Source organism: Benincasa hispida, chromosome 1 (assembly GCF_027475165.1).
Source record: "Benincasa hispida cultivar pf3 chromosome 1, pf3_genome.v1.1, whole genome shotgun sequence".
Taxonomy (NCBI): Eukaryota; Viridiplantae; Streptophyta; class Magnoliopsida; order Cucurbitales; family Cucurbitaceae; genus Benincasa; species Benincasa hispida.
This window is the reverse complement of record NC_143478.1, coordinates 64,057,045-64,201,223: the sequence shown is the minus strand read 5'-3', so window position 1 is coordinate 64,201,223 and position 144,179 is coordinate 64,057,045. Positions and strand designations below refer to the sequence as shown.

Genomic DNA, 144,179 nt, shown 5'->3' with positions numbered 1-144,179 from the left:
GTAAAACAAAGAATATCACTTAAGTAAAACATCTCCATTAAAACCAAAGATTTCATGTATAACCCTTTAATACTTTAACTATAGATTACTCAAACATAGTTTCCATTTTAACCAGGAAAATTCATATTAAAACACCTCAAGAAGATCAGAGATTTAGATCATAAATTTCCACTCAAACTAGGAAAATATACTTAGCCTTTCAGAAGACTGTCATTCATCAGTTTCATCTCCCTAACTGATGAAGACCATACTCATAAAAAATTCACATTAAAATATGACAATAACATAACATAATATCTCAAAAATCCAGAGACTAAACTCATTGAGTCTTATGAAATCAGGAAATATACTTTGATCTAGTAACAAATTGGCTATCATCAGCTTCCTTTGCTTGACTGTTGATAACTAACTTATGAAACTTTTCATCAAACTTGAAAACATACTTGACTTGTACCCTATCCTATCCCATCCCTATGTGTACATGTAGACAAGTCCCAGTTAAACATACTACAGTACGATGACATTTCCCATTAGCGTATACTAACAATTCCCATCAAATGCCTCTGTCATATGTCAACAATCCAGGGTACCTAGCTAGTGGTTGGAAACCCTTCTATTCCACAACCATAATCTATTCATAACCATCATACATCGCTTATTAAAATCCTTTTTTGAGATCATAGAGAAATCATACTTAAAGGTCATTAAACATGCTTGTCAATTCCAACATGCTTATTAAAATCCTTTTAGGAAAACTTAAAATCTCATAACATTCACTCATAAATCATAGCATAAACTCCTTTTGGAATAAACCTAACTTCATGATACTTGAAAACATTAGAACATCTAACTCAATTAGAACGTATCATGCTTAAACAATGTCTTAGAAAGATTAGATCATCTAGCTCATGTATGAGAAACTTAAAGCTTTGGCATAATTTAGAAACATTGTTTCATTTAAACCATATCATGCGTCCAACATAAACATGTTTTGAGTTCATAAATATATTTGCTACAAATCTCTTTGGAAATCATTGCATGGGCTTAAACTACTTTGGAAAACATAGTACTTCGTAAATCTTTTAAAAAGAATAACCTATCATAATTTTTTTTAAAACATGACATCAACATGTGGCCCTTTGTAAAACATAACTTGAGAACAACATAAACATCATAACATAGTCGTCTTTGGAAAAATCATAAATAAACAAGTTTATCAAAATCATCCTTCAACTCATTTGGAGGACCATACCTATATTAGGTATAACATATGAAAACTTTGCATAAACCATATCATAAGCATGATTTTTAAAATACTTTGAAAAAGTAAAAGCCACTCATTCTTATTTAGCTCCCTTTTAACCGTTTAAAGCCTCGACTACCCCTTCACTCAAACAACCTTCTTTAAGCCAAGGTTCACTCCTTCACTGTATTGCATGGTTAGCCGCCTGCCTTCCTTGGGCTCATGGGTGCTACACTTAGTTCATGACACAAGTTATGGGCACTAGATCTCACGCACGGACAACTAGGTGTGTGGCAATTCTCAAGTAAGCGTGTGTGCTAAGGCTGGGTGTCAAACGATGGTGTGTCGCAGCCATCCCTTTGTGAACACGGTGTGTTTGTGGGCGTGAGCACAGAAAGACATATAACCCTAAGCACCTATGCACTGAATTTAGCCCACCACCAACAGCCTCTCATAGCAAACCTTTTTCTTCCTTAGCCAACAACCCCTTTTCTGACTTTCTTCAATTTTCAACACTTATAGCATTAATTCCACCCCAAATTTAAAAAAAAATAAAAAAAAAAAAAATCCTCCATGAAACTTATTGAAAAATATCTTAGGAAGCTCGCCTTCAAATTTGAGCTTCTAATTCTTTCTAAAAATTTTAGAATGCATCAAAATCCTCATCCTACTTTGGGTGCTTCGAAACTTAGATCTTCCTTGAGTTTCCTTCACCCTTGGGATACCTTTTTACCAATTTCCTCCATGCAGCCCAATAGCAACTTCTACACTCAAAGAGCTTCAACTTGGTTAACAATATCCTTCTTTGCACGAGTCAATTGCTCAAACCACTTCCTTCTTTTAGTCATCAACCAACTGCTTGCTTGTTTAACTCTTAATTTCTAGATTCGACTTTCAGAACATATAACTTAAAATCCATTCATTAAAATCGAAAACTTCCTTCTATGAACTTCTTATAAAATCTTTTTTACTAGATTACCTTAATATTAGAGCTCTAAATCCCTCTTGAAATACTCATAATTTACTAAATGACACAGCTTCCTCAATGGAGTCTAGAATCTGCATTACCTTTGATTTTCTCAAGTTTTCAGCATTAATCGAATGAAGATTCTTCACAGTAGCCCTACAACATCCTCCTTACTCATTAAGCTTTCAAATGGTTGCATAATCTTTTCTTTTGGTCGAGTAGAATTTCCAAATCGACCTCATCTTTATAGCCTTTGCTTATAGTCTTTCTTGCATGCCTTCTTCGTTTAATAACTTGACACCTATGCATCCAACTAGCATTTTCTCCACATTTTTCTATGTTCCCTTCAGCCACTTCATCCTTCATGCAAGATATGAGTCCATAACCAACCAACCTTCCTTGTCCTTCAAATTCCCAATGCCTAGTAGTCTTAACCAATGCATGGTGGCACCATGCCTTCCCATCACATGTAAGCCTTATTCATGCCAAAATAACCTCCAAGGGTAGCCTTTTCAATGCTTACCCTTCTCATTTTTCAACCTATCATGCAAGTTCAACGCCTCAATTCGTTTGATTTCGATGCCTAGGCCACACATCTCGTTGTCCAAACTTTGCCTTCAACACCAAACTTCTCCCATTCCATCTCCAAGGTTGGCCAAGCCTTCCATGCTCTTCCTTTTGCTTATTTTCCACACATGGCCTACCAAGCATACCTCAGGGCATGGTTTCCTCTTCCACTTTTCTGCACATCCTCAACTCCTAGTTACCCCTTTTACAATCTTTAGCAATTCAACTTCATGCTAACTTCTTTTGTGTGAAATATCCTTCTAACACCAAGGTCTTCCTCTTAACATCATTCTTTCCATGCCCAAGCTTCCTTACCATCATGAGCCTTCCTTCTCCACCCCTTACTAAGGTCAACGCAAGCCCAAGCCTCGCCCTTCTAGGTTCCTCAAGAAACTCCACAACCATCCTTACTTAGAAGATCCTAGGGGAAAGTTTCAGGATTTACAACTAGCCAGATGGGTTCTATTGTCCAAGTAAAAAAGATTATGTTTGCAAATTGAAGAAGTCTTTGTATGGGCTAAAGTAGTCTCCAATGCGGTGGTATAAATTATTAGGACTTGGTTGTAACATGAGTCCATATGGTTGTTGTGTACATCACAACAAAACTTATGATGGTTCAATGGTTTATCTACTTTTATATGTAGATGATATTTCCTAGCCACAAAATCCAAGCCTAATATTCAAAAGTTGAAGAAACTTCTCAGTGTTGAGTTTGATATCAAGGATTTAGGTGTTGCTAAAAAAATTTTAGGTATGAAGATCTATAGGGACAGAGATAAAAATAAGCTCTTCCTTTCACAAAAAAGCTATATTCATAAAATATTTTCTGGGTTTGGTATGTTATCAACTAAGACTATAGATACTCCCAATGTTGCAAATGCTCGTTTGTCATCTGTGCTTTCACTACAATCTAAAGTTTAGAAGAAGTATATGTCTCGAGTTCCTTATGCTAATGTAGTAGGTGAAGGAACTCTCAATGAAGAGCATCCATGAGCGTGTTCGAATCTTTCCGATTTCATTGTGACTAAAATACAACACATACATTCTAATAGACAGTTATGCAAATTCACATTTATTAAAGGCATGCTTTGAACAATAAAAACACAAAGGAAAGAGTTCTCATACAAGTTGAAGACCCTCTTCCAAATTTGAACTCACACGCAGCGAAAGAACCTCAACTAGAACTCTATCGCCCATTAAATGAGTCGGCTACAATAGCACGATCATCTACACGAACGGCAGCAACACGTATAATCACGAATGAAGAACAGCAGCGGGGACGACACCACTAAATGGAGCCTTTGGTATTCTCGGAGTGAGAATCCAAAATGTGGTATTTGGTGAATTTGGTAGAGGTCGGAGAAAGAACAAACCGTGCAGACGATAAGCAAGTGGAAAGAACTATCGTATAGCTTTATACTTATCGTATAGAAAAAGCTACATGATCGTGTAGGTTTTACTAAGCGATCGTTTAATAAATGGTAGACGATCGTTTAGAAAATGCGGCACACTATGCGATCGGTTAGAAAAGAGTGTACGATCGTTTAGGTGCTGGTGTGCGATCGTTTAGGCGATGAGCAACTATCGTATAGGCTCTCGAGCTAGGCGATCGTTACGTTTTCACACCGATTATGAATTTTCGAACTTTTTCAAAATGAAACAAATTTTCATTTTATTCTTCAGTTACAATACAGAGGTGCCTTCTTCCATTTTGGAGTTGAATATATATTTAAGAGCCTCATGCATAAGCTGTTCAGACGGTTGTCCAAACATTCCCCACAGGGACTCCATGATCTCACGCGCTGAGACAATAGGCTCATGTTTCTTGGTCCAGATTTCAGAAAGACTTGACAAGATGTAGGCTCGGGCCTTCTCATTCTCCCGTGTTCATCGCTCGTATGCCTCCCGAACAATTCGAGCGGCATTTGGAGCTGGAATAGGACATACCTCTGTAAGAGCGAACATAAGATACTCGATGATAAGGATCATCGTGATCATGTGTTTCCATGTCGAGAAATTGTTGCTAATTAATTTTTCAGGGCTTAACAAAGCTAACGTGGTTGTTGCCATTTTGAAAAACTTGCTGCTGAAAATACGAACAAAACTTTATTAGATTTTACTAAACCACATTTAACCAATTAGTTTTGCAAAACAGTAAGTACCCTAAGTGATTGACTTCTATTTTGCAATGATGCCCCAGTGAGACATGGCAAACGCCACCGGCGGGATGATCAGATGCCTCTTCGCTGGGATGAGACATTCTCAACCATTAGGCAGAGCCAACTCTTGGAACTGAACCTAATAGCCACCATTTTTTGGTCCAGAACTGTTAACCTTTAACAATTCTGCGTAAGTGTGACCCCTCACTTTCGCTACAAGAGTTATGCCCTAATGAGCCCACCGTAGGGAAGAAGCAGACTAGGACAAAAGACTAAGTTACCTTATCCTTTTACAGGAGATCAAATAAGGAAACGCGCAATACCGCCATTCTTTAGGGGGACACTCCCAGTATGCCTCGAGGCGATGCGCAGTAATATTATTCAACCCAATGAGGGAGACCGAGGAATATGCTGTCGCACTTCCCGCTCCCACTTACTATGAACACTCTCTCCATACACCTTGATATTGACCTACCCAAACACCATCTGTTAGGGGGACACGCCAAAGGTGCCTCGAGGCCAAAGGTAGATCTCATGGTGTGGACTATTTAGGAGAAACGTGAAAGGTTTAAGTGAAGCATCTTATGACCTAAGTGCCTCCCACTGAATGTTCTACCTAGGGGTTCATTAACCTAGACAATTCAACTACTGATTTTAGTCTAAGTCGTCTTTTTAATTCCCGCTCATAAACAACGTTTGTCTATGAAATATGAACAAGTTTAAGTAGTCACATTTAGACACTTTAATGGATTGTCCTTAACTTGCATGCATGCATCAAATCTATCTAATTCACCTTTCCAGGTAAGTTCCTAGGTAGGAGTGTTACATTTCCGTCAACTTAAATAACCCAGCCTAGACAGAACTCACCTTAGACAAAAGGTCCCTTATAGATAGATTGCTACACTTTAACCTTTTATTAGTCAATTTAATCCTATAAAACTGATGAAAAATATTAAAGCCTTAGGGTTGCTAATCATATTAGAACCGTGATCTTAGGTCTATGTGATCCAAGTTTTAAACATTTTAAAATCATAAATTAAACTTAAGTGAACTTATTTCTTTTAGTTCTAATTTCTCTTTAACTTTTAAAAAGAAACAACTAAGAAACCATTGTGCACAACAAGGTGTTTATAACATTTATAAAGTAACCTATGTGTCATGCTTCATGCAATGTCCGGTCATTACTGTACATAACTTTTAATGACACGTAATAACCAAGCAAACATGCTATCATTCACCCTTATACTATAACAATTATAACATAAAGATGGTGCATATTAATGTTTTTTTATGCATGCATAAATATAACTCTTATATTATATGATGAATGAGCATGCTCTTACATAATTAAATCATGCTTCTCTAAATTATAACAATTACAATAAAGAGATGATGCATGACCAATGCATAACCTAAGGTGGGATTTACTATATGTGCATACAATATGACATATAAAAACCATACATCACATATAATAAATTAAGGATTAATGGACCGGAATGAGTTTTTACAAAAAAATGGAATGAAATAACTCTATCTATTACATTTTTCATTGAGTGAACCGGTTCACAGACGAATCAGGTCTTGAACCACCAAGAGGACTCCATCGTATAGTAAATGCCAAAGGTAGACGATTGCCGAGCGTGCACTAAACGATAGATGCAAAAACTAAACGATCTCTTAGACGATAACGAGGCTACGAAGCCTAATCGTCTAGGTGATCACTTAGCACGGCGACAGGTAAACGATTTACCTTGCATTACTAAACGATCGTTTAGTCAGTTACTAAGCGATGAAGCTTGCTAAGCTAAACGATCGTCTAGCACACATGTGCGTTAAACGATACGTGAGCATCCCATCATTTTCACGACCCGATACTTAGCGATCGCTTACCCCATCGTCTACACGATGCGATCAACCATTGATCGTCTCTTTCCTCAAAGAACTGCAACCTTTGCTTCGATCTTCTTCACGAACGACTCAAGACTCAAACAGACTTTGAATTACAGACTCGATGATGATTATTAATGCCCAAAAACGCAAGGGCCTTTACAAACAACCAAAAATGTAAAAGAATTAAATAAAATCGAGGCTAACATCCACGAAAACATCCATTAATCCGCACATCCACAACAATTTAACGATTAAACAGAGCAGACATGCACCCACCAAGAATGAATATGTAATTCATTGCAACGAAGAAATTGGATTAGTAAAACCTGGCTCTGAGACCAACTGAAGAAACTTTTATTGAAGAGCATCCATGAGCGTGTTTGGATCTTTTCAATTTCATTATGACTGAAATACAACACACACATTCTAACAGACAATTAAGAAAATTCACACTAATTAAAGGCATGCTTCGAACAATAAAAACACAAAGGAAGGAGTTCTCATACCAGTTGAAGACCCTCTTCCAACTTTGAACTCAGACGCAGCGGAAGAACCTCCACTCGTACTCTATCACCTAGCAAACTAGTTGACTGCAGTAGCATGATCGTCTACACGAACGGCAGTAACACGAACAGTCACGAACAAGTGAACAACAGCGGGGATGACACCACCAAATGGAGCCCTTGGTATTCTCGGAGTGAGAATCCAAAGTGTGGTCTTTGGTGAATTTTGTAGAGGTCGGAGAAAAAAAAAACCGTGTAGATGATAAGCAAGTAGGAGAGAAAGAGCTACCGTCTAGCTACGTGCTTATCATTTAGAAGAAGCTACACGATCGTGCTACACTATGTGATCGTTTAGCACATGGTGTTTGATCGTTTAGGCACTTGTGTGCGATCGTTTAGGCGATGAGCAACTACCGTATAGGTTTTCAAGGTAGGCGATCGTTTCGTTTTCACACTGATTGCGAATTTTCGAACTTTTGCAAAATGAAATAAATTTTCATTTTATTCCTCGATTACAATCTAACGCACGACCGAGAGAAGTTATAGGCCAATTATCATATAATTAACAAATTTAATAATTAATGAATATAATCATATTATATTCTTACCCTATAGTTTGATATCACATATCTACTATAGTAATTTCTCCTCCACATGATATAAATCATATTTCAGTCTAAATTCCTTCAAAATAATGTATCTCATACATTTAGTCAATTATATCATATATAATCAACCACTTCAATTATATCATATATAATCGAACTCCCTCTTGTCAATTTCAACATTTCAAATTGACCCAAACAATGATTCTCAACTTTATCCAAGTTACCTAGGCGACCTAATGGACCTGTGGCTTGAAGCTCCAATGGTACGTGAATAGCTTACTAAACTCTTTAGTCACGAGATTCACCATTCGTTAACGGCCAAGCATTCCACTAAAGACCAACAGCTGAACTCTTCTTACTACAAATATATTTCTATGTCCATCAGATATATCCAATCATGAATACGATGACACTTCACAGATGCTCGTAAGTACAACTAAGCCAATTTATCGTTTTTCCCCTATAGTTACATCTCACTCCTTAAGTACCACTGATTCCTCTAATGAACAATACAACATAGTCCAACTATGTGTGAACACCTCTCGGGCCAAGAGAAGGTGTGTTGCGCCACATCATTCAAGCCCTGGAATTAGCCCTTAAGGGAGCTATCTATCTACTTACCTCTGCTACGGGGAAGGAGTGAATTTCATCTTGTGTAGCTGAGTTCCCAGCTCCCAAATCAGATGAATCCCTAAAATGCTATGTTTGAAATTGCGACCTGGCCACTCGCACCCATACGAATCAAATGACCGCCCTCAATGGCAGAAGTTCCCAACTTACTCAGGATTGAGGTCATGTTACCTATGGTCATCTGAGTGAAGTGAAGTCTTTGTCATCAACGGTGTTAAATAACGAGACGTTAACACTTCGTGGTCAGGTCTTATGCAAACTCTTTGTATAAGACACCCCTACACGAATTATCAGGATCAGACCATCTGTGACAAGTCACAACATTTGTGACCATTCCACAAAGCGGTTCACATCTGTAGCGTTACCAGGATAAGCTTTCCCTTCTATATCCATATACTACAGACCATTTTGGTTATCACTCAAGACATGATCCACTTGTATGTCACCACATACATGCTTAAGTTACATACTGATAACCAAGGATTTTATGTTTATTGGTTTGTGGTAAAGCAAATAAAACATACAACTGAGTAAAAAATAGGATGTGAAGTAAATATCATATATTATACAACACAAGCATTCGTACAAACTGTTTACAAACTACTGGACACGAGACTTTAGGGCATCAACCCCAATAGTAGTAAGTTTGATGTATTTTACGGTCTGTACTAGGCTTGATCTTTCCCATGTTGTTAGTGTTTTCAGCAGGTTTATGGGTCAACTTGAGAATAAGCATTATCAAGTTGTTAAGAAGATTTTTCATTACCTTAGAGGTACATCTAATGTTGGTATCTTTTATGGTAAAGTGATTGGTGATCGTTTATTCTGATTCTTACTATGTTGGAGTTGTTGATAGTAGGGGTTCTATGATTGGCTATGTATTCACTCTAGGTGCTCCTATTGTTAGTCGGAAGGCAACGTTAAAGCCTACAGTTACTTTGTCTACTACTAAAGTAGTACATGGCCTTGATAGAAGCTGCTAAAGAGGGAATATGATTGAGATGGCTAGTTGGTGATCTTGGTTTGCATCATGACTAAGATATTGTATATTTTGATAGTTTGGTTACAATATGTCTAGCCAAGGATCAAGTTCATCATGAAAGAACTAAGCACATTGATGTAACATATCACTTCTTAAGAAGCGAACAGAGAGTTAAAGTGATGAAAATTGACACTAATGATAACTTTGTTGATATGTTCATCAAACCGGTTTCACAAAGCAAGTTCCAACATTGTTTGGGCTTGTCGAATGTTTTAAATTGTTACTGATCCCTTATAGGACAATTTGAGGCATGACGGAGAAGTCTGGGTACGTCTAGCAATGTTGCTTATGTTGCATCCAATACATTTTTTATCTAGGAGAGAATTCAAGTCAAGGTGGGGCTTTGTTGAAATACCTTGAATTTGTTAACTGACACTTCAAACAACCATGTACGAGGGTCTTGTTTATTTAATTATTTATGGTTATTTACAATTATGACCCTAGGATTTAAAGAAGTGAACTATGCAAACTCTCTAACCCTAGCGACGTTGTTTTGCATTCATAAAACATTCTCTATAACAATATTATTCTCTTTCTGTCCCATGGATGTTGCTAACACATCGTCAATGAACCCTGTAAGTTTGTGTGTTGATTCTCTATTATTTTATGTTCTTTTGTATTTTTTGATTGTCGATTTCGTAACAATAGCTTTATGATAGCTTAAGAAGCTCGATAAGATGAGATATTCAGTTGTTAAGAAATTACATAAATATTTGTTTGGGTTGATTAGCAATGGCTATCAAGAAATTGCTATCAAAACGATATGTCAAATTTTCAACATAATACCCTTTAATTGAGTTGTTTACTAGAAATTACTTCATTTTGTTTCAATATTAGGTGGAACCGCTTATTCAAGATGAAATCTTGATGGTCGCTTATGATTTTATGGAAAATTTCTATACATTCATCCTGGTGATGTTTTTCCATATCAGGAAACATAAGTTTGGCTAATTGTTATCTATCTTAGTTTGTGGTTCTCAAGGCCTGCCAGAATTGTTAGAAATTTGGAGTTGGCAATATTTTTTAAGGTTCGTTTGACAGTTGTCCTACAGAATGTTGTTCAACTTCTCCTTTGAATTGTCGTTTATAATGTCCCTCAAATTGCTGATTTTGTCATATATATATTTCTTACTTGGAAAATTATGTGTGTTTATTTGTGAAGGATTTTTTCCTTCACAATAAATAAATAAACATATATATATACTTCTTTTTTGCAGAATTTGGTCTGATTTTCCTTTTCTTTTGTGTATATTTTCGGAGGTTGTTATAATCTTTTTATGGTTGGCTGTGTTGAATAATTATTAAACTGTTGTCTTGTGTTGGTGTCGAAAATACAAGGTTGCCAATCCATGTTATTGTGAAGCTCTTTTTATTGTCGATCTTGAGTGATTCATTAGATCTTATTCATTCATTCTACTATATTTATTGATAAGAGATTCTCATACATAGGGGGAGGCTATGATTTTCCAAGTGAAGTGGTCTTCATTTGAAGGTGGAACAATAAATGTTATTGGTGAGAGAGAGTCTCACAATTAAGAAGAGCCTAAGGTTCATTAGAGGTAGTCTCACACAAAGGGGTGCATAAGTTTCATTTAGAGAGAGTCTCACACTTAGAAGGAGCCTAAGTGATCATTCATAAAGTTAAGTTATTTATGTGTCTCTATCATTGCCATTTATTTACAAATAAGTACAACGTTGTAATCTTTATACTTTATAGTAGTCAAATTATCTTTCATAGGCATACTACCTCCTAGATGTAGATGGTATTGCACCGAACTGATTTATCAAACTCTATTTTCTGTTTGTTCTTTATTTTTCCATGTTTATCTCTAATGTTGTTGGAATTGTTGTAACATCATGTGTAATAAATTTTACTGTGTTAGGTAACATTTATTCACGGAAGATACTATTGAAACAATTTCAAGTCTCATATTTTCCTATGCAAGATATGGGGATTTCCTTACCTTAAATTGGTTTGAAAGCTCTTAGAGGAGCGTTTCGGACAGAGCTTCACTGTAGCTATTGTTGAATTGTTTCCCAGAAATCTTGTGAACTAACAGGTCAATGGTTGTTGGATTAGTATTTCGAGGATTGTTGGGGTATAGATATTGAAACATTCACTATTTTTGTATCAATGAAATAGCAAGAGATTAATTTTGTCTAGCAATTTTGGCTCTTAAATATTGTCAAGATTTACATTAGAAAGAGGTTACTATTTTGTCGAAATTAAAACACTTTGCTTTTTCTTTTGCTTGAAACGATAATAAATTTTTTACAACTACGTGTGTTTTGCAACAACAATTTCTTGACATGGGGTAAGCTTCAACTATTACCCACACTTTCAGTACCTTCAAATTAGTGTATCATATAATTTAAGGTCTAGATCTACAAGTTCGGACGCTTTCAAACACAAATCAACATTATTTGGAGCCTTTTCAGTAAGATTGGGTAAGGATTGTTGCATTAATTCATATTTGAAATTAGATTTAAGTTTTAGAATGATATTTTAAACTCTTACAACTCATCTGTTGTTATGGTAGGGTAAATTTCTACATATTTCGTTAAGTTTTAGCCAGGTTATACACATTTTGGACTAGTTTGAACTCAATTAAAGTGTGTTAAAGCATTTTTTGACTTTTGAAAGGATGTTATTTGTAGTTTTGAACTAATTCAGTGTTATGAAGATTAATGGTAGATTTTGGATTAGAATATTCTTGTTGAAAATCTTTTGATGTTGATTTAGGTTTTCGAACCAAGTTCTAACACTTAAACGTTATGTTTCCGATCTATATGTGTGAAACTCGGATTTCAATTTTCCTACATAAGAAGGTAATTAAGAGAATTAACTAAGTGTAAGTTAAATCTTATGTTAAAGAGAAGGAAATTTTTAAGTGTTGAATAGATTTTCCTTGAGTAGCTTTGAGATAAGCCTTAACTAGTGAAAATTTGGCTAAGTGTGAAGTCAAAAGGAACCATGCGTTGGGTGTTAGGAAACATTAACACATGAGATGAGGCTGAGTTAGTAGAGGTTTAAAAGAGATTGAGCATTGAAGCCAAAGGCAACCATGCATTTGTGAGGTTGGACACATGTTGGTCGAAGCTTTGGCAAGAAGTGTTGCCAAGTGTTGCTCATGCACCAGGCTGTGTGAGCGAGAGCGGAGAGAGTGAGAGAAGCATGAGTGCAAGGCGTTGGGCTAGCAATCGTATAGCCATGGGTGGTGCTAAGCAATGCACTACACAATAAAGCTACACGATAAGAGACGGCACTACACGATCAATGTAAGTACTAGACGATAAGCGTAAAAGCTAAATGATAGGCCTGGATGATAGCATTGGACGATAGCACTAAACAATGCGCGGGCGCTAGACGATGCGCATGCTGGGCGATAGACTACATCACGGTGCTATACGATGAGTGTAAGCACTACACGATAGGCAGATGCTAGACGATGGGTGTTGCACGATAGATGCAGACGCTGGGCGATGGTGTTGCACGATTCGTTCGATGATGAGCATGAAGCATTAGACGATAGGGCATTAGCGCTACATGATGGAGCTAAACGATAGGTGTAGGAGCTATGCGATAGGCTATTCGCAAGATCGTTAAGAGCGACATCGTTGAAAGCAAGATATCACTAAATGATTGAGCTATACATTGGGACGCAGGCACTAAACGATTGGCAACAGCGAGAGGATTGAAAGTTAAGTGATAGCGAGAGATCTAGTAAATGATGGAGCTGTGTGATAAAGTTCAAGAGTTTCACGATGGACTAAACGATGGAGCGGTGCTAAGGCTTACGTTAAGCAAGGCTGATGAGCTCAGTCGGACATATGGCTATACCGAGAGAAGGTTCAAGCTTGAGTTAGTAGGAGCCGGACGAATTTAGTTTCTTGCAAAAGAAATCTTATGCATGAGGAAGACAACTCAAGTAGGTGATGAGTAGGTGAATGGCAAGGGAGTAGGTGGTGGAAAAGCTTGGTGCAAACACTCCAAAAGTTGCTAAAGTAGGAGGTGTCTTACAATAGAAGACTTAAGAAGTGAGAAGGATCAGTTCCTTTGGCCTATAAATACCACCACAAGGTGACTCATCAATTCATAAACCGAAATCCTCTTAAAAATATTAGGAAGAATATTTTAGGGCAGTTTTGGAAGAAGATCATGCATTTCCAAGAGGACAAGATGCTTTCAAATAGTGAAGTCTAGAAGTAGCATCAACTTGGGATGAGGAATTCTCCCACAATACTCGTGCATTTTAAGTGATTCTAAAGTCACCTGAAAGCTCTGATAGTCTCGCTTTCAAGGTAGGGCTTCCGGAGAACAAACACCAAGGAATCGGGTTGAAGGATGAAGAAAGGACAGAAGGGTCGAGCTGTCAGGTAAGTTTGGACCAGTCTTGATATTTTGATGATTTCAGCCAAATCACGAAGAGTTCTAAGCTAAGATTTTAAGGTAAGCTTCCTGCTACATTTTAGAACATGTTTGTAGAAGGAAGTATCTGGAAATAAGGCTTAGAACTATGCATAATCTGAGGTTTAATTTAAATCTGGATTCTAGGATTCAAATGGGAGCCCGGGAAGACTAAGGAATTTCTAGAAAGGAAGATTCCTACCTTGACCAAGGTGAGTGGTACTTTCCTTTAAGTCTTAAAGCATATATTTTAGAGTAAATTTTATATGCTTTTGTTATGAATGAGTAATTAGCATGAGAATGAGATTAGGAAATTCATGAGGTAAATAGACATAGTTCCTGAGCCTCGAGTGGAACCTCGCGCGATGGTTAGGGGACTGAGAGGTCTAGTTCCTGAACCTGTGGGAGGAACCTCGTATGGGATGGTCAGAGGGCCAGCAGGCCTAGCTTCTGAGCCCATAAGCGGAAAGCTATGTGCACATAGTAAACAAAGGGAACGCATGAGAGTAAGCATTTATGATTAGCATCAGTTAACTATCTACAGTGTGTATAGGTAGAAATCAGACTCATTCAAGGCTGAGATTTGAGTTTAACCACATAATGTTGATATGCTTGTTGTATTATGAGTTGAAATAAACTGCAGAAGTTTCTTACCACTCACTGAGCTTTGTGAAGTTCGTCCTTTTCTTTCATATTTTCTTCCCAAGTAGCAAAAGGTGAGGAGTTCCAGGGTGCTGCTAAGGTCAAGGTCTACCACAAGTCATAGTCACACTTTCGGGGTTTTAGAATTGTTGATGTACTCTGTAGTTAAGTCTTGGAGTTGTATAAACGTTACACTGTTGTAATAAAATGGGCCTAAATAATGAGTTGTTGTTTATCTCCTTGACTTAAAGTTTAGTGGGAGTAAAGAGGTTTAGATGGGCAGTAGGTATCACAAAAGGGTGGTATCTGCGGTCCCTTACGTCTCCCATCGGGCTCGGGGTAGGGTGTGACAGCTTGGTATCAGAGCATAAGTTTCTAGGAAAGTTGAAGAGTTAACCTAGTATCAGAGCAAAGGTTTACGTAAAGCCTGGGGAAAGGTTGAGTGTAAAGGTTAAGCGTGAAGTTTGAGTTGATACCAGTTTGGTATCGAAGCATAAATTTCTTTAAAACCGAAGGGTTGAGTTTAAACCTGAGGTTTAAATTCAGTAAAACCAGAGGGAAGTGTGATAGAGTGAAAGTTTTAGATTTTTACTTTTATAAATTTAATAACCTTACCCATAGTAATCTGGTGCAGGAAGATAAGTTTTAGCTTTGAGGACACTACAAAATCCACCAATCAAAGTTTGCTTACAATATACTTTAGTATTGTACAAAGAGGTCATCCCAAGTTCATCTAGATACCTATTACTCAATTCAAATTTAAATTCAATGGACGGGGAAAATACTACAAAAAAAAAAAGTAAACTAAAATATGTTTTTATCAAAAACTATTGATAAATGCATCAGAAATATGAGAACTGCCACCATGATAGGCTCCACTAGCTTCTCTAACCCAAGCAGAAGCCCAAGGTGCATGCTTTTGAATTATGTTCTCAAGTTGTTTAAATGTGTTTGATACTTGACTTAGATATGTTGGATTAACAAACCTATAAATTAACTTAGGGTCATCACTTATATATATATATAGAAACCAAAATTAAAAGTGTTAATTATTAGTTTATAATAATATTTACTTTCGAGTTTATATAAATGGTAGAAAAATATTAACTGATATATGTACATAATTACCTGCACCCATGTTGTATATACAATGAGTTAGAGCATTGACAACATTTGATCCAGTTTTTGTAACAAGTTCATTGTACCATTTGTCCTTAAAGAAAGCACCAGGTGCCACCATCAAAGGTTTTTGTAGGGAATTATTGTACAAACGAACTATAATTTCTCAAAGCTTCATTAGGTCTTTTGCATATTGTGAAGCACTAACACTTGCACCAATAGTGTTACGTCCACCCAATTCATTGTCTGTATATTCAAATAATCAACATTAAATATAGTTAATTGTAGAGACAATCCACTTATTTCGTCGGACCAAGGAATCATCGTTTACATAAAATATGAGAGAGAGAATGAGGAGAATTTTCTCTCCCCATTTTAGAAGGTAGATTTTGTAATAGAATATTCATGGTAATAATGAAATTTACAGTTTTAAAAATTATGGTTGAACAATTTAATTGTATTGTTTTGAATTAGGATAATCACGACATTTTTCCTTAACTTGAAAATTATATTAGAAATAGCTCATTTAAACATATACTTTATTATTTTATTTTAAATTTCTTTTTTCTATTTATTTGAAATTAATTTTTAAAAAAAAGTTAGTGGAGAATAATTCCAGCCAGAAATCTCTACCTTGATCCCTGTTCCCACGAAATTAAATAAAAAAATTTATGGGATAGAGATTTAAATGGAGGGTATGAACAAAGATGTGATTCTTCGATTTCACCCTTAAACATTCATAGTTACTTAACTCAACCAAAACTGTCACAATTGCACTTTTCGAAGCTTCACTTAGCGATTGTGCGGCACTTGTTCCCGCTCACGAACAAGTCATCCAATTCAAATACGAACAGCCAATGGCACATCGGGTGCCTCTCGCAACCTCCACCCCCGTTTTTGGAGAAAATGGTTTTATAAAAAAGGTTTGGAGAAAAGGTTTTCACAAACAGTTTGATTGTAAGAATAGAGAAGAGAAAGATTGTAGTAAGCAAGAAAGCAATAAGCAACACGTCCTGGACAAGCATGACTGTGACATTCTCCCCCACTCAATTGGTTGTCGTCCCCGTCAATCGACTCTGCTCCAACTCAGCATACTGTTGAGTAGCTGCTTTTGAGGCCATGCGCTCCCAATGAACTTCTCTGTCTTGGAGGCTTTTCCACTTCTCTAGGAACTCTTCCTAACTTGGTCCTGGTCCTCCCGCTCTTTCACTCCTTCTCGCAAGTCCCTCGTTGGCTTCTTCTCCTACCATTCCTTTTGTGTTGTACTTACCCAAGAGAGCATTTAAGCCAAAGGTTACATTGGCCCTTTTTTTTTAAAAAAAAAAAAAAAAAAAAAAAAAAAAAAAAAAAAAAAAAAAAAACCTAAGTATTGGAGAGAAATACAAAGAGCAAGAAAACATGTAGAAAATAAAGAAAAACATACCAGTGTTGTGGAAAAAAAGTTGTTCAAATCATCCCACCTTTCCATATACAAACATCCTTTTGAAAAGCCAAACAGTAAATCGTTGTCTACTTGAAATGGTTGACAATGGCCCTTGAAACCTTCTCCAATATTATATATCAACCTGTCTTATAAGGTACCTCCTATTCTAATTTTTAATGACTTGAAAGCTAATATTGCATACAAACCATGCATAAGATAAAGTTAGAATTTTAATGCATCAATTGAACCCAAATAAAGATTAATTGGCATAGTTATGTATTTCAAATAGCGAAATCTTGATTGGTTTTGTTAAGGATAGGAAGAGTCAAATCCTAATTAAAAGAAAAAGATTAATAAAATACTATATGAGTTATAATTGCTTTTTTTCTTCATAATTAATTCCTTTTAGTGTTCAAGATTATTATATAATCTCACCACAATGAGCATTGATGCATGACCATCTCATACACAATGGTTGGGTCGACTATACTCATCATGAGGCCAAATGTCCATAGTGAAGAAAATGAAATTTTCATCCGTTTTTACTATTTTCATGGTTCCATCAACCACAATTTTCCCTATTGTAACATTAAGATCCGAAAGGGTTGAGATGAAAGCAACTAGCAATATCAAAAGGAATATTTGGTATTCCATTATAAATTATGAAATTCTTGTCCAACAATTCTATTGGTTTACAGCATTGATACGATATTAAATTTACCATAATCCATTAGTTAACATAAAATGAAAAAGAAAATGATATATTATATAATATTACCTTAATATGGATATATAATATATGTAGCCAGGAGTTTCCTTGTACTTGTCAAAATAACAAAAGAAAAAAAAGATCTCCAAAGCCTCAAAATTATTAAGATTATACAAAGGGAAAGGAAATGATTGAATGCAACTCCCCTCATTAATAACTTTAAATTTTATTCTTAAAGAATAAAAAACTGTTAAATAAAACTTTAAACTGTACATTTATAAGTGTTAAGTGTGCATTAAATTAAAAACACGAGTCTTGAGTTTTTTTTTTCAGTCATGTTAGTTATTCGTGTGTTGATTTTCATTGTAAATAATTAATTAGGTAAGTTAAACGGCCAACAAATGACATTTTTGTAAATATAGTAAAAGTGTTATGAAATTGAGGAGCACGACGGGAACACGGATACAGAAAAAATATTAGTAATATATTTATATAATAATATTAAATATATAAAATTAATATAAAATATAATAACTAAAAACATAAAATAAGTAAAATATAGAATTGGATGATATGAAAATTAGTTGAATTTTAAAGTGGAATTATCATCAATGTATGTATGATTTTAAGATCTACTAAATGCATTATAGGCAAAGTGACAAGTAGGATGTGAACTTACATGGACACCAAGTATGACTAAGTACAAGGCACATGGACAATATGAAGGTTGACACATGGCTTTTCGGACACTAAGCAATGGGCATCTATTTATTATTATAATATTCATAATTCTCCCCCTTAAATGTCCATATATATATGAAATATGTCACTTTAAAATCTTATTTGGAAAAACCCTAGTGAACGAAAAAGATTACATATTTCATATAATATACACTCCTAAAAGAATACAATATATGTACTCCCCCTCATGAAAACATCACTTAAGATCTCTGAGTCATCGCATTCCAATGTTGTGCACCAATTTTTCAAAAGTTGCAGTTGGTAATGCCTTTGTAAATAAGTCCGCCAGGTTATCCTTCGAACAAATATGTTGTACAGTGATGTCGCCATTTTCTTTAAGATCATGAGTGTAAAAAAAGTTGTGGTAAAATATGTTTTGTTCTATCTCCTTCAATATATCTTCCTTTGATTTGGGCTATGCAAGTTGTATTATCTTCATATAATATTGTTGAAGGGTTTTTATTACAAGACAAGCCACATGTTCCACGAATGTGCTGAGTCATTGATCTTAGTCATACACATTCTCGACTAGCTTCATGAATTGCAAGAATTTCAACATGATTTGAGTAAGTAGTCGTTATGGTCTGTTTCACCGATCGCCATGATATAACAGTTCCTCCACATGTGAACAGGTAACCCACATTGATTGTTCCTCAAAGATAACAAAGTATATGCTTAATTCCGTTCCAATATCTTTTTGTTGGAAAAGAACTATATCTTGCTAATAAATTTACTCAAAATGCAATATATGGTCTTGTATTATTAGCAAGATACATGAGTGCACAAATTGTACTAAGATATAGTACTTAGGACCAAGAAGTTCTTCATTATCTTCTCGAGGTCTAAATATATCTTTCTTTATATCCAATGATTATACTTCAATTGGAATATTTAGTGGATGTGTTTTGTCCATATAAAATCTTTTCAAATTTTTTCCTGTATAAGTTGACTGATAAATAAATATTTCATCTGCTAAATGCTCAATTTGTAAATCAAGGCTAAATTTTATTTTTCCGAGATCTTTCATCTCAAATTCTTTCTTAAGATATTTGATTGCCTTTAAAAGCTCTTCCAAAGTTTCATTTATATTCAAGTCATCAATATATACAGTTATAATAGCAAATCCTGATTGTGATTTCTTTATAAAAACTCACAAATATATTGGATTATTTTGATATCCTTCTTTCGATAAATATTCACTCAGGCGATTGTACCACATTCGTCCTAATTGTTTCAACCCATATAGTGATCTCTGTAGCTTTATTGAATACCATTCCAGGGAATTTGATGTATATGTTTCAGGTACCTTAAAACCTTTTGGGATTCTCATATAATATCATTATCAAGAGATCCATATAAATATGATGTGACTACATCCATAAGATGCATATACAGACTTTTATGTACAGTCAAGTCAATTAAATATTTTAATGTAATTACATCCACCACTAGAGAATACGTCTCCCCAAAATCAATACCATGTCTTTGTGAAAAACCTTCTGCAACTAGTCTTGCTTGATATACTGTGACCTCATTATTTTCATTTCTTTTCCTCACAGATAACCATTTGTATCCCATAGGTTTAACACTTTCTGGTGTTCATACTATTGCTCTAGAAACCTAACATTTTGAAAGTGAGTTTAATTCTGCCTCGATTGCTTCTTTTCACTAAAGCCAATTTTTCTATGTCGACATTCTTCAATAGATTTTGGTTCAGGATCCTCATTTTCAGATAATATCAAGAGCAACATTATATGGAAAAATGTTGTCAATAATTATATTAGTTTGATTCTATCTTTTTCCTGTCATGACATAGTTTATCAAAATCTCATTATTATCTTTAGGTATTTCACCTTTCTCACTAGTCATGTCAAGGATTTCTTTATGGGTATTTACATTCTCAGTTAAGTCTTCTTGACTATCAATTTTTTTTTTCGATGATTTTTATCTTTGGAACCCACTGGTCTACCACGCCTCTGGCGTATTTCAGACTCATTAGTGATAATTAGTTGTATGGGGATATCGATTTTTATAGAATATTTGCAGCTGGTGTATATGACTTAGTTACTTTCTTTGCATCTATAAATGCATCTGGTAATTGATTTGCTATATTTTGCAAAGGAATTTTTCTGAACTTTGAGTTCACATTAATTTATACGAGGATCTAAATGAGACAATAACGATGCATTCCAAGTAATTTCTTTTCCAATTTCTTAATTCCTCCCCCTAATATTGGAAAATTTTTCTCATTAAAATGACAATCAGCAAATCGTGCAGTAAATACATCATCCGTTACCAGTTCAAGATATTTAATTATTGATGGAGAATCATATCCAACATATATTCCTAACCTCCTTTGAGGACCCATCTTAGTATGTTGTGGTGGAGTAATTGGAACATATACTCCATACCCAACAATTCTCAGATGGGAAATATTTAGTTCATGACCATAAGCTAATTGTAATGGCGAATACTTATGATAAGCTACTGGCCTAAGGTGTACAAGTGACACTGCATGTAAAATAACATATCCCCATACAAATGAAGGAAGCTTAGCTTTCATAAGTAATAATCCTGCAATTAATTGTAAATATTTTATAAATGATTCTGCTATACCATTTTGTGTATAAACATGAGCTAAAGAAGGTTCAACACTTATCCCAATTGACATACAATAATTATCAAAAGCTTTGGATGTAAAGTCACCAACATTATCAAGAACGAATGGTCTTAATTGTGTAATCAAGAAATTGTGCTCTTAACTTAATTATTTGAGTAAGAAATCTTGCAAATGCAGGATTTCGACTTGATAATAAACACACGTGTGACCATCTACTGGATGCATCTATTAATACCATAAAATATCTAAATGGTCCATTTGATGGGTTAACGGGTTCATATATATCACCATGAATTTGTTCTAAAAATACAGGTAATTCAGTCCTCACTTTAGCTAGTGATTGTCTAATTATCAATTTTCATTAAGAGCAAACATCACATGATAATTCATTAGATTGAAGAATCTTTTGGATCTTCAATGGGTGTCCGTTTAAATTCTCAATAAGTCTTCTCATCATTATAGACCCTAGATGACACAATCGGTCATGTCAAATTGTAAATATGTCTAGATTCATGAACTTCAGGTTCATTGTTGCATATGTTTCAATTACTCGTATATGAGTATAATACAATCTAGAAGATAAAGCAAACAATTTTTTCAATATACATTTTTCATTTGAGACTATGGATATGATATATAGATATCCCACATTATTTTTACTATTAGTCTCAATATGATATCCATTGCAACGTATATCTTTAAAACTTAAAAGATTTCTCTATGATTGACGAGAGAATAATGCATTGTCAATTGTAAATTTTTTTCTCTAGTCTTAATATTTGTTTTTCCAAAACCTTCGATCAAGTTTGTAGAACCTGATATTATATTTACTTTTGTTTTCAACACTGTCAATTTGGAAAAGTATTTTTTATTTGTAAGTATTGTGTGTAGTTGTACTGTCTGCCAGACATAAATTTTCTTTGCTCATTTTTTAAACACCAAACATATGAAAATGATCCATGTTTCTTCATTAAAAGAAAAAAAATTATAATAACAAAAACAACACTTAAAATATACAAAAGTTACTAAAAAAAACATGGTGATGGATAAAAGAAAACAATAACATTAAATCTAGATATTTTCAAAATCAAAAGAAACACTTGATGTTCCATCAACTGTGACAGACTTCTCTTCAACCTTCTCTTCAGGAGATTCAAAGAAGTCTGTCACATCCAAATTTGTCATATGGGATGGGTCAAATATATCATTATCCTAGTATTCAAAATTTACTTTTACGTTTTTCTAGTTTTCTTTTAGGAGGGCTTCATAGAGATCAATTAAGTGTTTTGACGTACGATAGGTACGTGACCAATGTCCAGTCATTCTGCATCGAAAGTATTTATTATCAACATTCTTTAAACTTTTATCTTGTGGAGCTTTTCCTTTGTGATCATCATTTTGTGTGGTTCTTTAAAAATTTAAATGATTAGAATGACCACCAGAAAAATAATTATTATTTCTTCCTCTTCCATAGTCACACCTCGACCTCGACCACGACCTCGATCATGATTATTATTAAAATTCACAGCATTCACATCAGGGAATGGTGTCGTTTCAATTGGTCGAAATTCATGATTTTTCATCAATAACTCGTTATTTTTTCAACCACGAGAATACATGAAATTAATTCAGAATACTATTTAAAATCTTTCCCTCGATATTGCTGCTGCAGGAGCATATTCGAGACATGAAATGTAGAAAATGTCTTCTCTAACATGTCAGCATTAGTAATTTTTTTCTATGCATAACAAAAAATTTGAATTGATTTTGAATAATGAGGAATGTAATCACTTATTGATTTAAAATCTTGTAGCCACAAATGCATCCACTTATAAAGAGTTTTAAGAAGAATAACTATCTTTTGATGATCATACATTTCTTTCAAATTTTTTCACAAGATACGGAGATTTTTTATTGTAAGATACTCCATTTTTAATCCCTCATGGATATGATGATGAAGGAAAATCATAGTTTTTACTTTATCCTGACTGGATGTCATATTTCCTTCTCTAATTCTTTCTCCCAAGTTCATAACATCCAAGAGAATTTTGGCATCGAGCATCCATGACAAATAATTATTATCATTAATATCAAGGGATTTAAATTCTAATTTTTTAAGATTTATCATCGCAAAACTATTACAAAATATTGATTTATATTATAAATTTAATAGATATTGAATATGCAAGATAACATTAAATTTATTAATTATAACGAAGAGGAAAAAACTAACATACCTTTAGGACCTTTCTTTCGTGGAGAAAATGACAGGAGTTCGTGCTGATAACGTGTTATGAAATTAAGGAGCATGATAGGAACACGAATATAGAGAAAATATAATAAAATAATAATAATAAAATATAATTTAAAATAAAAAAAACGAAAATCATGAAAATGGATAATATGAAAATTAGTGGAATTCTCACCAATGTATGTGTGATTTTAAGATCTACCAAATGTCACTATTTATAGGCAAAATGGCAAGTAGGATGTGGACTTACATGGACACCAAGTATTGAATAACTACAAGGCACATGGACAGTATGAAAGACGGCATATGGCTTTTGGGACACTAAGCAATGAGCATCTATTTATTATTATAATATTCATAGTAAAAAGGTTAATATTTAAATATTGGCTAAATGCATAGTTTATAAAAGAAAGGGTAAAATGCATAGTGGTAAGAGACATCTTAGCCCATTGTATTTGTATAAAAAAGTTCCCAAAGGTAAGTCCAGTAATCTTTTAAATGAATGTTTTATTTAGTATTATTATTATTTCATAATTCTGTTGGTTGTATTATGAATAATTCTGTTGGAGAGTAATTTTGAGATGTTTGAATATTTCTTTTTACTTTTCGAATACTTCCAAACATACATTTAATAAATCAAATCAATTTTGATGTTTAGTTTTATATTTTTAGAAATAGAATTTTATAGAATCAAAATTGATTTTAAATGATTAAAAATATATGTAATTGTGATTTTGAACATTAAAAAAAAATGATTTTAGCTTTTTCAAAATTACTATCAAAACATATTTTAAATGATTTGGAGAGTCGTCTTTTATAAACAGTAAATGAGAGTTTGGTGCGTTAAATTGAGTTCAATTGGTAATTATTATCTGAATAGTTAATTATCTGTGCAATTAAATTGTATGTGTTTGGAGAACGCAAAGTTGAATTGGGGTTATCTAGTGCAGTTTTTCTAAACGAAATTAATTTTGTCTTTTTTTTTTTTGTGCAATTTTTTAAAATGTCCAACTATACACATATTTTTCAAAACTTTTTAATATTAAAAAATGCTTACTTTTTTTTTCCACTCTTAAAATATAACAAATTCCTACAAAGTAAACATATACTAAATACAAATTTTCAATGAAATTTTTGAATACTCAATTACATAACATATTTTTTATCCATTGCTAAACATCAAACATATTCCAAACAACTATAAACTTTTTACAACTACTTAACCCTTTGTAGATCTCCAAATTTGTCCAATATTTTATTTCATCATACCAATTTTTGTGAATTTTTGCATTATTTGGAATTTATTAGCTTTTAAGATAAAATAAAAAAAAATAAATAAATAAACTTTTGAGTATTTAATATTGGAATAATTTTCTTTTTTTATTAATTAAAATAAAATAAAATAGTTATTTTGGAGGGAGGATAAGGTTTTGAATATTCAAATATTTTTTTCATGGAAAATTTATATCTAATCAAATTTGGAAAAAATTAATTATGACAAAACATTACTCCAATTTTATTATTTAGTTCCTTTTAGATCTAATTTCATTGATTTTTTTCCTAATTGAAAGGGCTTTTGGTTTTATAAGAATTGATTACCATGAGTGAACACACACAACATCACACCACTAAAAAAGAAAACCAAAAAGTTTTTCTCTCCAACATTTTTTTTTAGTTTTCTCTCCTTCCCTCTCTTGAATTTTTTTTTTTTTTTTTTTCATTTTTCTCTCTCTTACTTCAACAAATCTCTTTTTGTTTCGTTCTTTCAAAATTCATCCTGTTTTTTCTTCACGGTATTCAAGCTTTCAAGAGAATTTATTTGTTTTCAATTATGTTTTCCGTTTTTGTAAATAAATGGAAAAATAATAAGTTTAGATGTCCTTTAAATGGTAAGTCTCTTAAGTGGTAAGTCTCTCCTTTTGTTTCATTAAATATAAATTTAAATGTATATATGTTGATATATATCATTTACATTCACTTCTGATGTTATTAAAATGTTCGCTTTTATAAAGTACGTTTATTTTATGAAAAAATTAGATTTGTATTCATTTACATACATGTGAAATATCAGTTGTATGAAATTCATAAAATAATGTTCATGAAATGCCATTTTTTGTGAATTGTTTGTTCATGAATTATTTGTTCTTTTACTTCATTGATAAATTGTTCTTGCATTTTCTTTTAACTAAATAAACATCTTGTTCTTGCATTAAAATAGAAACAAAAATAATTTCTGATGATGGAACTCAAACTTTCGAAAGACCGATATTTGAGATTCTTGAGATATAAAGTCAAATTCATGGAGGTCAATAATTAGTTTTTAATTTAATTTCTTTTTTAAATAAAGTTTTGATCAAATTTCTTCTTTTCCACTTTCTTTTATTATATTATTATTGTTCTTTTTATAATAAAAATTTACTTGTGGAAAATATGCATTTAAAATAAATATTTTCATTAAAAAATCCATCAAAAAGTAAATTTTGAATTTTTCTAAAATCAATCCCTTGACATCTTTTTCATAATTGATTGAATAAAATATTTTTCCATAAAGAAAAAAAAGTAATTAAGATCATGTGAAATGTTTCTGTTCATACTTTTCTTTTAAAATAAATAAATTAAATAAAAATTATTTTCATAAATAATCTTTTCCTTGTAAACAAAAAAAAAGTTTCTTAAAAGATTTTTAAAAATATTTTTTTATTAAAACTTTCCTATGACATAAATTAACGTATTAAGAGTTTGATTATATAATATTCTTGAGGTGTTGAATTTATTTTCGAAGGCCAAATTAAATTCAAACAAAATTTTCTATGGTCTTTGAGAATTCATAATTATTGGTCATTATTTATTTTAATAATGATCAATAAAATATGAGACATCTAAAAATAAATATAAAAAAAAAAAAAAAAAATTTGTTACAAAGGTCATTTTCTTTAAACTGGCACAAGCAAAATAAACTTCATTTTTTAAACAAGTGTTGTGGGGTGCTAATATCTTCCATATTGATTTCTTACATGATTAAGATATTTAATGCCCTTAAATCATAAATGTTTATTGGTCTATAGCATGTTTTGAGACAAATAAACATTTAAATTGTATACGAAAGGAAATGTAAGGTGTTGATCAAAAACATGCTTTAAGAGTATATAAAAGATGTTGCAGAAATAAAACATTTAAAAGTGTTGCTACATCAATGCATAAATTCCTAAGCCAAACAACTTCCTTAGTAGCTTCACAACCACTACATACTCAGCCTCCATGGTGGAGTCAGCAATGCACCCTTGTTTGGTGCTTCTCCTGACTACTGTCCCTTCGTTAAGAGTGAATACTGATCCTGATATGGATTTCCTAGAATCCTTATCAGTTTGGAAATCAGAGTTTGTGTATCATGTAAGGATCAGATTCTTAGAACCATACACAAGCATGTAGTCCCTCGTTCTCCTTAGATACTTGAGGATATTCTTAACGGCGGTCCAGTGATTATATCTCAGACTAGACTGATATCTACTGACTATCCCCACTACATAGTAGATGTGAGGTTTAGTACATAACATTGCATACATCAGACTGCCAACAGCCGGTGGATAGAAGATTCTCTTATTTCTTCAACCTCTGGAGGTGTCTTAGGACATTGTTCCTTAGACAATATAACTTCATGTCTGAAAGGTAGTAAACCTCTCTCGAAGTTCTGCATCGATTACTTGACAAGAATTTTATCAATGTACGATGCTTGAGACAGAGCTAGCATTTTGTTCTTTCGATATCTAAGGATCTAAATTCCTAGAACAAACTGAGCCTCTCACAAATCTTTCATTTAGAATTGGGTCGCTAGCCAATTCTTAACTTCAGTCAGTTGATCTACATCATTCCCAATGAGTAGGATATCGTCTACAGACAACACTAGGAAAGCAACTAAACTATTGATGATTTTCTTGTATACACAGGCTCATCAACATTCTGATCAAAGCCATATGATTTGATAGAAGTGTTAAACCTTATCTTCCAAGATCGAGCAGTCTGCTTCAATCCATAAATGGACCAACTAAGCCTGCAAACTTTTTTGTTCTTGACCTTGGATTATGAATCCCTCGGGCTACTTCATATAAATGGTCTCATCAAGATTACCATTGAGAACGGCAGTTTTGATATCCATTTTCCAAATTTCATAGTCATAATATAAGGCAATGGATAAGAGGATCTGGATAGACTTTAGCATGGCAATAGATGAGAAAGTCTCCTCTTCGACTCCCTCAACTTGGGTATGACCTTTTGCCACTTGTCTAGCCTTGAAGGTTTGCACCTTCCCATTAGCACCCTGTTTTCTCTTGTAGACCCATTTGCAACCTATAGGTTTAATCTCATTAGGTTGATCTATAAGATCCAAAACTGAATTGAAGTACATCGACACCATTTCCAGATTCGTAGCTTTGATCCACTCATTTTTGTCAACATCCTTCATTGCCTTCTTGTAAAATAATGGATCCTCAACATCTCCATCAGCTATCAAAACTAGGATTTTCGTTCAATCCATGTAACGAACGGGGGGGTTTGCAACCCTCCCACTGCTTCGAGGCTCCCTCAACACTTGAGATGGATTTGACCTACTAGACAATCCAAGTAAAACAACTCTTGTTGAGGTATCAGGTTCTACAACAACTCTTGTTGAAGGTTAGTAGATTCCTTGGAAAGTTCATTCAACAAAATCTTTGCGAGGCTTGTGGTCCCTTATGTAGTCTTCTTCTCGAAAAGTAGCATTTTTCGACACAGACACTTCATTATCCTTAGGGTTGAAGAAGTAACCACCTCTCATTCCTTTGGGGTACCCTACAGATAGGCATAGTTTCGAACGAGGTTCCAGTTTCTTTGGATTTGCCTCAAGCATATACGCTGGGCAACACCAGATTCTGAAATGATGAAAATTAGCTTTACGACCATTCCATAACTCTAAAGGTGTTATAGTAATACCCTTGGACAGAACACAATTCAAAATATACGTTGCAGTCTGTACTGCTAACCCCAAAATGAATCAAGTAAGGAAGTGTAATTCATCTTGCATCGAACCATGCCAGGGTTCGATTTCTCTTTTTTTATACACCATTCTACTGAAGTGTACTAGGTGCCGAGAGTTGTGATACAATTCCATGCTCTATAAAATAGTTCTAGAATGTAAGATCCAAAAACTTTCCACCTCGATCAGATCAAAATGTCTCAATTGTTCTATTTAATGCATTTTCAACTTCGGTCTTTCTTTGAACGTTTCAAAAGATTCAGCCTTATGTTGCATTAAGTAAAAAAACCCATATCTTGAATAATCATCAGTAAATGTGATGAAATATTCAAATCCTCCTCATGCTTTTACATTCATTGGACCATAGAGGTCTGAATGCACTAGCTCTAAGGATTCTTTGGCCCTGTGACCTTTTCTAGTAAAAGATCTTTTAGTCACTTTGCTTTCAAGGCATGACTCACACGCAGGTAAAGATCTTTCTTCTAACTCGCTTAGAAGTCCATTCTTTACCAACCTCTCAATCCTATTGAGATTGATGTGTCCTAATCTCAGGTGCCAAAGTTGGCCATTTCCTTTAGGACAAATTCTAAGTATTTTATTTTGAGTTACCGTAGTTTTAAACATTTCAGTGTTATAGAGAGCTTTAATTGCTAATGATCTTAGCACATAAAGATTATTTTCCAACTTTTCATAACAAGTATTAACACCATTATTTGAAATGAACACTTTATTTACAGAGAAGTTAATATAATAAGAATGTTCTAACAAACACTTTATAGAAATTAAGTTCATCTTCAAACAAAGAACTATATATACATTTTCTAGTAGAATATATATTTATTCTGTAAAGTCAGTTGGAGAACTTCCACTGCCACAGCAAAGACGACGTGCTCAATTCCAACCCGCATCATCATCTCATCAGCTTCTAGTTGTTGTCAGGAACTAATTCCCTGAAAAGAAGAACAAATATGGTTTGTGGTGCCCGAATCATTTATCCAAGTTAAATCATCATTCTCCACTAAACAAGTTACTAAAACAAGCAAATCATATTTACCTTGCTTGGTTTTCTTCTTTTCAGCCAAGTATTTTGGACAGTTCCTCTTCCAATGTCCCTCTTGGTTGCAATGGAACCAAATTTCTTTGCAACCTTGGTTTTCTTGCCTTTTTGGGCAGTAACTGGTGGATTAGCTTTCCCCTTTCCACCTTTCTTCTTCTTCCACTTTGTGGTGCCAGAAGTAGAAAGCACAGACTTCGTCCCAAAGGTCAAACCTCTGTGGAACTTCTTAGAGAATGAAGTAACATTTGCTTCACCCTTCTGTTCCTTGGTTTTCATCAAGGACTGGAAGGTCTATAGCTCATTGATTAAGGTGGTCAGGTTGTAGTCAATCCTGTTCATAACAACATTAATATGGAACTATAGGAAACTTTCAAGTAAAGATTCTAGAATGAAGCTAACCTGACTAGCTTCATTTATGATGAACCCATTCATCTCTGCCACGTTAAAGTGGACAATCATGTTGAGAATATGTTATCGAACAAATGCTCCTTCTTGCATACAGGCATTTAAGATATGTTTGAAAGCATTGTGTCTGAACTGTGTGGACGATTATTCGAACATTTCCCTCAAGAACTCCAAAATCTCATAGGTCGTGACTATGGGTTCATGCTTCTTAGGAATGACTTTGGAAATACTTGCTAAGATATACGCTCGTGCCTTCTCGTTTGCCCATATCCATCGCTCGTATGCTTCTCGAACATTTCGAGCAGCATTTAGAGCTAGAATGGGAGGACAGTTTTCCATTAGGACAAAATGGTGGTCATCAATGATAAGGATTGTGTTGGTCGTATTTTTCCAAGATGTGTAAGTCTCAGCCGTTAATTTGTCAGTGGCGAGTAAATTTAGAGTTGCGGAAGTCATTATAAATAAGTTTGCTGAAACTATAAAAATTATTTATATTAGTCTATTTGCATTAAACCACATAGAAAAATTAATCAATTTTAGCAAAATAAGCTAATGTACCCTAATTGACATCTATTTTGTAATGATGTTTTAATGAGACAGGACAAAAGCTACCATAGGTGATAGAGTAAACTAACATACAGCGGAAGAAATCAGAATCAATAGGCACTCTAATTACACTTAATTTGAGTTCAAAAGCATGGTAAAATCAAATGTTGCAGAGAAAGGGTTTCTTGAGATACAACCTTTGATGAAACTCTTTGATTCTATCTTCTCTCTATGAAATTGATCTCCAGATTTCTAGTAGACCACCACAATGATCTTCTCTACTATCCTCTAACTCAGATTGAGAGGTGGAGTCTCTAATTGAAGTGAATTGGATTGAGGAGGAATAGGGTATGGAGAGAAAAACAAGAAAATTAGTTTCCAAACTTGCATGAATGCTCTCCACTTCGAAAAGCTAAAGCTTTTAACCATGAAAATCATGCAACTAGTTGAGCTTCAGATCAATGACACCTCAAAGACCATATTCAAAGTGGTCTAGGCATTTAATTAAGATTAAGCCAATTTAATTGAAGATGAAAAATTGGAAAATTCCACTCAAAGTGGAATTTCTAATTTTGTTTTTCAATTCACTTAATTTTAATTTAATTTTCTCCAAAATTAAATCCAAATATAAAAAATCAAATCTGAATTTGATTTTTTAAAATTGAAAAATGATTTAAATAATTAATTAAATAATTTAATATCAAATATTAAATTAATCAAACATCTAATTTAAACATAAATTCTATTCATGTAATTCAATATTTCAATAAATTTTTAAATATTTTAAATTCTCTAATTACGTATAATTATTGAAAATTAAACGTTCAATTATATCGAATATAATTAAACAAACCCTAAATTTAATTTGAACAATTCAAATTCAAAACCCTAATTTCGAATTTGAACATTTTAAATTTGCTCAATTCACTAATCCAAGATATTTACGAGCTAGTAGAGGGACTTTGTGGACCTACAGATCATGAGCTCCAACGACTTGAGATTAATTGGCTAAACTCTTTAGACCGAATTAATCAATATTCGTTAAGTACGAGACACACCACTATAGCTCGATAGTTTCACTCTCCTCATCGTAGATATATTTCTGTCCATTTTAACCATAATTAGTAAGTCGATCCTTCACAAGTTGTTCCTATTTACAGCTTGGTCAAAACTATCGTTTTACCCCTATAAATACATGTTTCTCTTTAAACTCCCACTGATCCTTTATAGAACAATTTGATTTATAGTCCAACTAATAAACCAAGACCCTTTCGATCATGAGAGGGCAGGGCCTTGTTGTTCAAGACCAAGAATTAGTACTTAAGACAACAACCTATCTACTAACCCTAATTTCGGGTAGGAGTGAATTCTATCTTGCTGAACTATGTCTTCAGTTTTCTATCCAGTCTTATCCCTAAAATGGGAGGCATATTGAGCAGTGTTGTTGGACTACATTCACCTATATAGATCAAAGGATAATCTCGAATAAAGTAGAGTTCATAGTTAGCTCATGATTAAGATCTAGTTACCCTAGGTCATTGAATTTGAAATAGTCAATTTTAACACTAAACGGTCGTTATAAAGAAAAGTGACTATTTCGAGGCAAACTCATTACATAAAATGCCTCCACTCGCATGTCTTCTCAAGAAAGATTTTAGGATCACATCGTTTGTATCAGTATACACAGTGGGTTGCATTCAATAGCGTCACTAGGATGAGGTACTGTGACACCCTGCCCCGAGCCCGCACTACTGAGCCTGAGGAGAGGCATGATATTTACTAATGCTACTTTTATTACTTACTAGTTTCCCTTTATAACATTATTTAGTACAGAAGTGGAAAAGAAAATCTTACATGCTTTATATAGGAAGCTAGTTTACAAATTCAAGTTGCATTTACATGAGTGAGACTACCCCAACTACTAATCTCATCTAGTAACTCTTCTGCTACCTGAGAGAGAAACACAGAAACAAACAATGAGCTTTACAAAGCTCAGTGACTGGAATCACAAATAAAGGTCTTTAACAGATAACAAGTATAATCACAAGGTTCCAATGTAAACCTCCACCATACCATGAAGCTTTTGACAAACCTACCTATACACATGGTAGATAGTTAACATTCATATAAAAATATCAACCTATGTGCACATAATTCTCCCTTTCATGGACTCAGAAGCTAGGCCCGTTGGCCCTCTGACCAGCCCATTCAAGGTTCTTTCGTCCCACAGGCTCAGGAACTAGACCCTTTGGTTCCCAGACCATCCTGTAAGGATTTATTTTGGGCTCAAACTTTAGGTCCACAGACTCCCTAACCATCCCAACGTCATTCTTATCTCATAATATAAACTATAAAATATCAATTCAAAATATGCTTAAAAGAGTAACAGAAGACACCACTCACACTGACTCGCTGAGATCCTTTTTCCCAATTCACCCAGTTTCCCTTATTCTTTCGCTGGACCCTATTTCAGATTTAAACTCAGGCTTAGATTACTCACTCTTTCGTGCCTTATCTCAAGACAATTCCTTCTTTAAAAATATGTGAAGATTTCTTAACTAAGTTACCTTAAAGTTTCGCCTTGAAATTTCTTGGCAAAAGTACCAAGTCTCAAGTTTATTCCTCCTGGCTCGACCATTTTCTCACTGGTGAGAACCTCTCGCTTTTCCTTGAATTTGACAGCCTTAGAATTAGAATTTCATTAAGGCAGCCCTCACACTTAAACTAAATTTAATTTAGAAACTTTTGGTCTAAAAATCACCTGATTTGAACGAGTAGTTTGGAAAAATTTCTTGCTTGAAGTTAGCCTAAGCGTCTGTCCGTACACCCAGCTTTCTTTGGCACCTCTATGTGTACCTCTACCCGATCAACGCCTCTCTTCCCTCTACGAATATCTCTTGTTTTCTCCTTTCTTTGTGGTTTATGTACTTAAATGATTTGTGGGTTGAAGTGAGGTGTTCTGCCTCTTTTATAGGCGTTTAACCCTTCTTCTTTGCCCAACACTTACTCAATTGATCATATCTAAGTGTTTTCCTCATCTTCTGCCAATGCCCAACACCTTCCACCTCCTCTTTGATGTGTCTTTTTCCCACACTATCAATGCAATCTTACATCCTCGCAAACCAAGGTGTCTTCTTTTTCCTTTAGCCAACACATAGCCCTCACAATTGCATGCCTTTTCGTGCGTCCACCTTATTTACTTAAGATTTAAGATTCCTCCCCAACTAGCCACATGTCCAGATGACGTCCTTGAATGCGTCCATCCCATCCCATATGAATTCATCCAACTTCATATGCGTGTTTCCAACCTTACCTAGTGTATCCCATTGACGTAACTTGGTCATATATACTAGATGTTCGCAAGGCTCTTCCTCGGCCACATGCCCTCTACCGCATGGTTTACTTCTGTCCTATGCGCTCAACGCATACTATTTGCTCGACCCTTGTCCTATGCGTCCACATGCCTCGGATGTCCTCGGTAGATAACATATCACCAACGCATAACATCCTTTAGGTCGACTTGGTTCTCAACTCTACACCTCATGGTATAGCTTACCATCGCATAGGCTCTTGCTAACGCATCCCTTCTGACCAACGCAACCAATCTCATAAACTTTATTACCGCAAGCCTTAGCAACGCAAGGAAAATTCACCATGCATCCATCATAGCTTGTTTCATCGCCTAGCTCATCCTTTAGCAAGGCTGCTGTAAAGCACCAACGCATTGTGTTGCCGCATACCATCGTCTAACATCACCGCATACCCTCCCGTAGCATTGCCACATACCATCGTCTAGCATCACCGCATACCCTCGTGTAGCATCTCCGCATCCATGGTGTAGCATCGCTGCATCCATCGTGTAGCATCGCCACATAAACGATCAATGCGTGTGCGTACCATCGCTGTATACACGATCAATGCGTGCGCGTACCATCGCCGCATACACGATCAATGCGTGCACGTACCATCGCTGCATACACGATCAGTTCGTACGCGTACCATCATCGTATGCGTGCACGTCTCAAGTGCTTTGCGTCTATGTCTGCACAATTTGAGGTTACCGCATGCTCTACTACATTCTCAAACATAGGCTGCCGGATGTTTGTCCCCGTATAGCCTTTCCTCTCGGCCATCCCATAGCCTCGTTTAACACCCAAATTACCTCTCAAATATTTATGGCCAACGCATGGCACAACACCAACACTTAGCACAACGCCAACGAATTTGTCTAATTTTTCCTAGCCTCCAACGCATAGATTCATACTTAACCAAATTTTCACCAGTTAAAGCTTATTTCAAAGCTACTTAACAAATCCTATTTAAACACTTAGAATTTTCCTACTCTTTAACTTAGGATCTAACTCAAACTTAGTTAATCCCTTTTATTTCCTGCTTAAAAGGGAAAATGGAACTTCGGGTTTCACATTTAGTTCCCCACTAAGAAAATTTCGTCCTCGAAATTTAAAGTAATACAATAAACATCTCTTATTCATTTATCTCAACCTTTTCACTTTATTTATTTACATAGGTTTTATTTGAACTTTACATAAGTTCCATTTACAAGTACTTTTTCTCTTTTCCTTTTAAAACCAATAATCCTTCTAGGCTTGATTTTCCCCTGAGCTACTAGCCGGATCAATGGTTGGACAATCCCTATATTGGTGATCGAGTTGTTCACATTTTAAGCACAAACCTTCTCTCTCTTCTTGGTCACTCTAATGACTTTTATGAAACCTATGGCAGGGGTGGTTTTTATTCGCGTCAAAGGTTGGTTCCCAGTGACTAAGAAAACGTTGAAACTCTAGGCACTGTTTCCTTTTATGCTCGGTGCACCTACAAATATAGCATTTATCCATTCCCTTCAAACATTCTCCGGGGTGGTACTTCCCACACCTTTTGCATAAAGGATTTCTTGTTTGACTTGATCCCATCTAGCTAACAATCATTTCATGAAACAAGAATATTTGTCAAAATATATTTATTGATCATAACAAAACATATTTACGTAGGAGTAATTTTATACAACATTTATAAAGGAAAATAGTACACATCTATTTACACTTCGGGGGTTTTTCCCTTGCCTTTGTCCTTCTTTCCTAACTGGGGGCAGTTTTTTTTGTAATGACCAACTTCTTCGTAGTTGTAGCACACATTTAACCCTCCATAGCAGTGCCCAAAGTGATACCTCTAACAATTTGAACACCACGGCCTTTGGGTGTTGGCTATAGATTCCTTAGGCTTGTATACTTCTTCTAAAGTAAGCTCTTTTGTTGTTTTCTGCTTCTCAGAGTTGGTCTTAACTTATCATTTTATCTACAACCCCTAAGGAGTATTTATGGCTCTTTTCTTGCCACCCCACGGATTTCGTTGTTGCTAGCGATCTTAGGCTAGCTTCCACACGTAATGCTGTCTCCACTAATTTTGGAAATTCTTGCCTATCAATGCTGGCAGTTATGTATGTTCGTATCTCACCCCGTAGCCCTTCCTCAAATATTCTACACCTTTCAGTTTCATCAAGTATTATACTGGCGGCGTATTTTCTAAGTTTAGTATATTTTTGTTTATACTCGGCTATTGATAGTGAGCCTTGTATGAGTTTAAGAAATTTATTTCGCTTTGCCTCACGAGACATTTGAGGATTGAATTGTTCATGGAAGGCCTTTCCAAATTCCTCCCAGGTAACTTTCTCCCTTCCCTTTCTTCTATCTTCAAATACGCGCCACCAATCCTCAACTCTTTTTTGGAGTAGGAAAGTGGCTAATGCTATCTTTCTATCTTCAGGGCATCGCATTACCCTGAAACATTTCTCTATCATCACGAACCAAGCTTCCGTATCTGTTGGGTTCGTTGTTCCTTTAAAGGTTGAGGCTTCTAATTCCTTCAATCGTTCAATACTAAATCATTTCTCGGGGTCTATGGACATCCCTCATAAGTTCTCGGCCAAGTATCGAGCGAAATTTCCCATCATTTGCTCATCATCTCCTGTTTCTGCCTGCGGATGACTTGACCTGCCCTGATCCTCTCCCGTTGTTTTTGAGGTAGCATCTTGAGTCCCCACCGGTTTCTTGCGCGGTCTGCCACGAGGCATGATTCCTATAATAAACCACACATTTAGACATATTATAGTATCACTATGCCTTTCTATAGTTTACCCTTTCCCAAAACCTAGCTCTGATACCAAGTTGTCACACCTTGCCCCAAGCCCGCAATCCTGAGCCCGAGGAGAGACATGATATTTACTAATATTACTTTTATTACTTACTAGTTTCCCTTTATAACCTTATTTAATACAGCAATGGAAAAGAAAATCTTACATGCTTTATTAGAAAGCTAGTTTACAAACTCAAGTTGCATTTATATGAGTGACACTACCCCAACTACTAATCTCATCTAGTATTATTTCTAAACTTGTGGCAGACCTTGACTAACTCCACAGCCTGAACTCTTCTGCTACCTGCGAGAGAAACACAGAAACAAACCATGAGCTTTAAAAGCTCAGTGAGTGGTATGAAAAATACAAGTCTTTTACAGATCACAAGTATTATCACGAGGTTACAATGCAAACCTCCACCATACCATGAAGCTTTTCATAAACCTACCTACACACAAGATAGATAGTTAACATTCATATAAAAAAAATCAACCTATGTACACATAGTTCTCCTTTTCATGGGCTCAGAAGCTAGGCCTGTCGGCCCTCTGACAATCCCATTCAAGGTTCTTCCGTCCCACAGGCTCCGGAACTAGACCCCTTGGTCCCCTGACCATCCTGTAAGGATTTATTCTAGGCTCAGGCACTAGGTCCACAGACCCCTTGACCATCCCAACATCATCAGCATATCAATTTAAAATATGCTTAAAAGAATAACAAAAGAAACCACTCATAGTGACTCGCTGAGATCCTTTTTCCCAGTTCACTCGGTTTCCCTTATTCTTTCACTGGGCCCTATTTCAGATTTAATCTCAGGCTAGATTACTCACTCTTTCGGGCCTTATCTCAAGAAAAATCCTTCTTCAAAAATATGTGAAAATGTCTTAACTAATTTACCTTAAAGTTTTGCCTTGAAATTCCTTGGCGAAAGTTCTAAGTTTCAAGTTTATTCCCTCTGGCCCAACCGTTTTCTCACTGGTGAGCATCTCTCAGTTTTCCTTGAATTTGACAGCTTTAGAATTAGAATTTTATTAAGACAGCCCTCACACTGAAACTACATTCAATTTAGAAACTTTTGGTTGAAAAATCATATTATTTGCACGAGTAGTTTGGAAAAACTTCTTGCTTGAAGTTAGCCTAAGCGTTTGTCCGTACACCCAGCCTTCTTTGGCACCTCTGCCCGATCAACGTCTCTCTTCCCTCTACGAATATCTCTTGTTTTCTCCTTTCTTTGTGGTTTACGTACTTAAATGATTTAGAGGTTGAAGTGAGGCGTTCTGCCCCTTTTATAGGCGTCTAACCCTTCTTCTTTACCCGACATCTTCTCCATTGATCATATCTAGGTGTTTTCCTTATCTTCTGCCAACGCCCAATACCTTCCACCTTCTCTTTGATGTGTCTTTTCCCCACACTATCAACAAAATCTTACATCATCGCAAACCAACGTGTCTTTTCCTTCCTTTAGCCAACACATAGCCCTCACAATTGCATGCCTTCTCGTGCATCCACCTTATTTACTTAAGGTTTAAGATTCCTCCCCAACTAGCCATATGTCTGGATGATGTCCTTGAATGCATCCATCCCATCCCATATGCGTTCATCCAACTTCATATGCGTTCTTCCAACCTTACCTGGTGCATCCCATTGACGCAACTTTGTCGCATATACAAGATGCTCGCAAGGCTCTTCCTTAGCTTCATGCCCTCTACTGCATGGCTTACTTCTGCCCTTTTCACTCAGTGCATACTATTTGCTCGAGCCTTACCCTATGTGTCCACATGCCTCGGATGTCCTCGGCACATAACACATCACCAACGCATAACATCCTTTGGGTTGACTTGGTTCTCAACTCAACACCTCATGGTATAGCTCACCATCTCCTAGGCTATTACTAACGCATCCCTATGACAAACGCAACCAACCTCATAAACTTTATTACCACAAGCCTTACCAACGCAAGGACAATTCACCATGTGTCCATCATAGCTTGTTTCATCGCCTAGCTCATCCTTTAGCAAGGCTGCCGTAAAGCACCATCCCATTGTGTTGCCGCATACTGTCGTCTAGCATCACCGCATACCCTCACATAGCATCGCTGCATCAATCGTGTAACATCGCCACATACCATTTTCTAGCATCACCGAATACCCTCGCGTAGCATCGCCATATCCATCGTGTAACATCGCCGCATCCATCGTGTAGTATCGCCACATACACAATCTGATGGAACACGAGACATATGCAGCGGAATAAGGATCTAATTACACTCTAATTTCTTTTAATTTAAAGGCAAAAAATATGAAATTGAGGGAAAAAATAGTAAATTAAAAAAATTACCTTTGAAGCTCCCGAAAACCATTTTTCCTTGCTGAATCTCAACCCTAATTTTTCCAGACCACCACTAGACCTGATCTACTATCCTCTGGACTTAAAACCTGGTTGTGGAACTCGATGGACGAAGAAACTGAGAGAGATAAAGAGATGGAAAAGAAGATAGAAATTTGGGTTAGGTTTGGGTTTGTATTTTCAGCCTAATCTTAGAAAACTATTTTGGCAAAAATGGCAAAAGAATTAAATCCAAATTCAAAGCTCATATTTATAGAAAAGAACCATGCAAAAATTGCATGAAATCAATTCATAAAAACCCAACACCTAGAATCCACTATCTAAGTGGGCTTAATGTCTCCACTATAAGCCAACACCTAACCCACTATTTTGTTAGTGGAATTATCAAACAAAAGTTTGTGATTTCCAACTAACTTTAGTCAAAGGGCAAAATAGTCATTTTGTCACAGTCAAACTTTGACCTAAAAGTCAACATTTTGACTTTTTATGATTTTTTTCGTATTGACTAATTTTGACCTCCCGAGCATGATTTCGCATTCATTTTCTCGAAATTCAAATCATATTTGAATATAAGATCGGTCAAAGTTTGACTTTTCAAAGTCAAAAGTCAACTCTTGGACTTTTTACATCTTTGACCATTTCCATTATTTTCGAGCTTCCGAATATGAACGTATTCATATTCTTGATATTTAAATGACATTTAAATATTAAAGCTGTATCTCTAAACTGAAAATCCAACCACTATATCACATATACTTGTTGATTTCTCTCTCTTCACCTAATTCGAATTTTTCTATCATACTGTTCTAATTTTATTCCATATGAGCTAGTAGGGGAACCTAATAGACCTATAGATCATGGGCTCCAACGATCCGAGATTAGCTGGCTAAACTTTTTAGACGAAGCTAATCAACATTCATTAACTCACGAGTCATTCCACTATAGTCTCGTAGTTGCAGTCTCCTCACTAAAGATATATTTGTGTCCATATGATATAACCATTATTAGTATGTTAATCCTTCACAGGTTGTTCATAATCTCGGCTGGGTCATAAAAACCATTTTGCCCCCGAGACTACATCTTGTTTCTTAAGTTCCACTAATCCTCTAATGAACAATTGGTTTAAGGTCCAACCTATAAACCGAACCCCTCTCGGGTCAAAGAGAGGGTGGGGCCCTTTGTTCAAGACCTAGATTCAGTACTAAAGGAAACAACCTATCTACCATCCCTATATGGGTAAGAGTGAATTCCATCTTGCACTCTATGTTCCCAACTATCCACTTGATCTTACCCCTGAAATGGGAGGCTTATTGGGCCAGCGATAATGAGCTGCCCTCACCTATGCAGATCTAAGGATAATTTCGAGTGAACAAGTGTTCATAGGTAGCTTAGGATTAAGATTAGGTTACCTAGGTCATCAAGTAACAAAATAGTCAGTTTTTTACATAAAACGTAAAAAGTGACTATTTCATGGTTCAGTCTTATTCAAACTCATTGCATAGGATGCCCCCCATTCACATATCTCTATATGAACGATTTAGGATCACATCGTTTGTACTAACTATAAAGTGGACCACATCCATAGTGTCCCCAGAACAACGCGCCAAACCTTATTCATATACTATAGACCATTTTGGCCATATATTTGAACTTGATCAACATTTATGTCACTACATAAAGTTCAAACTACATTAAATAGCCTCAGGACCTTAGTTTATTGGATTCAAGATTACAATTTCGATAACAATTTTATTGAAAAATAAAACAGAATATGTTTATTAATTTACAAACTACGAGTTTTAGGACATAAAATCCAACACGATCAATGCATGCGCGTACCATCGCCACATACACAATCAATGCATGCGCGTACCATTGCCGCATACACGATCAATGCGTGCGCGTACCATCGCCGCATACACGATCACTGCATGCGCATACCATCGTCGCATACACGATCAATACATGCACGTACCATCGCCGCATACACGATCAATGCGTGCCCGTACCATCGTTGCATGTGTGCGCATCTCCAGCACTTTGCTCCAATGTCCGCACAATTTGAGGCTACTGCATACTCTACTACCTTCTCAAACATAGGTTGTCGCATGTTTGTCCCTGCATAGCCCTTCGTCTCGGCCATCCCATAACCTCGTTTAACGCCCAAATAACCTCTCAAATCGCCAACGCATGGCACAACACCAACACTTAGCATAAGGCCAACGCATTTGTCTAATTTTTCCTAGCCTCCAATGCATAGATTCATACTTAACCAAATTTTTACCAGTTAAAGCTTATTTCAAAGCTACTTAAGAAATCCTATTTAAACACTTAGAATTTTCCTACTCTTTAACTTAGGATCTAACTCAAACTTAGTTAATCCCTTTTATTTCCTGTTTAAAAGGGAAAATGGAACTTTGGGTTTCAAAAGTACCCAATCTCGCCCAACACTTATATACCATTTTGTCTATATACTAAAACTCTATCCACTTTTATGTCTCCACATAAAGTTAAAGTATTCATATAATAGCCATGGATTCGTTTATTTGATATTTATAATATAATGCAGTATTGATAACAGTTTATTGAATAAAATACTCAATAATAGTTTTATTGATAAATAGAATATGTTAACATTTATGAACTGCGAGTTTTAGAACATTTCCAACAATCTCTCACTTGGACTAATACTTTAGTTAGTTACAAATATATACAAATATATAATGTTTACATGTTGAGAAAATAAAGGCAATACAATAAACTAGGGCATTTGTATACCCTTAACATTCTCCCATTTTCCCTAGATTATGAAGCTCGTAGTTCTAGTCCGACTAAATAGCCCTCAAACACTTTAGCCGAGAGGCCCTTTGTAAACGGATCAGCAAGGTTATCTTCTGAGGCTATCTTCGTGACTATCATCTCTCCTCAATATACTATCTCCTTGATGAGATGTTACTTTCTTTCGATGTGTTTTCCACGTTTGGGACTTCTTGGTTCCTTAGAATTGGCAACTACATCGTTGTTGTTGCAATACAGGGTAATTGGCAGATGCATATTTGGAATCACTTCCAAATCCGATAGGAACTTGCGTAGCAACACTGCTTCTTTAGCTACTTTGCATGTAGCTACATATTCTGCTTCCATAGTGGAGTCAATTATACAACTCTGTTTGATGCTTCTCTACACTATAGCTTCTCCGTTGAGAGTGAAAAGTGATACTGAAGTAGATTTCCTAGAATCTACATCAGTCTGAAAATTAGAATCAGTATATCCTGTAAGGATCAAATTCTTAGGTCTCTACACAACCATATAGTCTCTCGTTCTCTGAAGATACTTGAGGATGTTTTTTACAGCTGTCCAATGACCGTGTCAGGGTTAGATTGGAACCTGTTGACGATTCCTACTACAAAGCATATGTCAGGACGTGTACATAACATAGTATATATCAGACTCCCAATTGCTAAAGCATATGGAATTCTTTTAATTTCCTCAACTTCTTAAGGCATCATAGGATACTGTAACTTTGATAAATGAATTCCATGTCTAAAAGGTAACATACCCTTTTTGGAATTTTGCATATTATACTTTGACAACATTTTTTCAATATAAGATGCTTGAGATAAGGCTAGTATTCAGTTCTTGCGATTACAAATTATTTGGATCCCGAGAATGTATTGTTCATCTCCAAAATTTTTCATTTGGAATTGTAATGCTAACCATCTCTTTACGTCAGCAAGGAAACTTATCTCATTCCCAATGAGCAAGATATCATAAACATAAAGGACCAGGAAAGCTACAGTTTTGTTGACTATTTCTTGTATACACAAGGTTCATTAACATTCTGTCCAAAGCAATAAGAATCGATCAAAGTGTCAAATCTTATACTCCAGGATCTAGAAGCTTCTTTTTGTTGGAATTGGTGTCCTAATTCTCTCAGAGTCTCATTATTTGTAATTATACACATTGTTTTATGAATAAAATAATTATTATTGCATTCTAACATTTATTCATATCCAATAAACAAAGCTCCATGGTTATCTTATGTAAACTTCAGCATGTATATGAGATATGCAAGTGGATCATGCCTTAAGTGATGACCTAAATAGGTCTTTAGTATAAAGATTAAAGTGGGATATCTGATCCTGGTGACACTATGGATACGACCCGTTTTGTAGAGGTTTGCAAGTGTTGTAAACTACTACAGATGGTAGATACTGACCATTCATGTGAAGACATGGGAGCGAGGGTGCCCTATACAAAGAGTTCATATAAAACCGGAATACGAGATGATTAGACTCTATATATAATGTCATTGATACTGGAGACTTAACATAAATGACCATAGGTGACACGACCTCAATCTTGTGTATTTTGGGAACTTCTGTCTTTGAGGGCGGGCCTTTGATTAGTATGGGTGAGAGTAGCCAGATTGCCAACTCAACATGCCTACCTTTTTGGGGGCTTGTCTGATCTGGGAGTTGGGAACTCAATTACACAAGATAGAATTCACTTCTTCCTTAAGTTAGGGGTAAGTAGATAGATTGTTCCCTTAAGGGCTGATTTCGAGGCTTGAACATAGTGACCACAGCTTCTCTTTGGAAGAGATGACTCAGTCATAGTAGGACTATGACTTATGTTCATTAGAGGATTCATTGATACTTAAGGAGTTAGATGTAACTACAGAGGCATAATGACTATTGGGCGAGCTGTACTTATGACCGGTTTGTGAAAGGTTGTCACACTGTTGATTGGTTAAGATGGACACATAATATATCTGTGGTAAGGAGACTTCAGCTGTTGATCTTTAGTGGAGTGCCTGACAGTTAACAGATGGTGGATCCCATGACTAAAGAGTTTAGTCAGTTATTCACGTACCATTGGAGCTTCGAGCTACAGGTCCATAAGATCCCTTTGGTAGCTTAATGGATTCAAGTTGAGGATCAGTTCTTGGTGTTGATTTGAAATATTCAAATTGACAATAGGTAATTCGATTATATAAGATATGATCAGTATGGTGTATGAGATACATCTAGTGGACGATTAATGTAAATGAGATTTACATTAAGTACCATCGAATAGAAAAGAAGTTATGGTTTATATGTTTCATGAGATGAAATATTAAAACTATAGGTTATAAGTATAGTACGATAAGTTGGTTATAATTTATATTTATAATAATATTAATTATTGGATAGTTATCTCTTTTTCTCTAACAACAAATTGAGTAGGAGGTTATTGGTGGTTTCATGGTAACCGTGAGATAAAAGGAAAATTGTTTTCCTAATTTTAGTAAGGTTGACAAAAGAAAAAAGAAAAGGTTGTTTTCAGATTTCCAATCTCGGAAAATACTCACGGATAGTTGTCAAGTAAATAAAATTTACTAAGCGACAACTTGGAGTTAGCTAAACAATTGGGGAGTGTTATTAGGCAATAGACACTCAACTAAGCGATAAGCTAAATGATCGTATAGCTTTTGCTAGACGATCGCATAGTTTTTGCTAGACGATCGCATAGCTTTTCCTAAACGATTGTGGTTTCTCCACTTTTCTGCCTGAAACCAAGTTCACATAGAGCCCACCCTCTGGATTCTCACACCGAGAATTCTAAGGTAACCTTCTTGGTGGTGTCATACTCAATTTCACACTGTCGAGGTTCAGTGAAGGCCATTTGTGGTGTTCAGGGTGTTCGTGTCCTTGGCGATCTCTTAGTTCGAGTGCACGGTGTTCGTGCAGGGTAGCGGTCGTTTTGGACGAGCATTCGTGTGTTGTTGTATTGCTGTGATCGAGCGTTCTTGATCAAGGAACTCAATGATGAATTTACAAAAGTGTGTTGATTCTTGTCCTTGATTTTTTGTATAGCATGCTGTAATTTATGTATTTTGCACAACCGTTTGTTTTCGTCTATTATTGTAATTGTAAAGTTCATATACGATTGAAATTTGGAAAGATCATTCTCCTGCTCATGGAAATTTTCGTGTTCAATTTCCTACAGTTTCAATTCATAAAAGGATCTTTTAAGTTTATAAACATTTTGTTCTTGACCCTATTCAATGAACCCTTTTGATTGAGACATGTAAATACTTTTATCAAGATAGTCATTCAAGAAGGCTGTCTTGACATCCATTTTCCATATTTCATAGTCATAATATGCGACAATGGATAAATGTATTCTTATTGATTTAATCATGGCAACAGGAGAGAAGGTTTCTTCATAGTCGACCCCCTATAAGTGTTATATAAAAGAAGTAGCAATGAATGGACAATGCATTAAGCATGACACTTAGGCCGTTTATAAGCATTATGAATGCTTTGCATGTATTAGCTTAGCATTGTGGTTGTTTCAGTTTATAAGTGTTATAAAGGAAATTAGACCTAAAATCAATAATTCAGAGTTGCATCCAGACTTAGGGTGAACTCAAGTTTTCTTAAAAGGGTTTTAAAATTGGATTGAGATAAACCTAAGTTCAAGTGGTTCTAAAGAGTTTAGTAACCTAGATTAATCTTTTCAAATTGGTTTAATAGGATTAAATTGGTTAGAATAAAAGATTAAATTTGTTGTAAACCTATCTATAAAGAACCTTTTGTCTAAGGCGGGTTCTGGCTAGGCTGGGGTTCTTAAGTTAATGGAAGCGTAACACCCCTACCTGGGAACCTACCTAGAAAAGTGAATTAGATAGATTTTCAACAAGCATGCGATGTTTTGGTCAAAAACTCCGTTAAAGAGTTTAATGGATGATGATCAAAAGTTGTTCAACTATCCAAGGTAAAAGTTACTCTTGGGAAAACCTAAAAGTCACTTAGTTAAAATCCTTAGTCGTGTTTTTTCAAAGTAAACTAAACCCTAGGTTATAAAATACTCAGTGGGAGAATGAGGCGTATCAGAGATGTCTATGATTCCACTCACGTTTCTCCCTGTATGTTCACACCATGAGATTCATGCTTGGCCTTGAGATGCCCGAGGATGCATCCCCCTTAGGATGGTGTTTGCATGAGTCAATATCAAGGTGGACGGAGAGAGTATTTAGAGTAAGTGGGTGAAGGGTGTGTGTGTCAACACGTCCTATGGTCTCTGTCATTGGTTCACACCGTGAGATCATTCTATACGCTCTCGTGTCGCCCTGTTAGCGGGCCCCTTAGGAAGGGTTTTGTGCAGTTGGTCAATATCAAGGTGAACTCCAGAAATGGATAGGGTCGCTTAAGGTTTTGCCCCAATCAAATTTTTTCCCTTAGGATTGGCCTTTTAGGACGAACCTCTAGGGCTTAAAATGGTGGGTCACACTTATGGGAGATTGTTAAGAAAGTTAATGAGCTCTTGGCCAAATCAATGATGGTTAGTTGTTATAGGAGCAAGAGTTGTTCTAGTATTAATGACTGGTTAAGAACTTCTCAGGTCAGAGGAGGGATAACTGACCTCCCTTAGGCAGCTTTTGTCCTAAACCTTTGAAGCATCATTGCGAAACTAGATGTCATATGGGCTTCATGTTAGTTTTGCTAAAATCTTATTAGATGTTGTTTTGTTTTACAATGGGTATTTGCTTAAAACCTAACATAGGTCAATGTACTTTTTTTTCAGCAACTCGTTAGTATTTCCGTTTAAAGATTTTAAAAATGACCGATTTATTACAGCGGAAAGAATCATGTGAAACGAATTTCGTGGAAAACGAACTCCATCCCACTACTCTCCAAAAGAGGAGACAAGATAGTAAATATGATTTATTGGTCTTGGAGACATGTCTGGTAGAGAATGATGATTCTGCCTGGATCCTTGATTCAGGTGCTAACAATCATGTCAATTCCTCTTACCAAGGATTTAATTGTGATTTGTAACTTAAGCATGTATGTGGAGACATACAAGTGGATCATGTCTTAAGTGATAACCAAAATGGTTTGTAGTATATGGATATAGGAGGGAAACCTTATCCTGGTGATGCTATAGATGCGGTCCACTTTGTAGAATAGTTACAAGTGTTGTGACTTGCTACAGATGGTCTGATCCTAATCATTCATGTGGGGACATGCGAGAGGGGACGTCCTATACAAAGAGTTTGTATAAGACTTGGCCACGAAGTGTTAATAACTTGTTATATAACGTCGTTCATGACAGAGACTTCATTTCACTAGGATGACCATAGGTAACATAACCTTAATCCTAAGTGAGTTGGGAACTCCAGTCTTTGAGAGCGGTCCTTTCATTTGCATGGGTGCGAGTGGTCAGATCGCCAGACTCAAACCTATCATTTTGAGGATTCATCTCATTTGGGAGCTAGGAACTCAGTTACACAAGATGGAATTCACTTCTTCCCTGAAGCAAGGGTAAGTAGATAGATTTCTCCCTTGAAGGCTGATCTCGGGGCTTCAACCATGTGGCGCTACACACCTTCTCATGGCCTGAGAGGTGTCCAAATATAGTAGGACTATGTTGTATTGTTCATTAGAGGGATCAGTGGTACTTAAGAAGTTAGATGTAACTACAGGGACAAAATGGTAAATTGGCCCAACTGTACTTACAAGCGTCTATGAAGGGTTATTGTACTTTGATTGGTTATATCAGATGGATACAGAAATATATTTATGGTAAGAAGAGTTCAGCAACCGGTCTTTAGTAGAACGCCTAGCAGTTAACAGATGGTGGATCTCGTGGCTAAAGAGTTTAGCATACCGTTGGAGCTTCGAGCCATAGGTCCATAAGGTCCCCTTGGTAGCTTAATGAAGTTGAGAATCAGTTTTTGAGTCAGTTTGAAATGTTCAAATTGACAAGAAGAAGTTCGATTATATATGATATGATTGAACTGGTTAATTATATATGATATTATTGACTTTATGTATGAGATACATTATTTGGATATAAATATGATTTATATCTAGTGGAGGAGAAAACATTATGGTATATATATGATATTAAATCATATGTTAATGAATATAATATGGTTATATTTACTATTTAATTTTGGACAATTATCGGATAGATGTGCCAACATTTTCTCTATAACCATGTGATAGTGGGAGGTTTCATTCAGTTTTCATAACTGAAGAATAAAATGAAAATCGTTTTCATTTTGTAATAGATAGGTCATTCACTCACGCATTGTGTATACAACCTATCGCATAGCATACCGAGAGACTACACGATAGCTTAAAGTTTCAACACGATTGTATACATGTGTGCCTCTTTCTAAACGACCGCACAGGAATTTCTAAACGATCATCTAGATTTTTCCTACACGATCACGCGTTTGAGTGATTACTAAACGATTGTCTATACAACCGCAACCTATTTACTAAAAAATCATGTACCTTCTTCTAAACGATCAAGCATTGTCTATACGATAGACCCGATATTCTCCCACTTGCTTGGTCATTGTATACGATATTCCTTTCCTCCTTCCCTCTGCCAAATCCAACAGAGTCCACACCTCCTGGATTCTCACACCGAGAATACTAAGGGTTCTAAATGGTAGTGTCATCCCCATTGTTGTGTCCGTGTGAAGGTCATTTGTGAGTAGACGCCCGAGTGATTTGGTGAATGATTTCTTGGACGTTCCAGCGAGAGCGAGAGGTGCAGTCCATCGTTCGAAAGCGAGATTTTGGTGAAGAAGAGTTCTTTAACTGGTTCATAATTCTTGTTCTCTTGTTGTTTAATTTCGAAAGCACGACGATAATTTGTTGTTTATTGCATAACTTATCTATTAGATTGTAAATGTGATCACAATGAGTTTGGAACGATCCGCTTCCAAAGGTACTCTTGTATAAGAGTTCTTTCACCACTAGGTCCGCCTACCAGCTCACTAACAGATTAGTCCTAGAGTAGCGTGATAAGTTGATTTGAAACGTTCAAATTAGAATTAAGAGAATTAGTAATTTTATGTGATATAATTACAGGTTTAATTTTGGAATTAAACGGAATTGGAGAATCGATTAATATTTAAATCATATTTGAATATTAATTTCATGAATAGGGATTCATAAAGGTGGAATTGGTGTTAAATTAATTTAATATTTGATATTTATTAAATTAATTAATTTTTTTATTTTATTTTATTTTCCTAGAAAATTAATTATTGAATTAATTTTGTAATATTAATAAATTTCCAATTTTATATTGAGGAATTATAAATTGAATTAATTTTTTATTTTGAAAATCAAAATTAAAAAGAAAATTCAAAGTAAATTTGAAACTGGGAAAAATCCCAAAAGTGAGATTTTTCCACTTTTAAATTGTAGTAGCTCACACATAATTCCATTTCTCTTCAGCTCAATTATTCAAGGATAAGGTATGATTCATGCAAAGTTGTTAATTGCATGAAAGTCATGCAATATAAAGCTGGAATTTTGAGTGTAAAGAGGTGAGAGCAATCGTTGTTGAAGCTGAGAATTTGTATTTGAAGAAGTATTCTCCTCTCCAATTCCCTTCGATTCAAGCTTATTTTGAGTCCCACAACTCAATTTAAGGCACCAAGAGAATAGTAGGGAAGATCTTGTGGTAGTTCAACTCCAAAGAAAAAGGAGATTGCAACAGAAGATCGTTAATCAAAGGTACGTATTGAAACTTTATTTTTAGTTTATGAGCATGCTTAGTTTGAAGTCAAAATTAATGAATTAGAATGCTTAATGATCCTGTTTTTCTTCCATTGCTTGTTTCCTAAATCCAACAATTTGTGTCAAAGCATCATTTAAGCATTCAATTTGGTTTAACTTTGGCTTGATGGGTGATTTTTCATAAGTTGTATGAAAAAAAATTAATTGATATGGTTTTTCTGAGTTTTGGCATTGTTTTCTCTTCAATTATGTTGTAATTCTTATAATTGACTCTTGTTTGATGAGCCTTAATGTGTGTTTAAATGTCTTTAATTCGTTTGGAGTCATTAGAGTTGCAATTAGGTTTTAACTGAAGAAAGAAGTGAAGAAGGTCGAGCAGCAAGAATTGGAGTTTCAGTCACTGCTCAATACTCGATGCTCGATGCTCCAAAACTCGGTGCATGATACCATACTTGATGGTACTCGATGCTCGTACTCGATGGTATTTTGTGAATTACTTGATGCATGATATCATACTCGATGGTATTTGATGCTCATACTTGATGGTATTTATTGAAATACTCGATATACGATGGTACTTGAGGGCATACTCAATGTTTGATGGTACTCGATGGTTTTTGCTTGGTTCAACACTGTTTTGAGAATTGGAGGTCCGGTTCGAGAGGTTCGGGTCTGGTTCAAGGAGGTTCGAGCAGTCCAAAAGTGTTTTGGAGCTAGTTTTTTGCTAATTTTTGTAATAATTAGACCTTTGCTTGCTTAAAAATGCCAAAACAAAAACCAAATTAGTTTGTGTTTAATTATTTATGCATGCGATGTATGTTATAATTAAATAAATCTTGTATGTGCATAAAGTATGTCATGTAGTTTTAAAATCCCATTATAGAAAGCATGTTACATACATTAAAAATATATTATAAAGTGTTATAATATATAGTATGCATATATAGGGTTTCAAATGTTTTAATATAAATGTTATATTAAATGTCGAATACCTTTGATGTATGTTATGGATATTTAGCATGTCTAAAATTTTGTAAGTTGTTATAAAACTGGGTTAGACATTTAAATCCATAACAAAGATAAGCTACATTCTCACATAGGTTAATCATCTGTTTTAAATAGTTAAAATAGGTTGACATCTTGTAAAATTTGATTACAAACTCAATCGGTATATAATCCTGTCTAAGGTTGGGGGTACTTAAGTTGATGGTCTACAGAACACCTCCTACCTGGGGATTATTGCCGAATAATTGAGCATTGTTAACCAATTTTATGAGCAATACGTGAGTGGTGTAAAGTTTTAAAACTAGTTTATCATCTAGACATCGTAGGTTAAATCCAAATAAAAACGTTATACTTAGATAAAAACCTAGACTTATGTTGTTTAATTAGCCGGAACAAACCTGAGTAAAGATATACCCAAACAAATATTAAGACACTTCAGTGGGAGTTTAATAGCATATATGATATGTTATTAGAACACTTCAATGGAAATTTAGAATGCTTCAATGAGAGATTAATAATGTATACGATATGTTATTTTTAGCTCTCGCGTCCCTAAGAGTTCACATCGAAATTCATGCTTCGCTTCGCGTCGATTATGAACCTTGACTACTCCATTCGGAAAGTGTTGGCATGAATCAAGATCTTGTGAATAGGGGAAGTTGTTCACACTAAAATCAAAAGTAATGTTTCGATTTTCATTCTCACGTCCTAAGATGTTCACATCGTGAGATCTGAGCAGTGCTCCGTGTCAATTATGAACCTCGACTGCTCCATTAGGAAAGTGTTTACATGGAGTCAATATCAAGATGAATGAAGGGAAGTTTTTCAATATAAAATCAAATATACAATATATTGATTTCAACTCTCACGTCCTTAGAAATTTCACATCGTGAGGTCCATATAATGCTTCGTGTCGATTATGAACCTTAACTGCTCCATTCAGAAAGTATTTGTATAGGTCAATATCAAGGTTAATGAGGGAAGTAGTTCATAATAAGTGAGTGAAGGATATATGTCAATATGTCCTACGGTCTCTTCTATTTGTTTGGACCGTGAGATTCCTATATTGCGCCTATTTGTCGTCTTTAAGTCGGCCTCGCTAATTGTTTAACGACGTGCTATCCCCTCGGAGGGTTGTAACATAGGATTCGGAATACCTCAAACTCTAGAAATGGATAGGATTTCCTAGGTTGTTTTCAACTTTGACTTTCCATTTTAGTAGCATCGTTGGGGCCGACCTCTAAGGTTTGAAAATGGAGGGTTACACTTACGGAATTACTAAAGTGTTAGTAAGTTTTGACAAAAAACAGTAGCTAAATGACTATCGGTATATGAGTTATTCTAGGGATAGTATTTAATCAAGAATGTCTTTCTATAGTATCGTTGCAAAAATAATGATAATTTTGGGTACATTATTACTTTGCTAAAACATGATTGGGTTTAAAAGAAATTCTCTAATAAAGTTTGTTTATATTTTTCAGAATGGCAAGTTCTTTAGTACAACTATTGGCTTCTAATAAACTTACCGGGGATAACTATGCTACATGGAAATCAAACCTAAATACTATACTGGTGATAGAGGACCTACAGTTCGTTTTAACAGAGGAATGTCCTCCCGTTTCTGGCTCAAATGCAAACCGAAATGTTCAGGAAACATACGTCATATGGATCAGGGCTAACGAAAAAGCCTGTGCCTATATCCCTACCAGCATATCTGATGTATTGGCCAAGAAATATGAAAGCATGAGTACTACCAGGGAGATTATGGAATCTCTGCATGGGATGTTTGGACAATCGTCCTTCTCCCTAAAGGATGATGCTATTAGATATGTTTACAACTGTCATATGAAAGAAGGGACTTCTGTTAGAGAACATGTCCTGGACATGATGGTCCATTTCAACATGGCAAAAGTAAACAGTGCTGTTGTTGATGAGAATAGTCAAGTTGGTTTTATTCTTGAATCTCTTCTGAAGAGTTTCTTGCAGATATGTACGAATACATTGATGAATAAAATAGAGTATAACTTGACTACACTTCTCAATGAACTATAGGCTTACCAGACCATGATGACGGCTAAAGGACTAGAATCAGAAGTAAATGTTACTACTGTTGACAAAAGAGGATCGTCCTCTAAGAAGCCTGATATTGCTTCTTCTTCAAAAAATAAGAGTATTCCAATAAAGAAGAACAAGGGGAAAGGGAAAAAGAAACCTACTGGCAGAAAAGGCAAGGCAAATGTTGCAGATAAAGGAAAATGTTTCCATTGTAGTGAATAAGGGCACTGGAAGAGAAACTACCTACAATACCATGCAGAGAAAAGAGTAGAGAAAGCAAGACAAGGAAACTAGTTCCTTGTAAACTCCAAGTTTTGAGCATGGGTGTATTTCTCAGAACAAGCAGTGGGAGATTCAATTGCTGTTAGAAGATAAATTTGTTTACTTTTATTACTGTAATGAAAGTTCTTTTATCTTTTGTTAGAAACATATTCTGTATAAACTTTTGTTATAAATGAAATGTTCATTAGCAAAAGTTATGTTTGTTCTACTGTAAAGCAACTTATGTTAGAACCAACCGAGTTAAAAGTCATTTGCAAATATTTAGATATTTAAACGGCTACAAATGAATAAGGCAAAGAGTTGTTTCAAGGTATATAAAACTTATTAGGTAAGATAAAATCCAAAATACTTCGATTGGATCAAAGTAAAGAGTATAGAGAGTTAGATTTCTAGGGCTATTTTGATAGAACATGAAATTCAGTGCAAACTCTTTACACCTCGTTGCCTTAATTGTTTTAAACATCATTCCATTTTTTAAGTTTTTTTCTAAAACTCCATAGGAGATATGGAGAGCTGATAAAAGTTGTTTATGATATGTAAAAGATGTTTACATAGTTCAAAAATCGGAAAGAAATCGACACATATGTTAGTGTCGAAACCTTAAGTATTAGAATATCGTTCAAATAGCATGCCTATTTGTAGGCAATCCAAAAAGTAGTATACTTTTTATGTAAAATAAAAACCAAGTGTTTGTATTGACAAGTACTAATTTTTTCTATAAAAGTATACAAGATCACCATGTATTATTTAATTTCCATAAAAGCAAGTGTATATCAATAAGATTTCTTGATTAAAGTTGACACTGTAAACAAAAGCTGTTTGGACAGGTCAGATACATCTTACTCAAAGAGTTGAGGGTACCTCAATGTAGTGGGAGGAATGTATGAGAACCTAGACATTAAATGGGTTTAGTAGAAACTCAAGTCATCAAGTCTTGGTGACAGTATTGAGAAACAAGAGTTGTGAAATAAGATGCATTCCCTATATAGTTTAATAAGAAGTCCATTGTATACTAACGTATTTACAACAATTCTCTCGGCTAAAGTGTTCGAGAATCTCCTAGTAAGACTAGGACTAGAAGGTATATAACCTAGGGAAGGTGGGAGAAAAACCCACGGATATGTGATACCTAAAGGCAAACCATGAGTATATGATGCCCTAGTTTATTGTATTTCTCCGTAAAACTCAAAAACTCAGTATTATATATTCATATATTTGTTACCACTAGAATTTTAGTCCAAGTGGGCGTTTGTTGCGTTTTATGTCCTAAAACTCGTGGTTTGTCAACAACAAACTTATTCTAAAAATTTAATAAGTTGTTATTGAATATACAAATTGCTTATTTCGTTTTAGAAATAAATCTAATAAACTAAAAAGATCCATGACTATTATATGAGTACTTTAACTTTATGTGGAGACATAAAAGTGGATCACGTTCGAGTAAATAGTCAAAATGATCTATAATGTATGAATAAGGTTGGGTGCCTTATTCTGGTAACACTATTGGATGCGGCCCACTCTGTAGTTATTACAAAGAATTGTAAAGTGCTACAGACGAAGTGACCCTAATTCATACATGTGATGACATGAGGAGTGGGGGCATCCTGTGCAATGAGTTTGCACAAGATCAAACCACGAAATAAGTCACTCTTACTTTATAACGTTGTTTACTTTTTAAAATTGACTATTTCGAAACGATGATCTAGGTAACTTGACCTTAATTCTGAGTTAACTATGACCACCTATTTATTCAGGATTATTCTTAGATTTTTATAGTTGAAGGTTGGCTCAATAGCGCCGGCTCAATAAGCCTCCCATATCAAAGGTAAGACTGGGTAGATAGCTGGGGTAGATAATCGGTTTCACAAGGCAAGTTCCAACATTGTTTGGACTTCTGAATGTTTTAAATTATTAGTGATCCCTTGTGGGACAATTTGAGGCATGACGGAGATGTCTGGGTACGTTTGGCAATGTTGTTTATGTTGCATCTGGTACATTTGTTATCTAGGAGAGAATTCAAGTCAAGGTGGAGCTTTGTAGGAATTCCTTGACTTTGTTAACTGGCACTTCAAACAACCAAGTACGAAGGTCTCGTTTACTTAATTATTTATGGTTTACAATTATGACCCTAGGGTTTAGAGAAGTACACTATATAAATTCTCTAACCCTAGTGGCGTCGTGTTGTATTCATAAAACATTATCTATAATAATATTGTTCTTCTTTTGCCCCGTGGACATAGCTAACACATCGTCAAGGAACCACGTACATTTGTGTGTCGATTATCTATTCTTTTATGTTCTTTTGTATTCTTTAATTATCGATTTCATAACAATAGCTTTGTGCGAGCTTAAGATGCTCAATAAGAAGAGATATTCAATTGTTAGGCAATTACGTGAAGATTTGTTTGAGTTGATTAGAAATAGCTATGAAGAAATTTCTTTCAAAAGGGTATGTCAAATTTCAACATAATACTCTTTAATTGAGTTGTTTACTAGAAATTACTTCATTTTGCTTCTATATTAGGTGGAACCGCTTATTCAAGATGAAATCTTGATGGTTGCTTATGATTTTATGGAAAATTTCTGTACATTCATCCTGGTGAAGTTTTTCCATATCAGGAAACACAAGTATGGCTAATTGTTACCATTCTTAAGGAGCTTTGATTTGAGAAAAACAACCTTAGACCGGCTAAAATTGTTAGAGATTTGAAGCTGGCAATATTTTTTAAGGTTGGTTTGACAGTTTTCCTACATAATGTTGTTCAAAATGTCCCTTGAATTTTCCTTCACAATTTTTTTTTTTCTATAGAATTTGGTCTGATTCTCTTTTTCTATTGTGCATATTTAAGAGGGCGTTATACTCTTCTTATGGTTGGTCGTGTTGAATAATTATTAAGTCTGTCTTGTGTTAGTGCCGAAAATACATGGGTACCAATCCATGTGATTGTAAAGCTCTTGTTATTGTCGATCTTGAGTGATTCATTAGATCTTATTGATTCATTCTATTGTATTTATTGATAAGAGATTTTCATAAATAGGGGGAGGCTAAGTTTTTCCAAGTAAATTGATCTTCATTTGAAGGTCGAAAAATAAATGTTATTAGTGAGAGAGGGTCTCGCAATTAGGAAGAGCCTAAGGTTCATTAGAGGGAGTCTCACACTTAGGGGGTGCATAAGTTTTATTAAGAGGGAGTCTCACACGTAGGAGGAGCCTAAGTGATCATTCATAAAGTTAAGCTATTCGTGTGTTACTATCATTGTCATTCATTTACAAATAAGTACAACGTTGTAATCTCTATATTTTATAGTAGTCAAATTATATCTTATAGGCATACTACCTCCTAGATGTAGGTGGTATTGTACCGAACTGATTTACCAAACTTTATTTTTTGTTCATTCTTTATTTTTCTGTGTTTATCTCTGGTGTTCTTGGAATTGTTGTAACACCATGTATAATAAGTTTTGTTGTGTGTTAGATAACATTTATTTCATGAAAGATACTATCGAAACAATTTCAAGTCTCATATTTTCCTATGCAAGATGTGGGGATTTCCTTACCTTAAATTGGTTTAAAAGCTATTAGGAGAGTGTTTCGGACAGAGCTTCACTGTGGCTACTATTAAATTGTGTCCCAGAAATCTTGTGAACTAACAGGTCAATGGTTGTTGGATTAGTATTCAAGGATTGGTGGGGTACAAATATTAAAACATTCAATATTTTTGTATCAATGAAATAGGAAGAGATTAAATTCTATCCAGCAATTTTGGCTCTTAAATGTTGTCTAGATTTACACTAGAAAGAGGATATTATTTTCCTGAAATTAAAACACTTATGTTTTTCTTTTCCTTGAAACAATAATGAATTTTTTTCTACTACGTGTATTTTGCAACAACGTTTTTTTGACATGGGTAAGCTTCAACTATTACCCACACTTTGATTGGCTTCAAATTAGTGTATCCATATTATTTAAGGTCCAGATCTACGCTTTCGAGCACAAATCAATATTATTTCGAGCCTTTTCAATAAGATTGGATAAGGATTGTTGCTTTAATTCTTATTTCAAATTAGATTTACGTGTTAGAATGGTATTTTAAACTCTTAGAATTCATCTGTTGTTATGGCAGGGTAAATTTCTATGCGTTTCGTTAAGTTTTAGTCAGGATGAACACATTTTGGACTAGTTTGAACTCAATTAAAGTGTTTTAAATCAATCTTTGACTTGTGAAAGGATGTTGTTAGTAGTTTTGAACTAATTCAGTGTAAAAGATTAATGGGGGATTTTGGATAAGAATATTCTTGTTGAAAATCTTTTGGTATTGATTTAGGTTTTCGAATTTAAGTTTTGAAACTTAAACGTTATGTTTACGATCTACGTCTAAAAAAAAACATTTGTTCATTGAAGTGAATTTTTAGATTGAGATTATAAGATTGACGGTCGAGGTAAGTGGTTTCTTCATCCCTTCTACAACATAATATTTTTATAACGATATGTTTTGACTATTGTGATTTGATAAATGGTTGAAAATGTGTTTTGGATGTTTGAAGGTATATTTTGTACCATTAGTTTGAAACCGATTGAAAATATTTTCTATTAGTAAACATGTTTCATGTAATTTGAGAATCGACTGACAGTATTTTGTATGTTTTTAGTTGATTTTGTTAAATAAAATAAAATTATTGTTGTAAATGATAGTTGGAACTGTTTTGAGAGGGAGGTAACATTTTTGCAAGTAGAAATATATTCAGATTTTCTTTTATTTGCATTTAACTATTCAAGAATTTACACACTTACGAGAATTACAATTACATACTTTAAGATCAAGAACAACCTTTTTCAAGACAAACAGTTTTGAATCAATTTTCTGACGATCGGCTGCCACAAAACAAAACTCTTGAATAGATAAAGATGCTCAATGAAAATCGAACTCTAGCAAAACACAACTTGCACTTAAAAAGGTATAGCGGAAAAAGGAAACTTGACCCATTCAATATCGATAGAACATAAATAAGAAAAGAATCGAGCAAAACATCCCAGGAAAAGCAGATAAGGAAAAAATAAAGCTGCAGAATGGACAACCCAAGAGACATCCTACAAAACATTTCCTGAGACAATCACCAAACCAGCAAGCACCAAGCACCCTTAAACAAATATAGCTAATTCTAAACTATAACAATGTCGATTGTAACATTTTTTTTCTACAGTAAAAAATGCTATAAAATGTTTACACACAAAATTATGTCTTTGATGTAAGTTGAAAAAATGCCATAGAATTTTTACAGCCTTTTTTATGGCATTGAAAAAATACTAGAGAAAGTCAAAGATTTTCAATAACATTGCCTGCAACAGCATGCCTAAAAATGTTATAGAATATATTTTATAGTGCTTTCTTACCACTATAAAAGCGTTATAAAATACCTTCTATAATTTTTTTAAAATACCTTCTATAATTTTTTCTTTTACCGTGATAATAATTGCTATAAAAGATCTTTTATAGCTCTTTTTACTATCGCTATGAAAAGATTTCATAACAATAAATTTACGCTGCCAAAAGTTGATTTTTTATGGCTTTTTTATATTGTTAAAAAAAACATTATGGAGAGTCGAGGACTTTCAATAAGATGGACTACGATAACGTTTCGAAAATGCAATGGAAAGTTTACGAAAGTGTTTTTTCCATGTTATCGTTTGTGATATGTGTTTCAGTGTCTCCAAGTCTCCACCTTGCATGTTCTTCATGAGCTTTCTGATCTTCACCATGAGCTTCAACTTATTTACCTCCCCTTGGCTCTTTAGTAACCTTTCACTTTATAAATTTTGAAAATCTATTAATTTAATGTCCTTCATTGAGTGAAAATGATTATGATTATTTACCAAGTTTTATAAAAAGTATTTTCAAATTATAATAAGAACTAATATAAAGCTTTATTGAAAAAATACAACTAAATCTGACAGTAAAAAGAAGTCAAATAATGCAATTATTTTCTCTTTTTTGTCCTCCCAAAAGATGAACTTCTCATATATTTTCAATTTGAAAACTCTAATTTTTGTTAAATTTCATATATATAGGTTTTAAGGCTAATTAATAATAATAACATTGAAAAGATAAGGAGTGCGAATATGCAGTTTTATTTATTTTAGACATTAACAACTTTTTCTTTCTCACATATTAGTTGGTTTACATAAGATCAATTATAAGCACACATGTATAATTAGGGATTGATTGAAAAATGAAATTAAGGTGCATCCAAACATCCTGCAGCTACAAAGTCAGGGATGACAATGAAAGCAATGGACCAAGCAGCAATATTTATAGAAGAATTACTCTCACTATAAACAGGTGTAAAATTTGGCAATTCCCCCTCTTTTGTAAGCTCTAATGGATTTTCATTTAAAAGCACTGTAGAGCTTCTAAGTAAACCATTTTGTGTTGGTAGATTTGGATCTTTGACCTTTGAACTATACTTCAAATTAGAGTCACTTGGTCTTTTCGAATTGCTATTATGTAAACTCGGGTTCATATGGCTTTCAATCTTGATTGTGAACTCAGTTGTATTACTCAAATTGATGAAAAGCAAGGTTACACCAGACTACAAGGAAATGATAGGTAATCAATTCAAATTTAATTGTTGCACATATTTATTAAATTTCTCTAATTTTAAAAAGTGGATTCTTACTCTTCCTCTTGAGCAATGAGCATAGGTGCGAAGATAAGATGAGACATTATTATCAACCTTGAGAACTCTTGAGCCCATTAATCGGTGGAAGAGAAGTGCCTTAATAAAAATAAAATACCAAAACAAGTAAGAAAGAAATTTAGATATATATATATATATATATCCATATAAGAGTCTAGACTAATTGGTACACATTTGACTTTTATAAATTTAATAATCTTACCCATAGTAATCTGGTGTAGGAAGATAAGTTTTAGCTTTGAGGACACTATAAAATCCACCAATCAAAGTTTGCCTACAATATACTTTGGTATTGTACAAAGAGGCCATCCCAAGTTGATCTAGATACCTATTACTCAATTCAAATTTAAATTAAATGGAGGGGGAATATACTACAGAAAAAGATGTAAACTAAAATATATTTTTATCAAAAACTATTGATAAATGCATCAGAAATATGAGGACTGCCACCATGATAGGCTCCACCAGCTTCTCCAACCCAAGCAGAAGCCCAAGGTGCATGCTTTTGAATTATGTTATCAAGTTGTTTAAATGTGTTTGATACTTGACTTAGGTATGTTGGATTAACAAACCTATAAATCAACTTGGGGTCATCACCTATATATGTATATATACCAAAATTAAAAGTGTCAATTATTAGTTTATAATAATATTTACTTTTGAGTTTATATAAATGGTAAAAAAATATTAATTGATATATGTACATAATTACCTGTACCCATGTTGTATATATGATGAGTTAGAGCATTGACAATATTTGAATCCAGTTTTTTTTAACAAGTTCATGGTACCATTTGTCATCAAAGAAAGCACCAGGTGCCACCATTAAAGGTTTTTGTTGGGAATTATTGTACAAACGATCTATAATTTCTCGAAGCTTCATTAGGTCTTTTGCATATTGTGAAGCACTAACACTTGCACCAATACTATTACGTCCACCCAATAATCAACATTAAATATAGTTAATTATAGAAACAATCCACTTATTTTGTCGGAGCATGGAATCATCATTTACATAGAAAATGAGAGAGAGAAAATAGGGAGGATTTTTCTCTCCCCATTTTAGACGGTATATTTTGTAATAGAATATACATTGTAATAATGAAATTTAAACTTTTAAAAATTAGGGTTGAACAATTTAATTGTATTGTTTTGAATTAGGATAATGAAGACTTTTTTCCTTAAATTGAAAATTATAATAGAAATTGCCCATTTAAACATATATTTTGTTTTTTTATTTTAAAAAATGCTTTTCTATTTACTTAAATTAATTTTTTAAAAAATTCGTGGAGAATAATTCCAGCCAAAAATCTCTACCTTGATCCCAGTTCCCACGAAATTAAATAAAAAAAATTGTGGGGCTGAGATTTAAATGGAGGGTGTGAACAAAGATGTCATTCCTTTGGTGTCACCCTTAAACATTCATAGTTACTTAACTCAACAAAGATTTGGTATTATTTAACTTACCAAACTCCCATGAATTTATTTGATAATTCTTATCCACTGTATATTGAATAAGAGCCTCAGCATTGCTGTAGTTCCAATTTCCTTCCCACTGCATTCCTTTTGTGTTGTGTTTACCCAAGAGAGCATTTAAGCCAAAGGTTATAATGGCCCTATTTTTTTTATAAAAAAAAACCCTAAGTATTGGAGAGAAATACAAAAAGCAAGAAAACATATAGAAAATAAATAAATAAAAATAAAAAAATAAAAAAACATACCCTGTGTTGTTAAAAAAGTTGTTCAAATCATCCCACCTTTCCATGTACAAACATCCTTCTGAAAAGTCAAATAGTAAATCGTTGTCTGCTTGAAATGGTTGACAATGGCTTTTGAAACCTTCTCCAACATTATATATCAACCTGTCTTGTAAGGTACCTCCTATTCTAATTCTTAATGACTTGAAAGCTAATATCGCATACAAACCATGCATAAGATAAAGTTAGAATTTTATGCATCAATTGAACCCAAGTAAAGATTAATTAGCTTAGTTATGTATTTCAAAGAGCCAAACCTTGAACAGCTTTGTTAAGTATAGGAAGAGACAAATCCTAATTAAAAGAAAAAAGATTAATAAAATACTACATGAATTATAATTACTTTCTTTTCTTCATAATTAATTTCTTTTAATGTCCAGGACTATTATATAATCTCACCACATTGAGTATTGATGCATGATCATCCCAAACACAAAGGTTGGGTTGACTACACTCATCATGAGGCCAAATGTCCATAGTGAAGCAAATGAAATTTTCATCAGTTTCTGCTATTTTCGTGGTTTCATCAACCACAATTTTTCCTTTTGCAACATTATGACCCAAAATACTTGGGATGAAAACAACTAGCAAAATCAAAAGGAATATGTGGTATTCCATTATAAATTCCAAAATTCTTGTCCAACAATTCTAATGGTTAGAGCATTGATATAGTATTAAATTTACCATAATTTATCAGTTAGGACAAGATGAAAAAGAAAAATGATATATTATATAATATTACCTTAATATTGATGTATAATATATCTAGTTAGGAGTATCTTTGAACTTGTAAAAATAACAAAAGAAAAAAAAGATCTCCAAAGCCTCAAAATTATTAAGATTATACAAAGAGAAAGGAAAGAGTGGTTGAAAATAAAATTGGAGAAGAGTTTATATATGGTTGAGATTGATATGCAGTTTTGCATTATAACTTTTGTTCTTTAAGGCAACAATTAAAATTATTGAATACAACTCTCCTCATTAATGACTTTCAATTTTATTCTTCAAGGAAAGAAAACTGCAAAATGAAACTTCAAACTGTAAATTTATAAGTGTTAAGTGTGCATTAAATTAAAAACACAAGCCTTGAGCTTTTGTTTTTTGTTTTTCTTTTTGTTTAGTCATATTAGTTATTCATGTATTGATTTTCATTGTAAATTAAAGGTTATAAATCACTTTTAGTCTCTAGACTTTCGTGAAAATAACAATTTAATCTCTGAACTTACGTTTGTAACTACTCAGTCCCTATACTTTCAATTTTGTAACAACTTGAACTTTGGCATATAACAATTTAGTCCTTATACTTTTAAATTTATAACAATTTAGTTCCTCACAAAAAAAAAAAAAAATCATCAAAATTAGATGTTAATTTTTATTGTTTTATTTTGTAGACTTTGAATTTATAAAAATATTGATTCTCTTATTAGTTTATCGATTTATTTATCCAAGAAATCTTATTAAATTTTAACATTAATTTCTACGATAATAAGAACTAAATCGTTACAAATCTTAAAGTACAAAAACTAAATTGTTACATAGATATAAGGAATAAATCGTTACAAAATTAGAAGTATAAGAATCACGTCGTTACAAGCTAAATTTCAGGAACTAAATTGTTAATTTTATGAAATTTTATGGACTAAAAGAGATTTTTAACACAAGCATTGAGTTTCATGCTATTGCTTTTTGTGGAACGGTCAAAGTATATCATCAAACTTAGGTCCATTATATCTTAGCCTATTGTATTATTATTGTATAAAAAAGTTCCCTAAGGTAAGTCCAGCCCAAAATCATCTTTTAAGTTAACTGTTTTATTTATTATTTTTTTCATAATTCTATTGGATATATTATGAATAATCTTTACTATGACATTTTAATTTTGCACTGCATGTGTTGTGTGATCTTAGTTCCAAAACTGATTTGTCAAGTGCACTTGACTCTAAGAAAACAATTTTCATATCATCAAATTTGTAGAAGAAGTAAATTAAATTTACCATCCTACTACAATGTTAAAAACATATTTGAGAGTAATTTTAGAATGGTTAAAATTAATATACTTTTCACATTTAGAATACTCTCAAACGTACATAATGTTCTACGATAATATAATATAATATAATATATAATGACTTCTTAATCCTTTGGCCTTGTTTTTATGTTTCCGCTTCCACTAATCCAATCCATGATGCTTAGTGCCAAACTTTGAAAGTTATATTAATTAAAACTTTGAACTAGTAATTATATCAATTTAAACTCAAAACTTTAGTAATTGTATCGATTTAAATCATCCTTTATATTTATTTGAAAACCATTGCATAAGACTTATAGTTGTATTAATTAAACTCCCAAGTTGTTATAAGTTAGACAATTTAAACCGTTTATTAAGATTGCTTTTAAAAATCATTTATGCATAAATATTCTTATACATGTGTAGCCTTCTTTTAAATGTCAGACTAAGAAAAAAAATTCTACATTAATTTTCTTATAAAATATTACAAGTTCAACCGATGAAATTATAATCTCTCGCATGATGTTTTTTCAAACTTAACTTTAAAGATATAAATTAATATAGTTTAATTACGATTTAAATTGATACAACTCTGAAGATTAAAAGGATACATCGGTATTTCTGTGCTAATCTTTGAAACAAGAGGCTCCACGTTCTAGAAGAAAAAATAAAAGAGTGGTTTTTTTTTTTCTTTTTATTTTTTTATTTTTATTTTTTAAAAAAAAAGGTTAGGTTCATCTCTTTCTTTCTCTCTCTCTTAGACAGGTCATTTTTTTCTCTCTCTCATGTCACGTGCTCTCATCAAATAATCTTTATCTAATTCGGAATTAAATAATGTAATGAATTTGGAGTCATAAATCATGCAATACGTCAGCATGTAATGTAATATATTTTATTAATAACTAAGAAAGAATTTAAAGAATTAAAAAGTATTGAATAATATAGAGGTTTGAATAGTACAGTTATCCTTGAAGTTAGAGCTGGAAATTGGTCACAACCCCACCTAGATTAAGCACCAAATCAAGGCGTAATTCAAGGCTAAAATGGATTAAATACAATTCCGTAAATCTTATATTTATATTAACATTGGTTTTGTTTAATATAAAAAAGGAAACAAGAAAAAAAATCTTTTTTCTTGATTTCCTCATTGGATTATTGGAATGGAACAAGCTTCAGGATTGGAAGATTTTTGAGATATTTATTTCTTATTTTCAATATTACAATTTACAAATCACAACGCATACTTTTTTTAAAAAGGAAAACCGACACACTCAAAAAGTATAACTAATAGTTAAGACCCGTTTGATAACTATTAAATTTTTTTAATTTTTGTTTGTAAAAATTAAACTTACAATGATTTGCATTTTTCTTAAGTACAATTGTTGAATTTTTGGTCAAATTCCAAAAACAAAAACAACTTTTTGAAAGTTAATTTTTTTTAGATCTTAAAATTTGGCTTAATTTTTTAAACCACTGGTAAAAGGTAGATAACAAATGAAGAAATTTGGAGGTAAAAGAAGTGTCCGTATACTTAATTTTAAAAAATAAAAATAATTACCAAATGAGACCTAAATGTTAAGTTATAAGTTAATTTAGGTCGGATTAAGTTGTAGGTGTTACAAAAATTTGGTTCAAAGGTATCTTTCTAAGGTCTTGTTTGGGATTGTTTTTGAAGGATGTGAATGCTAATTTTAGATAAAATTAGCTTTTAAAAAATCATGTAATTTTCATTTACTTAATTATCCATTATTTTATTATAGATTTCATAAACATTTATCTCCTCCCCTAACAAACCTTTACATATGCACGCACGTAATCTTCAATTTTTGTACGCTACAAATTACTACTCTTTTTTATATAATTTCTAAAGTTAAGTTACTTTTATATCAATAAAGTATGATTTTTTGAATAGGTTGGTTGTAATATTACACCCCTGAACTTTAAATCCTCAAACTTTTAAAATCGAAGAAATTACACCCTAAACTTTCAGGTATAAAAATTAAAACCAACTCTCACAAAATGTGAAAGTGAATAAGCTTACTTAATTTCTCTCTCATATATATTTTTTAATTATTATATTAAATTTATATTCTTGTTTAAAATCAGAAAAAAAGTTAGTTAAATTTATAGAGGTTTAAATATTACTTTAGTCAATATTTTGTATGATTCATTTTTGGCCTTATACTTTCAAAATGTTCATTTTTTATTCCTATATTTTCAACTTTAGTTCATTTTGTTTCCTATATTTTAAAAATGTTAATTTTAGCTCTTATACTATTAAAGAGTTGTCGTTTTGGTCCCTTCATTTTCACTTTTAAAGAATAAAAATGGTCACCATTTTTAAAGTTCAAAGACCAAAACGGAACAAAATTGAAAGTACAAAAGACGAAAATGAATAAAAAAACCAAAATAGTATTTAAACCATTTATAAATTAGAACCTTTTTGAATGAATATTTATATAGGCATGAAAAAAAGAGAGAAACAATAGAGGGGATGTGTATGTGTGACAAAAACAACATAAGCAAATTTGTGTTGTGGAAGAAATAGGAATCTTAGATGATGACAATTGAAGACAACTTCTTCACATTTTCCCATTTCAAAGCAAAAAATGTCCCTAATCCATGTTTCAATTTGGAGATATGAAAAAACAAGTGGACACACACCACTATTTCTCACAAACCCACATAAACATACTATTGGGGTCATTTCTATCTGTTTTGGAACCTATTATTGTACCAAAATATTATTTAATGATTCCTTTATTTTTAATCTATATATTATCTTTTTTTTATATACTTTCAAAGTTATTTCATTATAAACTTTCATTTTTCACAATAAAATATATAAATATAGTACATTTTTTATGTATGATATGATGCAGTACCCCATTGCAATATTTAATATAGAAAAGGTACAAAAGAATATCAAATGTTTAGCATCTCTTCGATTGATAATCTAGATTCTATTTTATGTTTTCAAATTCAATGAGTTCAACAAATGTATGTTCAGCCGATAATCCAAATTTAGTAACTGAATTTTTTTTTTCAAATTCTATAATCCAAATAGTATTCTGAAAACAATAGGATTATGTTTTCATTGTATCCATATTTTGAATTTTAAAATTTAAAATGTAGAATTATTATATTAAATAAAAATAAAAATGTTTAGCAATAAAGTATGTCATGTTATAAACTCAATTCATTTTTAAAAAAAATAAACCAGGTACTATGCTTATATTATAAATTATAAAATATTTACAAAACAATAATTATACAAATTTTCTTTAATATCAAAGATGTTCATAAATAAATTAATTAATAATTATTTATTATCAACTAATATTTAGGGGTTACTACAACTAGATTTATGTTTTATATATATATATATATATATATATATTGAATTATATGTCCTAAAACTCGCCGTTTGTAATCTTTAAACATATTATATTTGCAATAAAGTTGTTATTAAGGTTTATTCAATAAAGTTATTATTGAACGTGTAAATTGCACTTGTAATAAGCCTAAACCCAATAAACTAATAAACACTTGGTTATAACATGAATACTTGGACTTTATGTAGAGACATAAAAGTCGGTTTGAGTATATAGCCAAAAACGGTCTATAAGTATAGAATAGGGTTGGGTACCTTATCTTGAGGCCACTATGGATGTGACCTATTTTGTATTTGATACAAACGATGTGATCCCCAAATCGTTCATGTAGAGACGTGCAAGTGGGGCATCCTAAGCAAAAGATGTTTACATAAGACCAGACCACGAAATAGTCACTTTTTTTTTTTATAACATCGTTTACTGTTCAAACTGACTATTTCAATTCAATGATCTAAGGTAACTCGATCTCAATCTTGAGCTAACTATGAGCTTTTGTTTATTCGGGATTATCATTTAATCTGCATGAGTGAGAGTGATTCAACATCGCTGCTCAATAAGCCTCCCATTATAGGGGTAAGACCGGGTAAATAGTTGGGGACATAAGCCTGCATGATGAAATTCACTCATACTCGATTTTAAGGTTAGCAGATAGGTTGTTCCCTTAAGTAGTGACTCCTAGTCTTAGACAAGGGGTCCCACATCTATGACTGGGAGGGACTCGGTTTGATTTATTGGTAGGACCGTAAACCAATTGTTCATTAGTGGATTAATGGAGACTTAAAGAGCAAAATGTATTACAGGGGTAAAACGGTAATTTTGACGCAATTGTAAATATGAACAATCTGTGAATGATTGATTTACTGATCATGGTTAAATCAATTGGTCAGAAATATATCTACAATGAGGAGAGTGCAGCTACTAGACTTTAGTGGAGTGACCCGGTAGTTAATGAATATTGGTTAATTCGATTAAAAGAGTTTATAGCCAATTAATCTTGGATCATTGAAGCTCATGATTTGTAAGTCTATTATGTCTCCCTACTAGCTTATAAACGGACTAAACCTTAGAATAATGTGATGAGAAAATTTGAAACATTCAAAATCGAATTAAGAAAATTATTAATTATATACGATATAATTAAACATTTAATTATCGAATTAAACGAAATTGGAGGGTTGAAAAATATTCAAATATGATTTAAATATTAAAAAATATGAATAGGGATTCATGTTAATAATTGGTGTGTAAATAATTTAATATTTGATATTAGATTAATTTAATTAATTAAAATTATTTAATTAATTATTAGAATTGATTTTGTTTGAAATTAATTAATTTGTTTCAAATTAATTAAGTGAATTGATTTTGAAAAAATAAATTCATTTTAAAATGATTTTGTTAAAAATCATTTTAAATTGAAAAAAGAAACACTTATTATAGTTTTTTCCAACTCTAAACACCACTATTTCCACTTATTATAGTGGGCCTTCGTGTCAATCTCCCAAAAAATCTGTTTTTGCACGTGTTTACTTAACAAAAGGATGCTCTTCAGCTGACTTTTATATTCATGCAAGTGACAATTGAGATGAAGGGTTCTTCATCTTTAATTATGACACAAAAGATAGTTTTTATCTCAAAAATTCCCTTAATTTCCTTCTCATTTTAGATCTTATAATCCAATCTAAGAGTTTAGAAGATAGTAAAAAAGATCTTATGTGTTAGAACTATTCGTCTTAGAACCAAGAATAAATAGATTTACTCTCTTGTTCGTAAAAAAAATGTGTGAAAATTTCGAAAATTGCGTACTACTTCTATGAAATTTCTTTCTTTACTACAGATCATACAAATCGGTATTTTCATGATCCTTATGGAAGAAATTACAAAACAAATTCTTTCACAATTTTATGTGGAATGGACATTGTAATTCTTTCTCTACTTCTCGGGGTATTGAATTAAAGATCGAGAGGAATCACGGATATCACATACATATTTGGTTGTGAATTTTTTGAAATAAATAAAGCGTATGAAGTCTTTGGAATGCCACAAATTAATCTTATATGCAAGTATAAAAAAATTATGGGGATTCGATCTTATACATTCGCGAGGAAGGTAATCAAAAAAGGTCTTCAAGTCAAAAGGAAATGAGATTCAAGCTGAGGAGTTGCTAATTTGGAGACTTCTTTAAAGGTAAAAATTCTGAAACCCTTTAGTTAGGTTTTTGACTTTGCATGCTTGTTTGCTCTAATTAATTTAATTAGAGTGCTTAAAGATCCTGATTGTTTCCGCATGTTAATTGTCAACTCTATCATATATAACATCAAATACATTTTAAATAATAGTTTAAATTAAAATTCAATTTTTGAGTTTGCTACCAAACACGCATCTATAAACATGAAATACAACTTTGTTTTTATTGAATTTTTTATTTATAAATTTTTATTTTCATATTTTCTATCAAACATACTCTCGTATATGTCTCAAAAGAAAAGAATTTCAATTAAGCAAATTAAACTAAAATAGAAAATACAACTTGGATCTATTCATCATTATTTTAGAAAAAGGAAATATACAACCTGAAAATTCTTAATCATTTGGATACTTGCAAAGTATGTTACTGCATTTGTGTATCCCTTTTTGGCCAAGATCTCCAACTAGACAAAGGTAAATCTCTTCATTATAATAAATTATAGGGTGTACTTTATAAAAAGAATAGAACCTGTGTATCCTCATGATCTATTTTTTCTATTGGTTAAATTATTTACTATTATATTTAATAAATGAGTAGGTTTTGTTAATCATTTTCATCTGTTCAAAATAATTAAGATTTATATATTATAGTTTAAAAATATTATTTAGATCCTTGTATTTTTAACGGTCAAAATGAATCAAAATTGAAAATATAAAGAAAAAAAATTAACATTTTAAATAATATATAGAGGCTAAAATAAATTAAAGCTAAAAATACCAAAAGATTGAGTAGTAGGGTTGTTTTCAAATAAATGAAAATGAATCAACTTATTTACAAATATAAGAAAATGTCATTATTTATAAGTGATAGACTGCAATAGACATCTATTACGGTCGACCGTGGTCTATCGACATCTATCAGTTAGTGATAGATGTCTATCGTGGTCTATCGCGGTCCATCACTGATAAAGAATGACATTTTATTATATTAAAAAATATTTTCAACAGTTTTAGCATTTAAAACAATTACAGTAGTATCTAAATCTAAAAATAAATCATATTACTAAGCTTAAACAAACCATTGCTTAGTCAGAGGTGAAGACAGTTTTGTGTTAGATAATATATAAATATAAAATAAGAAAAAGACCATTTTAAAGGTTTTATCATAACTGCCCCTTAGTTTTTTCCATTGAGAAAATGATAGAGCAGCCATTTATATTCAATAAACAAACCAATTCCAATAATAGCTCAGTGGTAAAGAATGAAATCAAAAGTTTTGGAGAGGTACCACATATAAATATTTTGATTAAAAGTGTCTAAATTATTGTGATGGTTTATTTTTCAGGTCTCTAAGTGGACTAAAGTTTCCAAAGGATATCTACTATTAATTTTTATACAATTTTATAGTTGTTGAAAATTTGTTTGCACCTTTTGTACACATGTTTGAAAAAATATATCAATTCTAAGGTTTATTGGCCTTTACTTAATAAAAATAAATAAAGAAGATCATAAAGATAAAGACGTATGGATGTATAGTATCAACCTAATCAATAAGTAATAATTCTAAAGAGTGGCTCTCGTGAGAGCAAATTGAAGTTGCATTTAGATGATATAGTATGCTAGAAACTTGTTAGAATACTTTGAATATGTTATATGACATTTAAATGATACTGGTTTGTCCTAAGGTTTAAAGGGATGTACTAAACATAAACCTTCTAATCTTACTGGTGCTTGTGTAATTTGTATTATATGATATTTCTCTCTACTAATAAAAGTTGCTCTCTCATTCTACTCTTGGATATAACTCACACATTGTTAGCCAACCACGTAAATTTTTGTGTCAATTTTTTTTATCGTTTACATTTTCTCACTTTCTTTAATTGTCTCATGATTTTAATATCGTCGTAAGACCGGACAACGACAAATGGAAAATGAATGGCATGCATCTAATAACTCACAACATACATATCTCTTAAAGGTCTAAATAGTTACCTTAAAGTTCAAGCATCGAGTACTCCGAGGGTAACCTGATTGTATTGGCAGGTTTTGATCTTTAATTAAGAAGAAAATTATTTTTTTAATTTGAACTTTTTAAATATCTTTATAAATAAATAAACAAACATTAAAACATTTAGCAAAAGAAAAGACTTCTTTTCGAGAAAAACAAAAGCAACCTCCCCACTATGAACACTCTCAAACATAATTAGCTTTTTCTTTTTATAATTTTTTCCCCAAAAAAAAAAAAAAACAAAGCCCTAGGAAAGTAGGGAAACCAATAAAAATAGTTAATATATTTATTGAAAGATTTGGTTAATTGAAATTAGTGCTTGAAATCAATCAAAGGGAATCTCTGATTTGGCAGGTTAATTAAAATAATTAAAAGATATGATCAATCATAATTGTAACCAATAACTTTATAGCAAGTTGTGAAGTTGGAAGATGGGGAAACAAGGCCTGCCTTTGTCGGTATAAACATGACACCCATTAGTTTATAATCTTTCAATTAACAATAAACCTAATTTAATTATCTTTCTATATTTATTTTTTATTTTCTTTTAAAGTCAAAGCAACATTTTATATTACAAATTAATTAATTGTGTTAATTACTTTTATAACAAAAGCTTGCAAAGGAGGGAATCTCATTCATGCGCCCAATCACCTTTTCATTTCTTTTCTTTTTTGTTTCATTTTAATAATCTCATTGTTAATTGAGATTCATTACTTAATTTAATGCCTTTTTTCTCTCTCTCTTTGGTGCTACCTCATTGGTCTTATCCTTTTGTTACCCCTACATGAAGGAGAGTTAACCATGTTCATTGGTTAACTTTGAATTATGCATGGTTATCTTTCCACTAAAGGTCCAATTTTGCTGAATTTAATTAAACTAGAGTTAAAAGAAGTCGGCCCTATTGTCATTTTAACTGCTCTATTTTATTTTATTATACTAATGAAACATGGCACGGTTTTACGGTTTGATTAACGCCCAACATGAATATAATAATATCAACCATCTTTCTTCGAGAAAGATAAAAATAGATCATATGAACTAAGGATGAAAATATCGTTGTTATTGACTAAAATATCGATGATGAGATTTGATAATGATGTAAGAGTTGGAGTCATTTTTCTAGAATTCGTGGCAGTGAAAAAATCGATATTTTTTAATATTTTATTAATATGTTTTTGTCGATAGTTGATTGTTGTAATATTCATGATATTTTATGATACTTTGTAGCTTTTTTCTCTCATACTACCGACGCGTGATTTCTTCTCCACTAAAAAGTTTTGTGGAGTCTAAATTCTTTGGTTAGACTAAGAAATTTATTATCACAAATTAATCTATACAAAAAAAAAAGTTGATTAAAACAAAATTGTCTCAACCTCTTCTTCATTATGTTTCTTATACATTTACCAATAACGTATTAATGATTTTCTACCACCAAAAAAAATATCTTATATGATGGTTAAGTGATGTATTTATTTGTACTAGTATCTCTCTTAATTAATTAATAATTAATCAAAAAAATTCATTTCTTGACATACACACTATCTTACTATTTTTTCTTGGGTTTAATGTACATGTTAATAATATATATGCTTAAAATAATTTAAACTTTTATTAAGAAATTTTAAGAAATGAACAACTTTCCATGATATATCTAAGAATTTTTCTATAATCTCCATCAAGTTATCGAAATTTTGATATTGGATACAAATTAGTGAGATAGATAAATTTAATCCAAAATTTGAAAACAACGATGTAAAATATAGTAACTATTTTGGGGTTTAAAAGAAAAAAAAAAAAAAAAAAAAAGGAAAGTTAATGGATAAATTAAGGAGGAAAAGTAGAAAGTGAATGGTTGATTTTTGAATAAGGGAAACAGCTCGTCCCAAAATTGAAAGGATGCCTCGTCTCCCTATATGTATATAAATATGAAAGTGTATGGACAAAGAGTACAATTGCTTTTTGACTTCCCCAACCATTCAAATGTTACCCATCATCTTGCCATGGGAAGGAAAAAGAAAAAGAAAAAGAAAAAGAAAAGACGGTTAATAATTGTGTTTTAGAAATTTACCATTTTGAAGGTTTGAAATTTTCAAAATCTAGCTAAAACAGATATTTTAAACCAACTAGTTGGTTCAAAATAATGTGGGAAGTTGAACGACTCTAACTTTTAATCTTCTAGTCAAATGTTATCTTTTACTCAACTCAATTCAAGCATGTTTCTAAATTTTATCTGTTTATTTTGTGATTTTATAGGTTTCGAGTACCTAATGATGAAATGAAGTCAAAACGGACTAAAACGAACTTAATTGCATCAACTAAGAAAGAAAAAGTTAAAATGACGAATTTGCCCCTACATGTTGGCGTAGCAGCGCAACTCTTGGCGCCTTAAGGCAAAATGCCCTGTTTCTATGCAAAACGCACAACGCCACTGCAATATGAAGTTATCACGCGTGCAAACGTCTGTTAGCATCGCAACACTACATCCTAGAGCCGCGGCACCAACCCGATTTCTATTTTCTAGCCTCCTAGGATTTTTATCTTCGATCCAAACCAAATTTTCACAGACTTTCTCTCTATTTTCTTCTGTTTCTTGATTCTTGGTTGTACTCAAACGATTCCTCGATCTCCATTATTATGAAGACGATGGGATAAGATATCTTGTTCTAGCTTGGGTTTTAGGATTTTCTCCCTATTTATGTAACTTGGGAGTATTTGAATCAGATTTATTTGTAACTGTTGATTTCAATTTTTATTCCATAGAGTAAGATCATATTGTCAGACCATTATGGATTGTTTGACTACCATTTTAGATTAATATATAATACGTGATATATAATTGTATGTCAATTTACAAAAGGCAATAGGTTAGGTTAGCTTGTGAATCGATAGCAATAAGCATTGCTCTAGTCAATCTAGGATTGAATCGATCAAATGTTTAATTAGGCACTTGAAAATTGGATAATCAACTTAACTTTTCCTTAGATCTCAATGTGATTAGGACAACTTGAATTTTCATGCTTTTCATCAATTCACTATGGACTAATTAGTTAATTAGAATGATTAATTATCTTTTCTAATTAATTTGGTTAAGTATAAACAAATAATTAAAGCATGTTATGACAGTCCGATGATCGAGTATACAGAATAGGAAAGTTCTACAATAACCAAAGCTAGGTCTTTTTCAAAGATTATCGCAACTTTCAAATTGCTCTCTTACTTTTATGTAATTTAATTTTACTTGTAATCGATTAATCAATCTTAAAAACCCCCTTCGATTACCTTGGGACTATAAGCAGTTTAATAGAGAAATTCAAATGTTCTCTAAATTTGACGCATGCTATCAATACTACAAAATTAGATAGAAACAGTTAAATTATTTGGTCTTGAAGTAGGCAACAAATTCCACTTACCACAATCTCAGTCCAAAAAGATTAAAGAAAGTGATGAGCTCCAAAAATTATAAGAACCCTATGACTTTCAAATAGTCTCAGTTAGAAACAATTTAAATTCAATTGTATAAAACTCCATGTTCTTTTTTTGTACTCTGTAATTTAAGAGTGGAAAAATAATGTCAATGGAACAAAAACTTTAAATAGTGCTCTTGTAATTAAAATTATAAAAGATTTTTGTATGATTATATAATAGTTTTTCACATAGTGCAATTTTTTTTTTTTTTTTTTTTTTTTTTATAATGGATTATAGTTTTTTTTTTTATATTGGATTGTAGTTTTTCTTGATTTTAAAGTTTTTCACGTAAAATTTTGTATTTTCTAGTTGTATTATTTTCTTCTAATTTTTCAAACTATACATTAGAGAGAAGATTACTAAAGAAAATAGATGAAAGAGAAATGGGGTAAAATAAGGTTGGTGGAGAGTGGAAGAGAAAGCAACAGCTCAAGCAAGACATAATATTATATAATGTATAAGTTATATAATAAAGTAAGAGGTAAAAATAATAGTGGTAAAGATAGGTTGTTAATTGACAATGACGTGACAAAAAGGAGAGAGATAGCCTCATGTGTATATTTAGAATATTTTTTCAAGGGTTTAATTTGAAAAATAAATCGTTTTAAAAGAAAAATACAAGTGTCTGATAAACATTCAAAATAGATTTTGAAAGTCAAATGTCTATATTTTAAATATTCTAATAAAAAGTCTTTAAATAAAAATAAATTTTTGAAAGAAATTTATTTTTTAAATTAATCCAAACGAGTCGTAAGATACACTATGGTGGAATCATTGTTTATGACGACTGCCGTTAAATAGACAAATGAGATAAAAAATAATGGGACACAACTACTTAAACAATCCTTAAATCTTCAATTATATTGTATTGGAGTTATGAATATAAAAAAATAATCAACTAATTTTGTGGTAACAAAAAATTGTAAATTTTTTTAACATCTTAGTTAAGCTATTACTATGAGGTTTAAACTTTTAACTTTTTTGAAAATTTGAAAATTTAAAGTCAAAATTAAAAGTTGTTAGGTGGGATTAATGTAGTAAGTTATAGAGATGAAAGAAGATTAAGAGGAAGGATAGGATTATGTTACTCTCTTTTGTGCATGCCTTTTATTTAGAGAGTTGATTTGCTTCATATGTTTAGTAATAGTTAGTTGAGATATTAACAAAAGTTGTCATCTTGAGAGGATAGTTTCTTTAAGGTACACTTTAATACAGGGATTATGTTTGCACAAATGACATCTCAAGATAACGTATCGAGAAAAGAATGGTAGTTAGAGTAAGTGAATCCATTTAAATTGACTTTATGTTTAAATAAATATAAAGATAAATATCAAGGTGAGTTTAGCTTAATGGTAATTCACATAACCTTCCTTCTTAAAAGTCGAAAGTTAAATCCCTCATCTCGCATATACACATATATTATAAGTTTAATCCTTAAACACGGAGAAAATTGTATCTAATAGGACATACACTTTTCTTTCCATAAAATGTCTATAGATTTGATCTCCTGATTGTCCATGACGTATTAGATATACTTTCAAAAGTTGAGAGATGTAATTGATACCAATGGTTATTTAAAATTTAGAGACATATTAGATACATACAAGGTTTAAAAAGTTAATGTCAACGAAAATGTCATGGTCTTAATTTTATGAAAATATTAATAAAAATATCAATAAAATAAAATGTTTATTATAAATTAGTAATTTCATCAATATCATTTTAGAAATATTGATTTATCTCTCATGTCGATATCAAATTTATAAAATATAAAATTGAATACTATATACAAATATAGTATTTTAAAGTTTGAAGACTAAACTTATAATTTAATCTAGACGGATGAAAGAGATTGATGATGGGAATGGATAAAATGGAGTGGTCCAGAAGAATTGGTGAGCATTGGGGTAGTGACACGGGTGCATTATTATATTGTATAGTTTTTATGTTTTGTATTTGTAATATTATTAAATATAATATAAAGAAAAGATTTAATTTTATAGTGAGAGGTTGGTTTGGCTTTTAGTTTGAGTTTTGCTCCCCATGTGCTCTTCCTTTTACGTGGAAGCTGTCTCTATCCCACAGCCTTTTTTCCTTTATCCCTTCTCTCTCTCTCTTTCTAATCAAAGTCACCTCTCCTTCTCTCTCTCAACCCACCATTGGAATGCTTTGTCACCTTCTCCAAACACACAATTCTTTGCCTATTCTTCTTTCTTTAATCTCTTTTATGTTATGTATTAATCTTAATTGTATCTTTTATCATGGATGAAACATTAAACATATAATCCCATTTAGTTTTTAGAATGAATATGATTCTCTAATCATCACTAAAGGAGCTCCTTCGATAATCATTTTGTTCTTCGTATTTCATTTCTTTTAAGTTATGTTTATTTCTTTGTAAGTTCTTTGTTATGAATTGTTAATTATATTTTAAGAATAATACATACGAGTCTTTGAGAACTTTGTTTAAAGGGAGTTTATTTGGTTTTTAAAAACACAAGTAGAATGTGAATAATAAAAGTATAAAAATAAAGAAACAAAATAGTTATCAAGTAGGATATCAATCTTTCAATTTCGAGATTTTTTTTTCAATATCTTGGGTGTAATTACCTTATATTGAAATAAAAAGGATAACATATCATTCTATCCCTAAAACTCGTCATTGTTCATTGCACCAACTCTAAAAATAATGAAAGACTTAGCTTCTTTTTTATTTATGTATTTTTTTTATTTTTTATTTTTACCAAAATGATAACTCTTAACAGTTAAGACATCAATCAATAACCTAGTTAAGTAAATTTAACATAAATATTTTTATCTTCCTCTACTCCACTACTTCCAATTATAAAAACCCTCTTTTAAGAAAAGGAGTTCTCTTTGTATCAAAATTTATTTTGATGTTGGTTGAAATTTGAGGTTACCTTTTACTTTTTTCTAATTTCTTTATAAGATGAGATGAGATGATTCCTGAAAGACATGAAAGAAAGTGGAAGTGCTTTTTGAAAGCTAGAGTTACCCCAATGCTATGAATCTCCCCATGAAAGTTGGTCAATATCAATGCCACGTGGTGGTTGCTCCCAAAATTGGGAGTCCCATTGTTTTTGTTAATATCCATTTTCAAAAAAGGCCAACAAAAAGGAAACAAGAGTCATTCATAGAAATTAATTGCTTTTATATGTAAATTCATCCACTAATTTTACCAAACACTATACAGATGTTTTGGCCACAATTTATAATAATCCGTCTAAACTATTTTAATCTAAATAGAAAATAATAAATATTGTGATAAAGAGTGAAATAAATGATGCGTAGAAAATAGTAAATATTATAATAAATAGAGATTTGAAATAGTAATACTGCATTTAATTGTAGGTTATAATAATTGAAAATACCAACTATTATAATTGAAGCCCCAAACAAGGAGTGAGTTGTATAGCCCACTCCACCAAATTTAAGTTGGTGGCTCAAATACATTCTTTTTGGGTAATTGCATTGAGTAGCACTTTTAGCAATAATAATTAAGTATATAGCAACATTTTTAAAGAATTGCAAATATAACAAAATCTATCAGTGATTGATTCTATCGTTGATAGTCCCCTACTAGTAATATGGTCTATCAACTAATAAACTTCTAAGGAAAATTTTAAATTTTACTATATCTGCAAATTCTTTTATATTGTGCTATATTTATAAATATTTTGGACTTGATTATTATAGTTGTAATTATCCCTTTAATAGCATAATAAAGATAAGAAAGATTTGAACAACAGATTTCTTAATCACTAATATATATTCATATTCATATGTCAGTCGAGGGCTCACTTGCTTTAACTTTTTTCAATGCATGAGTTTGGTAGAAAACACAAACCTAGAATAAAAGGCATTAGTTGGAACATATATGCATGTATATGCCTAATGGAGATGACCAATTTTTCCCCTTTGGAAAAATTCAGCCTTTGTTCATTAAAAGCATTACAAAGTCATTATCCCCAACTCACATGTAATCAAATTAAAAAAAAAAAAAAAAAAAATGTTTCTTTTTTACCCTACATCAGATTATTATTTTTATTTTTATTTAATTCTAATTTAATTTTAAACTTTTCAATTTTTTTCTCTTTATTACATATATTAATTAAGGTTTTTTTTTTTTTTTTTTTTTTGCCATTTTTCAATGATCAATAATGTAGTAGTTTGGAGTTTTAGAAGGTCGTTATCTAAATCCTTGTCAAATGGGTTTGTACGAATAGACGATAATGAATTAGTTTAAGTCTTTATATTTTGCTTTTTTTAGTTAGCCAAAGGAACCTTCTTCAATTTTTCAACCTATGGAGTGAAGGTGCCAAAAGCATCTATTTTATAAGAGTATTGGAATCTAAGAATGAAGAACTTAATTCTTTGTTTCAAGAACTTTGATCGTAAAACTTACTTCTATTCATTGTTTTATCCTTTCTTTACTATCGATGGCTTATGTTAAATACCATATGAAGACCCATTTTATATCATGAAATATTTAGTTTAGGCCTATGTTCTTTTCAATGGGGAACATTCAACAAGGATGAAAACTATGTACTTTATAAAATAATGTGGGCATATTTTTAGAGAGTTTTATTTTTAGCCAATTTTTACTATGACCAAAAGTAACATGATATATGAGAGATGTGCCCTGACCTGTTTTTTATTTTATATTATATGTTACTACATTATTTTAAAATTATCTTAAACAATAATTAAGTTATAAAGGAGAGAGGGTTTGCTAGCTCAAATGTGTACTATATTTCAGCTTTTACAATGTAACATTTTGAAGAAAAGAGAATGGAAGGACCATACATTTCCACCTCCATCTGTCCCCCATAATTACATGTACTAACACCCACTTTTCATTCTTCAGATAAATGGATTGGACTTTTTTTTTTCTTCTTTGAAAAATAAATGGATAGGATTCAATCCAAATGTGTACAATTAGAGCTGTTTATATACTTTACAATAATCTGATTTGACGTTAGGAAAAGAATATAAATTTTGTTAAAACGAATATAATTCAACTGATATATAAAATGTGATAGTGACTAAAAGACTTCTCTTGACTGCTAAGACACACCACTTGCCAATTAAGCTATACTCGTTTTGGTGAGTTCATTATTATTTAATACAACAAATGAGGTCGATTTTCAAGATGTTGAACAAAATGGATAACAAGTACTACCAGAGGACTAAGAACACAATCAAAACTTGAAAAAAAAGAAAGTTAGAAACTAAGGTCAACTAATTTCATGGCCACCCGATCATTTGAATTTTTTGGTTTTTGAAATTTGAAAATTAAATTTATAAACACACCTTTTTCACTTGATGAAATTCTTCGTTCTATTATCTACTCTTTCTAAAAATATTTTCAAGATTGCAAGTCAAGATTTGAAAAGAATAAAAATAAAACCACTTCAACAAATTTGTGTTTAATCAAAGATGACGATGGATAGATGTCGGTTTGGAAAAACAAATCTCTTTTGACGGAATTTTTGCATTCTTACGTAAATTTCACTTATGATGATGATTCCTACCGTCACTAGAAATTGGAATATGATAGTGGTACTAAACCACCAACAAATGTTGAATAACAAAAAGAGGTGTTTATCAAAAGAAGTAAAAATGATTTTATTTTGAAAATTTGATTGAGAATTGAAATGTTAGTGAAAATCATATATATAGTAAGAAAAAGGTTAAAGAAGAAATATAAAATTAGGAAGAAGAGGGGGAAAAAAAGAAGGAAAAAATAATTATGAAACGAGCAACTTAGTGTCGATACGTGGAGGGTGAAAACAAACTAAAAAAGAAAAGAGAAAGAGAAAAAGGGAAGTAAAATGTTGGGACAGAAACTGTTTGTTGAAATGTCCGAAAAGCAACAACAGTGGAAGTTGCTGTGTTGCTTACTTACTTACACCTCATCTCGAGCCACGCCATGAGCTATATGAATTTTTGGCGTTTTTCTTGTTTTAATTATTTAAACCATTTCTTAATAAGCTTAATAAAAAAAAGTTCAAAGCTAATTTAAGTCCCCTAAAAGGGCCCAAAACTTGGCCAATTAGCTTTCAAATGAGTGGTGGGATTGAGGCCAAAATATATAGAATTATGAGATATATTTATGATATAATAATACAATACAATAGAATACCACCCAATTGGACAACAACAAAACCAAATGGGATGTGGGACTTGTTTGTCCAAATCAAGAGCCTACATTTTACAACTCTTCCAAATTGAAAAAAGAAAAAGAAAATTGGAGCTTTTTCCATCTCTCCCACCCCTCAGTCTCAGGTGTTGGGATCCAAGCCCACTTCATTATTTTATTTATCTGATAGGGGCTTTGGGTTTTGGGTGTGTGGGTGGGTTTAGTTTAAGTGGGTGGCATGGCAGCCTTTTGTACCACTATACCCCCACCTTTCTTTTCTAGTTACCCAACATGGAAATGCCAAAGTCTTTGCTGTTCCATTGCTTGGCAATTTTCACCCCCCCCCCCCCCCCCCCCCCCCCCCATATTCCCCTATGTAGGCCATAACAAGAGGTCAAAAATATTTCTAGCACATTCTTTTACCCCCAATTCATTATCTCTTCCCTTTATGATCTGAAGAAAACAAAATATTAGAATTCAATCCTTATCATCTACCGAAGGTGTATCGCAATAAATGAAGCTAATTTAAAGAAACTGGAAACTATTTTTTTTTATGTTTGTTAGTGTTTACCGATGTTCCACATCCGTACTGACTGATGTGTCCAGTTGAAAATCTGAAATCAAGTAATGAAATCTAAATGACAAGTGTGAGGTTATCAATTCAATTGCATCCGAAATTTACGTCGTATCGTTACCATCACTGTTATGGTTATGACTATGGTTACCATTATTGTTACTATTTTAGAGAAAAATCAATGAATTTTGACACATTTACTGTTATTGTTGTAACTATAACAGTAATGGTAATTTGACAAAATTCTTAATTTCGATCAAAAGCAATCTAAATTACATTTATGATTGATCTGTCGGTGGAATTCGATTACAACTACACCAATTTTCATTATGAATTGGTAAAGGTGACCTTAGTTTCTATCCTTTGAAAAAAGTTTCATAAATAGTCTCTAGGTAAAATAAAGTACTAAAATAAGTGAGTTATAGATATACCAATGAAATAGCAAGAAAACTTAGCCACATTAAATATTTGAGTCATATCAGCCAAGTCATCCTACCCTACCAAAATGATGGCTTCTAAATGTTTGCCCTATAAAATGACCTCACATGATTTAGTTGTGTGGTCCTCTTTCTTACTCAAGGATATACTTCTTTTTCTTGAGTGTGTTGAATATTAAGTTAGATAGTGAAAGCTTGGTGCTAAGATTTTTTGGTTTTACAACTTTATCAATCTAAACATTCTTTGACTAATAATTAGGAAGCACTTCATCTATTTAAATGTTTTCTGTCGATTTATATATTTTTTTTTATTACATGAACTCAAAATAGATACACTTAGGTAAAAACAAAGAAAAGTACAACTCAATTAACATAAAGTTTGTGCTTTTAACATAGAGGTTTGAGATTCAATTCTTTCATCTTACGTGTTGTCAAATATAATATTGACGGTAAAATCATTACTATTTAATACGTATCTTTTAATTTCTTTTTGTCCTTTTTCTTTCCATCTAATTAATAAGTAAAAATAAAAAATAAAAAAATCTTATCTTCTTCATTTACATCAACATAATATTGAAATTAGAATCTCTTATCACCTCCCTTCCCCTAGAATAAAACAAAGACGAGCAATTTTTGTCTTTTTATTTTTTTATGGATCAAACGCATGCTAAAACAAAAGAAATTGACGTGAGTATATTATAGCCTTTCATTATCAAAGTTTTTTTTTTTTTTTTTTTTAATTTAACCAAAAAAGGCTTATGATATAAAATGACCAAAATACCCTCTGCCTTTTTAACCAAAGACAACCCTCTTTTTCCCTGCCTTTATGAATTAATTTGTCTGATCCATTATTCATCATAGGTGACATTTAGGTAAATTTGAAGCTGAATATTTGGATTAGAAAAAGGTAGGAGGAAGAGATATCAGTTTCCTTTATAAATAAGGCAGCCTGTGAGCTCTGTTTTTCCCAAGCCAATCTGATCTTTCCCTTTTATAAAACAACTATTTCCACTCTGTTTTTCTTTTTCACACACCAAGAAATCCTCAGAGCTAGAAAGAGAAAAACAGAGAGAAACACAATAAACCAAACCATGAACCACCAAGAAACTGAAGAGCATCAAGCAGTACAAATCTCTCAGTTGTACACTGAATTATACATCCAAATGGTACCCCAACAAGGTTTGTACCACCTTCTTTTTTGTAAAGGTTCTTCCCTCTTTTTTAACCCCAATTCATTATTCAACTCTATTTTTTTGGTAAATTTGTCAAAATATAAAATTTACCCAATTTTTCTTTTGTAAATCAAAGTTCAGTTTTAACTCACTTGAAGTATTTTAGGTAATTTGAGTGAGTCTAAACCCAGACGACGTCGTAAGAAGAACAGAGGATCGGAAGCAGAGGCGGCGGCAGGGGGAAAAAAGAGGAAGCTCACGGCGGCGCAAGTTCTTCTTTTGGAATCGAATTTCGGGAGTGAACATAAATTGGAGTCGGAAAGAAAGGACCGTTTAGCGTCGGAGTTGGGGCTGGATCCCCGGCAGGTGGCTGTCTGGTTTCAGAACCGCCGTGCACGGTGGAAGAACAAGAAACTTGAGGAGGAGTATTCTAACTTGAAGAAGCTTCATGAATCCGTCGTCGTTGAAAAATGCCGTCTAGAAACCGAGGTTTGTTTCCCCCCTCTCTTTCTCTTCTTCGCTCCCAAACATAATCAAAACCATTTTCTTTATCGTTATTTTATTCAATTAGAAGAAAATGGAGAAAACTTCTAAATACTATGAATAATATTTAAGAAATGGTATCATTTAATAATGTATTAGTTAATTCGTTAGTTGCTAAAGTTATAGATAATTTAATTACTTAAGGTATATACTACTCTAAATCATCTAAAACATATCCATTTGAACTTTAAAAAAAAAGGGTTAAGTAGTTAAATGAGCTTAACTCATCGTAATTGACATACACTTTTTTCTTCAAAGTCTTCCTGTTGTTGTACTTACAAAAAAAAAAAAAAATTATATACGTGTATACTATTTAAGGTTCGACATGTATCTTTAATACTAATCACAAAAAAAACATCTTTGTTCTCTCCACTTTGCATTCCTCCCTCTAGTTTTTTGAAAACATGATGGTGATGAGTAGAAAATAGATTGAGTTACATAAATTTAAAAGCTGTCTTAATTTTTTTTTCTTCTTTTAAATGGTATTCTAATTATCCTAACTTGGTGTAGTATAATGCACTCAAAGTTGTACTTATAAAAATATGTCACGTTGTAAATTGTTTTAATGTAAATTTATTTTATTTTATCTTTACTATGTTTAAAAAAATAAAAAAAAATAAAAAAAAACTTTGGATTAGGTGCATTCACTATCCTTTAAAAAATGTCAAATAAATTCTAACATTTCAATTTTATATTTAATAAACTTTTAATACTTTCAAGACTTTAAAAATTAATTGATCTATTCATTTAAAATTGAATTGTATCTAAAATATGACCCTTAAATTTTTAGTTTTCTATATAGGTTTATATAAATGAGAAATTCTTATAAATAAAAAAATCCAAAAAATATTTATATTTTATAGTATATTTTTAGACTTTTTGCTATAAAATGTAAATATTTTTAAATATTTTTTTTATATTTAAAAAAGTCCCTTTATAAATTTTATGAACTCTCGAATAGAGTTAAACAAAAGTTATTAGAAACAAAATTGAACATACATGAATCTATTAGACACAAAATTGACGGTTTAAAAATTTATTAAACACTTTTTTTTTTTAAATAGTTGAAGAAATTGAAAGCTTCACAAACTTATTTTAAATTTTTTAAAATTCAAATAACTATTAAAGACAAATCCAAAGATTTAAAGAAATTAAACTTGTAAGTTAATCTTTAAAATATGTATTAGGAGGGTAACAAAGAGGAAGCATGAAAAAATAATTTTCTTACGACAACAAATACGAGGAAGGAATATTTAAACGTTTATAATAATTATTATCGAGTTATATTCATATTGATATTTAAAAATAAACACGTATAAAAAATTTAACCGTGAACGTAAAAAGTGGGGTAACTCGATTAAGAACGTGCATGGGCTCTTGGCTCGAAGAAACCCACGCCACTTTGTTTGGGAATCAGGTGGGAAAATATGTATTTTTTTTTTTTTAGTAAAGAGAAAATGTTTGACAGAACTTTTGATAAGCCAATTGCCTTACAACAGCCACCTCATTCCACAAATAAACTATTTTACAAATATTTAATTAGAAATTTTTCCCTAAAAAAAAGTAAGTAATAAAGTGTTTCGTACAACGTTGTCTGTGTTTCTATGGGCCATCGGCCCACTTTGGTGGGTCTCACTTCAACATTTCACCTATCAAGACAAAACAACCCACACCCTTCTTTCCATATATACACACATATTTATATATACGTTAATATATATATATATATATATATAAATGTTTCTAACTTATACCGTTTTAACCGTCTCACACTTATTCTTAGTACATCATTTAGGTCTTGTTTGATAATTATTTCATTTTTTATTTTTAGTTTTTAAAAATTAAGTTATAGACACTACTTCCACTTCTAAATTTCTTTGTTTATTATCTACTTTTTACCAATAGTTTAAAAAACAAAGAAAAAAATTGAAAACTAAAAGAAGTAGATTTCAAAAACTTGTTTTTATTTTGGAATTTTGGCTAAGAATTCAATATTTGTACATAAGAAATATGCAAATCATGGTAAGAAATAGAGTGTAAATATACTTAATTTTCAAAAACCAAAAAATAAAAATAAAATGGTTACCAAACGGGGCCTTAAATTTTCAATTTCAAAGAAAAGAGTATGTATCTTAATCGTTGAGTTATGCTCACGTAGTGATCCTTATATCTTTGTTCTTAGAACAAGTTGAAAATATATTTGAACAGTCATTTTTATAATGGTTTCTCCTTTAAAATAATCTCCTTAAATAGGTGTGATCATAAATCCTTTTTATATATAAAATTGTCTAGCAAATATATATATTTGTTTTTTTAAAAAAATCTCTAATAACTTCTGATACTTTTGATTTTATGTCTAATAGAGCTCTAATATTTTTTAAAGAAAAAACCAATATATCTAGAAGAAAAAGATTGGAAAAGTCAAGAAATATTCAAACTTATAAAACATTGAAACATATGTCATTTAACATAATCCAGATCCCATTTTGTAACCATTTGGTTTTTAGTTTCTGTTTATGAAATTTAAGTTTATATCATCCACATTTTTTACAATGATTTGCATCTTCTTAAGTTAAATGGTTGAATTCTTAGCCAAATTTCAAAAACTAAAATAACTTTTTGAAAGTTACTTTTTTTAAGTTGTAAAAATATGACTTGATTTTTTAAACCATTGATGAAAAGTAGATAACAGAGGAAGAAATTTAGAGGTGGAAATAGTGTTCATAGACTTAATTTTCAAAAACAAAAATAAAAGATAAAATAGTTACGAAAGGAGATTTTAATATTTTCAAAATCTAGAAACATAATAAAAAAAATATTGTACTAAAAAGAAAAAAGAAAAAAAGAATTTAGAATTTGAATTTGAGTGAAAAGTAAAGTGAATTGTGATTATGCAGATACTAAAGCTAAAAGAACAACTTTCAGAAGCAGAGAAAGAGAAAGAGAGGGTAATAATGGGAGAACGGGCCGATGGGCCTTTAAGCAGCAGCAGCCCAAGCCCATCAATGTCAATGGATGCCGTGGACCCCACGTGCCTTGGAGAAATTCCACCATTATATGAAGATGTGTTTTATTACATGCCTGAAAACTATTGTATTTATGGCATGGAATGGCCTAATCCCTACATTTGATCATTCTTCCTTCTTTTATGTATTATAAAAATGTTTTTATTACTCTTCCTTTTTTTTTTTTTTCTTTTTCTTTTTCTTGGTAGAAATCTTATCAACCTAGTGTAAATTCTAAATTAAATTTCCTTTTCACTTTTCACTTTTATTTCTCTAGTGGTTTAATTTAATTGTTGGTCTTTTTCGATTGTTGGTAAGTTGGAATAATATAATAACGTAACTTTATGTAAGTACCATCTGTTATATATTATTATGGTTATATATAAATAAATTACTTCAGTTGGAATCTAGGTAGTTAAAATTTTAAGATATATAATTTTGATCAAGAGGTAGAGATTTCAATCTCCTTGTGAAACTTTGAGCTCAATATATATATGTGTATGTATGTAATATATTAAATCAATAAGCGAGTCATCTCTTAGGAAAAAAAAAATAGTAAATGTGGAAATTTAGAAATGTTAAATTTTTTTTTTCAAAGGAAAAAAAAGTGAAAAACAAACAAGATTTGAGTACACTAATTCAAGAAAAAAAATGATGGAATAAATAATATGAAAATAATTTATGAACTATCACTACAGGAATTAGGCCTTTTGCCGATGCTAAATTCTTCGACATAGTTCCAAAAATGCATTGGCTAATCCTATGCCAACACTAGGTCGCCGTCAGTGTACGTCCTTCGGAAGAGCCTATGTTAGCGCATAAAAAAGAAGCATTGGTGTATGTTGGAACTACTGACGATAGTCGTCAAGTTCGACCTATGTCGATGCTAGCAACATGGCATTGACAAAAGGTATATTCATTGATGCAACAATGTGGCATCGACAGTTCCTTAATTTGACGCTTTGAAAACCCGTTGGCGAATCCTTGCATTGTCGACGATGTATAATTGGCGTCGGTAGTTCTCCTATGTCGGCGGTTAAAGTTAGCTGTCGACATATCCTTGAAATGCTGACACCTCATAATCTATTGGGGCATTGACATAGGCCTATTTTTTTATGAAAAAAAACTATTTTATAATTATACTATATTCTTCACTTAGATCCTTTATTCATTACTTTGGTTTGTACCTAAAAGCAAATTAGTTATACCAAATACTAACGAAAATTCAATCAATATTATCATAAAATTTTTACAAGTGTTTTATATAACACCTTTTGCAAACACAAACAAAAAAGATCGACATATAAAGTTACATAACAAAAATACTAAGTTGATGCAAAACAAACACATTATATAACACTTCTAGTTTGCTTGCTATGAAGTGATCTCATTGAAAGTTGGTCCTGAAAAACAAATAATGAATGCAAATATTAAATTTAGATATAAGTTATAACAAACACATATCAAATACATATTTAATAAACTAATATGGCACAAAAACAACTTTACGTATATATATAATCATAAACTCTTCCCTACAATCTAAACAATAACAAATTGTAAAATAAAATAAAAAAAAAATTGAGATTTATAATAATAGGCATATAAACACATAAAACATCTCACCCCAACTTTAACACAAATAACAATTCAATCCACATAGAAATAACAAATTCAGACATTCAAAGTCATTCTCACTTTAATATTTAAAGTCATCTCAACCAACATTTATCGGCCCAAATTCAAGAGAAACGTCTTAACCCACATTTAAGATAAAAATACAACATAGATCTAAACTTACAAAATAAACTATCAATAAACATCTCTCCCCATCTTTAAGACAAGTAACACATCCTAATCCTATTTATCACCCCACATTTAAGAAAGAATAACAACATATAGATCTAAACTTATAAAATAAACCATAAACTTATAAACAATCAAATATCTCACATCATATTTAATAGAAAAATATCTCAATTGCTACCATAACTATAGGATAGCAACAAATCTCAAACAACGGTATATGTAAGTACTCCATAAAATATTAATGTATTACAATTGTTACTATAACTACAGGATAACGACAAATCTCAAATAATCTTATACATAAAATAAAATAAAATAGTTCATACCTATTTTGAAGTTCCTCCTAGTGAAGTTATAAAATGTTTCATTAAATCTTTTACCGTCTACCTCGGACCTTCATTGTTATAAGATCTACCCTAATCGCATCCAATCTTTATTCATTTTTAATAATATTCTTTCCAACTAAACTCTTGATTACTACCATCTTAAACCTGTAGGAGTTACACAAAAAACCACAAACTAAAATATAAAATTAAGGCCAGTGTTAGAAATAACTATCGAGGGTTTTCAAGTTCTTAACCATCTAAATTTACATTCTTTTTCCTTTTCATTCTTGTTACCATTTTTTTTTGTTAACTTTAATTTTGATTCCTAAAGTCTTAAATGGATTGTTTTTGGTGAGAATTAGAGCGAAGAAATGATAATTACTCTTCCTAATTACACAAATTAGGAACAATTCATTCATATTATATCTCCAACATCATTAAAAAGAAGGGTAATTGCAATTGGTAGCATTTTTAAGGAATAATAACCAACATCATTTTAAAAAAATTGCAAACGATAGACTTCTATCGGATAGACTCCTACCAATAATATGGTCTATCACTGATAGACTATTTAAATTTAGTCATATTTGTAATTTTTTTTACATTATGTTATTTCTACAAATATTTTGGGTCTAATGTCTATATTTGCATTTGTCCCTAAAAAAAATAGTGTATTTTAGGAAGTACACACTAATTCACTAAGATTAGTTACTCCCTTTCTACCATGCCAAATATAAATCTAATACTACCAAAAATTAACTCCAACATAGACAACAATAATATTAATCAACAAAAACATTTATCTATAAAAAGGAAAAATAACCATGGCAATTTATGTTTAAGAACAAGCAAATAATAAAAAGTGCAACTCAAATCAACCATAAAATCGTAATCACAGACAACCAAAAACTATTCATCCCAAAATCTTTATGAACCATAATCATAAATATATAACAGTCGAAGTCAAAACTCAAACCAACAACAATAAAACTTGAACAACATCCCCAAATCTTTAACAGACAAAATAATAATAATTATTATAATAATAATAATAATTATAATAATAATAAATAAATAAATAAATAAATAAATAAATAAAGAACAAAACACAACCAACAAGATATCCATGAATCTCACCAACTACACTAAACATGTAAATCACACCTACAAATATAAATCTCAACAAGTATTTCCAAATAATTTCAACAACCAAAAATTCAAATCACACAAACAATACATTTATCAATAACAAAAAAGATAAAAATCACACCAAAATTTAAACAAAAAATGTAAACCTAAACAATCATACAAAAAAAATTCAAAATTTTCAAATAAAAACTAAAAACCCAAAGATATTTCATGAAAGGCTTACCAAGAAAGATGGTTGAAAGAGGTTAAGGGAGAAGATGACCGACGAATTCCAGAGGGGTGGTGGAAGGGGAGTTAGAGTGGCTGGCTGGCAAGGGTTTAAACATAAAAGGACTGGGTAGTGGGGTTAAAAGGGGCTGGCGGCAGAGAGTAGGTGGGCGGCAAGGCTCAAAGCAGAGAAGGGAAAGGGATGTTGCGGTTTATGCCCTAAAATCTCGTGTCCTGTAGTTTGTAAACAATTTTGTAAGAACGCCTGTGATGTATAAAATATATGACATTTACTTCACTTCTTGACTTTGCAGATTTAGATGTTTTTTATTTTTCCACAAACCAATAAATTTAATATCCTTGGTTGTTTTTATTTAACTTAAGCATGTATGTAGTGACATACAAGTAGATCATGTCTTTAGTGGCAACCAAAATGGTCTGTAGTATATGGATATAGGAGAGAAACCTTATCCTGGTAATACTACGGACGCGACTCGCTTTGTAGAATAGTTACAAGTGTTGTGACTTGTCACAGATGGTCTGATCCTGATCATTCGTATAGGGGACATGCAAGCGGGGGCATCCTATACAAAGAGTTTGTATAAGACCTGATCTCGAAGTATTAACGTCTCGTCATATAACTCTATTCATGACAGAGACTTCACTTCACTAGGATGACCATTGGTAACATGACCTCAATCTTGAGTGAGTTGGCCATCCTTTGATTTGCATGGGTGTGAGTGCCAGAGCGCCGACTCAAACCTACCACTTTGGGGATTTGTCTGATTTGGGAGCTGGGAACTCAGCTTCACAAGATGGAGTTCATTCTTTCCCCGAAGCAGGGGTAAGTAGATAGATTGCTCTCTTAAGGGCTGATCCCGGGGCTTGAACGATGTGGCACCACACACCTTCTCATGGCCCAAAAGGTGTTCACACATAGTAGGATTATGTTGTACTGTTCATTAGAGAGATCAATTGTACTTAAGTAGTAAGATGTAACTATAGGGACAAAATGGTAAATTGCCAACTGTACTTACGAGCATCTGTGAAGGGTCATCGTACTGATGATTGGTTATATCCAATGGACATAGAAATGTATCTATGGTAAGACGAGTTCAACTTGTTAGGATTGGTGTCCTAATTCTCTCGGAGTTTCATTGTTTTGTAAAAATACACATTGTTTAATGAATAAAATAAGTGTTATTTAATTCTGGCATTTACTCACATCCAATAAACAAAACTCCTAGGTTATCTTATATGAACTTAAGCATGTATATGTGATATACAAGTGGATCATGCCTTAAGTGATAATCTAAATAGGTCTGTAGTATAAGGATTAAGGTGGGATACCTAATCCTGGTGACACTACGGATACAACCCACTTTGTAGAGGTTTGCAAATGTTGTAAACTACTACTATGGTAGATCCTGACCATTCATGTGGAGACGTGCGAGCGAGGGTGTCCTATACAAAGAGTTTGTATAAGACCTGGACCACGAGATGACAAGACTTTGTATATAACACCGTTTATACTAGAGACTTGCATCTCACCTAAATGACCATGGGTGACACGACCTCAATCCTAAGTGTTTTGGAAAATTCTGTCTTTGAGAGCGGTTCTTTGATTAGTATGGGTGAGAGTGGCCAGATTGCCAACTCAATATGCCTACCTTTTTGGGGACTTGTCTGATCTGGAAGCTTGGAACTCAGTCCACAAGATGAAATTCACTCCTTTCCCGAAGCAGGGATAAGTAGAGAGATTGTTCCCTAAAGGCTGATTCCGGGGCTTGAACATAGTGGCTACAACTTCTCTTTGGAAGAGAAGACTCAGTCATAGTAGGACTATAACTTATGTTTATTAAAGGGATCAGTGGTATTTAAGGAGTTAGATGTAACTACAGGGGCATAACGGTTATTGGCCCAGCTGTACTTACAAGCGATCTGTAAAGGGTTGTCGCACTGTTGATTGGTTAAGATGGACACATAATATATCTGTGGTAAGAAGAGTTCAGCTATCGGTCTTTATTGGAGTGCCTGACAGTTAATAGATGGTGGATCCCGTGACTAAAAAGTTTAGTTAGTTATTCACGTACTGTTGGAGCTTCGAGCTACAAGTCCATAAGTTCCTCTTGGTAGCTTAATGGATTCAGTTGAGGATCAGTTCTTGGTGTTGATTTGAAATGTTCAAATTGACAATAAGTATTTTGATTATATATGATATAATCAGTATGATGTATGAGATACATCTAGTGGAGGATTGATATAAATGAGATTTACATTAAGTACCATGGAATGGAAAAAGAACTATGGTTTATATGTTTCATGAGATGAAATATTAAAACTATAGGTTATAAATATAATATGATACTCCTGTCCATAGCCACATTTTATGATTATGAGATATGGCAAATGCACGTCAAGACTGCTTTTCTTAATGATAATCTTGAGGAGACCATCTACATGTCTCAACCAGAGGGGTTCGTAGTTCCAGATCAAGAGCAAAGAGTTTACAAGCTAATAGGTCCATTTATTGGCTAAAACAAGCATCTAGATCATGGAACATTAGATTTGACACTGTGGTCAAGTCGTTTGGCTTTGATCAGAATGTTGATGAGCCTTGTGTCTACAAGAAGATCATCAACAGCTCAGTAGCTTTCCTGGTACTGTATGTGGATGATATCCTACTCATTGGGAATGATGTAGGGTTTCTGACTGACATTAAAAAGTGGCTAGCTGCCAAATTTCAAATGAAAGATTTGGGTGAGGTAGAGTATATTCTAGGGATCCAGATCATTCGGGATCATAAGAATAAGAGGTTAGCCTTATCTCAAGCATCGTACATCGATCAATGTTGATTAGGTATAGGATGCAGGATTCCAGGAGGGGTTTATTACTCTTCAGGCATGAATCGTTTTGTCTAAGGATCAGTGTCCTAAGACACCTCAAGAGGTTGAAGAAATGAGACGAATTCCCTATGCTTCAATTGTTAGAAGCTTAATGTATACAATGTTGTGTACCATATTCGACATTTGCTATGCAGTAGGGATTATCAGTCGGTATCAGTCCAATCTAGGATTTGATCATTGGACCACAATTAAGATGATCCTCAAGTATCTTCGAAGAACAAGGGATTACATGCTCATGCATGGAGATAAGGATTTAATCCTTATAGGATACACAGACTCTGACTTTCAGACCGATTGAGATTTTCGTAAATCGACATCGGGGTTAGTGTTCATCTTAATTGAGGGGCTATAGTGTGGCGAAGCATCAAGCAAGGATGCATCACGGACTCCACTATGGAAGTCGAATACGTAGTCACTTGTGAAGCATCTAAGAAGGTTGTTTGGCTGAGGAAAATCCTTACAGATTTAGAAGTTGTTCCAAATATGGATTTGTCGATCACTCTCTATTGTGATAACTTGAGGCTGTGGAAAATTCGAAGAAGCCTTGGAGTCATCGTCGGGGCAAGCATATAGAGCGAAAATACCATTTGATCAGGGAGATTGTGCATCACGGTGATGTGATAGTCACGAAGATCGCGTTGGAGCACAACGTTGTTGATCCCTTTACAAAGGCTTTCATGGCTAAAGTGTTCAAGGGTCACCTGGAGAGTCTGGGTTTTCGGGACATGTGGCATCTTATCTAGGACAAGTGGGAGATAATACTGGAGTATGCCCTAGTTTATTGTATATTGTACATGTATTTATCTTGTATTGTATATTAGTCTCCCGAGACATTCGGACAAGTGGGAGATTGTTGGGATTGGTGTCCTAATTCTCCCGGAGTCTCGTAGTTTGTAATTTATACACATTGTTATGAATAAAATAAGGGTTATTTTTTCTGGCATTTACTTATATTCAATAAATAAAGCTCCATAGTTATTGTATATAAACTTAAGCATGTATATGAGATATACAAGTGAATCATGCTTTAAGTGATAACCTAAATAGGTTTGTAATATAAGGATTAAAGAGGGATTCCTGAACCTGGTGACGCTACGGATATGGCCAGCTTTGTAGAGGTTTGTAAGTGTTGTGAACTATTACAGATGGTAGATCCTGACCATTCATGTGAAGACATGCAAGTAGTGGTGCCCAATACAAAGAGTTTGTATAAGACCGGACCACGAGATGATTCGTCTCTGTATATAACGCCGTTGATACAGGAGACTTACATCTCACCTAAACGACCATAGGTGACATGACCTCAATCCTGAGTGTTGTGGAAAATCTTGCCTTTGAGGGTGATCCTTTGATTAGTATGGGTGAGAATGGCCAAATTGCCAACTCAACATGCCTACCTTTTTAGGGACTTGTTTGGCTTGGGAGTTGGGAACTCAGTTACATAAGATGAAATTCACTCCTTCCTTGAAGTAGGGGTAAGTAGATAGATTTCTCCCTTAAGAGCTGATTCTGGGGCTTGAACATAGTGGCCACAGCTTCTCCTTGGAAGAGAAGACTCAGTCATAGTAAGACTATGCCTTATCTTCATTAAAGGGATTGGTGGTACTTAAGGAGTTAGATGTAACTATAGGGGCATAACGGTTATTGACCCAACTGTACTTACGAGCGATCTGTGAAGGGTTATCATACTATTGATTGGTTAAGATGGACACATAATATATCTGTAGTAAAGAGAGTTTAGCTGTCAATCTTAGTAGAGTGCCTGGCAGTTAACGGATGGTGGATCTCGTGACTAAAGAGTTTAGTCAGTTATTCACGTACCATTGTAGCTTCGAGTTATAGGTCCATAAGGTCCCCTTGTAGCTCAATGGATTAAAGTTGATAATTAGTTCTTGGTGTTGATTTGAAAATTTCAAATTGACAATAGTTAATTCGATTATATATGATATGATCCATGTGATGTATGAGATACGTCAAGTGGAAGATTAATGTAGATGAGCTTACATTAAGTACCATGAAATAGAAAAAGAACTATGGTTTATATGTTACATGAGATGAAATATTAAAACTATAGGTTATAAGTATACAATGGTAAGTTGGTTATTATATATATTTATGATAATATTAATTATTAGATAATTATCTCTTTTTCTCTAATAACTAATTGAGTGGGAGGTTATTGGTGGTTTCATGGTAACCGTGAGATAAAAGGAAAAATGTTTCCTAAATTTAGTAGTTGGATTGAGAGTTTCAATTCTCTGAAATTACTCATGGTGGCTGTCTAGTAAATACGATTTACTAAACAACAACTTAAGAGAGACTAGACGATCCTGGAGTGTTTCTATACGATAGTCACTCAGCTGGTCGATAAGCTAAACGATCGCATAACTAATACTAAACGATTGGACATCGTCTATACGATAGACTTTGTCATTTCCCACTTACTCAACCGTTTACATGATTGTTCTTCCTCCAGTCTTGTCCTCTAACCAAGTCTACACAGAGCTCACACTTTTGGATTCTCACACCGAGAATACCAAGGTAGCCATTGTGGTGGTGTCGTACTAAACTCGACATAGTCGAGGTTTTTGGAGGTCATTTGTGGTGTTCGTGATCTTGGAGATCACTGTGATCGTACAGTGTTACAGTCATTGTGTATGAGCATTCGTGTGTTGCTGTCTTGCTGGTTGAACAAGTGTTTTTTATCATGGGTGTTGAAGATGAGTCTTCAAAGATATGTGTAATTCTTCCTTTGATTGTATAGTAAAGCATGTTGTAATTTTATTTTATGCATAGCCTGTATATTTCCATTTGTTGATTGTAATTGTGTATGTTTAAATACGATTGAAATTTGGAACGATCATTCCGCTGCTCATAGAAATCCTCATGTCCAATTTCCTTCAGAAACATCATTACAAAATAGATGCCACATAGGATGTATTAAATTATTTTTCTAAATTTGATTGGTTATTCAAATGGGTAATGCTTGAATACTAATATAAATAAATTGTATGTTTCAACAAATTTCATAATGGCTTCCGCAATGCTAAATTTACTCGTTGCTGACAAACTTACTAGCGAAAATTACACAACATGGAAAAACACAATCAATACGATATTGATCATTGATGACCCAAAATTTTTCCTAATAAAGGATTGTCCTCTTATTCTTGCTCAAAATGCTCCTTGAAACGTTCAGAGGGCATATGAGTGTTAGATACTGGCAAATGAGAAGGCCCGGGCGTATATCTTGGCAAGCCTTTCTAAAGTCCTTACCAAGAAGCATGAGCCAATGATCACTGCCCGTGAGATCATGGAGTCCCTATGAGGGATGTTTGGATAATCATCTGCACAACTCAGGCATGATGCTCTAAAAGAACATCTTCAATGCTCGTATGTAAGAGAGAGCATCTATTAGAGAACACGTTCTCAACATGATGGTCTACTTCAACGTGGTGGAGATGAATGGGTCTGTCATCGATGAAGCCAGTCAGGTTAGCTTTATCTTGGAATCTTTACCTAAAAGTTTTCTACAGTTCTGTAGCAATGCTGTTATGAACATGATTGACTACAACTTGACCACATTGCTCAACGACCTACAGACTTTCCAGTCCCTGATGGAATCCAAGGAATAAAAGTGGAATAAGAAGAAAGGTAGAAAGGGGAAAGCTAACCCACCAGCTGCTACCAGAAGAGCAAGAAGGCCAAGGCTGCAAAGGGAATATGAATCAACGAGAGGGATTAACAAGGTTTGTAAGCTAAAACGATCCATTTATGGATTGAAGCAGGCATCCAAATCTTGGAAAATGTTTGATATGTAGTCAAATCTTATAGCTTTGAATAAAATATTAATGAATCTTGTGTTTATAAGAAAATCATCAAGAGTAATGTTGCTTTTCTAGTGTTGTACGTAGTGAAGGATACCGAGAGTTCCATGAGCGTGTACAGATCGCTCTGATTTCACAGTGACCGAAATACAAATGATATATATTCAACACATACAATTATGCACATTAATCTAATTATCAGCATGCTAAAAAAAATGAATAACAGGGAAAGGTTCCATACCAGTTGAAGACCCTCTTCGAACTTCAGAACCCAATGCAATAGAAACCCTCCAATAGATCTACCAACACCCGGCAAGAACGCCGATTGCAACAGCACGATCAATACGAACACGAACACTGCAGTGAGGATGACACCACCACTAATGAACCCCGGGTATTCTCGAAGTGAAAACCCAAAGAGTGTGCTTTGGTGAGTTTGGTAGAGGACGGAGGACAACAATTCTTGTAGATGATAAGCAAGTGGGAGATAATACAATGCTATCATATAGCGGAAGTGCTTATCGTATAGAAGAGCTACATGATCGTGTAGGAAAAGTTTAACGATCGTTTAGGAAAAACATATACGATCGTTTAGAGAAATCGTGAGGTAGACGATCGTTTAGACGGTAGAGCTACTATCGTATAAGCTCTCGAGCGATCGTTTTCACGAATTCTTTTTGGGCGGTTGAAAATAATGAATGCACGATCCGAAAAATGAAAACTCTTTTCATTTTTAACCCGCCGGTTACCATAACCAATGCTGCCCACTACCCACGTTCGAACGTGGAAGAATTGGTTAATTATCATATAATTAATTAATATAATCATATTATATTTATATCCTATAGTTTGATATCACATATCTACTATAGTATTTTCTCCTCTACTTGATATAAATCATATTTATATCTAATTTCCTAAAAAATAATGTATCTCATACATTTAGCCAATTATATCATATATAATTAACCAGTCCAATTATATCATATATAATTGAACTTCCTCATGTCAATTTGAACATTTCAAATTTATCCAAACACTGGTTCTCGACTTTATCCAAGCTACCGAGGGGACCTAATGGACCTGTGGCTCGAAGCTCCAATGGTACGTGAATAGCTGACTAAACTCTTTAGCCTCGAGATCTACCATCCGTTAACTGTCAGTGATTCCACTAAAGACCAACAGCTGAACTCTTCTTACAACAAATATATTTCTGTGTCCATCAGATATAACCAATCATGAGTACGATGACCCTTCACAGATGCTCATAAGTACAGTTGGGCCAATTTACCATTTTCCCCCCTGTAGTTAAATCTCACTCCTTAAGTACCACTGATTCCTCTAATGAAAAATACAACATAGTCTAACTATGTGTGAACACCTCTCGGGTCAAGAGAAGATGTGAGGCGCCACATCGTTCAAGCCCCGAATCAGCCCTAAAGGGAGTCATCTATCTACTTACCCCTGCCTCGAGGAAAGAGTAAATTTCATTTTGTGTCAGCTCCCAAATCAGACAAATCCCCAAAATGATAGGTTTGAATTAGCGACCTGGCCACTCGCACCCATACAAATTAAAGGACCACCCTCAATGGTAGGAGTTCCCAACTCACTCAGGATTGAGGTCATGTTACCTATGGTCATCCTAGTAAAGTGAAGTCTCTCTCACGAACGGTGTTATATAATGAGACATTAACACTTCGTGGTCAGGTCTTATACAAACTCTTTGTATAGGATGCCCCTGCTCGCATGTCCCCAACACGAATGATCAGGATCAGACCATCCGTGGCAAGTCACAACATTTGTGACCATTCCATAAAGCGGGTCGTGTCCGTAGCGTTACCAGGATAAGGTTTCCTTCCTTTATCCATTTACTACAGACCATTTTGGTTATCACTCAAGAAATGATCCACTTATATATCACCACATACATGCTTGAGTCACATACAGATAACCAGGGATTTTATGTTTATTGGTTTGTGGTAAAGCAAATAAAACAATACAAGATGTGAAGTAAATATCATATATTAACAACACAAGTATTCATATATACTGTTTACAAACTATAGGACACGAGATTTTAGGGCATCAACCCCAACACGTAGATGATATCCGGCTCATTGGGAATGAAATAGGATTTCTTACTAACATTAAAAACTAGCTATTTGCTCCATTCCAAATAAAAAAATTAGGGGAAGCACAATATGTTCTTGGTATTCAAATTATTAGAAATCGCAAGAACAAAATGTTAGTCTTGTCTCAAGCATCGTATATTGACAAAATGCTTGTTAGATATTCGATTCAAAATTCCAAGAAAGTAACTTACCTTTTAGGCATGGAATTACCTTGTCTAAGGAACAATGTCCTAAGACACCTTAAGACGTTTAGGAAATGAGACATATTCCATATGCATTGGTTGTGGACAACCTTATGTATGTCATGTTGTGTACAAGGCTAGACATATGCTATGCCATTGGAATTGTTATTAGGTATCAATCTAATCTAGGATCATCGTATCTTAGGAGAATGAGGAACTACATGCTTGTGTATGGTGCTAAGGATTTGATCCTTAAAGAAGAAGTTGTAGTCTGGCACAACATAAAACAAGGTTGTGTTGTGGACTCTATTATGGAGGCAGAATATGTAGCTACTTGTGAAACTGCTAAGGAAGTTGTTTGGTTGAGAAAGTTCTTGATTGATTGAAAGTTGTTCCAAATATGTCTTTGCATATCACTCTTTACTGTGACAACAGTGGTGCTATAGAAAATTCAAAGGAACCTCGAAGCCATAAGTGAGGAAAGTAAATATAACAGAAGTATCATCTGATACGGGATATTGTGCAACGAGGGGATGTGTTCATCATACAAATGGCATCGGAGCAAAACCTTGTTGATCCATTTACCAAGATTCTTACGGCTAAAGTGTTCGAGGGTCATCTAGAAGGTCTAGGTCTATGGGATATACATCACTTAGATTAGGGCAAGTAGGAGATATGGCTGAGTATATTGTATGTCCTAGTTTATTGTATTTATCTTTTACATGTATTGTACATCCCACTAACTTCAGGATAAGGAGATTGTTAGAATTCATGTCCTCGTAGTCCGTGTATTTTGTAAACAAATTATTAATATACAAATAAAGTGTCTATTTAATGAATAAAGTATTCTACACTATTTGCATAATTCAAAATCTAATAAACTAAGATATGATGTTATTTAATGTAGCTTGAACAGTATGTAATTGACATAGAATTGGATCGCGTTCAAAGAATAACCTGAAAGGTTTATAGTATATGAATAAGTTTGAGTACTTTATCTTGGTAACACTATAGATACGACCCACTTTGTAAATGTTACAATAATTATAAGTGTAATGATTTGATCCAAATCATTCATGTAATGATATGTAAGTGGACGTATCCTATACAGTGAGTTTGTATAAAACCAGACCACAAAATATAATCTCTCTTTATAACACTGTTAATTGAATATTTATATTTCAAATGATAACCATGTAACTCGATCTTAATCTTGAGTGAGTTATGAATTCCTATTCATAAGGGTCGTTCTTTGATTTGTATGGGTGAGAGTGGTCTTAGCTAGACTTAATATGCCTACCATTTTGGGAACAATACCGAGTAAGGAGCTGGGAACATAGCTTCATGAGATGAAATTCACTCATTCCCGACTTTAGGGAAAGTAGACAGATTGTTCACCTAAGTGCTGACTTTGGGACTTGAACAATGAGGCTTCACCCCCCCACTGACCCGAGAAGGACTTTGTTTATATTTGGACTATAAAAAAATATTCATTAACGGATCAGTGATACTTAAGGTACAAGAGGTAATTATAGAGGTAAAACGATAATTTGATCTAGTTGTAATTATGAACAATTCGTGAAGAGTTGACTTACAAGTATGGTTAATTCAATGGGCATATAAATATACTGTAGTTCATAAGAGTGCAACTATGAGTCTTTAGTAGAGTGTCCCATAGTTAATGAATGATGATTAGCTTAATTAAACATGAATCATTAGAGTTTATTACTTTAAGTCCATTAGGCTCTTCTGCTAGCTCACAAATGGATTAAACAAGGATTGTTAAGTGGAAAAAATTTGAAGAGTTCAAATTATTGTAAAGGGAATTGATTTTATATGATACAAAAATAATATAATGCTAATTGCATATAATACAATTAATATGCATTATAATATAAAGTTAATTTTGAATTAGATTTAAGATTAAACTATATAATATGAGAGTAATAATATTTGAATAAGATTCAAATATCAAATCAACATAAATTAGTTTAATATGAATATGATTCATATTAAAACGATAGGTTATGTGAGAAATGCATATTTAAAATATGGTTAGAATTAATTAAATTAAATATTGAATATTTGAATTAATGAATTGATTTGACCGCGGATTGACTGTTGATACACGACCCAAGTCATTAATTTTTTTTTATTTATTATTATCTTATTACCAAATCAACACGGCTAGTTAATAGTACGACTCCACTTTTACGAATCATTAAATCTTAGATTGGCCACTTGATTTGGTTCATCATTAATATCTTATCTTTGTAGATGAGTTAAATATGAAAAATTTTCTATTTTCCCATACAAAATCAAGAAATTGGTAATACTTTTTCTTTTTGGGTCGCACCAACTCCCTTAAACACAAAGGAGCAGACACTAATTAAATTAAATTAAATTAAATTAAATTCTTATGCATTACAGGATAGCGGGAGAGTGTGAGATTGGATAGAGGGCATGGCATATTGCACCAACTCCGTCTCTGCCTTTAAATTTGCAGAATGGTTTGCAAGTTGGATTGAATGAGATTCCCGTGAAATATTCTCACTCTCATTCTTTCTCACACATTCTATCCATCTCACATACTCTCAGAGAAGGAGTTCTCTATTTTTCCCTTGACATCTCCCACAAGATTCCAACAAACCATCTTGTCCAAAGAGGAAAGCAGAGAACATCTCTTAGTAGTGCCCTGCTCGTGAGTTTTGTTTGTGCAATGCTGTGAATGATCAATTCTATTGAGAAGAAGAGATTGAAGACTGATCTTCTAAGATAACACTTCTTTTCCTTTGAATTCTTAAGAGCATGTTTAATTGATTCCTTCAATTAGATCTTTTGTTGTTCATTCAGATTGTCTATATCCTATTCCCAAGCTAAATATGTACAGTGAGGCATATACAAAGATGTAGTATTATGATATACTTGGCATTTGCTCCAAGTTTAGAGATGTCTCCTTATCATATATTTCCTCAGAAGGCTCATGCATCTGCACATGTTTTGGCTTGTTATGACTTTGCTAAAGACTTTTTTTTTATTGCTTTCTAATTTCCCTACATGGTTGTTTTTAGTTCCAGGAATGATTGTTTGGTTGTAATTATTCAATAATATGTTTTCCTTGCTTAAAAAAAATGACCCACAAGTTAGTCATTAAATTGTGTTAGGTTTAATTTCCTCTTACAAAGTTTACTTAATTAATGATCTTGCAGCCCAACATGTTACACACACATATATATATATATATAAGGTAGGTAAATCTAATCTATCTTCGAAGACAACTAATCATATATTAAAGGGAGTACATTTGAAGAGACTATAAATTCGTTCAATTTTTATTTTTATTTTTCTTTAAAATAATAATTGGTAGGATGAAATGGTATACCATTAAATATAAAAAAAATATATACTTCAAATATACATGAAGTAGTTATTAAGGAGTAGTTAGAAGAAACAAAAGGGAATTTATATTAATTCCAAGAGGGATACATACGATTTTATGTACGTCCCTATATATATATAGTATAGTAAACCCAATTTTGTGATGATTATAATAAAATTTCATAGGCTGAATCTTTCTTAATTCTAAACAGTTAGCACCTCCATGCCGACGTGGCGACTAGAGGCCTCTCATGCCAGCACAGCACTAACTCAGCATGTCGTTTGCCTATTTGGAACCCTCGAACCTGTACTTTGCCAAGTAAGCACTCCGCTTGAAAATCCGCAAACTGGCTCAGCCCCACCGGTTTCATCCCGGCCCCGTGGAACACCTCCCTCCACGGCGGCGCCGCCATTCTCCCCGCCCCTTCCACCGCCGCCAATATCTTCGGCCGGACTACGAACGTTTCAATCTTCCGCACCCACTCACAGCTCGCCCCCGCCGCGTCTATCGACTCCAACATCAGTGCGTAAAACTCTAGACTGTCCACCAAATTCCTCTTGAACGACGTTGCGCCGCAGTCCGACCACCCTTCGCCGTCGACGAACACAACAACGCACGGCGACACCCGCCGCACGTCGGCGAGAAAAGAGGCTACGCTATTTATACTCCCAAGACGACAGAAGATGGTCGGAGTCAACAGAATCGCTGCCTTCTCCCCTTCCATGAATTTCACCGATTTGAAAGACAACGTCTGAAAAGTTCGAAGCGGAACGAGATCTATATGAAATCGAATTTTCAAATCCTGAGCGAACTGGCAGAGATTCTCTCTAATCAACCTACTCTCGATCGCGAATTCCTCAGGCACGATGGCGGTAATCCGAAGCACCGGCGGAACGACATTCCTGGATTCTGCTTTATCCACAATCTCCTTCATGAAAGAAGCGTACTGCCCTCCAAATCCTATATCGAAATCGATGATATGAATGATTGAGGAAGCGTTGAGAGCTTCAAGAAGCGCTTGATTGGTAGTGAAGTGAGAGAACATGGGAATGGGAGAAATTACAGAGAAGGCCTTGTAGGCTTTGATAGTATGGACGATATCGGGCCAAGAAGAGAGGCGATTATGGCGGTTGGGAGAGGGAGAGAGGAGAGATTGAAGAGCGTCTTTGAAGAAGAAAGCGGCCCGGTGAAGGGGGTTAGTGGAGGAGGAGGATTGAAGGCGTTGATTGAGCCGCTCCAATATCACTTGAGCGAGTTGGAAATCGTTGGAATCGAAGCAATCGGCAGCAGCGACAATATCTTCGAGGAAATCAAGAGATGGGTTATTGGAATTGGGGCTCAAATTGAAGGAATTGAAGGTTTGGAGGGTGGAAAAGGGTTCGGAGAGGAAGAAATCAGGGGGAAGAAGGTGGGGGGTTTGATCCAAGGAGTGGGAATGGAGAAATTCAGGGAAATGAGGAAGATGATGAAGATGATTATTGTTGGTGGTGGTAGTGATGTTGTTTTTGAGAGCAGAATTGGAGTCATCTTGTAAGCCCAAATCGCCCATGATGGAGTCCCAGTCCAAATTCTGAAGTGTATGTTCATCCCAATCTAGAGGAGGGTTGTCGTGGGCGTCATCGATGGAGGAGTGGGGGTTGTCGTGCGCCACCGGGCTAGGGCTGCGGCGGAGATCGAGGACGGAGGTGGGTTCGTAACAGGTTGTGGCGATGACGGTGGGGGAGGTGGTGGTAGGAGTGTGGAAGGAGATGGTAGAGGGGGAGGAGGGGAGTTTAGGAGTAGAAGAAGGTAAGGATGATTGATGATTGGAAACAGGAACTCTCATAGCTAAATAGCTAAGAAGAGTGAAGAGATAGAAGAAGAAGAAGAAGAAGAAGAAGAAGAAGAGGTTTTATTCAGTTTGTTCTCTCTATCTCTGTTTCTGGTTTTGAGGATGAATATAAGATTGAATGAGTTTTATGGAAATGGAGTAAAGGAGGAAGGAGAGGGGGCATTTGGTAGTTGTGATAGGAGGTGGCCCTTTTATCTTTGGGTCTAATGCCCAGATTAAAGGATCCTCTTTGGAAAATGGAACTGTCCCACCATCCTTTCCCTCTTCTTTATTGGGAGCTAAAAAAAAAATCACTTTTTATTTTTAACTTTCATCTATTATTTAAATTCTATTTTGGGTTTTTAAGTTCCACTCCAATTTTATTTTGGACTTTAAACTTTAAAAAACGTTTATTTTAATCTCTAAACTTTTAAAAAATATTTATTTTGGTCTCTATTATTATGATTCTGCTTAACTCTTAAACATAATGGTGAATAGACTTGTATTTTGGATAACTAGATTGTCAAATAAATTAATCATGCTAAAAAATATTGGTTTCAATTTTGAACTAGGAGATCTCAAAAATCATTTTGCATCTAACATTTTAGTCGCTCATTATTTTGACACGTTCATTGTTGATATTTAACTTCATCTTTATTTTGCTCAACCCATACTAAATGCTAACATAATTTTAATAGTATGGATCAAAATAAACATTTTTTAAAAGTTCATGCACTAAAATAGATGTTTTTAAAAATTTAGTGATGAAAATAAAGCAAGGTTCAAAGTTTAGGGACCAAAACAAGATTTAAACCTATTTTATATTTTTCAAATTAACACACTTAAACTTAGGGGTGTTCAAAAAGCCCGATGACCCGAAAAAACCGATCAACCCAACCTAACCAGTTCAGTTTGGGTTGGGTTATGAATTCTTTTGGGTTGAGTTGGGTTCAAATAAATGAATTTTATGGGTTAAGTTGGTTCATGGGTCACCTAAAATAACTCAAACCAACCTGAACCAACCCGAACTTATTATTAACTTTAAAATGTATTTTTTTTCTTATGTATAATTAGATATACATATATTTATTTTAGTTTTTTTTTTTTTTAATTTTACCAGTTTTTTAGATAATTTATTTTTCAACAACTCTTAAAAATAGTTTTTTTTTTTCACTTTGAAAAAAGATTATACATTGTAGAAATTGAAATTGAGTTGTTAATCTTAATTCATATATGAAAATAGTTAAATCAAATTTTTACATATTAACATTTTATTTAATTTTATAAAAAAAAGTTTAAATAAAGGATCCGAGTAACACGAACCAACCCAACCCAAATATTTCGTGGTTGGACTAAGTTGGGTTCATTTTATAATGAGGATTATTTGGGTTGAAAAAAATATACAACCCGAATAAATCCAACCCAACCTACTAACACTCCGAATTTCCTTCTCATAATATCATACAACAAGAAAGTAAAAAGAGTAAAAGTGGAAAATAGCTCAAAGAAAAAAAAAACCATTCCATATTATTATCATCATCATCATCATCCATGCACACAAGAGATGAAAGATGAGAGCATATGTAAACATATAGGATTGAAGAGCTTCCAATCTGAAAGTGAAAAGAAAGTAGTAAATTAAAGATGAGAAAGTTGAGCATTAAAGTTAGTAAAGTTAGATGGGGCAAAAGAAAAAAAAAAAAAAAAAAAAAAAAATCTTGACCCTACAAAACCCCACTACAAGTTATAACACAACAACCTTTACTTATCCCTCCAAAAATAAAATAAAATAAAAAAGCATAGCCAAAAGAGACATCATTGCTAACTTTAAGAGTTGGGGATACTTGTAGCTATGTGTGAATTTAATCATCCAAAACAAAAGGGGATTCCCCTTGTCTTCACTCCACAATTTTTTTTCACTTTTATTCCATTTACTAATCCACCCATTTCATTTCTCCTAAATTGTTATGGACCTTTTTCTCTTTAACAATTTTTTATATACTTAGAATATAAAGGAAAAGTACTTTTCGTCTTTGGACTTCCAAATATTACTCATTTAAGGGTATTTGGCATGTAGAGTTGAGTTGAGTTGGTAATCATTATAGGAGTAGAGTAATTGAAAGAATTGATGAGAAATATGAGCTAACGAGACAATAAACCTTTTTAATAATTGGTGAACTAAATGGTGAGTGGGTTTTTTTTACCCATCTAACCCAACCCAACTTGGGGTCAAACACCCCTTAGTCATTTAAGTTTTGAGTTTGGCTTGAATTTAGTCTTTATGTTTCAAAATATTACAATTTTACCCTTGAGATTTGAGCTTGTTGCAATTTGGTCCTTACTTTCAACATTTTACATTTTTAACCTTAATTTTTCAACAAATATATTTACTTTTGATTCTTTGTCTATTAATTAATTTAAAATAATTATGAGTGAAGTGTTAAATTTAATTTCACTACTAATAAAAAGTCATGAACTTAATTAATTATAATTATTATAATTATTTTTAATTTGTTGACAAACATTAACATTAAAGATAAAAAAAAACGAGTATATAGTGAAAATTTGAGTTTAAGAATGTAAATTGTGAAATATAAGCACTAAATTTAAACAAAACTAAGATCTCAAGGTAAAATTATTATATTTTAGAATCTAGGAAGTAAGGACTAAATTGAAATATACCCAAAATGTAAAGATGGAATATGGAAACTAGATCCAAAACCTAGGAGTCCACATAGATATTTTTCCCTAGACTATATAAATTTTAATATTATAAATCTGTCTAAATTATTTTTATTTTTAACAAGTTTTTAAAGTTTACTATTATTATTATTATTATTATTATGGTTCATAACTTTTTGCAGTCTTCATACTTAATTTTTCACCAATTCATTTTAAAATTTAACCCTTAACTTAGTACATGAGGTTTCAAATCTATACTTTTTTCATATACGTTTATTTATTACGTAAATGTAGAAAATTCATGTCTATTTTTAGTTTTGTTAAATAATTTTAAAGAAAAATAAACAAAGTATCGTGGTTAAAATAAAATGTTTGAAAATCCATAGATTAAAAATAGAATAAACCTGAAAATTTAAATACCAAATTAGGATTTAAATTTTAACTTACTTTTCGGAATAGTCTTTTTCTAGGACGGTTGAAATTGCTCTTATTATAAAAATTCTACTCTGTACAGTAATTCCAAAGGCAGAATTCACTACCAGAAATTCGGCCTTTACCGATGAATTACTTGCAACTATTCTACAATCGTCGCATTATCAGTAACCATGTGACGAAACGAACAAAAGTCGCAAGTATGCAACGTTTAACATCGATAGTCACTGTCTGACGATGCCAGATGCGATAAAATGTATGTTCGACACAAGTATCTTTGAGTTGCAAGCCCAATTAATGGATGGGAGGTTTGGCGCTTCAAGGCATGTGACGAAAGCCCACATCGTCATGTTATGCGACTAAACATACGTTTTGTCACAAGTGCATTTGTGACTAATTGGACTTTAGTCGCAGGTCCAATTAATGGACGGGAGGTTTGACGCTCCACGGCCTGCGACAAAAGTCCATTTAATCGCATAATGCGACGAAAGATTGTTCGATCGTAAGTATTTTTACGTTTTTTGATTGATTGGGCTTTGTAATTAATGGGGCCATGCGACGAAAGCTTTAGTCGTCGTAGGATGCGACGAATCTTCCTTTCGTCGCAAGGCCTTTTACTTTTCCCCTCTTTCTTTCACCCGAGAGCGAGGGTTCTAAGTTTTCCCCTTTCGTTCGGCTGCTCGTTAGTGTGAAAGGAAATCAATCTGTCGTTCATCGACCACTCATTCATCTGAAAGCTTTAATCATCACAGGAGCTCGTTCATCGTTCGTTTGGCTTTTGACGTTTATCATTCATCGTTCATCCAACATTCACTGAGAGCTCATTTACCGTTCATCCGATGTCTGACGTTTATCGTTCATCATTCATCCGACTTGCTCATTTAGGTTATTATACAGTTTATAAATTTAATGCTTCAATTGCTCATTCAAGTGGTTCTTGATTTGGATGAAACCTTGGTTTGTGCTTACGAAATTTCCAGTTTGCCAACTGTTATTTGCATTCAAGCAACTGAAGTTGGCTTGAATTGGTTTGAGCTAGAATATGTATCCTCGGACAAGATACCTCTGGAGATTTCTCTCTCAAGCCTACAGTATTTCTAAGCCTTCTTTGAAATATATATTTTATCGATTAATTTTGGTAGCTCTATTGAAGGAAATTGAAGGAAAGCCAAAGATCAGTTACGTGACCGTATTTGAATGTCCTGGATTGCATGAGTTTTTGAGCCTGGTTGCTGAATTTACTGAATTTATTTTGTTCACTGCTGGTTTTAAAGGTATAACATTGATTTATCTGAGATTTCTAAGCCTTCTCTATTGAGTTTGGAATATGAGATTACTTTTTTACTGGAATAAAACTCAATTGAGCAAATGCTTCATTTGATGACAGATTTTATGTTTTAAGGTATTGTACATACTTTTGGTTTTAGGTTCAAAGACTACATACTTGGATTCAAAATTGATTGATTCTTGGCAACATCTTTTTCATCTGTTCTGGCTGTTAAATATAGAGTTAGGATATAGAAAGAATGACTATCAATTTAGAACTTTAAGGTTCTTTATTTTTTCTTTATAGTTAGGTTATAGAAAGAAATATTAGAGATGGAGAGAGACTTGAACCTAATTTAAACTTCTTAATTTAGGGTATATACCTAAATAATTGAGACTCATACCTTTAAAAATGGGAGAGAGTGGGCTACTTGAAAAATTAAACTAAACTAAATAATAACAACAATAAATTCAAAGGTAAAGTGGTTGAATTCAAATTTTGAGATTGATAATTTGATCTTATTTTAATCGAACTATGCTCTATTTACAACATAATGCTAATAATTTAAACAACGTATAATCTAATAAATCTCACATAAAATTTTAAATAAATTAAATTATAAGATGCAAAAATTCTTTTAAGAAAGATAGAACAAATTTTGTAAGTCAAGTTTTAGTAAGAACTAAGAAGTTCAATTTTCATTATATTTATTTTTTTTGAGTGGCTGTAAAATTGTATGAACACAAAAAAGAAAGGGAAAAACAAAGAGACAAAGAATCTATTTCTAAAATAATTATATACTACTTCATAGTTACAGTTTCATATTATTCATCTACAATTTACAAAATATATTAAAAAAAATCGTACTTTTCATTTCATTTCATTTTATTTTTTCTTTCCCTTTTCTACAACAATCTTATATTTGATGACATGGTTCTTTTCTCTTTTTACAAACATTATCTTAAATCTTTAATGGGACCGTATTGGAGAGTACATTCTTAGAGTGTTATTTTATCAATGGAACTTAAACAACTATCAACGTCCCATCTAAAACTACTAGTTTACTTTAAAGAAGTTTATGATAAGTTTATGATAAGTTTTCATATGATGTGTTTTTTATAGGATAAATTATGGATAAAAGTTTGATAAAACTACAAAATAGATTATGTGAAAAATATACTGATGGAATAAGATCATTTATTAGTTTGGTAGAGAAGCATGTCGATACAAGAGGGTTTACACGTTGTCCATATAAAATGTGCCAAAATGTCATAATGAAACTACCCCGTGATGTTGAATGTGATTTATACACATATAGAATGACCATCACCGACAGTGGATGGATATATCATGGTGAAAACCAAGATTTGTCCTTTTTAAAACCTATGGGAATGGATAAAACACATAATGAACATATAGAACCTTCTACCAAAATTTAGATAATGAAATGAAATGCTTGAACTGTTGAATGATTTGACAAGTGGGGGAAACATTGAAGTTAAATATCGTGGTGAAGAAAATTCCACTAAAGTTGAAACAAGTGAGAATGTGGGAGATAGAAGTAGTAAGTTTCAATCAATGTTTGATGAGGTTAATGAAGAATTATACTCTGGTTGTACTAAGATTTCTACCTTACTTTTTCTTGTGAAATTAATGCATATCAAAGTACTTAATCATTGAAGCAATAAGTCATTTGGTATGTTATAGAATTACTCGAAGAAGCATTACCTAAGGGTACCAAAATGCCAAAATCTTATTATGAAACAAAAAAGACGTTGCGTGACTTGAATTTAGGTTACACATGCATACATGCTCGTAAGAATGATTGTATGCTATTTTGGAAAGAAAATGATAAAACAGAAATTTGTCCTCAATGCAAAGAACCTTGTTACAAAGTAAGTAATAAGAAAGAAAAAAAGGTTCCACACAAGATTTTAAGACATTTTCCCTTGAAACCAAGATTACAAAGATTATTTCATTCCAAGTATATTGCTAGTGATACGAGATGACCTAAGGAAAAAAGATTGAATGCAGATGGATTTTAAGACATCCGACAGATGGTGAAGTATGGAAAGATTTTTACAGACAATTTGATTGGTTTGCAAAAGATCCAATGAATGCAAGATTAGCTTTAGCTATTGATGAGTTTACCCATTTGGCAACATGAGTACATCTTATAGTACATGGCTAGTAATTTTAATTTCGTATAACTTACCACCATGGAAATGCATAAAAGAAGCATTTTTCTACATGTCATTGCTTATATAAGGGCTAAAATATCTAGGAAAAGAGATAGATATTTATTACGGCTGCTAATAGATGAATTGAAAGATTTATGGAGTAATGGCGTTGAGGCTTAAGATGCTTATAGTGGTCAAAAGTTTCAGCTTCATGCAGCTTTAATGTGGACAATAAATGATTTTCTAGCATATGGCAATTTGTCAGGATAGAATATTAAGGGATATAAAACATGTCCAGTTTGTAATCAAGATGTCTCATCAGAGTCATTGCATAATAAAATATGTTACATGGGACATCATCGTTACTTACCTATGAATCAATTCTTGGTGTCAAAACAAAAAATTTAATGGGCAAAATATAGAATTGCACCACTCTTTTTTAGGATTAGATGTTCTTCACTAGCTAGATGCTATACTTAAGGAACAACCTATCTGCTAACCCTAAAACGGGTAGGAGTGAATTTCATCTTGCAGGACTATGTCCTCAGTTATCTATCCATTGAGCCCATATGATCTTGCATGAGCGTGGGATAAGGCTCGAAGATCCGAAGGATGTCAAGCGTGCTCTCCAGTTGGCTCTCCATGATGCATGGGAGATTATTCTCAAAATGGGAGGCTTGTTAAGCAGCGTTGTTGAACTAATCTCACCTATAAAGATCAAATGATAATCCCGAATAAATAGAAGTTCATAGTTAGCTCAGGATTAAGATCAAGTTACCCTAGGTCATCGAATTGAAATAGTCAGTTTTAACAGTAATCAGCTGTTATAAAGAAAAAGTGACTATTTCGTGGTTTAGCCTTATGCAAAACTCTTTTACATAGGATGTCTCTACTCGCATGTCTCCACATGAACGATTTTGGGATCACATAATTTGTATCAGTATATAAAGTAGGTCGCATCTATAGTGTCCCCAGGACGAGGTACTCAATCTCATCCATATATTTATAGACCTTTTTGGCTATATACTATAATTTTTTCCTCTTTTATGTCTCTCCATAAAGTTACTGTATTCATACTATAACCATGAATTTGTTTATTGGATTTTTATTACATAATGCAATTTCAATAACACTTTTATTGATAAATAGAATATGTTTCCATGATTATGAACTGCGAGTTTTAGGACATTCCCAATAATTTTCCACTTGGACTGAAACTCAAGTGGGTTGCTAATATATACAAATATATAATGTTGAGAAAAGAGAAAATATAATAAACCAGGGCATCTATTTCTTAAAAATATATAGTTCTTTACTTAATTACGATGCAATATTAATTAAAGAGTTTTTTTTAGAATAAGTTTGACATGGACTACTCTCAACCACATATCAAAAGTTACATGGAATACGAGATTGGTAATCGATTTAAGGACTACAAAGCGAGATTATACCGGTACTATAAAAAATTGGGTGATCCAAAGCAAGCTCGTCAACAACCGTATAAAGGTGTTACAACTGAGGAATGAGAGTTTTTGTGTGATAAATCGGAGTCTTCTGCATGGAAGGTAACTATTAATTAATCTTTAATACATAAGTAAACAACATTTTTAATTATACATTCTAATGCGTGAAATCATTCAGGAAAAAAAAAACAAAAAGGAGTAGAAACAAACTCCCTTTCAATCCTTGTGCTGGAACAAAATCATTTCTATCTCATCGAGCTGAAAAAGTATGATATTATACTTTATCCATGGTTACCTATATTATATTGTTTACAAATATTGAGTATTATTTTTTAGGATAAGGGATGATGACACTTATTTAAGTCTCATCGACACCTTCTACCAAACTCATTGGTCTGTTGCAAAAGGCTAGATTGACGATGCAACACGTGAAGCATATGTAAGCATTATTTAAAATATTTGAATGAATAATATGAATTTCAAATATTTTGATGTGTATGACATTTATTTGTTTGTTTTGAATCATATAGGAGAAAACGGTCGCTTTAAAACTAGAGCAAGAAAACTCAAGTATGCCAATGAGTGATAAATGGAAAAAAATATGTTAAAGGGATGGGATATGGACCAAAATCACCTCGAAGTAAAAAAGAAACGTACCCACAAGATTATGTCTAATCACTAGAGGCACGCCTTGCAAAGAAAAAAAAACGCACAGAGATTGAAAGTCGAGAGAATGAAAGAAATAGAGCTGTTGTGGAAGAAGCGTTAGAAAGTCAACGTCAAGAGTACGAGAGAAGATTCGGTCAAATGAATGAATTTCTAGAAAGAATCACTGGAGAAGTTCTTCTATTAGTAAGGTAATTGCATTAGTTCAACTTATGTTCATATTAATCAAATTAATTTTAACTTGTGTGTAGTGATTTCATCAATTGATTGTGATTTGTGATGTTCTAAATATTTTGTGTGTGTTGGGGGGAGGGGAAAGGGAAGAATATTTATGTTTTGTTATTGTGAAAAAAGGGGGAGGGAAGAAAAAATTAAAGTTTATACATTTTTGTTGGGGGAGGGGGAGTGTTGCAAGATAGTGGACGATGTTATATGTTTGTATTTGTTGTTGTGAATGTGGGATGAAGGAGGGGGAGGGGGAAAGGGAGGAGGTAGGGGAGAAGAGATGTTTATTGTGACATTATGAGTTTTATGTGATAATTAGGGTTGAAATTATCTGAATTGTCATAATTATGTTCTAGACCAACTTATGACTTATAATATAAAATGGATTGATCATTTTATATAAACTATGAGTTGGCTTAAGTTTGATATTTAACTTTTGAAATTGTTGAGAATATGTGAATTGTGTTTGAAAATAATTTGATATGTATCTAATTATGTGTTCATGACTAAATTGAAGCTTATTGGTGTTGATTACATTTTAGATTTTTTTTAAAGATCACTAATTAGGTGGATTAGCAACTAATTATGTGCCGGACTTTTTTCTTTTTGAGATCACTAATTGTAGACTTTTTTTTTTTTAGTGAATATGGTGTATTTTATAAACAATTTTTTTAGTATATAGTACAATTAAAGTTGCACTGCAATATATTTTTTTAAAAAAATTATTAAAATTTGCAACGTAACTAAAACGTTGCAAGATTATTACATTGAGAATATACAACAACGAGCAACACAATGAACATAGAAATTTTGTAGTATTCAGAAAACATCTCATGTTGCGACTTTTAGCAAACATCGCATCATGCGACTTTTCAAAAACGCCGCGTTTTGCGACTTCTAAAATAACGTTGCATAATGCAACTTTGAAAACGTCACATGATGAGACTTCTTAATCAACGTTGCATCATGCGACGTTTTCATCATATAGTCGCATCCTGCAATTTCTTAATCAACGTTGCATTATGCGACGTTTTCATCATGTCATCGCATCCTGCGATGTTTTCTACAAGTAGTCACAACACATTCAACGACTAAAGCATGTGACGATTTAAATTAGTCGCTAAAAATTTCTTGCAACAAAATTTTGTTTCTAGCGACAAATATTTTTAGTTACAAAAGGCCAAATTTCTTGTAGTGATTATATTAACCCCAATAAGTGACCTTATTAATTTATATATAAAAAAGTACCAAAATTAAAATTGTCAAAAAATAATTGGAAATAGTATTTCGATTATGTCTAGAGATTAGCAAACATAGCATAGCTCAACTAACATAAATTTCTATTATTGATTTTGTAGTTTGAGATTCGATTCTCCACCCCACTTGTAAGAAAATATAATTGAGGTTGATGTTGTTATTCATTTTTATTTTTCTTAAAGAAATCACCAATAATATATTACTTTGGTCTCTTTATTTTTAAGTTTTGTTTCATTTTGGTCCATGTATTTTCAAATGTCAAATTTTAGTCCTTGTAGTTAGTTTATTGTTGATTTTTTTAAAACAAATAATTATTCTCTATTAATTTTCCTTTTATAAATTGTCAAAATATGTTCACATAGTGTTTTTTAAATAAATTTGTTATTAACCAATTTTGATAAAAATTAATTTTAAAAGACTGACTTTAAAATACAAAATTAAAATGGAAGGTAGTTTTAACGAAAACTTTTAAAGTAGTTTATTGTGAGTTCAATTGTTGAAAGTTTTCTAAAAAGAAATAATAATAATAATAATATTTTTAAAATAAAAAAATAAAAACCTTTGTTGAAAGTTCGTTTAGCAGGTTTTTCAAAAGTTGTTCATGAAATCATAATTTTGTTGATTCAAAAGTTATTTGGTCACTTTGCCAAATACTTTTCACAACATATAAAAGACCCAATTATAGGGTTTAGGAACACTTTTGAAGCTTTTCATTAGAACATGTTCCATGGTCATCATTGAAATATGTGTTTTATTTATCACCTAGGTTGAATCGATTTCATTTTTGGTGGTTCAAATTTGATATATAGTTTGAAAGTTGATATATAGTTAAATTGGTTCAGTCTTTAAAATACTTTAATTATAGTTTTAAATAAAAAAAAATCTTACTATTAATTTTTTAACATCAACTTAAATACGTTTGAAATTAGAAGGGAGATTTTCTTTAATGTAATATTTTTAAAAAAAACTTTAAAAAAAGAATATTAAATTTATAATTTGATCTTAAGATAGCTTTGATAATTTAGTTTAGGTAGTGGACATGTTTTAAATTTAGTCAACATATAGTTTTATATATGTTTGAATTTTTGGTCTAGATTTTCTTTTTCAAACTTAAAAATCAAAACCATTAAACTCAAATATATAAAAGAAAGAATACTAACTAGAAAAATATCTTTCTAGGTCAAAGAATCACCATGAGATGAAGTTAAAGTTGTTAATGAATAAGCACACTTGTTCTTTTACCTATGGATGTGACAAAAAAAAGGAAGGTATTAATAGAGTTTCCAACATACAAAATATCCTCATTGAGGAAGCCCAACTCAACAAAAGACATCCTTCCTACACAACAAGTTATCCACTTCTAACGCATCAGACTCTACCACGATCGGGAGTATAGTTTCAAGACCATTCACATTGCACAATTATCAAACCCTCTAGAATGGCTTCAACTTCCAATAAAATTTTTGCCCCAACTCTTCCTATTAAATTTAGGACCACACCCAGGATTACTCTTCCTTTATGATCCCAAATAACCCACCCAAGACCATGAAAACCACGCTTATTCAACAAAACCCATTAGCAATCAACTTTCAATATCTCGGGCATGGCGAGGACCAAATGCAAAGGCCAAGGAGGAATAGGAGTTAAGGACACGAATTGAAAAGAAGCCTCACAACTTGGACTTTTACCATAACATTTTTAGGATGAAGTTCACTAAGATCACTCTCTAATCCAACGAAACCCAACAACTCCAAACGGGAAGACCTATAAGCTCCAATTAGTAAATTGAAGTCAACATAGAGTTAACTGTCAAGTCACGATAAAAGAATTATTGAACTGAAGAACGCCTCTACCTATGACTATCATAAAATCGATCAATATATGATGCGACCTTGATACACTTACTAGAGTGAATGCATATAAATAGAAGACGAAATCTTGCTATAGCTCTAACTAAAAATACGTTGACACTCTCACGTGCAAGGTCAAAATCACGCATGAACGAAAACTATATCGATAAAAATAAAATTAGAATGAGCAAATACAAACTATATAAATTAAGGAAGGAAATAGAAAGAATGAATACCAAAAGAAATCTGAATGTGAAGATGGAGAAAGTGGGTCCCAGAAATGGACGAGGACTTTTGTCGTGAGTCGGCCATTGGTTGACCACGTGGGTCCCGCAGTGTCCGCGTTTTTTGCGGGACATGATTTGAACTTCAAGATGCTATAGCCATTCTGTACACCACACGCAACCACGCTTACGTAACTTATTTATTGGCTATAAATTTATTTTTGGTTTTAAACTTAAAATATTAATATCTCAAATTTACTTCCTAATGATTTTTTTCTCAATATTTTCACGTTCCTAACGATTTAGTTTCAAAAAAAATATTACTATAATTTAATAAAATTTCTTATGTATGTACATCCATAAATTAATCGAGAATTAAATTTATTTATAATATTAAAAGACTAAGTTTTTATATATTAATAATCGATACTTAATTTTGATGGAAAAGATTACAATAAATGGTTGCAAATTCCAAAGTACAAGAACTAAATTGTTATTTATTGAAGTTCAAAGGTTAAATTGTTACAAATTTGAAAATATATGCACAAGATTTTTATTTTCATGAATGTTCAATGAGCAAAAGTATTGTTTAACCTATTTAATTTTGTGTTAAATTACAAGTTTAGTCTCTATGATTCGGAAAAGTTAGAATTTATTCCATATTGACTAAGTTTTAACCTTTAAAATCATAGTATTAAGTACCTATTTGATAACGTTTCTGTTTCTCATTTTTAAGAAAGTGACTTTTTTTGACAATCATTCTCGTTTCTCATTTCTAAAATTTGAAAAATGTATTGAAAAATAGGGTCAAATTTGAAAAACTACGATATTGTTTCGTTTCTTTTTTGAATAAAAAAACAATAGTTGGCCTGTCTGTAGAAAAGTGTGTGCTTCACGTCCTGCGTTCAAGCCTAATTACGCCATTTTGTTTTTTGTCTTTCTTTTTTTATTATTAATTTTGCTAATATTTCTTTTATTTTCATTTTTTCCCTTTCTTTTCTATTAATTTTGCTATATTTCTTTTATTTTTATTTTTATTTTCCCTTTTTTTATATTTATATGTTAATTTAATTTTGAATATTGAATTTTTCAATATTTAGAATTATATATTATTTTGATTTTTCAAATTTCAAAATTTCGATATGTAATATTTAAATATTTTTTGAATTTTGAAATATACATGTTTATATATTATTTTAAATTTAAAATCACTATTTTTAGTATATTTGAAATTGCCTATAATTTTACAATATATAATTTTTTTTTACTAAAACATTAACTTAGTTCTACTTTAATATTTTACCACTATGATACTTACATAATAATATAATTAAGTTGGATTTTAGTCAACATCAAACAAATGACTTGAGTGAAAAATAACATTGCAAATAAAATTTTAGCAACATATGAATGATAGAAAAATTTTTTGACGTTGGATGACTTGTTATTCTGTTAAACACAAAGTCAAAAATTTAAAATTTCAATTTTTCTAGAAATAAAATTTTAACAATGTTTCAACTTTAGAAGCGAGGGTGAAATGACTAAATTTGAAATTTAATCTTTTATTATTTCGGTTTTAGTTTTTATTATTTTGTTTACATGTAAGATTTTCCAACCCATAACATTTTTATATGTTTTTCAAAATCACTTTCTTTTAAGTTTCCCAATTTTAGCCTACATTTTGATATTCTTTCTAAAAGTTTGATAAGGAAACAAAGAGAAACATATGGTTTGTTTTTAAAAACTATATTTTTTAAGTTATAAAAAATATTTATTTGATCGTTTAAAAAAAAAAAAACTCAATTATATGACAAATTAAAAAGTGTATATATATATATATAAAAGCTCAATTTCCGAAACTAAAAACTAAAAATAAAGTAGTTATCAAATAAAGTCTCACAACAAATTTCTTCCTTTGTTATTAACCTTATAAAATTGTAAGGAAACAAAAACTTAATATTCTTAAGCAGAAAATGTTAAGAGTCGCCCAAGACAAGGTCTCCCAAAAGGAAAATGTCAATGTCAATATTTCGAGATTTGGGTTGATCAGTCGAACTAGTGATTAATCGAAAAATAATCAAGCTGTACGTGGACTAGCACCCTATATAAAATATTTTTATAGAGGGGAGGCAAAGATACCATTTTACAACTCTCTCCGGGGGATTTTTATTAAAATATTTTTAAGTATAGCAAAATGTTATTGTCTATCAATGACAGACCGCGATAAACTTCTATCATGATCTATTACTAATAAAAAGTGACATTTTGCTATATTTGTAAATATACTAACTCATTTTCCTTTATTTGAAAACAATTCTATTATACAATCATTCACGTAAGGTTTCTCTTTTATTTCTTTGACTTTGGTGGCAAATAATAATAATAAGGTTTAATCAAACTATTTAAACCAAATTAAACATAGTTTGGAGGGGAAAATAGTGATGATATATGATTTGAAGTTATAAGGTTTAACCACATTATCGAAACGAAATTGAAACTTTTAAATTCGGTCAAAAGTAATTATCATGTATTTCTATCTGTAAAGTCAGAATTTAAAATCTTCAAAAAAAAAAAATAAAATAAAAAAAAAATAATATTGAAGTCGGAGATTTAAGAAATAATATATATATTTTCTTTTTCTTTTTTTTTTTTTAAAAAGGAGAGAGATAATAATAATATATGAAAAATGTATATGTAAAAGGAGATCATGGGAAGGGAATATGTTCGAATTGGGTGAGAGAGCAATTTGCGATTGCCAAATCGATCTGTTTTGTCAAAATTACGTACTCAAAAGCAAACCCAAACCCCAAACCCACCATATATTCAACTTTCATCTTTCTTTTTCTTTCCCATCTTTTCTTTTCTTCTTTTTCTTTTTCTATCTTTTTTCTCTGCCATTATTGCGACTTTATTACAAAGTTAAACCCCTACCTATGTAAAAAGATGTTTTGCCTCCTTTTTCTTCTATATTTTTATTATTTCTTCAAAGGAAATCTCCTTTTTTTTTATACTTTTACTTTTAATTATCAATTAAGGGTTTGTTTTGGAGAATAATGATATAATAGGTAAGGGGATTTTCAATACAAAAATATGGACAAATTATATTTACACAAATAACAAATTTTAATGATAGTTGTGATCGATATTGTTATCAATATCTATTATAGATAGATGCTGATAAAAGTTTATCAACGTCTATTAATGTTAGAAACTGATATAAATCTATCATTGATAGAGGTCGATAGAAATCTATGAATGTCAATCAATATTTTTTTTGCTATTTCTATAAATAGTTTGATATTTTTCTTATGTGTGAAAATTTCTCTATAAGGTATTTGATTATTGGCTTGAAATCAATTTTTTTTTTATTATTTATTATTATTTTTGTAATAGTAAAGGCAACCTCTTTCTTAAGAAAGAGTGACCACTCTAAAGAATCCAACGCAACAAAGTATGAAAAAGAAAAAAGAAAAAACTTTTGGATGCATGAAATTGTGTGAATGATTTTATTATTATTTTTTATATAGTATATACATATTTCTTTTTACATTCTAAAATATTGGATTATAAGAATCGTGCTCACAATGTAAAAACTTCAATTAAATGGATGGAATTAATTAGTCAATGTATTCATTATATATATTGATTCACAAAATAGGATTCAATCTTTTAATTTTAGTTTAAATTTCAAAATTGGACTCAATAATTTGATAAAGTCTCATAAATAGTTCCTATGATTTTGATAATATATTCATAAATAGTCTCTACCATAGATATTAATTATGAAGCTTTTATCAAACCCTAGATACTAAATTCTAATTAAATTCTAATATTTTTTTTCTAAATTCATAGGGACCAAATTAACGGTTTATCCAAAATGGAACCCTTTCGATTTTCTAAAATCAATAAAATCAAAGTTGAAATGTAGAGAAAGGGAGACAATGGCAATGATAACACTATGGTTTCAACTAGATGATGATGGTAGGGGTTAAGCTTAAGTTGCTAGACGTATTTAATAATAATATGTATAATTAAAGTATGAACTATGTATGTAGATTAATAATTTATCACATTGGGTTATTTTATTAGATTGGATCCTATTATGTGATCTAATTAATTAAGATCTTAGATTCTTAACAGAGGATGGATTGGGTAGAAGCTCATTCATAGTTAATTGGGTTTCGATAGGAATCCTAATTGACTTTAGGGCTATGATCCCTAACATACCAAAAATAATATATACTCAGTTTTTCTTGAATCTATCTAGAGAGAGATCCACTAAGAGTATTTGGAATTTTGGTTGAAAAAGACAACAGTCATCTTAAAGCTATCATCATATTGAAACCATCATCAATCTCTCAATAGAATCGGGTATATTATTTATTCTTGATAATTTGGCACGAAAATTCATTCTTTTTATATAGAGATTAACTTGCACACTTGACTCATCTAATGGTAGATAGTAAGATTCCTTTACTATTGAAGTAAGTCAACAACACGCTAGGGATCCAATTGGCTACATCTTTTAATTAACATGTACATGAGGATATATAATATATATCGAATAAAACTATAAACTAAAATTTAATTTAATAAAAATCCCAAAAATGCATATAATAAATTATTGAAAAACATTATTTAAGTATTTGTCATCAACTATTTATTAATTAGATACTTGACTTTCATGCATGCAACCATTTTTTTAGGAGTACGAGAAATATAAACGCATAAATACACAAAATGTACATTTGCAGCAACTAGTATTTAATTATAGACTTACTATTAAGATAGGTTTATATCTGTTAGTTAGTTACTAAATGATCTATCATTTGTACTTACTCACATGTGGCTATTTACAACTGAACTTCATTAACGAGAAGTTCGATGCAAGTTTAACTTAACACTCACGAGTCTAATATGCTATCAGATGCCTTTTTTAGAGTTCTCTATCGAAGTGTTCTTCCTTCGACTGTTTCTTGTATCTTCAATGACTCAAAAAGAATTTCCTTTCTTCATCCTCATTTGCTGTTTTGAACAATTTCATTACAAGTTTCTAAACACCAAATTTTTATATATATTTTATATCCCGTTTAGTAATCGTTTTATTTTTTATTTTTTCTTTTTTAAAATTAAGTTTTTTTTATTTTCTCTCCATTTCTTATAATGATTTACATTTTTTTAAATATAAAAGTTGAATCCTTAGTCAAATTCTGGAAACAAAAACAAGTTTACAAAACTTTTTTTTTTTTTTAGTTTTCAAATTTTTACTTGGTTTTTGAAAATATTGGTAAAAAGTAGATAGTTAATAAATAAATTTAGAGATAGAATGAATGTTTATAGACTTAATTACCAAACGAGCCTTAATTGGTTGATTTCTCACCATTTTTTTTAACTATTTTTCATCTCTTTTACCAATGAACTTTTGATTTCTTAATCAAATTTCAATTTACAAAGCTATTATTTTCTTATAGCTTTGAAAACATTTTGAGTAATAATGATTTTTTTATTAAAAAGAAGTAATAGATAGATATCATGTTTAGGGAAAAGATCAAATAGTACCCAAGATTATTTGCTTAACTATTAACCTAAAATATATGATTAGAATATATAATATATGTTAACCGCAGCCTAACCCAATAACCCAAAAAGTTTGAAATGATTGGTCATTTTAATATTCAACTTTCGGCATAGCAAATGGTTAATAAGATAGTTGAACACCTTCAATTAATTAGCATCTATACCCTTATACCGAATATTTACATAATATAATGTTATAAAACAAGAAGATAAAAAGAACATTCAACAATCAATTCCAAAAAACTAAAGCGAGCCTAGCTAACTAGAATATCGATGTATTAGATTATTTTAGTTTGAGCTATAGATTATTTTAGTTTGGGAAGGAAATAGTAAACGAAAATAGTAAATACCCTACCAAATAGGGTTTCGAAATAGTGTTGACTTGTAGCTCATTTGAGATTTTGAAATAGTATTTACTATAATAAGAGGTAATTATTATAGTTTTAGGATAGTGTTTGCCCCAAACGCTACCTAAATTTTCAATTTTGTATCTAATAAATAATTGATTTATTTTACATTTCTTATTTACCGACCTATCAGACACAAGGTCTAACATCTAGGTTCCCATCAAACATTATAAAAAAAAGTATATATATGATAGACTAGTTTTTTTTTTTTTTTAATTAATGTTATTATTTTTTTTAGATATAAATTTGAAAATCACATTTGAAAGTTTCAGAATCTATTCAATATCCATTAGATAGATTTTAAAACTAAGAGATTAAATAAATACAAACATATAAATTTAAAGGCTAAGTTACTTCTAATTAATCTACAAAATAATAATAATAATAATAATAAACAAATAAGTAAAAAGCAAAAAAAAAAAAAAATAATAATAAATAAAAAATCAAAATTGATATCATATATATCACGTAGAGGAAGAGCATATGTAGATTAATATTCCAAAATATCAGAACCTTATTGCTTTAGAATGCAATCTTCTGACCAAACCCACAATGATTCAAAAACAATGAATCATTAACATCATCCAACATCAAAATTCCTAAATAAATATTTTAAAGAAGAAAAAGAAAAAGCCTACCTTTTCCGTACCTATATTTTAGGAAATCATTATAGACCAAAAATTTATATAGTTTTGTACCATTTTCTAATTTTGTTTCCCACCTTTTAATTTTAGTTTTATCTTCCTTGTATTGGTCATTTTTCGATCAATGCTTTATTATTATTATTTTTTGCTACGAAATATTAGAGAAAAGATGATTGTGAATTTAAAAGAAGAATAAATTAGGGTAGGGTTTCAATCTTCGATCTCTGTTTGATAATCTTTTGATTTACTATTTCTTATTTTTTGTTACTTGTTTGTTATTATTTTTAAGAATTAGAAACAATAATATGTTTGATAACTATTCATGTTTTTTATTTTTAAAAATAAAAAAAATACAAATAAAATACAAATACAAAAAAACAAACTTGTTTGACAATTATTTCTTATTTCTTGTTTTTGATATTTTTTTTTTTCTTGCTTTTCTCTTTGTTTTATAGTTTAAATGTATACAATGCATTAAAATATATAAAATATAATTATCAAAAGTGTACATTATCTAATTCAAATAAGTTTCAATGAAAAATTAGCAACAATAATGTAATTGTTTCTATTCTTCAAATATGGCCTAAATTTGATCTGCAATATTATCTGTCACTTGATTAATTTGTCTTAAAAGACGATGACTTAGATTCAACTCAATTATATTAGTTTCGCAAATGGTATAATATATTAAAATGAGGATAAATGTACTTTAAATGAACAACATTTATATATTACAAAATTCTAACTCTTTTCAAAGTAGGCTTCAAAATCAAATTCAGATTTTGAATTTAAAATATATATAAATATATAAAATTTAAAATTAAAAGCAAAACTAATATATATAATATTTGAATGAATATTTTATGTATTAATTTGAGATTTCCATAATTTAAGGAATTTATACAAAAAGAATGATTAACTAATGGAGGGTGGATGAGTGAAGGTCGCCAAATCTGAACAGATAGCACCCGGATCTAAACAGATCTGAGGCCTGAAGAATGAAGGTCGTGAATGCCAAGAGCTAGGTAGGATAAAAGTTGATTAGCGCGGATTAGGATGATTTTTGGGTTGTTCGCGTGCAGATCAATGGTTGATGACTTGAGGACTGAGGCAGATATGTAGATTTGACCAATCTGCATGGTTGGAATATTTGGAAGTTCATGTCTAGAGAATTTGAACAACAAAATTAGAGCAAATCGGAGATGGATTAGTATGTAGATCTGCTTCCATCGATCGTCCGTCGGCGGAGGAAGAGATGGAACAACAACGGCTATTGATAATAGAAAAACTTAGAGATAGGGCTCTGATACCATGTATAAATAATATTTGAATGAATATTTTCTGTATTAATTTGAGATTTCCATAAAAAAATTTATATAAAAAGAACAATTAACTAATTTCCTAATTTAAAGTCTAAATATATGCGTAAAATATAATTTAAGGCATAAATATCCTAGCGATATAATTACACTTATTGAAAAATTTAAAATTCAATTTAAATAATATATAAATATTCATATTGAAAGTTTACCATTTAAAGTTCAAACAATAAGAAGAAATTATATATTAATATTCATATTGAAAAATCTAAGTTTTAAAATTAAAAGTAAAAAATAAATAAGATCGAAGGTGCGTGTTTTAAGTTCAAGCAATAAAAATTAGAAATTATATATTAATATTCATATTGAAAAGTTTAAAGTTCAAAATTAAAAGTAGAAAATGATAAATAAGATTGAGTGTGTTTTACGCTGGATAAGAACCAAGATCTAGCCATTTGTTGCGATGCAATGGGTGAAGTGTCAACCAACTAAGCAGAAGGTGAAAATTGTCTTTAAAATAAATAAATAAAAAACAGAGAAGGAACAAACAGACCATACTTCAAAAATTTTGGAAGACAAGTGACCAAGCAAATATGTTTCTTCAAAAGATGACAAAATAGAATAAAAGAATAAAAAATCTTCTTGATTAAGAATGTATGTTGTTAGTCCGAGTTATTGTCTGGATAGAAATGTTATAAATATTCCATTCTATATGGTACATTTTAAGTTAGATAAGTTAATAATAAGCAATTAAGAATGTACCAGGCAGGTAAATTTTAAATTTGGTAGGCAGCCATCTCTATTTTTATTAAAATTAAATTTTAATGTATTAAACTTAGCCCATAAAAATACATAAATTTTTATGTCCAATCATCCTTTCGGTTAGATATTGTGTGGTTGGCAATATTTGTTTAAGTGGTGCAAATGTTATTTAAGATGTCCTTGCATTGATGGTGTTTTGGCAACGGGATGCTTTTCGAAAATGTTGATTCATCCATATTCTTTCCTTATCGAGTTATCCCTTCCCCACTATAATTTTTCGATTCCTTTTCTTATTCAGTGTGCGACCGTTTTGGAAGGCAGAGTTGCTTCTCCATGTATCCACTATGCATATTTGAAGGATATTTAGTCCTTTGCCTTTAGTTGGCCATTTTATTTTTTGAATGAGAGCAATATTGTGTTCTACTATAGTGAGTGTTTGGTCACAATTCAAATTACTGTTGTAAGAAGAAGAAAGAGTTGAATTGCTTGGAGATGTACTTCTAGTTACTCCTGGATTGTGTGACGTGATTCATTTGAGAAGAAATTCTCAAGCTTAGGGGGAGCCTAAACTAATCGAGCAAAGGAGACTTGTTCTTAAAAGAAAAGATTTGATTCAAGTGAAAGGGAATCTTACTACTTGAGGGGAGCTCGAGTCATGCAGAGAGGGAGTCTTTATCTTGGGGGGGGGGGGGGGGGGGGGGAGGGTCACTGATCCTACAACTAGGGGGAGCCTAAGTTATCGAGAAAGGGAATCTCACATCTAGGGAGAGTTTAGGTGAACAATTGAGTGATAGAGCTATTCGAAAGTCACTGTAATTGTGTTATCACTACATATAGTATAGAGTTGTGTAATTGTGTTATCATTACACATAGTATAGAGTTGTTCGCGAGTTACCGTAATTGTGTTATCATTAGAGGTAGTACTAAGTTGTAATTGTTTATTATTGATATTAATGATGTTATCTTTGGTGTTCTTCTATTTGTTTATTATTTCTAGTAATTTTTGTGTGGAATGTGGCTATACTACTTTTCCTCATGTACTGGATGGGAATAACTGTGGCGGATCCATAAATTTTGTTGATGAAGGGCTTTATAGAAGGCAAATTTATCACTGAGCTAGCTAATGGTTTTGATATTATGCCAATTATATATATATATATATATGATATAAAAAGAGCATAAAGTTGAGGGGAAATCGAGCCCCCTTGGATCCATAATCAATCCGCCCCTGTTGTTGGTTGGTCACATCTTTAAGTGGCTAATGATAAAGGTGAATTAAAACTCAAGCCTAAAGTAGAGTGGACAGAAGAGGAGGATGGGTCTCTCTTGGAAACTCTCAAGCCCTAAATGCCATATTCAATGGTATTGACAGAAATATCTTTAAGTTGATCAATATGTGTGTTTCTGCTAAAGAAGTCTAGGATATTCTTGTTGTTGTTCACAAAGGAACATCTAAAGTTAAAATGTCCAGACCAGAGTTGCTGGCTTCAAAATTTGAAACTCTAAAAATGCAAGAAGATGAGACTATTGCTGAGTTTGATGTTTAGTTACTTAACATTGCAAATGAATTTGCTTTAGGAGAAAATATCTCTGAAGAAAAACTTGTCTTGAAAATTCTTAGATCTCTACCCAAGAGGTTTGATATGAAAGTCACTACAATAGAAGAAGCCCAGGATATCTCGATGATGAAGGTTGATGACCTCTTTAGGTCACTACTTAGTTTTGAAATGTCTCTTTGCGACAAACCTGAGAAGAGGAACAAGAAAATTGCTCTACAATTTTCAATCGAAAAGCACTCATCTGAACCAATAAAGAAATCTGAAGAAAATCTTGTTGATGTAATCTTCTTGTTGTCAAAACATTTTTCTCACGTGTTGAAGAATTTGAGAAAAAATCAGGGTCCTACTCCCCAAGAATGGCTAAGTCTGACAACAACTAAGGATCAAGTTTTTTATCGACCAAATGTATGACATGTAAAATATTTCAGAAATGCGTGGTTTAAGTGCAAGCATACACTGTCAAAGAAGTAATAATCTTTGAGTATTCTAGGTATCGAACCTATAAGACTAGCAATAATTTTAATTTGATAAAGACTGTAAATTTAGTACTACCGAAGGTAACCAAAATGAATTGTGTTGTGAATGAGTAGAAATTGAAGTTAACAATAAACAATGGTAATCGAATAGGGTTAACAATGCTTCAACCTTTCAGACTATATGTTAAAAGTGACGTGGCTGTATCACACCAGGACAGTGAAATATGCATGGACAGAAATCAACACCTATTCGGTCTAGTGTCCAGCTCCTTTAGGAGCTCTTAGAAGCTACTACCGAATGTTCCCATGGGTAGCTGAATCCTAGATTAATTAAAATTCAATTTCTTTACCCTATGGTGTCCCTTATTCCAAAGTTGATGTGACCTTTCTATTCCTAGGCTCTTGGTCCCAGATCCCTCTGTGAGATTCGTATACACTCTAGCCTTCTCAGCATTAAAGCTCCACTCGATTATTAAATTAAGTGACCAATTTAATTTACCAATACTTTTGATAAAAATCAACAAAGAGAATGTAATAACAACAAAATGGTGCAAGCGTAGTAGTATTTAAGCCATGGAGACCCTAGGACATTCACATTGCCGAACCCCTAGGAAGAATTTAGCTCATGATAATTGACAAAATAAACTTCTTTATTAGATAAAAAATCATTGTCACAATAAAGTTCAATTGACAAGAGAAGAAATGAATAAAATAACTACAAGGAATAAATAAAAGAGAAGAAATGCTAGAAAATTGCTACTCCAATGAACTTGAGATAAATCTTCAAGTTCCAAACCTTTCCTTAGGATAATCTCCCCTTTTCCAAAGTGAAAATTATTCCTCGGCACTCACTCCCATGGGATGAGAAATCCTAGAGCCAAAATACCTTAGAGGAACTATCGTTCATAAGGTTCTGACTTGAAATATGTAAATTGTTGGAGTTGATGTCCTAAATCTCATACGTCTTGTATTTGTAAATACAAATCATATATCTAATAAAATAAGAGGTATTTTATTAACATTTAGACTGCATTAATTCAATCCAATAAACTAAGATCCAAAGCTATTTTATGAAACTTAAACATGTATGTGGAGATATACAGGTGGATCATGTTTAAGTGATAACCTAAATAGTCTATAGTAGATAGATAAGACTGGGTACCTTATCCTGATAATAATACGAATACGACCCGTTTTGTAGATGTTACAATTATTTAAAGTACTACAAAAGATAAGATTCTGATCATTCATATAGAGACATGCGAGCGGAGTATTCTATATAAAAAGTTTATATAAGATTGGACCATGAAATGAATAGTCTCTCTATATAACATCGTTACTAGAAGAGACTTACATTTCACTAGGATGACCATAGGTGACTTGACCTTAATCCTGATTGAGTTGTGAACTCCTGTTTATGAGGGTAATCCTTTGATTTGAATGGGTGATAATGGCCTTGTTAGCCGACTCAATAAGCCTACCATTTTGGAGATATGTCCGAGTAGGGAGTTTGAAACAATACTACACAAGATGAAGTTCAATCCTTTCTGTCCTTAGGGAAAATAGATTAATTTCTCCCTTAATAGCTAATTCTGGATCTTGAACATTGAGGCCTCGACCTCTCATGACCTAGAGGTGTTAATTTATAGTTGGACTATAAATTATTTATTCATTAGAGGAATTAGTGGTACTTAAAGAGTTAGAGGTAACTATAGGAGTAAAACGGTCATTTGACTCAACTGTAGTTATGAGCGATTTGTGAAGGGTCAACTCACTATTGATTGGTTATATTCGTGGACACAGAAATATATCTATAGTGTGAGAGTGCAATTATCGGTCTTTAGTAGAGTGACCGGTAGTTAATGAAGATCGATTAATTTAATTAAAGAGTTTAATTAATTAATTTCATATCATTGGCATTTTTAATGTGTAGGACCATAAAGTTCTCTTATTAGCTCACTAAAGGATAGATAAGAATAATGATTTGAATTTTTCAAGTCAACTGATGGAATAGCATATTAATGAGATTAATATGATATGGTTAATTATATATGTGATCTAAAATTAAGAGAGAAATATTTGAATAATATTCAAATATTAAGTTCTTATGAATTAGATTCGTGAAAAGTTAATTAATAATTTTGAGAGGTGAAGGCATATAAGCATGTGATGTTTATCTATTAATTAATTAACTAAATATATTAAATTAGATTTAATATATATGGTTATTTAATTGGTATGTTAATTAATTGAATAAATATTACTTAATTAATTGGGCTTAAGGATAAATTGGAAAAGACTTGGAGAAGGGGTAAACCCTTCTCTATATAAATATCCCTTTATGGCTAATTTAGAGGATGAAATTTCATTGTCAAAAACCCTGGAATCCAATCTAGATTTTGAAGGAACTCTTAAACAAGAGAACAAATGAGCGGAAGCAAATCGTTCCAAATCCCATTGTGAAAGAACATTAAAATTTACAATCTAACACAGAACAGTTCTGCATCAAGTTTGAATTACAGCATGCTTTATAAAATTAACATTAAGAGAACGAGTTAAAATAACCTTGAAGAACTCTTCTTTTCATATCCCTCGATCAAAATCAACAATGCGTTCAACTGCACGAATGCAATGCAAACAAACCAACAAACTGTACGAACTGGTAAAATCTCAAACACAATCGAGTAACACTCAACCCTTGACCCTTGAACAACAACTTGACACTACCACGAGTTTACCTTGGTATTCTCGGTGTGAGAATCCAGGAGGTGTAGGCTCTGTATGGATTTGGTAAAAGGAAGGAGGAACTGAATGATCGTGTAGACGATCGAGTAAGTAGGAGAAGACAGAAGTCTATCATGTAGACTTGAATATATCGTGTAGACTTGGGTACTCGATCGTTTAGTAGCGAGTAGCTATCGTATAGTATACTCTTTCTTTGATCATTTACTCTTTCAAGGCCATTGTATAGATTTTTCTTTATGTATGTTGGATTATTAAAAAAATGAAAACGATTTTCATTTTCTCCATCAATTACTATAACTGATTACAACTTCTCACTAAGTCGGTTATTAGGAGAAAAAATCGAAAACAGTTATCTTATAATTGATTTAATTATAAATAAATATAATAATTAATTTATCATATTAATATCACATCTCATGCACTATATAAACCATAGTTCTTTTTCTCCTATATGACATTTAATATAAATCATATTTATATTAATTCCTCCAAATAATGTATCTAATACATCAAATCAATTATATCACATATAATTGAATTAATCTAATTATATCTAATATAATCAAATTTCCTTTTGTTAATTTGAACACTTCAAATTAACCCAAAAACTGATTCTCAACATGAATCCATTCAGCTACCAAGGGGACCTTATAGACTTGTAGCTTGAAGCTCCAATGGTACGTGAATAACTGACTAAACTCTTTAATCACAATATCCACCATCCGTTAACTGTCGGGCACTCTACTAAAGATCGACAACTACACTTTTCGCACTACAGATATATTTTTGTGTCTATCGGATATAACCAATAAACAGTATGATGACCTTGTTGAGGATAATGCCCTAAACTTTCGTGTCCTGTAGTTTGTAAACACAATTTTTGAACAAACGCTTGTGATGTATAATATATGATATTTTCTTTACTTATTGTCTTTGAACATTGGATGTTTTATTTGCTTTATCATAAACCAATAAACTAAAATCCCTGGTTGTCATTATGTAACTTAAGCATGTATGTGGAGATATATAAGTGGATCATATCTTAAGTGATAACCAAAATAGACTGTAGTATATGGATATAAGAGGGAAACCTTATCCTAGTAATGCTATGGATGCAACTCGCTTTGTAGAATAGTTATAAGTGTTGTGACTTGTTACAGATGGTCTGATCCTAATCATTAATGTGGGGACATGCGAGCGAGGGCATCCTATACAAGGAGTTTGTATAAGACCTGATCACGAATTGTTAACTCTCGTTATATAACATCATTCATGACAGAGACTTCAATTCACTAGGATGACTATAGGTAACATGACCTCAATCTTGAGTGAGTTGGGAACTCCTGCCTTTGAGGGTGGTCCTTTGATTTGCATAAATGCGAGTGGCCAAGTCGCCGACTCAAACCTACCACTTTGAGGATTCGTCTGATTTGGGAGCTGGGAACTCAGCTATACAAGATGGAATACACTCCTTCCCCGAAGCAGGGGTAAGTAGATAGATTTCTCCTTTAAGAGCTGATCCCGGGGCTTGAACGATGTGGCACCACACATCTTCTCATGACCCGAGAAGTGTCCACACATAGTAGGACTATGTTGTGTTGTTCATTACAGGTACCAGTGGTACTTAAGGAGTTAGATGTAACTACAGGGGCAAAACGGTAAATTGGCCTAGCTGTACTTACGAGCATCTGTGAAGGGTTATCGTATTGTTGATTGGTTGTATACGATGGACATTGAAATATATCTATGGTAAGAAGAGTTCAACTGTCGGTATTTAGTGGAATGTCTCGTAGTTAACGGATGGTGGATCTCGTGGCTAAAGAGTTTAGTCAACTATTCAAGTACCGTTGGAGCTTCGAGCCATAGGTCCATAAGGTTCCATTGGTAGCTCAATAGATTCAAGTTGAGAATCAACTTTTGGATCAGATTGAAATGTTCAAATTAACAAGAGGGAGTTCAATTATATGTGATATGATTGAATTGGTTAATTATATATGATATGATTGACTTTATGTATGAGATACATTATTTGGAGGAAAATGGATATGAATATAATTTATATCTAGTGGAAAAAAAAACACTATGGTTTATATGTGATATTAAACTATAGCTTAATGAATATAATATGCTTATATTTATTATTTTAATTGGACAATTATAGGATAATTGTGCTTGCCATTTTCTCCTTAAATGTGTGTTTGTGGGAGGTTTCATTCAATTTTCGTAACTAAAGAATAAAATGAAAATTGTTTTTATTTTGCATCAGATCACGTAACTCACTCACGCATAGTGTATACTACCCATCGCATCGCAAACCAAGGGACTATACGATAGCTCAAAGTTGCTACGCGATTGTATACAAGCACGCATCTTTCTAAACGATCACCTAAGTTTTTCTAAACGATCGTCTAGCGCTGAGCGTTTACTAAACGATCGTCTAGACGATTGCAGCCTAATTACTACACGATCATGTACTTCCTTCTAAATGATCAAGCATTGTCCATACGATAGACTCTACCTTTCTCCCACTTGCTTGGTCGCTGTATACGATCTTCATATCCACCTTCCCTCTACCAAATTCCAACAGAGCTCACTCTTTGGATTCTTACACCGAGAATACTGAGGGTTCTAAGTAGTCGTGTCATCCTCATTGTTCTTTTATTCGTGTGGAGGCCGTTCGTGAGTAAACGACCGGAGTTTTGCTGAACGATTTTTTGGACGTTCAAGCGAGAGTGAAAGCAGCAGTTCATGTGGAGAGAACGAGTTTTTGGTGAAGAAGTGTTCTTCAACTGGTATGTTTTCTTGTGCTCTTATTATTTTAGTTTGAAAGTATGCCGGTAATTTATTGTTTATTGCATAACTTGTCTGTTAGATTGTAAATGTGGAAATTCTGTCATAATGTATTTGGAACAATCCGCTTCCGCTCAGAGGTACTCTTGTATAAAAGTTCCTTCAATTGGTATCAAAGACAGGTTCTCATATTCCAAATTCATTTATGCAAAGAATTGCATTTACTTTCTTGGTGGGTGTAGCATGTCTACTCTCTATTTAAGCATTAAATAGTTTGTGGATATGGAATTAATAGAGTTTCTGAGATGAAACATCTGGATTGTTTAAATTCTTTTACATTTGAAGTTAATTCTAAGGGCCCCTGTGTTTTTGGGCATATTAATTGCTATGGAGTATGTAATTTCAATCTGTTTGAGTCTTGAGTCGTTCGTGAACAAGCTTCGTAGCAAGGGTTGTTGTTCTTCGAGGATGAAGACGTCCAAGCGTTGGTCGAGTCGTGTAAACGATGGGGGGAGATGATCGTTGAGTATCGGATACTCAGGAGCTGGTTTACGTGCGCGCACTAGACGATCATGTAGCTCAACAAGCTTCATCGCTTAGTTATTGACTACACGATCGCGGAGTAAATTTTTTACTTAGCGGTTGTTAAGTGATCGTTTAGACGATCACGGGCAGCTTCGTTGTCGTCTAAACATTCGTTTAGCATCCGCGTGTTTTTGTCTTGTGCACTAAACGATCGTATACCTAGCTGCGTTTACTAAACGATGGGAGCTTCGCCCAGCGGTTCAAGACCCGGTTCATCTGTGAATCGGTTTGCTCGATGGAAAATATAATAGATAGAGTTTTTATATCCGTTTTTTAGGTGGTTCATCCCGGTCCATTAATTCTTTCTTATTTTTTTTTTTAGTTTTTAGAAACAAAAAAAATATAGAGAACATGGTGGGTGCTTTCGTGCACTATTTTCATGAGACGAGTACTGCAAATTTCATTTGGATTTTTTTTTGCTTAATAGATGTTTTTGGTATTTGGCACATAGACTTACTTTACTTGATTTGGTCATGTAAGGGCCTATTGTTTTTGGAATTTTTTTTTTATAGTAAATCGAGTCTGTAAGTCCATTTGTTCGTGGAAAAAGTTGTTGTGAAAAGAACCCAAAAAAAAAAAAAAGGCGAAATAAGAAAAAAACGAAGAGAAACTATGCAGTGCAGTTTGGTTTTTTAGAGACAGCTTTTACAAATTTGTCGATAACCGGAGTTCTAATAGTTAGATTGTACTGAAATTTGGTCAGTATGTTCAAGACACCTAGAATCTCGTTTTGAACAGTTGGATCGCTGTTTTGAGCTCTGGATAATCCAGTGTTGTCGCTGAATATAAGTAGTTTTATTTTTGTTTTTTCTGTTTTATTTAGAAGTTTCTAACATCTAAGGTTTTAGATTTTAATTTTTTTTTTTATAATTAATTAGTATAATTCAATTATATTAATTTAATTATTTTATTAGGGTGCCAAATATTGGTCTATTAATGCCTTTTATATAATTGAATGTGCATGAGAGTTATGTTTATATTATATGAATTATATGTTGCATTTGTATGCAATACATATTTAAAATCCTACCTTAGGATAAACATATTTCATGCATCATTTTAATATAAGTATTATATTATGGTTGCATGATTAATTAAGCATGCTCATGCATCAAATTAAAAAATAATTGTTACATAGTATGATAGCATGTGAGTTGATTTCATTAGTGAAAATATAATTGTTATATTGTTTAATGAAAAGGAAAACAAACTTTGCATTGAGCATGACATTACGTAGATTAATATAAAACGTTATATTTAATCAATGTCACAAAATGCAAATTTATAGATTTTATTTTTCATTATTTTATAATGGTTATAAGTATAATGAATTAGTATTAAAATGTATAATTAAGAGTTGCACGCAAATATAGGTCCAAATTAATTTTAAATGGTTTAAATTAATTCACCTAGACTTATGTTAAAAAGCATTTCTAATGAGATTAGAAATAGGACAATTTTTTAAATTCGTTTTAATAGGATTAAAATGAATGCTGTTAAAAATTAAATTGATAAAATAATTGCCGATAAGAGACCTTTATCTTAGGAATGTTTTGTCTGGGAGGGGGTATTTAAACTGACAGAAACAGAATACCTCTACTTGGGAACCGACCTAGAAGGTAAATTAGGTAAATATTTTATAAGCATGCAATAACTAATTAATTTTATTAAAGAGTTTAATGAATGTAATCACAAATATTGTTAACATATTCAATATAAGTGTTATATTGAACAAATTAACAAGAAGTTAGTTAAAATTAATTAGCTGGATTTTACTAAGTTAATAAACTCATCTTTTGCAAAATACTTAGTGGGAGAAAAAAGATGTATATGATATGACATTTTTCCACCCATGTTCTCCCTAAAAGTTCACAAGGTGAGTTCATGCTCGGCCTCATGGTTCCTTGGGTACACCCTCCCTTATGAAGGTAATTGCACGGGTTAATATCAAGGTGAATGGAGAAAGTATTTATAGTAAATGGGAGAAGGATGTGTGTCAACACATCCTGTGGTCTCCTTCACTGGTTTGAAATGTCATTTTTATGCTTAGCCTCAGGGTGCCCTGGGAGCGTCCCCCTTAGGAAGGTGTTTGCATAGGAAAGGGACATATCAAACTCCAGAAATGGATAAGATCGTTACAATCAATTGTACCAATTATGTTCTTCTCTGAGGCAGACTGGTTGGGGCGGGGTTATAGGGTTGAAAATGAAGGGTTACACTTACAAAAAAGCATTAAGGCAGTTAATGATTTATGGACCAAATTAATAATAATTAAATATTAAAGGAATAAGAGTTATTCTAGCATTAAGGCAGTTAATGATTTATTGACCAAATTAATAATAATCAAATATTATAGGAATAAAAGTTATTCTGGTGTAATGTTTGATGAGAATGTCTCAATTCAGCGAAGAGTAACTGTTTACCTTGAGGTGACACTTATTCTACCTCACTGAAGTATCATTGCGAAATAAAATAATGTTGGGTTCATTATTTAGTTTTTTACTAAACTAATTGGATAAAAATGAATTTTTGCATAAGTGTCTAAAATAACTGATTTATTTGTATCAGCAAATAAGACTAGCGTAGTAAAATCCTTGCTTGGATCAGCTAAACTAAATGATTATAACTATGCACAATGGAAAAATATAATCAATACGGTTTTGGTGATTGATGACCTGAAATTCGTCCTGTTGGAGGAATGACCTCCAGTTCGTGAGGCCTATGACAGGTGTACCAAGGCCAATGAAAAGGTCAAAGTCTACATTTTGGCTAGCTTATTTGAAGTATTGGTGAAGAGACATGAAGCCATGGTCTTTGTTTGGGAGATCATGGAGTCGTTGCAGGGGATGTTTTGCCAACTAACCATTTATCTCAAGCATGATGCTTTAAAGTCCATTTTTAATGCTCGTATACCAAAAAGGACGTTTTTCAAGGAATATGTCATTGACATGATGGTCCACTTCAACATGGCAGAAATGAATGGTGCTGTCATAGATGAAGCCAATCAAATTTTCTTTATACTTGAGACTCTTTCGAAGATTTATCTCTAGTTTCGTAGTAATGTGGTTATGAATAAGATTCAGTACAACCTTACCACTATCCTAAATGAGTTGCAGAATTATGAGTCCCTAATGAAAGTTAAGGGTCGGGGAGGCAAACATTGCCACTTCCTCAAAATATTTCTATAGAAGTTCAACCTCTGGGACCAAGTCATCGCCTTCTTCCTCATCCTCCAAGAAGTGGAAGAAGAAGAAGGGTGGTAAAGGAAAAAATAAAACTAATTCACTTGTTGCCACCTCATAGGTGAAAAAGGAAATTGTTCCACTGCAACTAGGATGGGCATTGAAAACGGAACTACCCTATTTGTTTGGTCGAGAAGAAAAAGGCCAAAGAAGGTAAATATGATTTACTTGTTTTTATAACATGCTTAGTGGAACATGATAGCAATATTAGGATACGTGATTTAGGAGCCACTAAACTATGTTTGCACTTCTTTACAGAAAAGTAATTCTTGGAGGCAGCTCGAGGCTGGGGTGATTACTCTTAGGGTAGGAATAGGCAAGGTAGTCTTAGTTGTAGCAGTAGGGAGCATTAAGTTACTTTTTTATTCTAAATTCATATTGTTGGATAATGTGTATTTCGTTCCAAACTTTAAAAGGAACTTAATTTTAATATCTTGTTTGCTAGAACATTCCTATGATATATCGTTTATTCCTGATAAAGCATTTGTCTCGAAAAATGTTATTGAAATATGTTTGGTAATAAATGAAGGTAACTTGTATGTACTAAGGCCAATAGTATCTAAAATGATCCATATATTGAAATGTTAAACACTACAACTAGCCAAAACAAAAGAAGAAAAGTTTCTCCAAAAGAAAATGCTCACCTTTGGCATCTAAGACTAGGTTACATTTGGTTAAGAATGGACTTCTAAATGAGTTAGAAGAAAATTCTTTACCAGTATGTGAGTCTTGTCTCGAAAGAAAAATGACAAAACGACCTTTTACTGGACAAGGTTATAGAGTCAAAGAACCCTTGGAGCTTATACATTCAGACCTTTATGGTCCGATGAATGTTAAAACAAGGGTAGGTTTTGAATACTTTGTCAGTTTCACTGGCGATTATTCTAGATATAGATACGTTTACCTAATGAAACACAAGTCTGATACACTTGAAAAGTTCAAGGAGTGTAAGGCTGAGGTTGAGAATTTGTCAAGTAAAAGGATAAAAACACTTCGATTGGATAGAGGTGGATAGTACATAGATGTAGGATTTCAGAACAATATGATTGAATGTGGATTCACATCTCAACTCTCAGCACCCGATACATATCAATAGAATGGGGTATCAAAAAGGAAAAATAGAATCCTGTTAAACATGGTTCGTTCCATGATGAGTTATGCTTCTCTTCCCATCTTGTTTTGAGGTTATGCAATGAAGACTGCAACATACCTTTTGAACCAAGTTCTATCAAAAAGTGTTTTTGAAACACCTTTTGAGTTATAAAGAGGTTGTAAAAGTAGTTTATGGAATATCGAAATTTGGGGATGTCCAGCACACGTACTTGTGGCAAAGTTAAAGAAATTGGAACCACATTGAAAATTATGCCTATTTGTAGGCTATTCCAAGGAAATGAAAGGTGGTCTGTTTTTTGATCCAAAAGAGAAGAAGGTATTTGTACCGACAAATGCATCTTTTTTAGATGAAGACCACATTAAAGAGCATAAGTCACGGAGTATGATTATATTAAATGAACTAATTAAAGACACTACTGAAACTTCAACAAAAAGTGTTGAAGGAAATAATTCAACAAGAGTTGTTGATATTGCTTCATCAAGTCAAGCATATCCTACTCAAGGGTTGAAGGAGCCTCGACATACTAGGAGGGTTAGAACTCAACCACTCGCTATTTGGGTTTAACTAAAACTCAAAGTGTCATACAAGATGACAACGTTGAGAATCCATTATCTTACAAGAAGGCAATAGAAGATGTTAACAAGGATGAATGGATTAAGATCATGAATCTGGAAATTGAGTCTATGTACTCCAATTATGTCTAGGAACTTGTAGACCAATTTGATGAGGTAAAACTTATAGGTTACAAGTGGATCTACAAAGGGTTATACCGAGGTTGAAGGGGTGGACTATGAAGAAACCTTCTCCCCTGTTTCTATGATAAAAACTATATGAATTCTCTTATCTATTGCCACATATTATGACTATAAGATATGGTAAATGGACGTCAAGACCGCCTTTTTTAATGGTAATCTTAAATAGATAATCTACATGACTCAACTAGAAGGATTCATAGCCAAGGTCAAGAGCAAAAGATTTACAAGCTAAATCGGTCCATCTATGTATTGAAACAAGCATCTCGATCTTATAATATGAGGTTTGATGTTTGGGCCAAAACCTATGGCTTTAATCAAAATGTTCATGAGCCATGTGTTTACAAGAAGACGATTAATGGTTTAATAGCATTCTTAGTGTTGTGAGTGGATGATATCCTACTCATTGGGAAGGATATAGGTTTTCTGACCGAAATTAAGGAATGATTAGCTACTGAATTCCAAATGAAAGATTTCGGTGAAAGAACAAAATGCTAGCTTTTTCTCAAGCATCATATATTGACAAAATACTTATCAAGTATTCGATGTAGAATTCCCAAAAAGGTTTTTTACCTTTTAGGCATGAAATTATTCTGTCTAAGGAACAAGTTGCTAAAACACCTCAAGAAGTTAAGAAGATGAGATAGATTCATTAAGCATATGCAGTAGGTAGCCTTATATATGCAATGATGTGTACTATGCTCGATATCGGCCATGCAGTGGGAGTGGTCAGTAGATATCAGTCTAATTTAGGATTAGATCATTGGACAATGGTTAAAGCCATTCTTAAGTATCTTAGCATAACGAAAAACTATATGATTATGTATGGTATTAAGGATATATTTGATCATTACAGGATACACGACTCTGATTTTCATACTGATGAGGATACCAAGAAATCCACATCAGGATTAGTGTTCATTATAAATGAAGGAGCTATAGTATGGTGTAGCATCAAGTAATGATGCATTGCAAATTCCACGATGGAGGCAGAATATGTGGCTGCATGTGATGCTGCTAAGGAAGGTGTATGGCTCAGACATTTTCTGGCAGATTTGAAAGTTGTTCTAAATATGATATTACCCGTCACCTTTTATTATGATCACAATGGTGTAATGGTAAACTCCAAGGAGCCTCGTAGTCATAAACGAGGAAAGCACATTGTGTGCAAGTATCATCTCATTAGAGAGATAGTGCAACAGAGAGATGTGATTGTCACACAGATTTCTTCAGAGCACAACGTTTCTAATCCATTTGCAAAGGCTCTCACGACTAAAGAGTTTTAGGGTCACCTAGAGAACATGGGTCTACGAGATATGTCACCTAATCTAGGGAAAGTGGGAGATATTGTTGGGTATATTGTATGCTCTAGTTTATTGTATTATATTTGATATTGTACATCCCACTTATAGTATTTGATACTATATACTGCACTCATTGCATTGTATTTGATACTTTATATCCCACTCACTTTGGAATAAGTGGGAGATTGTTGGAGTTGATATCCTAAATTTCATATGTCTTATAGTTCATAAATACAAATCACATATCTAATAAAATAAGAGATAATTTATTGAAGTTTAGACTGCATTAATTCAATTCAATGAATTAAGATCCAATGTTATTTTATAAAACTTAAACATGTATGTGGAGACTGATGACTGGCAGAAATGTACGTTATTATAGGCCTTTTATTTAGAATTAGGAGGGCTGATAAGAAGAATATGCGGTGATTATACTAAGAATTCATAAGAAAGTGAGCTTGCGTCGATCAACATGTAAAATCTCGGCTAACCCACTAATAGGCGTTATTTTGCGTCCAATTGTCTATTTTTGTAGCTATCGCAGGAATCGATCGCATGCGGTGAATCTCACCATCGTAGAGGTGATCGTATACGTTCGACCCACAGATGTTGCCAGCCATTAACCACATGCGTCCATCGCATAGAGGTTGCGGCTACAGAGTAATAACCATAACAGAGGGATGAACGCAAGGGTGGTGGAATGTGATGATACTTCGGAAACCAAGCACGAATGCATACCTTGGGAGTATCAAAAGATGATGTTACCTACCACACCGTTAGTAGCAAAGATTCAGAGCAGGTCCATCACGCCGTTAGCAGCAGAAATTAAGAGAGGGACCATTAATGCTATCAACGATCAAGCTCTATAAATAGAAGCCTTAGAGCCCAACTTGAAATTATCCGAGCTTCTACCCTAGGGTAGATCCTTGTGATTCAGACGAAAGCATGAGAAGACATTCTCTGAGAGTTTTTCATTCCTTCAACCATTCTGAGTGACAACCGAAGCTTTGCCGAAGATAGATCTCGAGAGAGTCTACTCCACCGCCCATCCATGGCACCACCGGTAGCTTTAACACATATCTGGTGGAAGCAAGACATTTCCCATCTGGCCCTCCATATCTCTTCTATCTCTGTGTTGTATTACATTGTGGCTTAAGAGATTAATACATATTGTGATCAATGCATTTCTCTACTTCCTTCGATTCCATCGTCATATACTTCTTCTTGTCATCCTTTATTTTCATTGCAACAACTAAGTAGGATTGCTAGAGTATCACATACTTAATCATGCGACATGGACATATGAAACATGTAGCAAACCACCGAGAGGTGTGCGTTGTGCGGGTATTGTGAGAAAATCCTCTTTGCTTAGTGTGAAGCTGTAGCAACGCTCGTCTATGAGCGGTCGTAATGCTCGTTTATGAGCAGAATTAGCAGCGACTAACTGTCCGAAAGGGTAAGTAGTTGAACTCACTAAGCGAAGTAAGCAGTGTTCCTAGGGATAAGAATAATCTTATGTCAACCATGCTTTATGTGATTACCTTGTTTTATGAGTGCATAATTCATCATTTGGGCATACTTGGGAGAGTAGCTAAAAACCAAATCTAGGCTTGAGAGAGTCAGATTGGAATGCATAAGCAAGAATATAAGCTTAGGAATAAGTTCTATTTGCTATTACACAGCGTATGCATCCGATAGATTGGATATAAAAGTATGTGGTCACATAGTATGCGTCGAGAATTAGGATATGATGGTATGCGGTCACCTTGTTTATGTGTGGGAGCACGTAAGCAAGAATAGAGACTTAGACATAAGTCCTATCGACACTATCGCATATGCATCGCATGCGTCTTAGTCAATTATGTATAGTATAATCACATAACTTGCGTTGGCTGGGGTTACCCTTGCAATCAAGGTTATTGATGCGATGAAGTCATCCCCTCCACCATTTTATCTATTTGCCCATACATCTTATTACGCGTTAACAGTTGCCGTGTCTCTAACTCTCATAGTCATACTTCCATTGCTTAATCTGTTTAGTTAGGAGTAGGAGTAGCGCATAGCCCTTAAACTTCAATATTCTTTTATTCTTCGCCGCAACACATTACTTCATAACATTTAGTTACAAGTCCCTGAGTTCGACCTCGAATCACCCCGAGAAACTTGTAATCTCGTTATACTTGGTGAGAGAGCAAGAAAACTTGTGGCAGGAATGCATTGTCATCAGACGCATATTACATATCCTTTAGATCAATGCATGACCAGCGACGCATGAAGAACGAACAATGAATGCATATTTATTTACTCCATTTTCCACCCATCAAGTTTTTGGCACCTTTGCCGGCGACTTGGCAGTTAATAGTTTGTTGAGTTTTATGTTTTCACAGGCACCCTTTTTACCTTGGAAATATTGTAGCTTATGCAACCAAGTTGCAAACAATATTTGAATTGTAGGCGATGCGTCGAAAGCCAGTATTGACCCTAAGATAGAAAGACAATCAGCCGCATGAGCTGAATGCAGTTATAAGCGCGTGACGACCACCATGCGCCCAACAATTACCAGAAGTTCCAATGGTCAGGACGAGCCTCTTGACCTAAGCAGTTGAGATCAATCTCCTACATGGAAGACTTCTTGCGGTGGCTTCACTCCAATTTCTCCAGGGACGTCTTCTACTCTATCTTTACACTGTTTTCCTAGTTTAGTTTATTTATTTCATTATTGTTATTTTGGATATGCAGCTGCCTACTTGGATGTGGTGCGTTCGCTCCTTGTAGGTGCGATAATAATTCTCCTCGGTGCGTAGTTACAGTGGAAGAATCCTCTCCATCTTTCAACGCATGGCTTGGACCACATGAATTCTAAAGCATGGTCGTAAGTGTTATTCTACTCGAAGGTTCTTTTCTTGATATCTTGTACGCATTATCCTTTTGAAGTTTTCTTTTGCCCGCTTACCTACCTTTGCATTGCATCTATGATGGTACGTATAATTCACTACACCCGCTAACTAAAAATCACAAGGCTCACCTCACTTTTAATACCTTCTTCAAGGTTTGACAGTCTAAATTTTGTTATGTATAAACCTCTGCTCAAACATTTTTTTACCGCATTCCGGATGAGTTTGTATTTAGCTTTTCGGTGAGAGCGCTGCTAATCTCTAAGTTTGGGGGTGGCAGTGTTCCCGAAAAATACGTCCATTATATTGCGATGTCAAACGAAAAAAGAAAATTCGGGAACAAAAACTCCACTGGCAGCACAAAGGGGAAACTCAAGCTGATAAGAGTTAAGTTGTGAAAGACATTTACCCATAGTTGGATGCTTCGCATGAGACCCGTGCAGGTAACCGAAAACAAAAGTAAGTAGCCATGATCAACGCATAAGACCAACTCCTTTGTCTGGCGCAAGCCAAATTAAGCCAAGGCAAGGGTTGAGTTGAATATGGCACGCAACTGAAGTTGGCTGTCCGCATGACACCCGTGGGGGCAAGCCAAAACGAAGAGCATAACCAGGTTCAATGCCACATTCTTATAATAAATTGCAAAGCTTTGAACAAATGCATTGTTAAAAGCTAAAAGAAAAATTGCAGGACATGAGTAAAAAGTTTTTGAGTAGAGGCTTACCTGATTTAAGCTTAGAAAAGATCTCTTTGAAGAAGTAGCCAAAGTTGAGAAGACCGTTGCTGACGAGGTTAGAGGTATGAGTAAATTATATTATGAGAGGCTGGTTACCGCAAAGGAAAGCTAGAGGGTGAATTATGAATTTCTTAAGTATAAGGCATGCTTGAGACAAGCATGATTCTAAGTTTGGGGGTGTGATGACGGGAAAAAATGTATGTTATTATAGGTCTTTTATTTAGAATTATGAGGGCTGATGAGAAGAATATGTGGCGCTTATACTAAGAATTCATGAGAAAGTGAGCTTGCATCGATCAGCATGTAAAATCTCGGCTAACCAACTATTATGCATTATTTTGCGTCCAATTGTCTATTTTTGTAGCTATCGAAGGAATCGATCGCATGCGGTGAATCTCACTATCGCAGAGGCGATCACATATATTCGACGCATAGATGTTGCAGCCATTAACCACATGTGTCCATCGTATAGAGTTTGTGGCTATAGAGTAATAACCATAACAGAGGGATGAACGCAAGGGTGGTGGAATGCTATGATACTTCAGAAACCAAGCACGAACGCATATCTTGGGAGTATCAAAAGATGAGGTTGACATTTTACCTACCACGCCGTTAGTAGTAGAGATTCAGAGCAGGTCCATCATGTCGTTAGCAGCAGAAATTCAGAGAAGGACGATTAATGTTATCGGCAATCAAGCTCTATAAATAGAAGCCTTAGAGCCCAACTTGAAATTATCCGAGCTTCTTCCTTAGGGCAGATCCTTATGATCCAGACGAAAGCATCAGAAGACATCCTCTGAGAGTTTTTCATTCCTCCAACCATTCTGAGTGACGACCGATGCTTCACCAAAGATAGATCTCGAGAGAGACTACTCCACCGCCCATCCATGGCACCATTGGTAGCCTTGACACACATCTGATGGAAGCAAGACATTGCCCATCTGGCCCTCCATATCTCTTCTATCTCTATGTTGTA

The 144,179-nt window shown here is 32.8% G+C and overlaps 4 protein-coding genes across 4 annotated transcripts; 2 read left to right on the top strand and 2 right to left on the bottom strand.

The window, feature by feature from the left end:
* The first annotated feature begins 52,060 nt into the window (after window positions 1-52,060).
* LOC150038628 (uncharacterized) lies at window positions 52,061-55,553 on the top strand. The gene is made up of 3 exons (XM_090313894.1): window positions 52,061-52,568; window positions 55,252-55,364; window positions 55,440-55,553. Exons 1-3 carry the CDS (start codon window positions 52,061-52,063, stop codon window positions 55,551-55,553), a joined length of 735 nt encoding a protein of 244 aa, XP_090170020.1.
* Window positions 55,554-59,148: 3,595 nt separating this feature from the next.
* On the bottom strand, window positions 59,149-59,667 carry LOC150038627 (heparanase-like protein 1). The gene is made up of 2 exons (XM_090313891.1): window positions 59,590-59,667; window positions 59,149-59,502 (listed from the first exon to the last, which is right to left on the bottom strand). Exons 1-2 carry the CDS (start codon window positions 59,665-59,667, stop codon window positions 59,149-59,151), a joined length of 432 nt encoding a protein of 143 aa, XP_090170017.1.
* A 22,879-nt stretch (window positions 59,668-82,546) lies between these two features.
* On the top strand, window positions 82,547-86,579 carry LOC120069569 (homeobox-leucine zipper protein ATHB-40-like). The gene is made up of 3 exons (XM_039021359.2): window positions 82,547-82,783; window positions 82,943-83,265; window positions 86,217-86,579. Exons 1-3 carry the CDS (start codon window positions 82,696-82,698, stop codon window positions 86,448-86,450), a joined length of 645 nt encoding a protein of 214 aa, XP_038877287.1. The 5' UTR covers window positions 82,547-82,695; the 3' UTR covers window positions 86,451-86,579.
* A 15,724-nt stretch (window positions 86,580-102,303) lies between these two features.
* Window positions 102,304-104,298, bottom strand: LOC120069568 (scarecrow-like protein 15). Its single transcript, XM_039021358.2, has one exon. It carries the CDS (start codon window positions 104,064-104,066, stop codon window positions 102,453-102,455), a length of 1,614 nt encoding a protein of 537 aa, XP_038877286.1. The 5' UTR covers window positions 104,067-104,298; the 3' UTR covers window positions 102,304-102,452.
* Between the last annotated feature and the right edge of the window lie 39,881 nt (window positions 104,299-144,179).

What these genes read in the sequence shown, in the direction of transcription:
- LOC150038628 (XM_090313894.1), top strand. Translation starts at nt 52,061, where the DNA reads ATGGCAAGTTCTTTAGTACAACTATTGGCTTCTAATAAACTTACCGGG. An exon ending in GAAGAGTTTCTTGCAGATAT is followed by an intron (nt 52,569 to 55,251) that starts GTACGAATACAT and finishes TCATAACAATAG; the next exon opens with CTTTGTGCGAGCTTAAGATG. An exon ending in AAGAAATTTCTTTCAAAAGG is followed by an intron (nt 55,365 to 55,439) that starts GTATGTCAAATT and finishes CTTCTATATTAG; the next exon opens with GTGGAACCGCTTATTCAAGA.
- LOC150038627 (XM_090313891.1), bottom strand. Translation starts at nt 59,667, where the DNA reads ATGGGCTCAAGAGTTCTCAAGGTTGATAATAATGTCTCATCTTATCTT. An exon ending in CTCATTGCTCAAGAGGAAGA is followed by an intron (nt 59,503 to 59,589) that starts GTAAGAATCCAC and finishes ATTTCCTTGTAG; the next exon opens with TCTGGTGTAACCTTGCTTTT.
- LOC120069569 (XM_039021359.2), top strand. Translation starts at nt 82,696, where the DNA reads ATGAACCACCAAGAAACTGAAGAGCATCAAGCAGTACAAATCTCTCAG. An exon ending in CCAAATGGTACCCCAACAAG is followed by an intron (nt 82,784 to 82,942) that starts GTTTGTACCACC and finishes GAAGTATTTTAG; the next exon opens with GTAATTTGAGTGAGTCTAAA. An exon ending in AATGCCGTCTAGAAACCGAG is followed by an intron (nt 83,266 to 86,216) that starts GTTTGTTTCCCC and finishes GTGATTATGCAG; the next exon opens with ATACTAAAGCTAAAAGAACA.
- LOC120069568 (XM_039021358.2), bottom strand. Translation starts at nt 104,066, where the DNA reads ATGAGAGTTCCTGTTTCCAATCATCAATCATCCTTACCTTCTTCTACT.